The following is a 144,179-nucleotide window of genomic DNA, read 5'->3' as shown; positions in this document are numbered from 1 at the left end:
TGTTGATGGACACCAAGATTGGTTCCATAATTTTGCTATTTTGAATCTGCAGTCCCATCGACAGTGTATGGGTCCCTACTTCCCCACATCCTCATCAGCAGTCGTTAGTGGTTGTACTTCTGACGATTGCCATTCTAACTAAGATGGAATCTCGCTGTAGTTTTGGTTTGCCTTTCTCTGGGTGCAAATGATGTTGGACATTTTTAAAAATATTTTTATTGGCCATTTGTATTTCTCCTCTTTAGAAATATCTACTCAGTTCAATTGCCCATTTTTATTAGGTTATTTGTTCTTTTTTTGGTGTTAAGTTTTTTTTAAAGTACTTTGTATATTCTAGGTATTAGTCCTTTATCAGAGGAGTAGTTGGCAGAGATTTTCTTCCATTCTGTAGCCTTCAGACTGTTGATTGTTTCCCATGCTGTGCAGAAGCTTTTTAATTTGATACTATCCTATCCTATGTATTGATTCTCGGTCTAATTTCCTGAGCTTTGGGGGGTCTCATTGAGGAAATCTCTATCCGCGCCTACATGTTGGAGAGTTGGTCCTATGTTTTCTTCTAGCATTTGAAAACCATCTGGTTTAATTTCCAGATCTTTGTTCTATTTTCAGTTGACTCTTACGCAGGGTCTAATTCCTCTACACATGGATTTCCAGTTTCTCAGTCCTACTTGTTTAAAAGGGTGTCTTCTCTACAGTATGTTTTTGGCTCCTTTGTTTTTGGCTATAAGTGTGAGGATTTGTTTCTGTATCTTTTATTCTATCCCATTGGTCTACTCATCTGCCTTTGTGATAATGTCATGCTGTTTCTGTTATTATCACTCTGCGGTATCATTTGAAATCAGGTATTGTAGTGCCTCCAGCATTTTTCTCATTGTTCAGAATTGCTTTGGCTATTCTGGGTCTTTTGTTCTTTCAGATAAATTTTTGGACTGTTTATATATAACTCTGTGGAGAATGACATTGGTATTATGATAGGAATCACATTAAATCTATAGATCACTTTTATTGACCCGGCTTTTAATTAATTTTCCCACTTACTTTTATTGACCCGGCTTTTAATTAATTTTCCCACTTATTTATTAAGATATTTACTTTACCTTAAGGCTTGGAACAATTTATCATCATTATTTGTTATTTAACATGTACACTTGGCTATACATCATATTTTCTTTTTGATAACTTTTATAAAAAGGGGTGACTATAAGATGTTCTAGAACATTTTTAGAAAATGACAAGATTTTAAGGTAAAGTGAAGAAATAAAAGAGTGGTACTGATTGTGTTTAGACTTTAAAAAGCATTTTAATGACACTATAAAATAAGAGTTAAAGGCAAATTTCACAAGATTTCTTCTTAAATATTTTCTGATATTTTGGATAATTAAGGACTTCATTAGGTTCTGAACATTTATTTTTCTGAAGAAATACCCCCCAAGATGATCAGCAGATGGCACTGCTAACTTGCAGAAACAATTCTTAAATGTACTAAAAATTGGAGACACAATTTTAAAATGACAATCGCTATTTTCATTGCACATGTAGATTATGAAAATTTAAAGAATAAAGCAGATGGAAGAAACTTAAATTTATCCATAATTATAAATGAAATAGCAATTGACATTTAAATGTGCAGCCAAGTTTTGTACACACATGTTTAAAAAATGGACTGTGTGACTTCTTGGAGCTTACTAACTGGGTTTAAAAATGAACAGTGTAGTATAAACATATTACCATGTCATTAAATCTTACTCAGCAGCATAATTTCTTACGGTTGTATAAATATTTAATCATTTAGTTAACCAGTGATCTACTACGGTAAAACCAGGTCATTCCTCATGTCTTATTCTCATAAATAGCATTGCCATAAACATCTATGTGCATAATGTGTAAGTTATACAACCATGTTTAATTGTCCTTACAGGATAAATTCCTATATGTAAACAGTGGTGAATCTTTGGTGCCTCTTTCTTTCAATGCTTTTTGATCTGTGTAATTGGAATAAAATTATTTCCCGCCTAAATTAGTTAATTTGAAAAAAAAAAAAAGATGGCCATACACTTAATGTCGATTTTCAGGAATAATTGAAACTTAAAGCAAGGGCTTGGTGTATTTACACTTCAAAACATCCACATGAGATAGATATTATCATTATTACTGCTACTACAACATTTTTGAAATAAGGAAACAGAGTCCAAGTTACTTGACCAAAGTAAGACAGCCAGGATTCAAAACCACATAGCAAAAATATCTATTTGTGGTTTTATTTCCATAATTATTCCAGAAAAGGAGAAGCAATAAAAAAAAAGCTCAAAATGCTGATTTTATTTAAAACTCTGTAAGATGTTGTGACAGGGAATTGCTTATTGCCTTGTGGCTAGGGTGCCCATCTAGGTATTTGCAGCGGACATCGTATTGACAGCTCAGGGAGTATTAGATGACAGTCCCGCTGGCAGGCCCGGGGACATTATTACAGGGAGCAGTAGAAGTGGCAAGGGTGATGAGGGGCTCTTACAGCTGAGGCTTGGCAGCCCGCCTCAGTGAAAAGGCTGTGCAATGAAGCGAGATAATAGCAAATGTGAGGGGAGTAAAAAAGACACAATTGGAAATTCAGGGCAACACACCACCCATGCACCCACACTGGGCACTTCCAATGAACGCAGTGGATTCTGCAAAAGTCTGGATGCTGCACAAGGCAATGGCGTCATATGCAGAAAAAATTGCATATTCCCTGAAGAAAAAATAGTGGACTTAGGCTCTCTACTGATCTGGCCTACAGAAAACACAGGAATCCTTTACTATAAAGGAAGCACTGTTTCAATGGCAAATTTAACGTAACCCAGGTGGTAAGAACTACATTCATGACGTTGAGGGAGTCACTTGCACAGCCCTAATACAGACTTGGCCTGCAATGCTCTGTGATGGTTGAAGTCTGATAAGCTTTAGTTTGAGTTGATTCGTCCTTTGACTAAGGCAATCTGGAAATGATGAAAACTCAACAGAAATGGTAGGAAAGCTAATGCAGGATTTAGAAGCATCACTCGAGGGATACACACTGTAGATTATTATGGATGACTACTTGAAATAGTTGGCATCTAAAGTGCGCTCCCAAAGGCTCATATGCCAATGACTTGGTCACCAGCCTTTGGTACTGGGACATGGTGGAGCCTATGAAGGGTGGAGCCTTCTTAGAAAGGGTTGGATCATTGGGAGTGTGCCTTTGCAGGGGATATTGGGAATCCAGGCCCCTTCCTGTGTCTCTTTGCTTCATGTCTGCCGCAAGATGGACAGACCTTCTCTCTACTGTGTGCTACCAACATCATGTATTGTGTCATCACAGTCCTAAAGCCAGGAGGTCGAGAGAAAATACTTAACATTTCAGTGTATTTCCATTTTCTATATATAGACATATGTGAAAACCATACTCACTGTATAAGCAAGTTTTATTATTCTATTTCAAAAACTTAATAGTGGATCAAAATCCAATATTTATATTCTGCAAACATGATTTTTATATATCTACAAATGTTGTAGCTATAAATTCAAAAGAGTTTCTTTGGGGGACCTTTAGATCTTTTTTTGGCTACTATGTATAACATAGATCTAAATTTCTCTCATTTGATAGGATCTGAATATGGGACTTACTGGTCCAAAGTATTGTCTTTATGAAGCTCTTGATAAAAGGGTGTGATTAATGTATGCAGTCTCCATCTGGGAATGATAGTGTCCATCTCATTATATTATCAACAGCATAATTATCCTTAACAACTTTAATCTTCTGATTTTAAAGGCAAGTGATGGCATATTTTATCTCACTTAGCTCCTGTGTCATCCAAATCTGGCATTTTTTCTGGGATCAATGTGGCTGGTGAAGGAGATGAAGAATCATGGTCTATCCCAATATATTATCTCAGCTAACTGTGCCTATGTTCTAACAGCACGCACCTCTAGACCACAGCAGGCCACTCTCTACCTTCTCTACACAACCCTCCTCTACCACACTGTCTTTCTAACCCTTAGCTGCTGTCAAAATGTCACACCATTTGCCAGGAAGACTAGAGCAAAGCAAGATTGGGCTTGGCTTAAGGACATAGGACAAAATTCTTCTATGATTTCACAATTGGAAACAGGGAACCAAGCAAATAGTGAGCCTCTCATCAGCCTAGCAAGGCTCTATTTCAAAATAAAAATTAAAAATAGGGCTGGGGTTATAGTGCAAAGGTGGAATGCTCCTGGGTACCACACAGAAGAAGAAGAAGGAGGAGGAGGAAGAGGAGGAGGAGGAGGAGGAGGAGGAGGAGGAGGAGGAGGAGGAGGAGAAACATGGAACTTATTTGGTATATTTGATTTACCTCCTTGATGAGCTAAAGCTCAATAACAAAAAATTAAAAGACATTCTTATAGTGATCAATAGCTGATCAGTACCAAGCTACTTGTAGTTTATTATCACAATACCAGCTGTGTACAAGAATATGGAGCCTGATTTTTCTCCTGGTGTTCCACAGTGGAATGATAATTTTATGAAAATGTTTGCTATTTGTGTTTCATATCATTTATTAGGTATTTTTTAATTCTATGGATTTTCATGCCCTTTGCTCAACTTTCTGTCAGAATTTCTCTTTTCTTCAGTTTATATAAGGTCATTGAGAACTATATTTAGTAGCCAGTTGAACATCCTTTAACAGATATTTATCCTTAAATCTAGTGAGTAGAGACTACTTCTACCTCATGTTTAAATTAAACTTGATTTGTATAAGATTCCTGATCATTTTCTGATCCTGCTATCATTTCTTTCCAGGGAAGTAAGGTGTTATAATACTATTGATGATTTGGAAGTAAAATATATATACATATATACATATATATGCATATATGTATACATATATATATGCATGTACACACACACACACACACACACACACACATATATATATATATATATATATATATATATATATATATATATATATGAATGTACGTGTATGCACATACATTAATATGTCTGGGCTATCACATACCCTGATGATTTTTTGCCAACATTCCATTTTTAAAGTTCTATATTTTTAATTGAGTAAAGACAATGTGATTATGTGAATTCATGGTATAATAAGATTCCATTTTCCACGATCAAGGCTGTAAGCAAATGTTTAATTTCTACAATAAGCATTCATTACATGTGGCGTGTGATATTCAAGCACTGCTCATGTTTATGGGCAGTGAGATGCCACTGGCTGAGTCAGCCGCTGAGCTATATTGTGGATCATGCCACCAGCTGGCCTGTGGCATGACAAAGACAGGGCTCTTGCAGTCACAAATTACATCTGTCTCTGCCTCTGTTTGTTAGACAATCTGGCACCAGGAACAGCTGAGAAGAAAAGTTTGAAAACAGCTTGCTTGATTGATGTGTCTAGAGTTATCTCTAAATCCAAATAAAATGTTAAGTGCTATCAAGAATTTATAAATCAGGCCTGTCTTTCTTTGAGCCATGACAAGACCTTGCTTGAGTTTTTATGACACCCATGTGTGAAAGATATAATTGGCTTGCATTCAACAACAGAATTTAAACCTGTTGAACTACATAATTAATTAGGTCACGTATTTAACCTGATTCAGATGTGAGACAGAGCTCAGAGCCAGCGATGAAGTCATAATGATGGCAACAGCTGGAACTGGGGTTTTCAACCAGGTAAGAGAAATATAGCATCAACTAAGGATGGGGAAAGTGGTTGATACCAAAAGTATCAGCTGAGTACTGGGAGGGCAGCTGTGGTTGCTCAGATCTGCTTCTGGGTAGCTAGGTCCCAATCATGACAGGCATAAATGCAGGGTAGCTGAGTACCAATCACTAGGACCTCTCTTTGGGAAGATCTTAGCATTAAGCCTTCCAGAAATTTTAGATTTTTATATCTATGAAAACGCTAAATTCTCAGGAGACAGTGCAGATGTACTCCTTTAAAGCTTAGAAATTGTTTTCCTTATCTGTTATATCAGATGTGACCAACTAATACCAGCTCTGCCCAACGTGGCCCGAAAAGGAACTTTTAGAAATATAGTGTGAAGCTCATGGAATCAACAGGAAGACCAGAAATTCAAACTCAAAATATGGGTAGAACACCAGGAGAGGTACCATCGTCAAAGTCAGGAGCAATTGGACTGTGATGACATCTCCTCATGTGGCGCTGCCACTCCGACTGCTGCCACCGTGTGTTCCAAAGGTGAGCGATTTTTTTTTTTTTTTTGGTGGTACTGGGGTTCCTGGAAGCCCTTCTACCTCCGGGCTACACTCCCAGACCTATTTTTACATTTTTATTTGGAAACAGGGTCTCCTAAGCCAGCGCGCGCGGCTGGCTTCGAACCTGCGCGATCCTCCTGTCTCTGCCTCCCAAGCGCGGGGATTACAAGCGTGCGCCACCACGCCCGGCAGGTGAGTGAATTTTCTAAGTGCTCTCTGGCTTTTGCCTGGCTCAGTCAAGACACAAAGTCTGAGTCAGAAGCATCTGATTGGCTGGCCCTGCTCAGGTGCCCACCTAAGACTTAGAATCAGCCCCAGGGAGGAAGAATCTGAACTTTCACCATCTTTAATGAAAGGGGAGGCCTTGACTCTACCAGCAGTCCCTGAGAATGGATTGGGATGGAAAGGGTCTGGGTATTGAGTAGCAAAACACACACACACACACACACACACACACACACACACACACACACACAATAGTAGTGGGTTTCTCTATCACAAATTTAAAGCTTTTGTATATTCGTTTATTTATACAATCAAAATTTGTTTCTGTCTTTTATAACAATTTGTTTTTAAGGTCTGTTTCCTTCCTTCCTTTCCTCCTTCCCAGTGCCCTTTTGGCGAATCTCCTCAAAAGATTACAGCCTGGTCTACCTCCTTAGGAGCAAGGTGCTTGGATTCAGTGGTCCAAATTGCATGCAGCATGATATGGGACAGTGGGTAGTCTTGGCACTTATTTCTGGAGTTTCTCATCTGTGACTCTTGAAACTTATACACCAGGCACCGTGCTGTAAAGCCTGGCCTTGTCCCTGGTGTTGCCACTCACTACGATGGGTCACACTCTCAGTCACCTAGACGATGACAAAAGCTTTCCAGTGCCATCCTTGCCAGCAGCCAGGAGCTTGATAGGGCCTTCTGTGGCTTAGACTTTCACAACAGCTACTTTGTGTGTGTGTGTGTGGTGGGGGGGTCTAGAGATGGAACCCAGAGGCATTTGACCTCCGAGCTATACCCCCTGACCTATTTTTTATTCTTTATTTTGAAACAGGGTCTCACTAAGTTGTGGAGGGCCTCACTAAGTAGCTGAGGCTGTCCGCAAACCGTGATCTTCTGTTCTCAGCCTCCTGAATGCTGGGATTACAAGTGTGTGCCACCACGCCCGGCTACAATAGCTACTTTTGAACCCTGATAGACTCCTACAAGACAGCTAGAGCATTAAATTCTGATGAACAGCAGCTCCCCAAGGCCCCCAGGAAAAGGGTTTCTTTAAGATCAGATGGCCTGTTTCCAACTCCAGCCCTAGACCATACGAATTAGGGAATTTACGACATTTAGGATGTCATCTTCATTTTTTAAAAGGTTCTGCCTCCAAAGCAAGTGATTTTCAAACCAATTCTAATCACCTTCTTTAAACAGGTCAAATGTAATTAAGAGAAATTGTAGCATTTTGATGGTTCCCTAGTTTCCTGTTCACATGCAGTTATTTCATCTTTTTCTGGGTAATTTCGTTCGTTCTTTGAGAAGAAAATGCTAAATATCTGTTTTTATATTTGCCACTTTCCTCTGGAAAGCAAAGTGATCCCCATTTGTTCTTTTTATATTTTATTTCACTTCTTTCTTTGAGTCTATTTCATTGCTTTCTCCTGGCATTCATAAAAAAGCACAAGGCAAACATTAATCAATATAGGAAATCTCTCATATCCCCACATCTTGGAGAGGCCATTCTTTGTGAGCTTTATTCCTGCTCCTGATCTCACGTCTTTCTACTTAACAACTCCTCAGTGTAAATGCTATCCTCCCTGCAAGTCATCTCAGATTGTCCTCACCATTACTGACTCCCATCATGCCCACACTCTGTTCCCCAGTGTTCCAAACTTCTTGAACACTTGTTACCTTCTCCAACATCTGTTGATGTCTTCATCCTTTCTTCTAACCTGGCTTCACGTTCCCTGATAGACATTTCCCATCACTGCAACTCCAGGGTCGAGTTCAGTTAGTTGAATGAAAGCACAGGTTTGGAAAAGAGAAAGGAAAGACAAGAATAATTTTTTTTTCTTAGAATCTCTTTTTCCTCAATTTGTAATATTTAAGTTTTCTAGTTTGTTCGACCAATTTGGGAGAACAAAAATGAAGAATAAAAATTGAATGACAGAGCTGATAACCATTTTATTTCTGCTCTGTTAAAAGCATAACTCGCAGATTGGAGGTTAACTTACTGATTCTAAATAATTACTAATAGAAAACAATTATATCATTGTTGGTGTATGTTGGCACATGCCTGTAATCCAAGGACTTGGGAAGCGGAGACAGGAGGATCACAGGTTTGAGACTAGACTCAGCAATTTAGCAAAGTCTTCCCCAACTTATTGAGACCCTGTTTCAAAATAAAAAGTAAAACAGGGCTGGGGGTATTGTTCAGAGATAGAATACCTCTGGGTTCAATCGCCAATACTTCAGAAACAAAAAGAAAGAGAAAGAAAGAAAGAAAGAATATAATTCTTTTATATAATTCTTATATAAACATGTCTTTGATAATAGTTTCTATGTAATACCCAATTCTGGTAATAAATGCATCATTCTGAATTGGTAGAAAAACGAATTGTTCACTGTGCAAATGCCATGCTTTAGCACTGCTATTCCTAAACAATATACAATCTCATCTTTTATGACTGGCAGCTGCACGCTGCCTGGGAGATACTTTACGTATGAGCCAACATTTTACGTCTCACACATGCCCAGCAAAGGCACTTAGAATTCCAGTTGGACTGAGCTTGCCCCTTCTCCAAAGGGCACATAAATGAATAAATACAAGGAAATCCCCTCCCCTGGCACACACACACGCACGCACACAGTCCTCAGAGCAGCTGGGTTACATTATAAGTTGGAGGATTTTTGTTAGTTCAGATGTCTCAGGTCTACAAGGCACTCTGGAGAAGAAATAAATATTATGAGTAAGTCTCGTTTCCATGCTTGTAGTGGGGAAACACTTACCAGGACAGTTTACTACAGTTTTATACTCAAACAATCTCATAAAAGAATACCCGCATTACTCACCCAGCACATGACTGTTCAGACAAGATGGTGTCTGTTTTATTCCTGAAATATTCAAAACATGACTTCATTCAAACTCGCTTCCAGATGGAATTTCTTTTCAGCAAAATGAATCGGAATAATCATGAATTGTGGGCTCACTAAATCTATTCTTTTTTTTTAAAGTATTCACCTTTTTCCCATTTTACAAAATGTGCATATTTATACAACTTCACAAGTGAGGGAGGGAGGTCAGATATAAGCATTGGCACTGTCCAAGGGAAGGCGGGTTGGAGCTGGAATCAGGTCGCTCCATTTAAGGATCTGGTTTTTGAAAGCTCACAGTTTGACCTTGACAAACTTGGTAAGAAGAAAAGTACATGCTAGAGACTGGTATAAATATGGGTTTATTAATTTACAAGGGGAAATGGCTCTCAAAATCATCAAGATACTGTTTGTCCAACCAGTGCATTTTCTTTTTATTATGAAACTGTATGGGAAGCCAATTTATGAAAAAAGATGTTAGCAAAGAATATGAAGTCAGAACAAGGCTACACAGAGAGATTTATTCTAATAGCACTGGTCAGCCACAGATATGTCCCTCTTTCTATCAGATCTTGTCAAAGGGATTAGAAAACACTTTGCCCTGCTCTTCTCAAATTCTTTCTCCATTCTTCACTAACTTTTACTAATCCATCTAATCTTAGCTTAATTATCACTTTCTTAGAGATCTTTTCTGGTCTCCTTATCTAAGAAAGGGCCTCTGCTGTGTATTCCCAGGGCATCCAGCAATTTCTCTTTATAGTACTTGCCTCATTTCATGCTTCTCTATTTATTTGTTGCTTTAAGTTCTGTCTACCTCTAGATCATGAGTTCCAGGAGAGCAGAATTTATGTTTGCTTAGAGCCCCACTAGGTGCTTAGCACGTAGCGCAGTGCCTGAAATACAAGCATTCAGTATAGATTTGCTGAATGGTTGAAGAGAAGCAGGAGTAGCGGCTAAGGGAATAGGGACTGGGCTCAGGCTTTCTTTTTTGAAATCCTGGCTCTGCCTTTTAATAATCATGTGAACTTGAACAAATTACAAAAGTAGTGCTCTTATCTATAAAATGAGGACAGTGATAGTACCTGCCTCATAAGCTTCTAATGAAGATTAAATGCAACAATAGATATAAAATGCTAGGAAAAAAGACTTGTCGTGGTGGCACACGCTTGTAATCCTAGCATTCGGGAGGCTGAGACTGGAGGATCACAGTTTGCGGACAGCCTCAGCTACTTAGTGAAGCCCTCCGCAACTTAGTGAGACCCTGTTTAAAAAAAAAAAACACAAAAAACAGAGGGCAAGGGGTGTAGTTCGGAGGTCAAATGCCCCTGGGTTCCATCCCCAGACTCACAAGAAAAATAAATTTTAAAAGAAAATAAATAAACAACAAAAAAAAATAGTACAGGTGGTGTAGCTCAGAGGTCAAATGCCCCTGCGTTCCATCCCCAGACCCACAAAAAAAAAAAAAAAAAAAAGCTAGGAAAAATGTCTGGTACATCATAGACACACAAGTAGAGTTAGATGTTCATATTATCTCATGATTTTTTTTTTTTGCAGTACTAGGAGTTCATCCCAAGGAATTCTACCTCTCTAAGCTATTCCCCAAGAATATTTTATTTTTATTTTGAAACAGGGTTTCTCTACATTGCTGAGGGCTGACCTCAAACCTGCAAACCTCCTTTTTCAGCCTCCCAGGCACTAGAATTACAGACATGTATCACCACATCTGGCTGAATAATTTTAAGAAAAGTTGAAAACCTGATTGCTAAAACTCAGTTTCCCTGGATTTCCCCGAAATAGGTGCTATCATTAGCAACTTGTGATGATATTTATGTTTTCATAGTGCAGCAGAACCAACTTTCTGATCACAAAATTTTTAACTTAAATATGTGAGTATACTAAAACAGGCTATATCCAAACCCTTCCAGATTTTTTCCATGATGTTTTATGTCTGTGTACTGTTCCATTATCCAGGGACTTCAGAGCTTAATACTGATAGCAAACTACAATATTCTATTCCTTAGTCTTGAGAAGAACATAGCTATAAAAATGAATTATGGACAACAATATTGAAGGTGGAAATCTTGTAAAATTTAGAAAGGAAAAACAAGACCTTGTTACTATAGACCATTCTTTAATGATAGAGATCATCTTTATATTTGTACTGTATAATTTTTAAGGTTTTACTGATGAGGCAAAGTATCTTGTTTAACGATAATATATTATTGTATTTAAAAAAATGCTTGCATGGTTTTTTAAGTATCTCAGTCTCTGGTTCATTCATTCAATATTTATTGAGTGTCTAATATGTACCAGGAATTAAACTACATTACTTTTTGGATTTAAACTAAAGAATGATACAGATAGGATTCTGTTATTTGATTACTTAATATTTTAAAATCAAACTTTTTATAAACTATTTTTATATATTGCTGCCTGTTTTTAATAATAATAATGACAGTGATAATGTGTGAAATGACCAAAACAGGCAACCATCTTTTTATTAACTTATCCCATATACATTTGAAGTACATATCCTCTAGTCATTAGCTGAAGTGGTACACACCCTGTAATCTCAGTATTTGGGAGGCTGAGATCAGAGGCTCTCAAGTTCAAGGCTAGCCTTAGCAACTTTTTAAGGCCCCCAGGAACTTAGTGAGGCTTTATTTCAAAATAAAATAGGGCTGAGGACGTAGCTCAGAGGTAGAGCACCCCTGGGTTCAATTCCCAGTATCACAGTATTTCACGCAAGGCTGAGCATATTTTACTTGAAATTAGGATACATTTATGTCAGAACTCAGCCTCTCCTTACCATTAAGGTCATTCTGGTACCAAACTGGAAAGCAGACCTTTCTGATGTGCTCTTCTATAGTTAAGCTCTAACTTGTTCATCTTGCCCCTGTTTGGAATCTTGACCTTCTTTTCCTGTCTCATATTCTGTTTTTATTCTATGAGTTTTTAGCCTGTGTTCACACGAATGTCCCACAGACTAAACCAGTATGCTTAACTCTCAGAACGAAACCAAACTCAAATATCTTACACAACCACTCTGTTGCTCAGCTTCTCCTTACTTTATTTTTAAAAATATTTTCATCTACTTGGTTTTGTTTTATCCAGGAATGTATTCAAGTCTTCTTTTTCTTAAATTATTTCTTTATTTTTATGTAGAACATACTGAAAATGGCATACATTCAGACTATGCTTGGTACCTCCCCTTCTTTCCCCCCTCCCAGCAATGAGTGTCCATGTTAACCATCCTATATTTATATTTTTCTCCTTACTTAAAAAAAAGGAACTTCATGTATACATGGCCAATTGGCTTTTGGCAAAAGCACAAAGACAATTCAGTGGCAAAGCTATAGTCTTTTAATAAATAATACTGGGATTACCCAAAAGTAACCTTGATACCTACCTCAGAGCATATTCCACATTTAGTGCAAAATGGCCTACAGCAACCTACAGGAACTACAGCAGAAAATCTTTTTGACTTTGGACTAGACAGATTTTTAGATAAGACATTAAAAGAATAATTCATAAAAGAATAAACTGATGGAATAATAGAATGTACTTCATCAAATTTAATAACATTCATTCTTCAAAATATACTTCTAGGAGAACAAAAAAAATAAAAGAAAAACAACAAATGTCAATTTTTGCCCTTGTAACGTCAGTTATAGAGAGGTGTATTCAAAATCTTTCATAGAAGTTGTGGACTTACCATTTTCTCATAGTAATTCTATAAATATTTGCTTTATATATTTGGGGAATCTATTATTAGGTACATATTATTAGCTACAGTATAGAACACTTAGTCTAGGGTAGATCACATTAATGAAATACAATGTACAAGTATAAAGCATTTTGACTATCCCCCTCCTGATCATACTGGCATGGAAGATACCAGTAATTAATCATGCCACTTGGTTTTGGTCCTAAAGTTACTTCAAAATAGGTTTTAACATAGTGTTCTATATAATCTTCTTAGTTGTAACTAAAGGTAGTTCTCATTTATCTTTCCATGCTTCATATTATATTATCCTGCAGAATAGAATGTACTAAAAAAGATGACATTTCAGCCGGGCATGGTGGCGCACACTTGTAATCTCCGCACTTGGGAGGCTGAGACAGGAGGATCACACAAGTTCAAAGCCAGCCTCAGCTACTTAGTGAGGCTCTCAGCAACTTAGTGAGAGCCTGTTTCCAAATAAAGTATAAAATAGGTCTGGGAGTTTAGCCTGGAGGTAGAAAGCCCTTGGGTTCCATCCCCAGTACCACCCCCAAAAATAATGGCATTTCACATCAGTGGAATGAAGGTTCAATAGATGGTGCTAAACTAATACTTTTCAAAAGGAAATTTTGAACATTGAATTTCTATTTGTCTCCATATACTAAAAATCTGGCTAGTGACAAAGAAACATCTTAGAGTTTCTTTGCTCAGGAAGAGAGAAATCCAGAGAAAATTTCTTCTTGGATACATGTTGAAATAACACATAAAAGATTATAAATCGGAGCTCACAATGCCCAGAGCGTTCCTTAGTCAACACAGCTCACTCTGGTCTCTGCCCTGAACTAAACTAAAGCGACCTCTTCTCAGGTCTATGGGCCACACACCCAGGCTTTGAACGAGGACCAGAAGCTCATGATTGGTTTGCCTACCCTAATCCTGGTGATTACCAGCCCATTACAAATGCTGGTCATATCTGTGGGATAATATTTTTATTAAATTAAATCTCCTAAGAGCATCAGAGTTATGCACAGACCACATTTATTTATCCTTGCATCAGCTCAAAGAGATGGTTGCAAAATTAGACTATTAATAAATTGATGTGTCATACTTTTGGGTTGTGTGGTGTAATTCTCCTCGTCTGTTATTTTTTGCTTTTGAGCTGCTGAGTTCTTGAGGTCTAAGCTAAAGGATTCTCTTTCCCTGAAATGGTAACTTGTTCAAAACTGGAAAATAATTTTCTGTCATAGACTTCAGAGCCCTTATGGACTATACTAGTAATAGATGATGCTAGAAGATATTATCATTGACTTCAGTCATAAAAAAACATTTTCACAATTGGTGTGCACTAGCAATAATTACTAGGTAAGGAGAAGAGAGAGTGGATTGTATATGTATAAACACACACACACACACACACACACACACACACATTTCAAACACTTGGTAAAAGAAGACTAATAGTTTTGGTCAGCAATTTGTTTTGTTTTGTGGTACTGGGAAGTGAACCCAGAGGCATGAACTTCTGAGCCATCCCTCCCTCCCTTCCTTCCTTCTTTCCTTCCTTCCTTCCTTCCTTCCTTCCTTCCTTCCTTCCTTCCTTTTTTTTTTTTGATATTGGAGATTGAACTCAGGGGCATCCTACATCCTGCCTCCAAGCTACAAACCCAGCCCAAATTTTTATTTTGAAACAGGGTCACACTAACTTGTGGAGGGCCTCAGTAGCTGGGGATGCCCATGAACCTACGATTCTCCTGTCTCAGTCTCCCAGGTACTAGGATTACAAGCCTGCACCACCATGCCGGGCTGAGCTATCCTTTTTATTTTTTATTTTGAAACAGAGTCTCACTAGGTTGTTGAGGCTGGCCTCAAACCTGTGATTTTTTTCTCTCAGCCTCCCAAATATTGGAATTGATGTGTGCTATTATGGCCAGCTGAAAAGCTAGTTGTGAGGTGTGTGTGTGTGTGTGTGTGTGTGCGCGCGCGCATGTGTTACTGAGCATTGAGCTCAAGATATTCTGCCTCTGAGCTACACCTCCATCTCTATTTTATTTTTTTTAATTATTTTGAAACAGGGTCTAAGTTGCTGACGGCCTCACTAAGTTTTTTAGTCTGGCCATGAATCTGCGATTCTCCTGTCTCAGCCTTCCATACTGGTTTACAGGTGTGTGCCACCACACCCAGCTTGCAAAGATACTTTTAAAATGGCATTAGCAATAAAATGAAGATTCCATAAATCATGTTAATGCAAACTAAAATTAGTTAATGTAGAGATTTCTAGGACTTAGCTTGTGAAATGTTTATCATCTTGTGGTTTTTTGTTTGTTTTTCTTTTTGTATGTACTCATGTTAATTCTTAAATCTGTAAGTATAAACCATCCTTTCTAGTTCACCTGTTTTCCAAATCAGATTAACACTTCCCATTCCTAAAAACCCTCATCCTCTCAGTAGGATTTGATCACTGGCCACTCCCTTCCTCTTGAGGAACTTCCTTCCCCTGATGCCACAAGAATGCAAACACCTGGATTTCCTCCAACTTCTCTGGCAAGTATTGGCAAGTATTTCTCACCTTTTGCTTCATGGACTCACTCTACTTCCTCAACACAGCCTCTAAAAGCAGGCATTACTAAGGGTTCAATCCTTCTTCTGTACTGTACCATAACGATCTCTGCTGTCCTGTGGTTAAACATCAACCAATCCCACTTTTATCCTCAAGCCTAAAGTGCCCTTCTGACCTTTAAATCTGACCTGCTTATCAAACATTTTGTTAGAATGTAAGTAGATATCTCAGACTTACTATTCAAGCCTAAATTCATGATTAAGGATCTTTTACTCCTTAAATTTCTTTTTCTTGCCGGGCGTGGTGGCGCACACTTGTAATCCCCGCGCTTGGGAGGCAGAGACAGGAGGATCACACAGGTTCAAAGCCAGCCACACTGGCTTAAGAGACCCTGTTTCCAAAGAAAAATATAAAAAATGGGTGTCTGGGAGTATAGCCTGGAGGTAGAAGTATTTCCAGGAACCCCAGTACCACCACACACACACACACACACAAAAAAATTCTTATTCAATCTTTTGCATCTTAGTGAATCATACTGCATTCATCCAGTTATTTAGCTTAAATGTGTGTGTGTGTGTGTGTGTGTGTGTGTGTGTGTGTGTGTGTGTGTATTGAACCCAAGGGTATTTAAAACAGCATCTCACTAGGTTAATGAGAGTCTCCCTAAGTTGCTAAGGCTGGTCTCAAACCTGTTCTCCTCCTGTCTCAGCCTCCCAACTACTGGGATTACAGGCATACTCCACCACTCCTGGCCTCTGGGCATGATTTTGTATTCTTTTTTTCTGCCTCAGCAAATAGTACAATTCTGACAGCCCAGCAATCTTTCTCTAGCCTGATCTCAGAAGCGACACACCAGTTCTTCTGCTGTGTTCAGAGGTGAGCCATGAAGCCCAGCCTACACTCAAGGAGAGGGCACCGGGGCCATTGTAGAGGCTGCCCACCACATCTACTGCTTCTAGGGCAGGCGTGGCAAGGGGTGCTCTCATTCTGCAGTGCTCCCAGCCTTGCCAAGAACTTCTATCCCCACAAGGCCACATGGCCTAGTGGGTGCAGTTGTCGATGTTTCTTTTGGATTCTGTTGCCTGGCCTGAGGCCTAGCAATGATTTGCTGAACTGAATTGAATTGTGCAACTGTAAGCCATGGTCAGAAGACATAAACAGCGCTGATGGTTGGGACTAAGCTGAGAAACGAAGTTCATTAGATGGGCTATTTCTTTGGACAATGATAGAGTTCAGTGTTTTACCATTTCTTCATAGCGTAAAGAACATATAACATTGTAAGGAATATACAGTAGGGTCGTGCAACATTCCAGTTATTGTGATAAAGAAGGAAGAAGAGACAGGCAAAGAGAAATAGGGATAAATTGTCATTCTGGTAGGGGCTCAGATGCTGGGTTTTGCTCTGCTCAGTGTCTCTTCATAATCCTTTAGAAAATTCTGGCTGGGTTTTAGGATTGAGAGAGGTAGAAAAGATCAGGATACAGAAACAAGGCTTGCAAGATACACAGGTACCAGGTACCCATTGTATTATGGAAAGAATCCAAGCAGGGATTGGTTGCCACTTCCCTCAGGACCCCAAATGATAAATGCCAAAGAAGGCCCAGATAAAATTAATTCGTTTTCTGTGCATAGAATACATTCTGATTTTTCCATAATGACCAGGATTAATACATAATCTCTTTTCTATCAAAGGTATAGGCTTCAAATACCCAGCACTAATGAAATCCCAGTTCTCCTTTCTCTCCAGTATTGAGCATATATCTTCAATCATTTCTCCAAGTTGTAAAAAAAAATTGTGTATGGCTTAATACAACTCTAAAAGAAAGGGTAGAAAAAAAGGGCCTAAGAAAGTGAGCCAAAAAAGTCTCCTGTAATGCTTTCATCATTCTATCAAAATAATTCATCTTTCTGGGCATGGTGGTGCACGTGTGTAATCCCAGTACTTGGGAGGCTGAGATAGGAAGATTGTAGGTTTGTGCACAGTTTCAGCTACTTAGTGAGGCCCTCCACAACTTGGTGAGACCCTATTTCAAAATAAAGAATAAAAACTAGGGCTAAGGATGTAGCTTAGAGGTAGAAGGCCCCTGGGTTCAATCCTAAATACTGCAAAAAAAGATAGTTGCACCCCAAAATTTCACATTCAGTATTGATGACAGCAGGCTAAATAGATAAAATTCTATAATAGAATCTCCCACCAATAATCCTGTGAGACCTTCATATTTCTAGGGGCAATAGCTGCTGGTTCTATCACCCCGTGTGTGTGTGTGTGTGTGTGTGTGTGTGTGTGTGTGTGTGTGTGTGTGTTACTGGGGATTGAACCCACAGATATTCTATCTCTGAGCTATACTCCCAGCCCTATTTTATTTTTTTATTGTGAAACAGAGCCTCCCTCGGGTGTGGAGGGCTCACTAAATTACTGAGGCTGGCCTCAAACCTGCAATCCTGTCTCAGCCTTCCAAGTAATGGAATTACAAGCATGCATCATCACACCCAGCCCCTTTTCTGTTCTTATAGCAAAGTGATTACTTCTTTTAATCTCTCCATAGACAACTGAAATACATTTGGGGATGTGATTAAATTTAAAGGTAATAGGTTCTGAGGCCTTTCTTTTTCCTGGCATCCAAGAAGTAGAAGAGAGCAGAAATGAAACCCTGTATGAAATGTCTGATTTCCTAGAAGTTAAGGGATACTAAATTATGCTTGCTGAGTCCTAAAGAGAAGGAGGTATCTTTACCTACCTTCCCAAGCTTATTAGGACAAAGTCCTAAAAGAACTGTAAATGACCTCATAGTTTGACACATGTATATCTTGGATCGCCATCTTAGCCTGACCGCTTGGCCAAGTTGTTGTTTGCAACAATTTGTAAAGCAATCTGCATAATATTCCCATATATGGCAGGCTTTGTCCTCTGCAACCTTTTGATAGCACTTGTTAGCCCCCATTGTCTTTCTAGGGTCACTGGATAACCATGTTTGCTATTTCCAAGATTTCTCAGTTGTACAGATTTGAAAAGAAGATAAAATCATCATAGGCTTTGACTGGTCTAACCACTAAATGTGCTAGGTCACTAAACATCCATTATAATATAAAGTATATATCTGCAATGTAGATGCAGAGGCTTAAAGGAGAAAAAAATCATACTCAGAAGTCAGATAGATGGAGCCTGGCGTGGTGGCGCATGCTTGTAATCCCAGCATTTGGGAGACTGAGACAGGAAGATCGCAATTTGTGAACAGTCTCAGCTACTTAGTGAGGCTCTTTGCAACTCAGCGAGACACTCTTTCACAATAAAGACTGAAAAATAGTGCTGGGGGTATAGTTAGGAGGTAAAATGCCCCTGGGTTCCATACCTAGTACTGTAAAAAAATAAATGTTAGAGATATGCATTAGACCATTTTATGCTCCCCTGTTTGTTTTATTAGTGATAAGACTTTGGGCATAATTTTTAATTTTTTAGAGCTGTAATTTTCTTTTCTTCATAATTTGTTGGTGCATTGCAATTTATACATCCCAGTGAGGTTCCATGTATTAAAAACATACATGCACACAGCAGAGCTTTGGTTTTTTGGACTGCAAAATAGGCATTTATTTTTGCAACAAACAGAGAATGACTGATTAACTTAGGAGAAGAATGTATTGGATGGGCATTGGGTAGCTTATGGGATACTGGGAAAACCTTGGAAAGCCAGGGCAGGATGAGGGGAAGACAGATGCCTAGGACTATGGCCAAGATCTCAGCAGAAGAACAGCCTGGTCAGGGTGACCCAGCTCTGCTGCTGAACACTGGGCACAGCCACCAGCACTGCCATCACCGGACACTAGATACTACTGAAGGTGCCGCCATGACTGCCGACTGCAGTTGGCACCACTGCCACTCAGTGCTGGTTGTCACCACCACTAGAATAAATTTCAACTCTTCTTTGTGCTATTTGTTCCGGATGCAAAGTCCTGCAAAGGCATCTGATATTCTGAGTTGAGGTCATTTCTATGATCAGGGTTGAGAAGAGTAAGTAATTGATTTTCTTTACTGTCATAAAGAACAGATACCTGACTTTTTACCAAAACTCATTTAGACATAGTAAGAGACTCAAATGCTGAATTTAAGAAGTGTTCATTATAGAGGATATGATGCTTTCCTTGCAATGATGTTTTTACAATTAGTACTTGGTCATAAAATGATATCTGCATCTGTTATCATTTTGAAATTACTTAAACATCTCTCTGCAACAGCATTGAGAGTTTAAACAACCTGTGGCAGAAGATTGAGTCAGAGTAGAGGAATCCTGCAAAAATAACACCAGCATCCCAGCTTTTTTCTGGTAGGCAAATAATGAAATTCGCATCTCCAGTAGGCAGAGTAGAGGGATTATTCCTTCAATACTATTAAGCCAGATGTGAGAACCTCACAGTCTTTGAATTTTAGCCATCTTAGAATTTCCCACAGGGTTTTCAGACTACTAGATGCTAGACCAGTTTTCAGATATGCTGACCCAGGAAGAAGTAGTGAACCCAGGGATGTGACCAATGACTTTCAGAGTATAGTTTTCTTCCATAGTCTGGAAAAGCAACACATCAGTATATTGAAGATGTGCTTTAAAGGGGCATGTAGTGGTAATGAAGGAGAAGCAACACAGTCTTTGGGAGCAAGTAGAGAGTGGAGAAAAGGTGTGACATACTGATTGAACGACTCAGAAAGTCAGGTGACAACTGGACATGGTGGCACACACCTGTAATCCCCTCCAGATTTGAGGCCAGCTTCAGCAACTTAATGAGATCTTGTTTCAAAATAAAAGAAGTAAAAGGGCTGAGGGTATAGCTTGAAAGTAGAATGTTCCTGGGTTCAGTTCCTAATCTTCAGTACCAAATAATAATAGTAATAGTGACAATGATGATGATGATAATGATGGTACAACAAATCAGAGTGCCAGCATACCCCTCTCTTATTTGGTGCATTATTTGTTCTCCAAGGAAACTGGGGCTCCTTAAAGAAGCAGCCAGAGTGACCTTCCATTTGTCCTTCAGGTCCCCTCTTTAGCCTTCTTCTCCTGCCCTGTGCTTATAGAGACAGACTTGTAGGAATTCTATCAATGGACTCACTTGTCTTATAGTTTCCTCGTGGGATGATCAATGGCAAGAATCTGCTAGAAATTTAAGGCCCCCCTGTAGGCTGCATCCCTCAACCAATACTATTGCCTCCTGTTAGGAAACTCTTTCTACAGAGTCACCCTCTGCATCTAGGTTTCATTGACAATTTTTCTGCCCCTTCTGCTCAAAGGTATATAGAGATGATGAAGAGCAACTATTAGTGGCTGTGTTTCATGGTTTCCCCAGCAACGTGCAGCTCATTCTGTTTGAGTGGACCATCTCTTTCCTTCTGGGATCCTAATACATCCCGAAACATAGAGAATTCAAACTGATCCATCTTGGTAAGATACTTTTTCTTTTAGAAAGTTTCTGCTAACATATAGATACTCCATTTTCACTCTAGGTTGGAAATCTGACATTCATCTTAACTTTATAACCAAAATCTTCTGATTTCCCTTTCCAAATTTGTTTCAAATCCATTCTTTTATCTCCAGCCACTGGATGACAACTTCCTCATCTCTCAAGCACGGTGTCAGTGGCTGCAGAGCTTGACTCCATGTTGAGAAATTATCTTACCTACATCGAAGCAAAATGACCCCAGACCACGGGTGTGTTCTCTCACATTAACACCTAATCTGTTTAAACTCATGTCACTCACATCTCAGAACCATTTCCTTTACAGCCCCTGGTCCTGTTGCCCATTTTCCTGCCTTCTTTATCCTGCTAGCATTGGCACCTGTTCATTGACTATCCGTGTTCTCGTCACACTTTCCTTCCTAGTATCACATTACATTGCATCCTCTTTTCTGAAACACTGCTTCCTTAAACCAAGATTTCGATGACAAATGCTATATTTTCCCTGTTGTACATGCCTGAAACTTTTGCTTCCTGTGCATACTTTGCTCTGTTCTACTCTGGTTTCTTCTCTTGTTCTCCACCATCCCCCAAGACCTCCCTTTACCAGAGTCATAAGTGACTTGCATGTTGCTAAATGAAAGTCCTTCTGCTCCTTCTTCTTGGACCTCTCAGCAATATTCTATGCTTCTGGGAAAAACTTGTTCCTTCTGGAAGCTCTCTTCCCTTCCCTTAACTTTTGTGACCCTCTGTGTTTCATTGTGGTTTTTTCCCTATATTATAGCTGCTATTTTTCAGTCTCTTTTTTCTATCTTATGACCTTTGACTTGATTTTAAAAGTTGGGTTGTTTTGCCGGGCATGGCATCACACGCTTGTAATACCCGCACTTGGAAAGCGGAGCCAGGAGGATTGCGCAGGTTGGAAGCCAGCCTCACTGGCTTAAAAAACCCTGTTTCCAAATAAAAATATAAAAATGGGTCTGGGAGTGTAGCCCGGAGGTAGAAGGGCTTCCAGGGACCCCAGTACCACACACACAAAAAAAAGTTGGGTTGTTTTACAGCTCAATTCTAGGACTTCTTCTTCCTCTACACTCTCTCATTCTGTGATATTATTCACTTTTATAACTTCAATTGCAATCTATGCCCCCTCTGCTTTTCATTGCTCCTAAAGTGAAGTTCCTACTGAGTTCTGACTCCTTCTTTCTCTCTTTTTCACAGGGATCAGACCTGTTTTGCCACTGGAATGTTCTTACCTCCTACATAGGCTCCTTCTCCTCTTTGTTCTTCACAAATGTTTCCCCTGAAGATCTCTGGCATGTCTAATTCTACCTTGGTCTTCCCTGAAAATGTGAGATGCCATTCATAAGAGCCTTGCTGCAAAATAACAGTATATATTTCTACATGCAGCTAGACATATATGTAAATGCTTATGCAAACATCTGGAAAGATACCTAACAGATTCACAACCATGATCATCTCTAGGTAAGAAATCTGGATTGGGCAGTGGTGTAGTATATTGAGTAAAAACAAGTTTGATAGTTAAATAGATAGATAGAGATATATTCTTTATATAACCATATATATATAAATATATATATATATATATATATATACTCATCACACACACATATATGTGATGAGGATCCATCAAAAATATATATATACATATTCATATATACATATATATGGTTGTATAAGAATAAATTATTTCTGAAAGGTTAAACAGCATAACAACAACAAAAATGAGTAATTGCTGCCATAGAGGAGGAGAACTGAGTGCCCAGGTTACTGCGTACTCTTTATGGTGCTTACTGTTTGTTCTTATGATATTATGTGCATGCATTCCATTTTAAACTAGTTTTAAGAGTGGAGAAGGAAAGCCCCGCCTTCACCATCATCATTGGTTCGCATGTATTCATTAGTGGGACTCATCATCCTCTTCCCAAGATTGTCCTACTGGAAAGTCCAATACATTTAATCCTTGTATTCATGGGAGCAGGCAGTGGCTGTGGTCTCAGGCGGTCAGTCTGTTATAAGTGTGAGAAGATGAGTACTTTTCTGTCAGTTAGGGTAACTTTGAAGCAAGGCACATTATCAACTGAACATTATAATAAGACGCACATATTGTAAAAGATAAGGTAAACAAGGCAGAGATTCCAGGAAGGCCTCCTGTGTCCTATTAGGGAGGTCTGCACGTGCTATCTCAGTGTGTGATGCTGGGGATTGAACCCAGGGGCATTCCACCCCTGGGCTATACCTCTAACCCTTTTTATCTTCTGTCTTGAAACAGGATCTCACTAAGTTGCTGAGAGTCTCATTATGGTGCTGAGACTGGCCTTGAACCTGCAATCCTCCTGTCTCAGCCTTTCTTGTACTGAGATTACAAAGGGGTTCCAGCATGCCTAGCCTGCATACACTTGTATGTGATAGGGACCCATCAAACCAACCCTTTTGAGCAGGAGAGGCTATCTGAATAGAGATTCGAGGAAAATTTAAAAAAAAAAAAACAATACAAGAGAGGACGCAGGATTCTAAAACTCTCATGCGCAGAAGACGACTTTCTAGGAAATAGATTAGGATAGCATAAAACTAGGGTGAAGAAAGACAGGGGAGAATTCACGGACATCTGTGTGAATTGGAATGGACTGAAGGTGGACGATGGGGGGTATGTGGGGGTTAAAACTAGAGACCCAGATTTCTAGTTTGAGTCCAGGGGAGGTGGCAGGCTGAAATCATACATCAGGAAACCTGTACCGCAGGGAACCCAGCAATGTTTGCAAAACGCATGTGGCATTGTCCTTCTGCCACTGTCTTAAAAGGGATTCTGGAGGGATTTTCTTTCCCTTGTTCCTCCAGCCCTCCACTTGCATTACTAGCCTAAGTGGATACTCAGCAGCTGGCCGTGTCCATCATGACAACCAAGTCTGAGAATTCCTGATTATACTTAGAGCCTGCGGAGCTGCTGACACGAGCAGTCATTAGCAGACGACGCTATTGTAACAATCTACGCTTTAAGATGTAAACCGTGGGGCATTTTCCCTGTATTGTCAAGAAGGAACGTTCTCCTGCGCCAGCTTGGACTAATCATGAGAGAGCTCTTCAACATTCCACTGGTACATATTCTCATTCTGGTTACCTTCAGTGGGACGGAGAAACTTCCAAAAGGTTGGTCAGCGCAATCTTGTTTTTTTGTTGCCATCTCAAGGTCCTAAAGTGGGGTGTGTGTGTGTGTGTGTGTGTGTGTGTGTGTGTGTGTGTGTGTGTGCATGTACTTGATGACCACTGATTTATAAGATGGTGGGCTTTGGTTTCCCTTGGTCATATAGAGGTAGAATGTATAAAGAGGAAACCATAGACATAAGCAATTGGTGGATGGTCTCCTCTCTGCTAACATTTTCTCCTAAGTCTGGTAATGAAAAATTTAGCCGTGCAGTGCCTGCAGAGCCCTCTGTTCTAGGGGAAACGTCGGCAGATAGACTGGAAGCTCTCAGGTCTGTTTTGTTTATGTGTCCGTCAAACTTCAGGGTGGTCTAAATGGATGATTAAAACCGTTCACGCTAGGTTTGCCATGGATAGAATCCACCCTGCTTTCGGACACCCAGAATGTTTTATTTTGAACAAAAATCATTTCTATTTTCAATTTTACTTTTATCAAACTCTTAATAAATATTTGAGTTGCTAAAAATCAGAATTAGAGAAAGATGCATACGGTGTACCAAAGGTACCAAAAGTCTGAGGACAGTGGGCTCTCCATAACTCTGAGGTGAAGTCTTGATTCAATTTGGCATGGTGAGATCCTGCAAAGAGATTTTTTTTCTTTTCTTTCTTTCTTTCTTTCTTTTTTTTTTTTTTTACTGAGCCTTTGGTATGTACCGGATATAACACCACCTCAGGGGAAAGGAAAGCAACTTAAGAAACTGACAAACACCTGTTTCAGTAGCAAGAATGTCCACAGGGCTCTGGTTTCTGGCCAGTGTATTATGAAACCAACGCTAGTGTATTTCAAATCAGGAAGAGTGGAAAATATGTGATTTCCAAAGCTACCCAGGGCTACCGTGAAATCTCAGAGAAAAAAAAAAAAAAGACACAAGAAAGCAGATTGAATGAAGTCAAGTAAAGAGTTTTTAAATTACATGTACACGAAAGAGCAAGAAGAATTCTGTGTTTTAGGACAAGATTGCGTGAAATATTTTTCTTTTGTATTATTCTAAAATACTGCTGCAAATGTTGTTGTTATTCTGTAGATTAGCCAAGCCAGTATTTGTATGTAGATGGGAAACATAGTTTCAGATTTGGTGGTTCACCAAAAATTCTGGAGCTAAGAGGTGAAGGTTCAGATGCAAATATGAGACAGCTTTCTTCCTCAAAGGATCTAATTAAATAGGCTTGTTTTGTTGCTTTTTTTTTCATTTTACTTAAACACAATGGTGTCTTCAAATGTATTAAGATTTTTAATTTCCAACAAATGTTTTGAGGAAACTGCAGTTAAAATATAATCTAGACTTTTTTAAACAGCCAATAATAGCCAGGAAGATTTCACATTGGCTTCTGATTTTTTTACTACTTCCTGATCATACGGATGTCCGGGAAGGCAGCACCTGGACATTTGGACTTATGGATTGTCATAAATCATGTCTGTGTTATTCTACACCATGTAGCCACATAAAAGTGACATGGCTAAATACTAAAATTTATTAAAATTCACTGAAATCCTTTCTTATCAGGAGCAGAATAATTAATTTTGATGGTCCAAATAAAAATTTATTGCACAAAGATATCCCCAAACTCTATATACAAGTAATTTCTAACTTATATTCTAGATAAGAATAATTTTTAGTTTACTGTTTTGAAGATAATGCCTTAACTCAACTACACACCATTTCTCGTTTGAAAACTTCAAAGTACTGTGGCATAGAGGTAACACTGCCAGAACTTCTAGCTTTTCAGTAAAATAATCAGGTTGTTATTTCAACTTTGTTTCTTCTAACTTAATTATAGCTATAACTAGGATTCAAAATTTAAAAACAAAAGCAATATTTTGTTTGTTTATTGAAAAATCTAAATCATTATGAGTTTAACATCAACTTTAGTCAAAAATACCATTTGAAAAAGAGCAAATATCTATTTACTATATAAACCAGTTCTGAGAATAAGATCACAGAAGCACAGCTTTTAAAATGTTAAATGTTGAAGTATGTGGAATATATTAAAGAGTCATATGTTACGTGGTTATTATTTTAATATTATTGAAAGCATTATCACAAAAATGTTCCACCCAAACTATCTCATAGTCATTTTCTCTATTCTTGGCAGAAGGTAATAAGATAATGTTTTAAATGGCTTATTTTTTCTTGCACCCTTTATCATAATTAAAATCAAGGAAACTGCATAATAATGAGTTACAAAATATTTGGTTATATTCAAAACTGTGAAAGGGTATTTGGAGAATTCTTTTCTAACTCTGCACTTCATTTCCTCAGTACAATGAATACTCACCTTTGTAGAATCGATAGTTTATTGGTTTGGCTTTAATTTAATAGAAACTTCTAGTGTTTAAAGACAAGGGGGAAAGTCATTGTCCTTCTGGATGTTTTCAATTTCCTAACGAGACGTTTGATGATGAGCTTAATTTCACAATACAAAGTAGAAGAATTTTACAAACTGCCACATACGAAAGTAGCTAAGGTCTTGTTCAACGTGTGCCTCAATTACATACTTCAATAACACCGAGTGCTTAAGCACATGGTAGATTATTAAATTCTGCAAATAGGAGTTCATGTAAGCAGCACTGGTTTAATCTGATGAAAATAATACAAAGAATTTGCACCAAGAACTCCTGTCAAAACTCCATTTTCAAAATGACCCCCTTTTTTTACGAGACCTAGAAAATTTTGGAGTCTTAAGTGATTCATCTTTAGATTTATATTAAATTAAATACCTCTTTTATATTCTATGCATACCACAACAGGATTCACAGATTGGACATATGACTAAGTCAGCATGGGACACAGCTGTCATTGTAATCCAGAACACGAAGTCCTTGATGAATGTTTTATATTGACGTGTGTTGTAAGAGTTACTCATTACATGCTTAGGGAAACAGTTGTCTCCAATATTATTGACCTTAAAGAACAGAAAGAAAGCAGAGATGTCAAGATTTATTTAATATTTTCAAAAGCGAAGTAGATGACTCCTAAGTGAAATTGGGTATGAGGTGATTGGGGTAGGCTGAGAGTGAGGAGTGGGAGGAAACCTGAGGAGACTGGTCCATTTAGGAAGATGGCAGAGGATTACAGGGGTGATGCAGAGAGGCTGGGGGAGCAGCTTTATGGGGGCTCCAATGTGAACAGTTGTTTAACTTGATCTAGCAGTGCTACATACACACAGGGGTAGTGAGGACAGGTGGTAGATTAATTCAGAACTGGTGCTCTCCAGGGTCAGCGTAGACAAGGAGCTAGAGGGACTTGGGGTTATGTGGCAAAATACTATGGGGTAGAGGTTGGAATGAAACAAGGACATGGAAGACTTAGAATATTAAGATCAAGTTTCCTTTACCTTGTCCCAGAATCTTTCTGTGTGTCTTTAAGGAAAGCCCAGAGTCTCTGTAAACTTCCTGATTATTTGAAATGTGGCACAATCCAGTGTTATGCTAATGTTGTCAATGGCTGATGTGATGGTCACTCCTGGATAATACATATGCATGTCTTATGTGGATTCTTATGAATCTAGGACTTAAAGAAATGTCCCCAAGAGAAGCAAGTTTAAAAATTCTAACAGGCTGCCGGGCGTGGTGGCGCATGCTTGTAATCCCCGCGCTTGGGAGGCAGAGACAGGAGGATTGCGCTGGTTCGGAAGGAGCCAGCCTCGCTGGCGTAAGAGACCCTGTTTCTAAATTAAAAAATGTAAAATAGGTCTGGGAGTATAGCCCGGAGTTAGAAGGGCTTCCAGGAACCCCAGTACCACGAAAGAAAGAAGAAAGGAAAGAAAGAAAGAAAGAAAGAAAGAAAGAAAGAAAGAAAGAAAGAAAGAAAGAAAGAAAGAAAGGAAGAAAGAAAGAAAGAAAGAAAAAAAAAAAGAAAGGAAGGAATTCTAACAGGCTGAACAAAACAGTTTGCGCTCAATTCCATCACTGAAGGCAAAGATCAAGGTTCAAGAGGTGTTCAGTGGCAAGAAATTAATAATATAGCATTAATACATGGTGATGGAATGTTATTACCAATAGTCCTTACAAAATACAAAGACATCATAATAAAAAACACTTTTATCTTATTGCATCTCCATTTAAATAAACATGCCAGTTTCTAATATATACCAAATCATGGTGGGTACTGAATATCTTCTTTGGGGTATTTGAAAATTTTCCAATGCCAAAGTCTTTTCTTGTGCTACAAATGTGCCTACATTTATGATGTTAGGGAAACGTGAATATTTTTCAAGTCTCAGCTCTAATTTTATTAAAACAGAAAGGAGTGAGTACACCTTACTTTTCCGTATACCCAATCATTTGGTCTTGTCAGTCAACAGCTATTCAGGGAGAAGCTAGCATACCAATGGCCATATCCTATAGCCCGTAACATTCAAAGGAAGGGTAATAGCATGCCCTACTCATGAAAGCAGCTGGTATTCAAGTTAAGTACTTTTTGTGTCCAGAAAAGTGTTGTGTTCATTTTCATGTATTTGTTATTTGTGTAGTCTTTGGCTTGTGAGAAGAAATAGTGCCCTAGTTTAAACAGGCTCCGGCTGAGATGAAAGCTGGAGAGTAGAATGAAAATAAACAAGAGACAATTTGCTGAATCAACAGAGAGCATTAAATGCAACTATGTGATTGTGTCAATAAGAATTGAAAAGCAAATTTGGATCATTCTGGAACATGGGCAAAGGGTACTTAACTAAATTATATTCTACCTATAGAAACTGATGCCTATGTAAATTTTGCTTTTTATCCTCCTGACCCTGTGTAACCAGGACTGAAAGCATAGAATATCTTAGAATTAAGGGAGAGAAACTTAAAAATGACCTTCATCTTGAAGTTCAGATATATTGCTTCCTACTTTTGTGATGTTTAGACAACTTATCTAGCTATGCTTAGACCCCTTACTTTATTTTCAAATGGGAATATTAATAGTATATGCCCTTAGGTTTGCTATGATAAGTAAGATAGTGAGTGGAGCATAAAACGCAGAGCACATACGGTTCTTGCTCAATTTTAGAAGCTAATATGAAATACAGAGTCAACCCTTACTTAAGACTTTGTTATGTATGCTATGGGAAGATGTTAATGTAATAAGGTTCTTAGTAATGGCTCATGTACTTCTCCATAGCTAATATTCTCAAGACTTTCTAAGACTCACCTCTTTGATCTTAACTAATCTCAACATAGTTTGTGTCATCTCGCTTGAAAAATAATATTGATAATAAGACTATTACCTCTGCTACTTTTGTCTCTGTATGATGAGTGGAAGAAACTATCAAAGAAGGTATTTTTTATAAAAATCACACGTGGTACTTTGGGTTTATTTTGAAAACACAAAGCATACACATTTATTTCTAGGACTGTTGTCATATATTTTCTTATTTTTTTCTATGTATTCTTTAACAAAAAGCATGGTAATAATATTGTTCATACCATTCTGCTGCCTATTATGTCTACTTAGCACTAAATCATAAGTGTTTTTGTATTACTGTTACCCTTGAAATCATTACTTGCAGTGACTATGCAATCTCCTGTTTAGATAAGGGTATGCTGGTATATGCTTAATGTCCACTTCTCTGAGAAAATGGCCCTGATTTGGTGCACTTGACTTCAATAGTATAAATACTCCAAACCACACAGTTTCAAGCAATCAACAAATACCAAAGACTGTCAGGAAATAGCATGTTTAGTACCCCCCTTTTTTTGTGGTACTGGGGTTCCTGGAAATACTTCTACTTCCGGGCTACACTCCCAGACCTATTTTATACTTTTTTTTTTTTTTTTTAATTTGGAAACAGGGTCTCGTAAGCCAGCGCGGCTGGCTTTGAACCTGTGTGATCCTCCTGTCTCCGCCTCCCAAGCGCGGGGATTACAAGCGTGCGCCACCACACCTGGCTAGTACCCTTCTTTATACAGATGCATTAGGCTGGGCGTGGTGGCGCACGCTTGTAATCCCCGCGCTTGGGAGGCAGAGACAGGAGGATCGCGCAGGTTCGAAGCCAGCCGCGCGCGCTGGCTTAGGAGACCCTGTTTCCAAATAAAAATATAAAAATAGGTCTGGGAGTGTAGCCCGGAGGTAGAAGGGCTTCCAGGAATTCAGTACCAAAAAAAATTATATACACACACACACACACACACACACACACACACAGATACATTAAATGAAAATAATCTAAAGAATAGTAGAATGTAGTTGAACAGGAAGTGATGGATTTTGAATATCATTAGTTTTTAATATAACATATTTAATTATAAATATATAAGATTTACTTCTTAGTAATGACTATAATAGTCATCTCACAAAAATCCTGAAAAATTAACAACTGGCTCTTGCAAGCCAGTATAAGCCAGCTCCAGAATAAATCTCTCTGCATGATCAATACTTCTCCCATTTTGCTACAATTAGTACAATTTAGTGCAATTCATCTCTTTTGTGCAACGAAACCCTTCTATACACCTTTCCACATGTGGTATTAGGGATAGACTCCAAAAGATAAATATTAACAGTAAATTTTGAATGTGATCCAGAGACCAGGAGAACAATTATGTTGTCTGGGTATCTGTTTTTCAGTTACAGAATGAAATAACACACAGTGTTCTTTGTAGGCCAATTGTAATTTTAAAAGCTTTCCTTATACCCACTATTTAATCCTCTTAACAAGCTTTATTAGTCAGATTTTATTATTTTCCCATCTACTGCTGGATACACCAAGGTTAAGAATGGGTCGTGTCCTGATGGGTTGGGAAGTGAAGAAGCTGGAGTTCCACAGATGGATGTAGATTATCTCCCCAACCTTCACAGAAACAAGGTAGCGATGTTGGAAGTGGGGCCTGGTTGCTGAGGAAGGGTCACTGGAGATGTGGCTTTGGGGGTAATATGAGGTCCCTCCTCCTGCATTCTCTCTTTGTTTCTGTGATATGAGATATGAAGGTGGAGCCCTGCTTCCTCTCTCTCTCTCTCTCTCTCTCTCTCTCTCTCTCTCTCTCTCTCTCTCTCTCTCTCTCTCCTTCCTGCTGCCATATCTGAGCTCTGCAGACCCAGCCCCCATGAATTGAACACTCTTATCTACATCCCACAAGCTTAATGTAATTGTGTTTTTATCTTTCAAAAGCTATGTGGCTATACTATTGGTTGCTTATTTCATTCATTAGATGTTTAGAATAATGTACTTTTTTCTTAACAGATGGACTTTCTCAAACTTTATCAACTATCAGTTTGCCTCCATTGTATTTACAAAATTAACATTTCTGGAGTACTCTGATTTATTTGCTAAAACTTTCTATTTCAGAGGTAACATGCATTCATTTTTTCATAGTCCTACAAGACACAGCAAAACAAAAGTATAAAATTACACATAAGTTCTTGCCTAAAACAGGTGTGTGGTGGCACACACTTATAACCCTAGTACTTGGGAGCCTGAAACAGGAGGATTGAAGGTTTGAGGCCAACCTCAGCAATTTAGCAAGATCCTTAGCAACTTAGTGAGATCCTGTGTCGAAACTTAAAAGGGCTGGAGTTGTAGCTCAGAGATAAAATGCTCCTGGATTCAATCTCTAGTACCAAAAAATAAAATAACAAATAAACCCCCCCATACCTAGCACATCTAAGAATAGATAATTTTAACATTCTGATATTCATTCACTCTTCTCTTCCTCCTTTTTTCTCATATATGTGTACACGAATATACAATTGATTATTGGTTATGTATCTCATTCTGTTTGTATGTGTGTCTATGTATATACATCATATGTATTTATTTTATATGTGTGTATATATATATATATGTGTGTGTGTGTAGTATACTTGACTCTGAGTGTGTGTGTGTGTGTGTGTGTGTGTGTGTGTGCGCCTATATGTAATTTTCTCTATCAATGTAGGAGCGAGTTTCATCATCAGGAAAAGAGAAGCATTTAGACCACAACAGCTCTCCTCAACTTCCTCCTAGAAAATGGGAGAACTACCTCCGTATCCTTCCTTTCCTCTTTCATCCTCATTGTGTCCCCCAAATGACTCTTTTCTCCAACTCATAGTTAATCCCACTTCCTAATCCGAGTCCCTCATTTGTCTGCTTCCTCAAGAATCCATTCCCATCACTATCTCCTCTTTTTCTCCAGTATCCAGCATCATCCTTTTGACTGCGTACTTCCAATCACCATCTACACCCACCTCTGTTCTTAGACTCACGTCCTAGTGCCACACAGCCTCTTTTCTTCCCTTCTATAGTTAAACTCTGCTGAACAAAAGACATCTTCCCTGCCTACTTCCTGACCACCCTCTAGAGACTCTCACCCACTGCAGCCTTGCTTCCCTGCCCCAGCACTGAATCTGCAGGTGCCAGACTCAGTGTGACCTCCTTGTTAAGACACTCAGTGGGCTCTTTTCTAATGGCCTTTCTTTTACTTTTGGGTAGAGTTTCACTCCCCCTGCTTCATGAAATGAATGCTAGTTTACACTCTGCCAACATCCTCTGCTTAGGTTTGTATTCCATATTGAGTTGAAGGACTGAGAAAAATTCCTGAATATGTTAAAAACACTGTTCTATTCATGCTTTACTAATAATTTTTCTAATGGCTAATGGATAGTAAATTCTGTTATTACCTTTTTGACATCTATAGGTATCCTTTAAATATCGCTATAATGAATCCTACTTAAAAGACTATTTTTGTGTGTGTGTGCTACTGGGGATTGAACCCAGGGGCATTCTGCCTCCAAGCTGCACCTCCAGCCCTATTTTTATTCTTTATTTTGAAACAAGAATTTTACTAAATTGCAGAAGGCCTGACTGAGTAGCCAAGATGGGCCCCAAATCTGCGACCCTCCCATCTCAGCCTCCCAAGTACTGGGATTACAAGCGTGGACTACCACACCTGGCTTAAAGGACTTTTCTAATAAATTCTATTTACATTTTTGTAAGGATTGATTTTGTTTAGTCAATTAGTAGTAACCTTAAAATATACCATTGACTTCAAAGAAATTGAAGTCAGAATACCGTAGTGATACATGCACACCCATATTTATAGCAGCACAATTTACAATAGTCAAATTATGGAACCAACCTAGGTGTCTAACAACAGACAAATGGCTAATGAAAACATGATATGCACACACAGTAGAATTTTACTCAGCCATAAAGAAGAACATAATATTATGTCATTTGCAGGAAAATGAATGAAACTAAGGAATATTATCCTGAATCAGCCAGTGTATGAAAGTCAAGGGTCATATGTTTTCTTCCATATGTGGAAGTTAGAAAAAAATAGAAACCAAAGAGACTTCACTCAAATGAGGGGAGAAAATGGTAAAAGAGTGAAAGGTACCGGGAGAGTCAAGTGGGGAGGGGAGAAATGGCGAGTGAGGAAGGGAACAGTCCAGGTTCCACTCATGTCAGGTTTCACTACGAACTTCACCTTCCCAAGGCTGACTTGGGAAGCTGTCTCTATTTTATATTCCCTGTAGCTTTTATGGTACTCAAGACTTAATTACTTAAGTCTTTGAAGAATTTACCTAAAATCCTTTGGGGCTCTCACTCTTTTTTTCAAAAGTACCCTTTGATAGTGTAATCACACTCTTCTGTGAGTCTTGATTTTACTGCAACTTTTTTTTTTTTTTACTACATTCTCTTGTATTGTTTTAGTATAATTTCCCCCTTCCGAAAGTTTTTAATTGAAGTTTTGATTTACCTTTTGATGTTAGAATTACTTAGAACAATTTTGGTTTAAAAGTTCTTAATTGTTGCCGGGCGTGGTGGCGCATGCTTGTAATCCCCGCACTTGGGAGGCAGAGACAGGAGGATCGCGCAGGTTCCAAGCCAGCCGCGCGCTGATTTAGGAGACCCTGTTTCCAAATAAAAATGTAAAAATAGGTCTGGGAGTGCAGCCCGTAGGTAGAAGGGCTTCCAGGAACCCCAGTACCACACACACACACACAAAAAAAAAAAGTTCTTAATTGTTTAGATTTTCTTTTTCAATAAGTTATTCATTAGTGTTTAGTTTTATTGAATAGTGATCCAAAATGTGACTTACATAATCTGCATTTTTAAAATGTATTAAATTGCCCGGCGTGGTGGCACATGCTTGTAATCCCAGCATTAGGCTGAGACTGGAGGATCGGAGGATTGCGGTTCACGGACAGGCTCAGCTACTTAGTGAGGCTCTCTGCAACTCAGTGGGACCTGGTTTCAAAATAAAGAATAAAAATAAAAGGACGGGGTGGGGGAGTGGCTCGGAGGTCGAATGCCTCTGGGTTTCATCCCCAGACCTGCCAAAAAAAAAAAAAAAAAGTATTAAATTTTTAGTTTTCATAGGAATTGTTTTTCAGGTACTGGGAATTGAATCCAGAGGCATTCTATCTTTTAGATACACCCCTCAGCTGTATTTTATTTTTTCTGTTTGGAAATAGGGTCTCACTATGTTGCCAAGGGCCTCCCTAAGTTGCTCAGGCTATCCTTGAATGAACTTAAAAGCCTCCTCTTGTTTCAGCCTCTAAAGTACTAGGTTACTGGTGTGTACCACCACACCTGACATTTCATAGGGAATTTTAAACAATATGTCATTTTTCAGGGCTGAGTTTGATGTGTATATCTATTTGATCAATTTTATTCTGTCATTCTGTTTTACTATATATGTATTTGTATTTTTGTCTTGATCTATAAGCAGGATAAATTCATTTTTGTAGATTTTTTATTATGAATAAAAATTATAGACTGTATGAAATCACTTTTTAAAGCTGAGTTGAAATCCCCTTTGTAGTTTAGTAAATTTTCAAAACTTTTGATGTGTCATCTGTGCTTTAAGAAATTCTATTTTCTAATTATTGCTTTAAGTGTTCTATCATACCAGGGCTGTTCATTTTAATGTTTATATCTTCTCTAGTCTTACTTTTCTTTTGTTTATTAGTTTCTGAAGGAGCTATGCTAAAGGCTTACAGTATGCTAAAACATTTCTCCATGTATTCTTGTGATTTAAATTTTACTTTTGGTTTTATTTTGAGTCTGTTTTTAAATGATTTTCATGATTTTTGCATCTCCTTGCTGAATTATTTTAACACTATTTTACTGTTTCTCTTTTCCATTTAAGTGCTGATCACCTTGTGTGTGTTTTTTTCTTAACGTATTAAAATTGCTATGTAGCAGGATATGGTGCCACATGCTTATAATCCCAGTACTTGGGAGGCTGAGAGAGGAGAATTGCAGATTCATGGCCAGCCTCAGCTACTGAGTGAGGACCTCTGCAGCTTAATGAAAATCTGTTTCAAAATAAAGAATAGCCGGGCGTGGTGGCGCACGCTTGTAATCCCCGCGCTTGGGAGGCAGAGACAGGAGGATCGCGCAGGTTCGAAGCTAGCCGCGGGCTGGCTTAGGAGACCCTGTTTCCAAATAAAAATGTAAAAATAGGTCTGGGAGTGTAGCCCGGAGATAGAAGGGCTTCCAGGAACCCCAGTACCACCAAAAAAAAAAAAAAAGAATAAAAAATAGGTAGAATGCCCCGGGGTTCAATTCCCAGTTACACACACACACACACACACACACACACATACACACACACACACACACACACTACTACTATGTTACTGTGTTTTAGATAATACTGCTTTGTATATATGTATATATTTTGCCTTTATTTTCAATACTTCCTTTTCATTTTGTGTAGTTGTGTCTTGGTGCTTGACTGTCATTATGCCATTAGAATTTCTATTATTTCTGATATATGTGGACTTGTTTATTTTACGTTATTTTATGTCTTCTGTTAAGCATCTCTTTTCTTCTCTTGTTTAGTATTTTTTTTCTTCTTGCTTTTTGTTTGGCTGTTTGTTTATTCTTTGTTTTGACTGATGATATTTTTTCTATTCCTACTCTTTCTTGCTGTTTTGGAAGCTTGGGTTCTTAATCTATTCTTTTAGCAATAACATTTGATAAAGCTTTATACATGCATTTAATCATAGAATTTTCTTCCCTTGTAGTTATTTCGTAATTCTTTCATTTTATTGTTTATGGCAAAGAAAGAGCTTAGCATGGTTTTTTTGTTTTGTTTTGTTTTGTTTGTAATTTTTTTTTTTTTTTTTTTTTTTTTTTTTTTTTTTTTTTTTTTTTGGTGGTACTGGGGTTCCTGGAAGCCCTTCTACCTCCGAGCTACACTCCCAGACCTATTTTTATATTTTTTTTCTTTGGAAACAGGGTCTCTTAAGCCAGCGCGGCTGGCTTCGAACCTGCGTGATCCTCCTGTCTCCACCTCCCAAGCGTGGGGATTACAAGCGTGCACCACCACGCCCAGCTAGATGTCTTAATTTTTACTTCATTAATTTTATTATCTAAGATGACTACAAATTTCCAGCTAACACTTTTTTTCTGGTCTGTAAGTATATCACTTTATTGCTTTTGATATCAATTGTTTCTGAATAATCTCAGGGCAGCCTAATTGGCATTCCATTAATTGTGAAGGTCATTGGCTTTGTCTTTCTAGTAGAGTTAAAATTTTATTTTAGCTTTAATTTTCTATTATCTTAATCCAATGTATCTAGAGGATACAGTTCTTTTATTAAAAATCTATCTTGGGCACTTTCAACTTGAATATTTGAAGCTGAAATATTGGTTTGGTTGGTTTGTTTTCGATTTTAAAAAAGAATTAGCCATTCATTTTTCTGTCTTTTATTACCTCTAGGCTGTTGTTTTATTTCTCAGGAGCTTCTACTAAAAGTATATCGGTGCCTCTAACTCTGCACTTTGTGTCTCTTAACTATTTGTTGTGTAATAGTCATCTCTTTACTTTTTATATATTCCATTTTGCACATTTTAATGGTTATTTTATTTGCAAATTGGGAAAAGGGGACTCCGATACTTATACAAAATATATCATCTTACCTAAAAATTCTACTATCTTATCTCAACTACACTCTTGCAACATTTTCCTTTATTCTTCCTGGAAAGATCTCAGAGTTATTCATCTGAACAGTACATCAGTCACTGTTGGACGCTGGGATTTAAAAAAGGTCTAGGACCTGGTCCCTGAACCAAAGTTTAAGGTTTTGATAATGGAGGGCGGAAAAAATACATACACAGATAGCTGTCACAGAGTCCTGTATCAAGTGCGGCAACGGTAACATACACAGGATGATCTGAGGTTAAGGAAAAGGGCCTTTGGTTCTGTCCAGCATGTTAGGGAAACTAGGAGGGGACGCTGCTCACACTGGAACTTAAAGAGTAACATTAGCTATGGGCCAAACAAAATTCCTGTCCACCATTTCCCTTACTTGCAGCAGATGAACTTTCTTTTGACTTCACTGGAAAAAAAATCAGGTTAGTTCAGAAAGCAGGTGTTATCTTCTTCTGGCCAGGTAACAGGCCCGTGTTTTCTTGGCACTTTATACATCTGACACCAGCTTTCCTACCTTAAAAACATTATTCGTACTACTTACTTAGCTTTGATAAGCACCTTGCATTTTAACTAAAGTCATGCTGAAATTTATTGTTCAAATGTAGGTATCTGGGGAGCATAAGGGATACTATTAATAATTCTGCAGGAATAGCAGGCATAAATGATCGTTGATCATTTTTTTAATCTACCCTCTCTCATCATCTAGATGGTAGGCTCTTACAAGGCAGAGATGTGCTTTATTCTCCTCTGATTGTTTTGTAATTTTATTGTTTTTTTGTTTTTTAATTTTACTATTTTTGATTTTTTAAAATTTCACTATAGTTGATTATTTTTTTAATTTTACTATTTTTTCAACAGACACATAATATCTGTACATATTTATGAGATTCAATGTGATGTCTTGATTCATGTTTACACTGGATAGTGATCAACTTAGGGTAATTAGCATACCTGTAACCTTAAAACTTTATTATTTCTTTAGAGTGAACACATTCTTCTAATTATTTTGAGCTGTACAGTGCACTATTGTGAATTATTTTCATCCTATCAACTGAGGCCTTATACCACAAATAACATTGCACCTATTGACCAACCCTTCCTCTCCTCTCCCGCCCTCCCTGCTCTCTGGCAACCACTGTTCTCTCTACTCTCATGAGATCAGTGTTTTTAGATTGCACTTATAGGGAAGCTAGTGAAGTGTTTGTTTTTCTGTGCTTGATTTCTTTCACTTAATATAATGATTTGTGTGTCCATCCATTGTTGTCTTATATGGCAGGATTTTGTGCCTTTCTCGTGGCTAAATACTATTTTATTGTGGATATATGCACCACATTTATTTGCTTTTAGTCTAATCCAATGCCTGATAAATGGAAAAGAATAAATAATTAGCTACTGAATTATAATCGTGATAACACACCCAGGGATTAGGATAACTACTTTAAATTAGATTATAGTGTTGGATAGAATTCTAGGCTCACCTGAATGCTGGTCCTAGCACTTTCTTTTCCACATCGTCACAGCCCTTGAGGTAATCAGAACCCCACATCCCTTATTTTGGTGGAATTCACAGGTTTCCAAAAGCATTAAAGACAAGGCCATCCTTCCACCAACCTAATCTTACCTTCCCAACCTCTATTTCCTGCCTCGCTCTTCTAATCCAGGTTACCCTAATTTTATAGGAATACAGAAGGAGATAAGGCACCATATCTACAGCCTGTCTTCTTGTTGTCTTTTAAAAAACTAAATAAAACAGCTTTATTAAGATATAATTCACATACCATGTACTTTGCCCATGTCCAGTGTATAATTTGGATCCGGGCATTCACACCACGCCCGGCTGGGAACACTTTCATTACACTGTTTTAGATGAAACCCAGAATCCTTTGCTATCAGCTCCTAAATCTTCTCTTCCCCCCTCCTCACCCAGTCCTAGGCAATCATTAATATATTTCTTTGTCTCTACAGATTTACCAGTTCTGGACATTGCATACAAAGAGAACCATCTAACTTGTCCTTGTGATTGTCTTCTTTCTCTTGTTTCTGTGCTTCCTCCATGTTGTAGAATATAATGATGCTTCGTTTATTTTTATTGTCAAGTAGATTCCATTGTGTGAATGGATTACATTTTGTCTCCCCAGTCTTCTCAGTAGACATTCAAGTTGATTCCATCTTTTGGATACTGTGAGTAGTGCAAGTATGAACACGAGTGTACAAACATCTGTTGGAGTCTCAACTTCCAATTCTGTTGAATGTATACCCAGAAGTGGGATTGTTGGATCAAATGATAATTCTATGTTGTTGGCTTTTTTTGTTGTTGTTGTTGTTGTTTTTTTTTTTTTTTTTTTTGAGAAACCATCATACTCTCTTGCCGGGGTAAACAATTTAAATTTCTACTAGCAATGCCCGAGGGATCCAACCTCTCCACACGCACACCCAAGCTTGTCATCTTCCTTTGTGGCTGTAGACGTGATAGTGAGCGTACACAGGTTTCTGTGGTTTTGATTTGCATGTCCCTCTTGGCTAATGACGCTGAGCCTCTTCATGTGTTTATTGGCCATTTGTATACTGTCTTTGGAGAAATTTCTATTTAGATTTTTTGCATATTTTTTACTTGGGGTACTTTTCCTTTTATTAGTGAGTCTCTGTTCCATTTATATGCAGTTGTGAATTCTCTACAAATCTGATGAAGCTTAAGTATCAGGACCTACTATTTTCAGGAGCCTCTTCTAAGATCCTCCATGGGCTCTGGAACTGTGTATGAACATGTATTTTTCATAAAATTTGGCAAAAAGTTATTCTTAAACTACAATTGTTAAGATTTCTGCTCTTTCCCACTCTGAATTCTTTTCAGCCTCACTTCTATTTATGTTAATTCATATTAGGACAGCCACAGGAATTTTGTATTAACACCTTTTTTTCTTTAAAAGGGACACCCACACCAAGTGCTATGTACACATAAGTCCCTATCGCTCTGAACTCTCATTATGATGTGTAATTACAATGCACCAATTTTTTTTTGGTGGTACTGGGGATGGAACCCAGGGGCCCTCTACCTCTGGGCTATACTCCCAGACCTATTTTATATTTTATTTGGAGACAGGGTCTCTTAAGCTAGCTGAGGCTGGCTTTGAACCTGCACGATCCTCCTGTCTCAGCCTCCCAAGCACGGGGATTACAAGCGTGAGCCACCACGCCCAGCAATGCACCAATTTTTTAAAAAAATTAAAAAATAAGCCGGGCATGGTGGTGCACACTTGTAATTCCTGTGCTTGGGTGGTGGAGACAGGAGGATCACGCAGGTTCGAAGCCAGCCTCACTGGCTAAAGAGACCCTGTTTCCAAATAAAAATATAAAAATAGATCTGGGAGTATAGCCTGGAGGTAGAAGGGTTTCCAGGAACCCCAGTACCACCAATAATAATAATAATAATAATAATAATAATGATAATAATAATAATAATAATAATAATAAATTAAAAATAAACGGGACACCCAAGTTACATCAAATTAGGTCCCACAAAATCTGGGCCTGCTTCTATTCATCTATAAGGCTCTCCAGATACCCTTCTCTTGTGATTCTCAAATATTTGAAAGCAAAAGCAATGGTCCCTACATGACATCTTCTTTCCTTTTGGAAAATTTCTGCTCTGGGAAGATAGAATTCTCATTCAGGTATGGGATGGCCTCTGACTGCGTAAGGAAGGATTAGTCAACAACATTCTCGCATGTTCTCCTTTGGCGTCTTCTCTCCCTCAGCGCCTGTCATCACCACTCCTCTGGAAACGGTGGACGCCCTGGTTGAAGAAGTGGCTACTTTCATGTGTGTGGTGGAATCCTATCCCCAGCCTGAGATCTCTTGGACCAGGAATAAAATTCTCATTAAGTGAGTATTCTGCCTCATTCTGGTAAGCGTTTGACTTTGACATAAATGCAACCACAGATATTCTATTATTCAGAATCCACTCAAATTTTCCCCTTATCTTTTTGCTACCTCCACAATGGCAGTCATCAATTTGATCTGTTCATCAAAGCCCCCCCCCCCAAAAAAAACCCCAAACCTACAGATGATGCTCTGTCTAATCTGCCGTCTTCCTCTGTGACCTCAGGCTCTTTGATACCCGGTATAGCATTCGGGAAAATGGACAACTCCTCACCATCCTGAGCGTGGAAGACAGTGACGATGGCATTTACTGCTGCACAGCCAACAATGGTGTGGGCGGAGCTGCCGAGAGCTGCGGGGCCCTGCAAGTGAAGATGAGTGAGTGGGAGGAGAGCCAAGCGTCGGGGTCGAATTTCACTTGTGCAATTTGTTTTTTAGAGTTGATTTTAATTTAATCGATCGTAATTTGATTTTAAAGTTGACTTTGTGCAAATTGGTTTTTCTTTCCTTCCTTCTTTTCTCCCTTCTTTTCTTCCTTCCTTCCCTCCTCTCTTTCTTTTCTTTTTTTCTTTTTAGCACTAGAGGTTGAACCCAGGAGCAGTCTACCTCCAAGCTACATCCTAGCTTTTTATTTTTTATTATAAAACGGGGTTTTGCTAAGTTGCTAAGACTGGCCTCTAACCTGCAATCCTCTGGTCTCAGCCTCCCAAGTACAGATATTACAGGTGCGCATCACCATGCCCAGCCGACTTGGTACAGTTTGAAATAGTCTGTTAATAGAGCCTTCCTCATGCCTGGAGGCCAAGTTCACATTCAGAGCTCAACCTTCAAGCCCGTTCATGCCACAGCTCTCATCCTTGCCTCCTGCCACCACCTTACTACAGCAATCCTTTAGTTCTCTTATCTGTTCTCATTTTCTCACCTTGCCATGGCTCTATATTTCCCCCACCAGCCTGACTTTTTTCATTGAGAACCTCCCTGTAACAACTTTATTATGCCTTTGAAGCCTAGTTTTATTGCAACCAAATGCCCTTTTAATCTCTAACCTCTTTGAAGGCACATTTACATGTTTGCCTTATTCAAACTTATTACCTTATTCTTCCTAGAGACTTTCTGCTTAGAGGAGGTTCAGTTTTCCTCATCTCATGTCTATAGGGATACCAAGTACTGATGGCTAATCTCCTAGCTCTCGTTGCTACTTTTACGACATGTGTTTGTATCCTACACAGTATTTCCTCGCAAGAGGGCCAATGCCATTCAGACCATTCTCTTAAACTCTATTTATCATGCCGTCTACTCACTCCCAGACACACTCCCTATATTTATCAAAGACTCTGACTCCAGGCATTATCTTCCTTTATGCCCTACTTCCTGTCATCCATCCAAAAAGATTTTAACAACCATGAAGCAGAACCACTAGCCTGCCCGTCCTCACAATTCCTAGAGCCCCACAAATGCAGTGACCTCGTCTTAACTCTTTAGCAGCCCGTCCACGCTCTGCCCCATGCTGGATTTTGACACCCATGGAAAAGGTCTAGCATGTCATTCTCCGCCTTTGTCTAGCTTCCTTGCATGAGGAAAACAGACTCCACGCTCATGACTTGCCACCAAGGGAAAAACACAAACTGCCACTGTGTCTTCCTCAGATGAGATCAGTGTCCAGGTCTCTCTCATGTCTTTACTCCCACATGTACTCCCAACAGTCACACGATCACATTCTCTTTCCCCTGGCTCCTCTGTCCTTTCCTCCTTGATTCCTCTGTTCTCCTTTCCACTGATGCACACCGCCCCCCCCGGTTGGCATTTTATTTCCTTCCATACTTAGTTCTCTCTCTTGCCTGGTGATGCGTCATCAAGCATTCCCTTACCAGCACTCTCAAATTCCATGGCCTCCTGCGCTGCACTGTAAACTGCTGCTCTTGTAATAATGTAACCTTGATCTTTCCATCTGCCACCACACTACGGATCAGAACACATGCATATATATCACTGCCTTATGAACAGGTGAATCTAGGTCTTTTTGTGTTGTTTTTTAGTAGTATATATATTTTTTTACCTTTTGTTGTTTTTTTTATTTATTTATTTATTTTATTTTGTATCCAGTTTTATTTTATTTATTTTTTATTATTATTTTTTTAATGGTGCACTGTATTCATCATAGTGGGATACAAATTTTTGTAGACATACATGCACACATCGCCCAGTCAGCCCCCACCCGATCCCCACCCCATTCTCTCCCCATCCCTCCCTCCCATGCTTGGCTTAGTGGTTGACATCTAGTATTATAGCAATTTATCCAAAATTAAAAATGATAATCTCACATAACAGTTTCATTTGTCTGATACCAAGCTTTTGATGACTTAAAGATAACATTTCAATATTTCTTTTTACTTTCTTTCTTACCAGAGAATATTGTTTTTCTATTTTTTTAGGTGAAACTATCATATATTTGTATATTTGTTTTTCAGAAAAAAAATCTATCCTAATATGGAATATGGACTCTAGATACCCAAAATGATCTTGAAAAAGAACAAAGCTAGAAGATATATATTTTCTGATTTCAATCAATAGGTACTTTTTTCAGACAGTAAGCCTCTAAGAATTTTTGAATCTTTGTAGCTTGAAGTCTTCATTTTACCCTTATTCATGGATGATAGTTTTGCTGGGTATAGAGGAAAAGTATAAAAGCCTTTTTCCTTAACTTTAGTGCAGCGGTGCCGTGATGGAGCCCCATGTTGGGGCGCCAAAACTGTAACAGTGTGAGACGGAGCTGTGGGTTCTTGTTCTTAGCTACTTTAGAAAAGAATAGCCAGAAATATGCTGCAAGCTTAAGCAATTTTTATTATTACAAAGGTAGAAAGAAGGGACAGAACATGATAAAGCATTACATCAGAGAGTGACATAGTGGAGTGCCTTGAAAATAATACACTGAAGTTTTTGAATATAGAACAATTTCATAAAGATTTATTATCTCCCATCTTTGCTTAACCAATAGTCTTCCTGACCCGTCATAGGTGTGGATCTGCCCACTCTCTCTGCTACAGGTCTTTTGCTATGATTGTGAGGATTTACTTATCTTATACCCTGCTCGACCAAAAGCCTTCTTCCTGTAGGTATAGGCCTGCCCTTGTTGCCATCTCTGGTGCAGGCCCAAGTCTTTGCTACAACCAAAATGTGTTACTTGATTATCAGAGTCAGGGGTCACATGGTATCTGCCTTCTTTAAGGAAGACTTGTACCATCCTCCCACATCCTTGGGAAATTTTACCCTGTCTGCTAAAAGTTATTTATTATGAAAACCTGTCTTTAAACTATGAAGTGCCTAGACTACAACTCTTCTGTGTTCTTGCTGATCGCTTTTGGTGCAGGGTAACAGCTGCTTCCCCTCCCTGCCTGAGTGCCTGCACAAAACCAAAGCTATTTTCCAGTACATTTTTAAACTAGTACTAAAGCCATTTCCCAATGGTGGCACATTTGGTAGATAATTATTCATTATTATTTGACATACTAAATGTCTTATTACTTATTTCTTTACAAGTAAATCTAATGTTCATCTTTTTTTAATTCTTGGATTTTTTATTTCTAGACTTCATAAACTTTACAAATTGGCAAGAATATGTTCAGTGTTTGTTTTACTATTCCTCTCAGTCATAGAAGGTCCTTTTAAGTCCAAAGTTTTTTTTCAAAATTATATAGATTTTTTCCCAGTTATTCTTTTTCATTTTATTCTTTTATTTCTCTTATTCTCAAATGCCTACCAAATATCAGATCTCCGTGTGTGTGTGTGTGTGTGTGTGTGTGTGTGTGTGTGTGTGTGTAACAGTCGTAATCAAAATAGGAAACTGAGGGGGATAGTGGGACTTTGTGGAAAGGCTTATTTAGTGCTCACCATGAGGAAATAGGTAGGGATGTGCCCACAAGCTTTTTTTTTTTTTTAGCATGTATAACAACAACAACAACAACAACAAAAAAAAATAAGCAGAGAAGTTGAGATGGTCTCATGTGTTAAATAATAAAGGTTTACTTCTGAGGACACACCACCACTTTATTCCACTACTTCATGAGGGTGCCTTTATTTCAGGTGCTTCCAATAATTTCTCTAGCACTAGTGCTATGGCTCTTGGTTCTATAGTAAATTATCTGATTTTCTTTTTTCTTCCTTTCCCCCCTTCTCCTTAGGAAAGCGCACCCATTTATGTCAGTCTATACTAGTGTGGCCACCCCAATTGTTAGATTCTTGCAGTACCTTCCAATTGCTTGGGAAGAGTTGGTTCATATCCCAGTCACTACTCCAGCTAGCCCAGACTCTCCCCAGGACTTTCCTTTTTAAACTTTCTAAGATTTATCGAGTAAAGGCTCAGTGCTGACACAGCAGGACACCTCCAGCATCCTGCTTCAACATCATGGACCCACTATGAATTATGTCACCCTAATGTGAGGTCCATGATCTCACATCGAGACTCTACTTCCTAATTTTCTTTTTGTTCATTTTCCGATAAGGGTTCTCCTTACCTTCCACCCCTCAGGTGACCAAGATGATTTCACTGAGAAGATCAGGGTAATTTTCTTTAAATAGGCAAATTATTTCTTAGGTCTCCTTTGCATTATCTGTGATTTGGCTTTGCCATAAGGGTCTCTTATTCAGAGAAATCAATCTTCAGGTCTCCTATGCATTATCTGTGATTTGGGTTTTCCATAAGGATTTTGTTCAGGGAACCCAATGAAAGGAAAAAAATAATTCTCTCTTTGACAGTGATAGGAGTATCAACTCCCAAACTAAGCTTTGGCTAGCAGCTATATGACAGTTCAGCTCACAATTAAGGTGCCTGGCCAGTGTCTAACATCTGGGCATTTGTTATTGTTTCTTAGAAACAGAATTGGAGGCTATGGATAGATTACTGTATTTAAAACTTGTGTTTTGGCCACAACATGGGACCATACCAACTCTGGTGATAAACGTCTAAATTAAAACCCAGTAGGCCAGCAGGGCATGGTGGCACACTCTTGTAATCCCAGCATTTGGGAGGCTGAGACAAGAGGATCGCGGTTCACAGACAGCCTCAGCTACTTAGTGAGACCCTCCACAACTCAGTGAGACCCAGTTTCAAAATAAAGAATAAAAAATAGGGCAAGGGCTGTAGCTCGGAGGTCGAATGCCCCTGGGCCCACAAAAACCAAAACAGTAGGCCATATACTCTTTGTAAACCCCACATATACCACATACTGAAATAGAAGGAAAAGGAGAAGTCCTAGTTTCATGCTCTCCTCTATGAAACTGGTAAACTGGTTATGGAACATGGTCTGAAAGAAAGAAATATGCCCATATTTCAGAAGTCTCTCCTGCAGAGGCATCCCTCTGTTCTGTATCTATAAGATCATTAAGAATATCATGTAGTTTTAATTATTTTATGACTATTTCAAATAGTAAAATAACTGCTGTCTTGAACCCATCAATTCTTCTGTGTATTAGATTTAATAACTTCATCCTTTAAAAGCTTTATATTAGAGAATAAAGTCAGGTGACATCAACTATTTCTTCTGAAAGATTAACTTGAGTGTTTGACAGAACAGTAAATGACACTAGTTAGCTCTACAGAATTAAATTTTCCCAAAATATATGGCAGAAATTTTATTGGTCACTAATAAATAGCATCTGGCTTGTGTCCTAGAGGATAAATGTATTTAATTATTAAACATCAACTTTAAAAGTCAAAATAAGAAGCAAACTAAGTGAAAAGAAGGTTATAATTCAAAATTATATGGAACCTATTTGTAAATTTTGTTCAAATGTTTTCTTGTCCATTGTTGTAAGTTGAATGATGCTGAGTTGTCATGGTGGTAGTTCATGTTAATCAAATTTTTATTAAATATCTTTTAAAGTGGAGAATATTGTGAAAGTTTCAGCCATCTAATATACTTAATAAAGTTTTTTCATGCAAAAAGGTTTTAATAAGCTGGGCATGGTGGTACATGTAATCCCAGTGCTTGTGATCCCAGTATTTGGGAAGTTGAGACAGGAAGTTCACAGTTTGAGGACAGCCTCAGTTACTTAGTGAAGCCCTTTGCAACTCATTGACATCCCATTTCAAAATAAAGAATAAAAAATGGGGCTGGTGGTGTCACTCAGAGGTAGAATGTCCCTGGGTTCCATCCCCAGTACTGCAAAAAATAAAATGGATTTTTTTTGAGGGTCTGGGAATGGAACCCAGGGGCATTTGACTTCTGAGCTACACCCCCTGCCCTATTTTTTATTATTTATTTTGAAACAGGATCTCACTAAGTTGCAGAGGGCCTTACTAAGTAGCTGAGGCTGTCTGTGAACCATGATCCTCTGGTCTCAGCCTCCTGAATGCTGGGATTACAAGCGTGCGCCACCACTCCCGGCTTAAAATAGATTTTAATATAATCAAAATAACCCAGCCATTTTAAAGTCATTTATTTGATATCCACCAAGAATGTGTCTTAGCATTTGATGAATGTTGTAATGTAATATGCCTGAGATAATTCTTGAAATGAATATTTAGCATTAAATACAAAGTCAAAACTCTAAGTTTAATTCAGTCATATTACTTTTTTAATTTTGAATTTTTATTTCCCTATAGAACCTAAAATAACCCGTCCTCCCATAAATGTAAAAATAATAGAAGGATTAAAAGCAGTTCTACCATGTACTACAATGGGAAATCCCAAGCCAATGGTGTCTTGGATCAAGGGGGACAGTGCTCTCAGGGTAAGTGATTATTGTGTTAAATTGTGTATATAAGACATATTTTGAAATATGACTTGTAGTGTAACATTGTTTTTCCATATATATTTTAATCAAACTTAAATATTTCTATTCCCATTTATGTAAACTGTGGAGCATTCCAATTGGGGTTGACTAGGAAAGGGAGACAGAGAGAGAGGGAGAGGGAGAGGGAGAGAGAAAGGGGGAGAGGGAGAAAAAGAGAGAAGGAGAAGGAGAAGGAGAAGGGAGGAGAGAAGAGAGAGAGAGAAACCGGTAATGTTAGGGATAGAGAAGGAGACAAAGCCAATGCAAAGCAAAGCTATGGTCTTTTTTGTTTGATGGTTGAGTGGATCATTATTTTTTTAAACATTGAATCTTTGGCATTTAGGGGTTAAAAAGTAAAATAATATATAATTGAAATCCAAGCTTTAGAATCGAGAGCTTCCTGGAGGAGGGTAATGAGATTTGGAAAAAAAAAAAAAGACATGAGCTTAGTGGAGAAAAGGTGGTTGAGAAGTCTAAAGACCAACATGCAAAGACCTTAATAAATACCTTCTCAGCCATAAAGAGTAGACAAAAATATATTACTCGTGTTTATTTTGTACTGCCTTTCTAACTACTAAATTATTATACTGCATCATGATGGTTCTTTCTGATCTTCATATCACCTATGAATGAGATCATAGACTATGTTTCTATCTTACCATGGCCGGCACATTCCATGGAAAACACACAGGAGTCATTTTATGTTAGTCAACCTTCTCACTGTAGTCATCCAAGACAACAGAGAGCAAGGAAGATTTCTTTTCTCACAGTGTTTTGGAGACTTAGGGCTCAGCTCATGTGAGGCCTGAGTCTAAGAAGCTCAGGATATGGTGGCAGGAAGCAGAAACAGGGCAAGAACAAGGCTCTGCTCTCACATCATGGAGACCAGAAGCAAGAGAAAGCAAGCAAGGGAGGGGATCAAAGACAAAGCACAATCCTGAAGGCCACACCACAGGACCCACCTTCCCCAGCCACAGCCCACCTGCCAGTAAATCCATTAGAGTGAATGTAGGCACTGAAGAGATTACAACCCTCATGACTTATTACATCAACTCTGAACCTTGATGCATGAGCTCTGCAGGGGACATTCTATATTTAATATAACGTACATATTACAACAGAAATAGACTATAAGAATGATTATCATTGCTTTTTTAAAATAAAGCAATGCCAAATTTGAATGATAACATATAGAATCTGTGACTTTTCTTTGTTATATATCTTGGTGTGTTTCCTACAATTAAAAACAGTTCCAAAAAAGACAGATGCCATATTTTAAGTCCAATGAGTAATTTTTATATTTTTTGTGGAGTTTTCTAATTTTTCTAAGTACATACATCATATAGGGTGTAGAGTAAATATGGAAATGAGAAGCAATGCTGTGGTTTAATCTTCTTGGTGCTGGGGATTGAACCTGGCCTTGTACATGCTCAGCACATGCTTTACCACTGAGCTATGCCTCCAGCCTCTAAAAGCAATGATTTTGCTAAAACAGATCTAGTTATGACTTTTAGGAAGTCAAAAAAGTCTTCATGAGATGAAAGAAAATAAAATTAGATGGTATCTTATGGGTTCATAGTGATGGTTAATCTAGATAATCTTGCATTATGACACTTAATATTGTGTGCTCTAAATAATAAATCCCCAACAAAACTTAAAACTTTTGATGGGATAGTGATGATGGATGTATGTGTGTCCTTGTTCATGGTCATTCTCAAACTCATGTCTCTATCTCTGTCAGGAAAATTCCCGTGTTGCTGTTCTTGAATCTGGGAGTTTAAGGATTCATAATGTGCAAAAGGAAGATGCAGGGCAGTACCGATGTGTGGCCAAAAACAGCCTGGGGACAGCATATTCCAAATTGGTGAAGTTGGAAGTCGAGGGTAAGAGGCTGCATGCCTTCCCATTGTGGTGTGGTGGCAAGGGCAGTGGGTCCTCAAATTCTACCGGAACACTGTTCTTGAGCCTGAGAAAAAGGAGATGTAGATAATTGGATTCCCTGAACTCCTCTGGACATTAGACCACAATTAAAACCATGAGAACAGAAAACCAAAATTAAAGAAAAAGATGTTCACTATCATAAAACATAATATTCCATCTCTTGCCCACTGGTAATTTTGACTGCTACAAACTAAATTCAGTCTGATTTTAAAGTAATAGGACAGATCAGGTGTGGTGGCTTATGCCTGTAATCTCAGTACTTGGGAGGCTGAGACAGGAGGATAACAGGTTCAAGGTCAGCCTCAGCATCTTAGTGAGACTCACAGCAACCTATTGAGCCCCTGTTTCAAACCAAACCAAAACAAAATAAAATAAAATAAAAATGGTTGGGGATGTAGCTCAGAGGCACCTCTGGGTTCAATCCTCAGTACCACACACATAAAAAATAAATGAAATAGTGTTTTTAGAACTTCTTCCTGGCTTGGACAGTTCTCCCCTCACAAATTTAGAGACAAGAATTTCTTTTTTCAACATATAAAATGATATTTTAAAAGATACAAAGAGGAAAGTAGTCATTTTTTTATATTGTATTCTGTCATATGAGAAAAAAATACTGACAAAACCATAAAACCAAAAATGATCCTACTCTTATGGTTCATTTAACTTCTAATCTGTTGTCAAAATCTTTGCAGTCGATTAATGCAAAAGATCTTCACTGAAAAATCAGAATCCAAACAGGCTTTAGTGTTTACTTTTCATTAGATTCTTCCTGATTTAAAATTGTATCACATTTTGCTTAAAAAAGAGGAATTACCAGCACACCTGTACCAGGTAAGCTGAGTCCAAACACTTCCTAACTCTTCGCATTATAAGCCACGGATTCCACATCTCTGGATCTTAGTTTTCTCCTCTGCAAAGACGCTTTGCTGTATTTATTGGTGTGAGGTATTGCCAGTGCTTAGCAGGGTGTCTGGTCCTTTTGCACAATTAAAAACTGTTGGCTACAGAAATTGCCACCTATTTTTCTGCTTTTACCTAATTGAGAAATATTGGATTTATCACATTTTGGCTTATATTATAGTTTAATCAAGAAAAGTTTCAAGAAGTCCTCCTATTTTGGATTCCATTCAACTCCCCTTTGATCCAAATCTCTTCTTTCCGGCATCTTGTCCTTACTCATATTGTATTTGCTCTCTTAAGGGTGTTTTTATTTTCTGAGTAGATCTGTGCCCTTCCTTTAATAGCTTGGATGATCTTATTTCCTACATTTGCCTCTAATGGAGTCGGCATTATGTCATTGCATTGACTACTCATAAAATTTTCATTAACTCTTCACAGGAAAGAATGAAGTGGTTGGGAGTAGTGGCTATATGAATTTTAAAAAGATATTTTTAAGCTAGACATGATGGCACATGCCTGTAATCCCAATATTTGCAAAACTGAGACAGGAGGGCTGCAGGTTCAAGGACAACCTCAGCAACTTAGCCCCTCTGCAACTTAGTGAGACTCTGTTTCAAAACGAAAAATAAAAGGGGCTGGGTATGTAGCTGAAAAAAAAAAAGAAAGAAATCCCCACTACCAAAAGAAAAAAAAATTCAGCATGGTTGATATAATTCAGTATCTTCTAATTAATAAAATATTAGTACTAACAATTGATGTTTTTTCAGTGAAAACTAGGTAAACATATACATACATTCAGACCCTTTGAATATCTGCCTAGATACCGTGTTATCTTGACCTTTTGTGGTATGATGCAGAATTAATGCTGTGTATTTGTATAAAGTGCTGCAAAGAGGTTTTCTTATCAAAATATCAAAATATAAGTTCTCTATATTATAATACATAATGCTGATCACTTAGGTCACTATCTTTATAGGTATTTAAAAATTTGTTCTAAGCCAGGCACAGTGGTACATGCCTGTAAAACCAGTGCTTAGGAGGCTGAAACAGGAAGGTGACAGGTTCAAGACCAGCCTCAGCAACTTGGCCTTCAATAACTTTTAAAGACCCTGTTTCAAAATATATGACATGTTTAGCACAGTTGCTGGCACATAATAATCAAGGAATAAATATGATATATTATTGCTATTAAGGCATATATATTGCAGCAAACCAATTTGGGCTCTGGAAGTTCTTAAAAGCTGACTGCCTCCTGAAGAAATTGTTGAGCCATTCCCCCAATATACAATGCCGACAATGACCTAGTTAAGAATCAATTCAGCCTACAACTCAGAACAGGTGGAAAAAGCAATGGAAAAATGACTGGATGAACCCCAAGTGTACCTGCAAGTGCCTGCACACTGGTCAGTGGGGAGAGTTGAAGGTGAGGGGGCCATCGACAGTCAGGGTAGATGGTTATCTGTGTGCATCGTAAAGTAGCTCTGGAACGTAGTGATGTAATGGCTGCTTTAAATCAGAACTCCACTATAGTATGTGATGCCCTGCGACACCTAGGCATGCCAGGCAAAGATAGAGCTTTGCCACTGAGCGCTTCTACCATGGGAACCCACTGAGTCTATGTGCTGACTAGATTTTAGCAATTGTAGTGAACATGAAAGAAACTCCCAACCACAGGGGAAATAAAGCTCCCATTCTAAATTACCATCTTCAGGCTTCTGGGTCTCTGGGATGGCAAAGAAAAGATATTCTACCCTTTTGTCTTGTCTAAAAAGTTTCCATCAGTGACCTACAGAATTCCTGATGGAATCATCCATCTCAAGATGGTCCACCATGAATGTCTTTCTAAAATGATGAGTGAGCCAGGCCTGGTAGTGCATGCCTGTCATCCAAGTACTTGGGAGCCTGAGACAGGAGGCTCGCAGGTTCAAGGGCAGCTTTAGCAACTTAGCAAGGCTCTCAGCAACTTAGTAAGAACCAGTCAAAATAAAATAAAATAGGGCTAGAGGTGTAGCTCAGAGGTAGCACACCCCTGGGTTCAATCTCTATTGGGTACAATCAACCAATCAATGTAAAAGATAAACTGATGAGCAATGAGGTAGCTAGCATGATTTAAATGTGTCATTGATGCTGAATGCTTGACATGGATTATCACATTTAATCGTCAAGTCTCTGAGGAAGGTCTTATATTGTGCCATTTTAGGAAACAGGAAACAGCAAGGTTAGCAAACTGACACAAGACTCCGCAGACAGTGGTGTCTACGACACTGAGCAACACAGAATGCTGTCTGTTGTGTTAAAGAACAACATAGTCCTGTGACATTGTCAAGAATGGTATTGGGATGGAGGTGAATAAAGGAAATAAAAAATAAAATTCTGTAAGTGAAGAGTGAGACAATGGGAGGAGAGAGAGAGAGAGAGAGAGAGAGAGAGAGAGAGAGAGAGAACAAGTTTCAATCAATTTTGCACAGAAAGGGGAGAAGTAAGAAAAGGGACCAGTTGTTTGAACATGTTGACAGTGTTCAGACATTAAAGAGAAGGAACATGGGAACATGCAGGAGAGACGGGGGACCTCAGAGGGTGTGTGGTGCTCCAGTGTACACGGGGCTGTGTTCCGTGGCCAGGTGGAGCGATCAACTTTCTGCACTGGGTAACCATGTGTCCTGGTTTTCCCAGGACAGTTTTGGTTTACACCTGTTGTCCTGAAATTATTAATAGAGTTCCTCTTGACTTTCCAAAGTATCCAGGCTTCCATGATAAATTCCACAGTTACTCTCTTTAGAAAGGAAGAGATAATTTTCTTCCTTGTAATAGGAAGAAAGGAGAAAAGAGGCATTTTTTTTTTCAGTTTAAACTGAGTAAGGGCTAATTGGGTGAAGTGTGCATGTCTGTCTCCATCATCTCGCATCCCAAGAAGATGTACGAATATAATGCACCAATAAAATATTTTCAAAAATAAAATAAATCGGTTCATAAGTTGGGTGAATGGAATTTGAGAAAACCCTGTTTTCATGGTATCTCTTTCCTTCAGGAGGTAGAAAGTAAGGTTATTTTCTGAAAATACCTATGTAAGGGAGCCAGGGAAGGGGAAAGGATAGGGAACATGGAAAGGTTTTTAAATAGCTGTGGGATGGGAGAGATGACTCACAAGGGAAACAAGGACTGCGGAGGAAAATGAAGGAATAGGGCCATGAATATCAAGTGACATCAGTCTGAACTGTTGTAGGGTCCCCTCCACCCCAGTGGTGCTCTGCTCTGAAGCTGTAAGTTCAAAATCGGGAGAAGGTTAAATTTGAGTATAAGACCTAAGTGTTAGGGTTTTGCCAGGAAGGAAAATAGGGCAAAGGAAGATAATGCAACAGAAATTTAAGTGATAACTCATGAACTCTTTGTGTATTGAATACACCTGGGATTTAATATCCAAATACTAATATATAGTGGAGTTTAAATTTAAGATTAGATAGCTCCAGCAATAGAGCGCACACGATAATAGGAAGGTGTTCCTACCCACGAGCACGTAGAAATTCTGTGGCTGTATACATCACAGGGACAAAACATAGAACTCCAGAAGCTAGAAAAGAATAAGAACTGAGCAAATGGTACAGTAAGCCCATGCACAGGTTCCCATCGTCCTGGAGACAGTGGGAGAGACACTCAACTCTGTCACCTAGGTGATTCTTTTAAGACCCATAAAGAAGCAGGGGACAAGCAAGATCTTGGACCAAAGTGAAGAGCTGAGACCATTTCAAAGCTGAGAACCACAAAAACTGAAACACACATGAGAAAAAAATTCACCCATGGGCACAAAAAGACAACATAAAGGCTTGTCTATCTTCTCCTGAGTTCTAGCTGTGAGGGAGGAGAAAATAGTTCTACTAAAGAATGAATATTAAATACTTAAGACACTTAGATGTCAAATTAGCACAGTCTGAGAATTCTCGGCTTTAGAAGCTAACATAAAAATTGGTTCTGGGCAAAAAATTAACATTAAAAAAAGCTAAAAGAAGAAGAGGGAGGAGACGAAGGTGAAGAGAAGGATAAGAAGAAGCTGCTTGCTCGGGTGACATAGGATTTTTATAGATAAAGCCACAATGAAGAGAGTTCAAATTGCAAAATTTTAGCATCTACAAGGAGCAATCTACATTGATTGTCAGTTTACATTATATATAAAAGGATTCAGATAATGAAATAGGAACATAATACAACATAATAGGAACTAGAAAATAAATACATTTAAAGTGATAAAAATGACAAAAGGAAGAATGAAAACAACAAATATAGCCGGGTGTGGTGGCGTATGCTTATAATTCCAGCATTTTGGAGGCTGAGACCAGAGGATCATTCACAGACAGCCTCACCTACTTAGCAAGGCCCTTTGCAACTCAGTGAGACCCTGTTCCAAATAAAGAATAAAAAATAGGGCTGGGGTGTAGCTCAGAGGTAGAGTAATCCTGGGTTCCATCCCCAGTACCACAATTAATTAATTAATTAATTAATTAAATAAAAACAAATATATTAGGAAGAAGATAATTTTGAAAAATAATAAATACAATTTTATTAAGTGAGAAATTGATAATGATTGAAATAAAATGTAATGGATGAACAATGGTCTACTAGAGATAAAGAGAAAATTATCTCTTAATAAAATTCAATATACAGAGAGAAAAAAAGATGGAAAAGGGAGGAAGGAGAATGGGAAGAGCTGTGGAGGAAAATACACCAAGTGATGTGTGCATGTGTTTATGTATCACATAAATATCACTATGATGTATGATGTATAAATACATTGTACCAATAAAAGTTTAAAGATAGGAAAGATGAAGTTGAGTTTAAGAAATAAAGTATTTTTTACAAATAGAGAAAATGTGAGAGGCGACATTCAAAAACAAAACTGAGATCTTACCAACATTGATGAGAGACTTAAATCCTTAAGTCTCAGAAACGTGTCGAGTCCAGCTTGGTAAAAATGAAGAGCAGATAAACAATTTTACCCAGTTACATCAGAGTGATCATCAAAGACATGTTCTTAAAATATCGAAGAAAGGACAGATTGCTTACATGATACAATGATTTGAATCACAGCTATAAAGAAGGTATAGGGAAACCATCACTTTCATTGATGCTTGTAATTTGGTATAGCCTAGTGGTCTTTTTGAAAAAAAATTCAGACTTTAAAAATGTGTGTGTGTGTTTGTGTGTGTGTGTGTGAATAACTTAATTTCTACTTATTTATCTAAAAGAAAATTTACACAATTATATGTTCAAGATTATTTATTACAAAGTTATTTATAGCTGTAATAAATTTTAAAAAACTTAAATTTGCATCAGTAGAAGACTGATTAAATGTGCGATGAAATTCAGCCACTGAAAAGATGAAATAGGTCTATTTCTGTTAACTTCTAAAAATATTTACCATGTATGTTAGGTGGGTCTATTTCCTATCTTTAAACCTCTTTTTTCTCATCTCTAAAATATAAAAGCAGAGCCTATATCTTATGTTGCTATGATTATTAGTCAATATAGACACACAGTAAACACTATATAATTGTTTGGTGTCTTTATTATTTACTAAATTCAGTACGTACTTGTGTAGTGTTTACCATATACAAGGTACTGGTCTAAGTACTTTAGAAATACTAATCTATTAGCAATATAATATGCTCACAAGCATAAATGTAAGTTAAAGGGCAATATATATATATGTATATATATATATGTATATATAATATGTGTATTATTATAGTACATGTGTACCAACTAAATAGCCATCATATCCACACATAAAACACCAAGAGTTGACTTCTAGCTTATATTTTATATAACTCTATACTTTTTGAACCTTTATAAAGAGACGCTAATCATTAGAAGCAATGATACATGTGCATATGCTTTGTCTTTCAAATATTTGGATGAAGTCCCATGAGTCTTGTGTTCTCTGCTGTGATGTATTGTTTTTGCCATCCAGCTTCTCCATTCTTTTCTAAGACAAATTTGGGGATGAAAAAAGTTTTGTCAAAGGCAGTCTATCCCTGTGTTGATTAGGTATTCACCGCACTTGGCTGAATATTCTAATTCACAGAATATGAAACATACCATTTCCACAAGAAAGTAATCGATCCCTAAAGATGGTCAGTGTGAGGCCCACAGAGGACATTAATGGAACTGTCTAGAGATGGAAGAAGAGAAGAGCGTCTGAGGACAGATGGATGGATGAATGGATGGATGGATGAATGGGTGGATGGATAGATCAATGGATGGGTGGATGGATGAATGGATGAATGAATGCATGGACTCTACCCATTGGACTCTTCTTTCTTACTTGTGGGCAGACGCCTAGAATCTAGACTTTCTAATAGCTTGGAAAATTCAGTATGAAAATTTGGTTAGGGTTCTGATTTCTCTATGAACATTTTTTTCACACTTTGTGATGTTACTGACTTATGATATTAAAGGAAAGATAGGACAAATCTAATTTTTCATAGGAAAGGGAAGCGTGCCAGGTGAGAGCTATATAGGTACACTGATTTGAAGTAGACAAAGACTCTGTCATATCTCTATCCCATAGTCCCTGGAATGTAGAAAAGGTTCTCAGTCCCATTAGTGTGGAGGGTCTTCCTACAAAAATGTTAGCCCCTATCTTAGGAACCTATGGGACAACAGAAATTAGAACAGGTTTCATGGCAAGATGTGACCAGGGGACATATTTTTGTCTAATGTCGCCATAGAAATCTATATAACATATTTCATGGATTCTAAGATGCTCATTTATTCCTATTTGACCATATCTGGTTGTATCATAGGATCCTTAGTTTCTTATAATCACCATTGGCTAAATTTCTGTTTCTTTGTTATATATTGTAGTATCTCAAAAATTGAGATTTGTCTGGCAAATTCTAAGGCCATCATACCTGGTTTGTGGCACTTGCCTTCTAGCTAAGATCACTTCTTAGCTGGCTCCAAATGCAGAAGTAAATATGCAACGATAAACCAAAAATAAACCAGGTATATTGGCCCATGAGGACTTTTTATTTTTAGCTGGAGATATTTATTTTGCTTGTGAACATTTAATTAGTTCACAGGAATGAAAGCACCATTTTCAGGAGGAAGATTCCATGTAGCCTTTTTTGCTCAAAAAATTATACTAACTATATACTAGTTTTGGGGGGTGTTAAAAACAGAGACTGAGAGGCCCTTCAGGGCCTTCTAGAAGCAATATTTTTCAAGAGACAGTACAGATTGATGTTATGTTCTTCTGCTTGATCAGTGGTATATGGTCCCTTTAAAACATCAATTTAAGGTTGGCATTTTGGTGCACAATCCAGTACTTGGGAGGCTGAGACAAGAGGTTCACAGGTTCAAGGCCAGCCTTAACAGCTTACTGAGGCAACTTAATGAGACCCTTTCTAAAATAAAAAATAAAATAGGGCTAAGGGTGTAGATCAGAGGTAGATTGCCCCTAGGTTTAATCCCCAGTGCCACAAAAAGCAAATAAATAAAAACATGTTTAATAATACTAATAACACATGTTAAATCTTTTTAGTATTACTATGTAATGCTTGATTTTGTATACAGTTGGGTCTTTGTTATACTTTTTAATCACTGAGAAAGGCTCATTTACAATGTATAAATATCTAATTTTTCTCCTTTTGTTCTTTGACTTAACTGTGATCACAGAATCTAAATGTGGGTCTTACTACATCCTATGAATATGTCACTTAAGACAAATCCTGGTTTGTGTATAGAAACTGGTTGAGTTTAGAGTCCTTGAGACACAGAATGAGATGGATAGATTTGGAAGTCCTGCTAGGTAGAGGGTTGCTATAGTCTTCTCTAATGTTTATATAACTCCCGATTTCCATAGAGCTTCAAGAAGCAGCATCCCATCTCAACAAATGGGTGAGCCATAGGGGAGATTTAGGTGGCTTCAGTACATGGGTCTTCTTCACTTGCCAGGGTACCTGAGTGCTGTCAGTAATTATAAAAGGCCTGACCATGGACCCTGAGGGTTGACCAAATCTAGTCAGAAGCTTGTTTTCTAATATGTGTGTGTGTGTGTGTGTGTGTGTGTGTGTGTGTGTGTATGTGTGTGTGTGTGTGTACACATATGCATTATGTAAGACAAATAGAATTCTAAAAGATCAAAATGAATCATAATATCTCTATCATCCATCCATCCATCCATCCATCCATCCATCCATCCATCAATCCATCCATCCATCCATGCCCTAGAAGCAGATGTCAATAGATAAAGAGAACAGCACTATTTCCAAAATGTCAGACTTCTGGCTGCCTTCTCTCCTAGGGACCAACCTTTCTTGTTGCACCTACAGAAGTGGAAATGATCATGTCATGTTTACGCCCCATTTGATTTTCCTTTTCCTTTTTTATGCTGCAGCTCTTAACATGACCAATGCCACAGAGCAAGGTACTTCCAACCCCGTGGTGTGCTGTGCTCCTGGTGATTGCAGTTTTAATAGATTTGCAGTGGTCCTGATCCTGGCATCATCTCTACTTGTTTGATGCCATTAACGGGTTTGATTGTTGTCATGAATACATTGTGTATTTTAAAACTACAGCAATCTGAAAGTCATAAGCTTGTGATATCTCTGGTTGCTATCACAGGGAAGATTAAGTCTGCATGATTCAATAGGGTGCATGCTCTAAACAAAAGTCTGACCTTTTGATTGTGACTTTAGAGGAAATTATGGGTTCTAACTAAAGCATTCTATAGGACATTCCAGGGAGAATGCTCAAGTGGTCCTTTAAGTTGAAGACTTCTCTCAGAAGTTCTCCAAGGAAACAACAGTATACAATAACTATAGCACTGAATAGATAAGGCTTGAAGTCAAAGAAGAATTGGGCCCTCTTAAATTGCAGAGTAGAAGAAAATGTGCTTAAAAATAATTAAATTTGCCAGGTGCAGTGGTGCAGCTTGTAATCCCCGCGCTTGGGAGGCGGAGACAGGAGGATCGCGCAGGTCTGAAGCCAGCCGCGCGCGCCGGCTTAGGAGACCCTGTTTCCAAATAAAAATGTAAAAATAGGTCTGGGAGTGTAGCCCGGAGGTAGAAGGGCTTCCAGGAACCCCAGTACCACCAAAACAAAAAAAAAAAAAAAAAAACAAAAAAGAGAGAGAGATACATATGCACAGAAAAGAAAAATTTGTTTCTCTGTAATGAATTGATTCATCTAGAGTGGATGCATTGAGGAATAATTCAGATACAATAGGAGGTACAAAAGACCAGACATTCCCCACTGGGCTTAATTTCAAAATGTAAATTTAAAATGTATGTATTTGGGTCCATGCAGAGTGTCATGGAGAGTTGTTAAATTTCTGTGGACATATAGAATTCAAATAATTTTGCATTCAGTTATCTCTTTTAGATATAAAATATAGAACTATGAGGTTTTTGATTAGCATATTGATTTCCATGAGTGATAATGTATGCAGGAATGATTTTTGTGGGAAACTTACATGCTGTTTAATAATCAGGCTCTCGTCTTGAGAAAACTACTTGGGCTCTAGAGTCTAGAATCGGCTCCTTGAGTTCAAATCCTGCCTCACAACTTGCCGCCTATGCAGCTCGCAGTAGGGTGCTTCATCTCTGTTCCTCAGTTTCCCCTCCTGTAAAAAGAGGTTAATAATGCTCTCTGCCTCATGAGATCTAGAAGGATAAAATTAGACAATAGTTTTACAGCTCTCACAAAAATAATTGTCACAAAGAATTTACTTAAATGACAATTATCAATGGCCAGGGATGGTGGCACATGCCTGTAATCCCAGTACTTGGGAGGCTGTAACAGAGAATCACAGGTTCAAGACCAGCCTCAGTAACTTAGCAAGGTTCCTCAGAAACTTAATGAGACCCTGTTTTAAAATTAAAAATAAAATAAAATAGGGCTGGGGATATAGCTTGGATGTAGAATATCTCTGGCTTCAACTTTCAGTTCCCCTCCAAATAAAATAAAATACCTATCAATGTTATTTCTAGGGCTAATCTAATTTCTCTCTGCAACAGAAACAATGATGTAAAAACTTGTAAAGACAATTATAATTCATTTTATCATTGAGGTAAAAGTAATCATGTTCAATGGAAAAAAAACTAAATTTTTTCTAAGCTAGAAGTCCTTTTGTTAACTTTGATTTTATCAAAGGAGTAATCATCGATTTTATGTCTAGGGAAGTCAAAATCACATATTTCGATTTCTTGTTTTGCAGATAAGAAAACTTGAGACCAGAACAAAGTATTACTTTGCTCAAGTTAGATAAGGAGTCTGGATGTCTTGGATGCCCTAGGCAGAATACCTTACAGTACCCATTCTTGATCTTTTTCTTTTAAAAATATTTCTGTTGTTGAGATCGGCTTTCTGAAGAGATCACAAGTTTAGCATTGCTAGACTCGGGCATTAATCCTGACTGTGCCACTTACCAGTTGCATGAGGACAAATAGTATTCTCGACCTCTGTGTGACTGTTTCCACATATGTAAAACAGAGGCAATATTACTTAGAACACAGTTCTTAAAATGGCCTTTGATAACTCACAAAGGGTCTAGTGGCAGCCCTTTGATGAATACTGGCTGTTGTCTGTATTAGTGTCGGTTGTTTACATTGTTCTAAAGCTGAATGACTTCTCTCCTGAGAATCCTAGTGGCCAGCTTCTCAAATTACATAAACAGAATGTTAGCATTACCAACTGCTCGTCTAGTTTCCAAAGAACATAAACCTGCCCTCAATCAGCAATGCTTTGTACTTGCATTCGTGGTACTTGTTAGAGATTATAACTTTGTTTTGGCCCCGCTGTGGCAAAAGATATAGGAAAACTCCTCTAAGGAGCTGTAGGAAGATATGTTTTAGTGGCAAATTAGAAAGAGACTATTTGGGGATCCATTTGTTAAAAAAAACTACATGGAAATGTAAGCGACTTTGGTGTATATCTTGAACTTATATAACTTGATATCTATAAAATAGACATTTGCCCAAATTACCTTCTCACTCATATGCTACTATTTCATGGTCATATAATTGATTACACTCATCTTGAAATCTTTATGTTAAGAGACAGTAATGACAAAGCTGATGGATTAATGGGATTCTTCCTCCAAGTGGTTTTCAAACATCAATGAATATCAGAAGAATCTTAAAATATTCTTAAAAAGCACAGCTTTAGGATGCATCCCCCAAAGATTCAAATTTGACAGGTTTGTATTTATGCTTTTTAACAACGCCCAGTGATCCTTCAGGTAGGTGACCCATGAACCACACTTTGAGAAACATTGGTTTGAGGATTTCTATTTAGGATATCTTTATTCCATTTATCCCCCCTTGGACTTTTTTTTTTTTTTTCCAGTACTGGAGATAGAATCCAGGGGCATTCTACCTCTGAACTACATCCCCAGTCCTATTTTTTATTCTTTATTTTGAAACAGGATCTCACTGAGTTGCAAAGGGCCTCACTAAGTAGCTGAGGCTGTCCACAAATTACTATCCTCCTGTCTCAGCCTCCCAAATGCTGGGATTACAAGTGTGCACTATCATGCCCGACTTGGACATCGTTTTTAAATGAGTAGATTCCTACCATCATGTCAGCGTGCGGACCTCCAGTTTGGAGCCATGTGGCTGTATTTGGCATCCAAGGTCCCATCTGAAAGCCACAGAAATGGCCACAACTAAAACCACTTTAGGAAACTAGGACACCGTGGTGGCATTTCAGAATAGGTTTTCATGGCTCCTCCCTGCCCCCAACTAAAATTTCTAGTTGGATTAAAAAGAAAAAAATATCTTATTTAATAGAACTCTGATTATTTGACTGCTGTCAGAATGCAGGTATCTTCTTGAGCATAGGTTAAAAGTGTCATTTAAAACTAAACTAAGATTTTAATAAATGTATCATTGCTGTGTAAGGTTAGAAGATGGGTGAACAGTACATGGGCCCTCGTTTTTTGTTTTGTTTTGTTTTGGTGGTACTGGGCGTAAAACCCAGGAGCTTCCTACCTCCAGGCTATACTCCCAGACTTATTTTATATTTTATTTGGAAACAGGGTCTCACTAAGTTGCTGAGAGCCTCACTAAGTAGCTGAGGCTGGCTTCGAACCTGTGCCATCCTCCTGTCTCAGCCTCCCAAGCACGGGGATTACAAGTGTGTTCCACCACGCCCAGCTTACATGGACCCTCTTATACTATCTCTTTTATGACTCTTTTTTTTAAAATCTAAAATTATTTCAGAATAAAAATTCTTTAAGAAGAAAAGCTTCTGTACTAGTAATGAAGCAGTTTAGCCTCTTCTCTCATCAAAACCAGAAGATGAACCAGGAGCAGTGGCACACAGAGACAGGAGGATCACAGATTTGAGACCAGCCTTAGCAATTTAGAGAGACTCTCACCAACCTAGCGAGACCCTGTGTCAAGAATAAAACAGGGCTGGGAGTGTAGCTCAGAGGTAAAATTCCCATGGGTTCAGTCCCCAGTACCAAATAAACAGAAACAAAAAACACCAGAAAATTATTTTTTTTAAGAATGAAAAAAGGGAATAAAAAGTCCAACTTTTATTAACTGATGGCTAAACTCCTAATATATTTCCAGAACCGGTTGAACAAAACTACTTTCAATAGGCTTTCCTTGTATATCTAAGTCTGAACTAAAGACAAGTGAACATCATGAGGTTCTTGTCTGATTTACTCAGTAAACACTTCTGGCTCATACCCATTAGTCACTCTCCATATTTACAAGATAGAAAAAAAAAGGTTATTATCTCAAAGGCCACAGAAATATTTCAGCCCAAGCCACTTTACAGAAGCATGATATCATGGAGGCAGGCGGCCCTTCCATTGAGGACTCCAGAAGAGGCCCTGCTTCTGAGGATGACGTGCATATTTTCTAAAGGAGCTGGCATCCGAGATGGAGCCACAGTGGGGACGCCGCCTCCTGTGTTGCTCTGCTTCAAAAAGGACAAAAATGTAAACAGTGGCAGCGCCCCGGGATCGAGTTTCTTTGCTTTAGCTACCAAGAGTCAGGAGAGAGGAGCCTGGTGTTTATTTAGGTCCTTCACTATTATTGCCAGATTTTCTGTCAATGACCAGAAAACAAAAGGAAGATCTGTTCAAAAACAAAAGACCAAAGAGCATCGATGCATGATCTTTCAATCATCTGGGGCCAAGTTAAAAAAAAATATGATTTCAATGGCCCTTCTATTATTTGCTTATTTATTTAATGGTACTAGGGATTGAACCCAGGGGTATTTTACCACTAAGCTACACCTCCAGCCCTTTTAATTTTTTTGTTTTCAAACAGGGACTTGCTAGGTTACTGAGAGTCTTGCTACACTGCTAAGACTGTCCTGGAACCTGGGATCCTATCTCAGTTTCCCAAATTCTGGGATTACGGGCATTTGCCACCATGTGTGATCCACTTTATTCTTTATAGTTCTTGTTGACTAACAGGCATCTCCAACCCAATACTTTTAAAAAATACAGTGCTTGATGAGAGAGAGCCTATTTAAGAACAGAGTCAAATAGTCTGTATAGATTAGCATTTGTGTTTCAGTAATACGGTCTAAAGAATCAACTTCTTTTCTTACAGAGTGAGTCTTACTCTTAGATAATTCTGTTTAAGCATGGAGTTAACCATAGGCTTTTAACACTTGGAAAAATAAAAAAGGTACTCAACATGATCAACATCTGGAATGCAGTCAGCAAAGGCAGGTTGACATTTTAAAAATAAAATTAAAGTAAAGCCTCTCCCTTTGAAGTTAGTTGAAGGAACAGCCTTCATGCGTTTGAAAGAGATCAAAATAGCTGAGAGAGAAAAAGAGGGAAAGAAAAGAAAAAGAAAAAAAAAACCTGGCTTCAAACTTATCTCCAGTACTCTGTAGCTGTATGAGGTGCTATATTAATCGCTTTACACAAATCATATTATTTAATCTTCTTCACAGTTCTATGTGTTGAGACTTAATTAAATTTTCTAGATGAAGAGGCTTAAGTTCAGAGAAGCTGAACAATAACCCAGATCAAACAACTAATAAGCAATGAAGTTAGGATTAAAAATTACAAGGGTATTGAATATAAGTGAAAGAAAATCATCCTATTCATAAAATTTCAGTTTACTAATTTCCAAGTTTGTCCATAGAAAAAGCCCTGGGATGGTATTTTTATAGTACCAAATGATCAGAATTTTTAAAAGATATTAATTTTAAGAAAAATTAGAAAATCCTAAAAAATTATACTATGAAAATAAAACAATCTTCAGGAAAGAGAGACTCTTTATTAAAGGGCAAAAACCCAGAATGCTTTATATAAATGAAATAATTTCTGTTTCTTAGAGGTAAATTAAATTTAGGTCTTTATTCTGAAAATGTTATCTATTGTTTGTTAGGACATTCTGTTTAGTATATTTAGAAGAGAACATTCAACTTATTTTTATCATAAGTTTTGTTTATTATGCTGTTTCTTTCTCTGTTCTTTTTTTGTCAATTTTTTCTGCTTTGGTAGATTGATTTTTTGATTCTCTATTTTATCTTGCTTCACAAATACTTTGCTAATTTTTGGTACACATTTTATACTCCTTAGGAATTTTCACAAGTCATCTTAAACTAGAATTCTGTCACCAAAAGGATTCCCACAAACAAATGAAAAGCTCAGAAAATTTATATTTGGAAAATACGGTTAAGGAAAAGGGCAACTTAAACTAAGACTCATTTATAATCTTTTTATTTAATGAAGTTACCTAGTAGCATTTATAAATCTTCTATATGTTTAGTTTTCTGTTTTAAATAAACTTCCATTGTTCCAAAAAAAAACTAAATTGCGATTGGAATTATAGATGAGAATAGAAGAAAGTTATTTTTCTCTTTCATTTGTGTGTGTGTTTAATGTGACTGGCCCTTTTGAATACTGAGCCTCGTCATCTCTACTAGGTCATTTGTCCTTCACGTTGGTCAATCACAATAAACTTTCAATAAGGCTTCTAATTGGCAAAAAATTTAGCATTGTGGGAGTAACTTTGTTTTATATTGTCTCTTCTTAATTCTCTCAGGGCTTCATGTTTTAAATTATATTATTAAGTGCATACACATTATTACTATAGCTTTCTCTTTATGGATTATGTTTTTAACCCTTAGGCAATGTTTTTTCCATCCCTATTAATGCTTTATATCATAAATTCTATTTGGTCTGATATTAATATTATTACCACACTTTTGTTTGGCATTGTCTTGCTGTTCAGAATTCTTTGATCCCTTTCTTTGTAGCCTTCCAGCTCCTCTATGAGCAGAATAGAGCTTGATTTTTTAAGTAATCCAATACAAAAGGCATTGTTTAGATCTTTATATTTATTCTAAAAATTTATTTTTATCATTAATTCGAATAAAACATTCTATGTATTTTTATCATGCGTTCTATTTACAATGCTGTTTTTTCTCTCTCCTTTTTAATTCCTTTCCTGTTTTCAAATTCTTATTTCTTAGATAATTTTTTGTCAGCTTTTCATTGACAATCTGTGGGTAGTACACTCTTTATCTTCATATGTTTGAAAACATCATTGTTTTACGCGGATCATTGAAAGCTAAGTCTGCAGAGAGTTTCCTCAGCATCACACTGTGGCTTCTCGATGACACCTTCACTGCCATTCTAACTATAATTCCTGGTTGTAATCTCGAGCTTCTCTCTGGCTGGTAAAAAGCTCTGTCCTTTCCCATGTGGTCCCTTCATGGCTGCTTGCGTGTCCTCCCCACATGGAGTCTTCCTTGTCCCAGGGATTGCCTGAGATCTTGTCTGAGAGAACAAGAGGAATCTAATGTTTTGCAGCCTCGCTACACAAGTCATTTCTGCCACATTCTGTTTGCTAGAAATGAGTCACCAGGTCCAATCCGCCTTTAAGGAGAAAAATTAGGCTCCCACTTTTCCAAGGGAGGATTAGTGAACACACTTTAAAACCACAACAGTGTCAAATTATTTTTATTTATCCTCCTATGCACTCATTTTGGTGAAGGGTAGTTTAGAATTCCACTGTCCTTGGAATCCTTCACTGGGCTGTCCTCTAATTCTACAAAAAAACACATGTCCTCAGAACCCAGGTAATAAATAACTAAATAAACAAACAAATAACCTTATTCAGCCAGCTGAGCTGTATGGCTTGCATTCATTTTTTTTCTTCTTTTTTATCCTCACAGGTGATTTTAATCAATTTCAAAATTTTAAGGTCACTGTCCTAATGCATCTGGGTTTTCAACTATTCAGGAATGAACAATCTCAACTATTACATCATTGGGGTTTTTTGTTGTTGTTGTTGTTGTTGTTGTTGTTTCTTTTTGTTTTTTGGCACTAGGGATTAAACCAGGGATGTTCTACCTCTACGTGACACCCCCGGCCCTATTTTACTTTTTTATTTTGAAACAGGCCCTCACTAAATTGCTGAGGGTCTAAGTTGCTGAGGCTGGCCTCAAACCTGTGATCCTCCTGTCTCAGCCTCCCAAGTACTGGGATTACAGGCATGTATCACCACTTCTGGGTAACCCGTTACCTCTTTAAACATTGCTTCCCTGTCTTTCCCCATCTCCTCCACTTCTCAGGCTCATGTCAGGATATGAGAGAAGCTTCAAAACCTGTTCTCCCCACCATTCACTCAATGTTTCACTTTTTCTCCATTTTCTTTTTACCAAGGCTGTACGATTTCATAAACACCTTCTTCTTATTCACTTACTCTTCTGTTGACCTTCTCCAAGCTTGACTTTATCATATCTATTTTATATGTGTCTGTTTAAGTTTTGGCTATTATATCTTTAATTTCTGGCATTTCTACTGGTACTTTTTTAGGATTGCTTGTCTGAATATCAATTTTTCCTGTTTGTTTCATAATCTCTTGTTTGTTTTCTAAGCAGATGCTTTTTTTTTTCCCCTCTATTGAGGCTCTTACACTTTCTTTTTGCACCACTTTATTTTTCGTCCTGAGTAAATTAATCTTCTGAATACTGAATTCATTCAACTTCTTAGCAGTTGTTTTCCCAATGTGCTCTGAAATTATGATCTGTCTGCCCTTGAAAATTGATCTTTCCCTGAAATAATTTCCCTCGTTTCCAGTAATCTTGGAGGTTGCTTCTAGGAAGACTTCCAGTTCCTTCATTCTAATGAGGTGCTGTGAGTGGAAGTTTGGGCCCCAGATCTGTCACATTCTGGAAGTCAACCCAGATCCAGTCACTTAGGCCTCCGGAGGCACGACAGGCGTACTGGCCTCAGCATCAGGATTGCCCCTTCACCCTTGTGCAAATACGGCCGCTTCATTCCTGCCCTTTGCTTTGGGACAATGAGTTTCAAGCAATCAAACGTCAGCCCCCTTTCTCTGTCTAGAGAGTAGGACTCAGCTGTTTCTTTTTTTTTTTCTTTTTCTTTTTCTTTCTTTCTTTCTTTTTTTTTTTTTTTTCAGTACTGGGGATGGAACTCAGGGGCTTTCTACCTCAAGTTACACCTCCAGCCCTATTTTTTATGCTTTGTTTTGAAACAGGGTCTCACTGAGTTGTGAAGGGCCTCACTAAGTAGCTGAGGTTGTCCGTGAACTGCGATCCTCCTGACTCAGCCTCCCAAATGCTGGGATTACAAGCATGCGCCACCATGCCTGGCCAGCTGTTTCTTACTGATTGGGTTTTGTCAGCTTCTTCTGCACTGAGATAGGCATCTTGTTTTTGAACGTAGCTTTGTCTTTTAAGGTTACAACAACCAAAAACGTATAACTTCTTTATTATTGCTATGCGATGATTCTAGCTAGATGACTTATAATTGAGAACTCATAGCGCCAACTTCAGTAGTCTTTGTGCTATAATTATGACATATTCTACCCAGTATAATGTGTAAGAAATTAAAATGTGTATTATTATTCAAAAGGAACCAAAAGTATTGATACTTAAAGGTGATATTTTTATCCCTCTAGAAAAATACAAGCATATCAACTGCAAAGTTACCTTAACCAACATATTAGAGTATCATCTACAAGCAAAACACATACATGTGCACACAAAAAGATAGCTTTCCTATATAGCAGAAATACCCTATTCTACATTCGTTGTATAGAAGCACTTTTAATTAGGCAGTCCAGACTCAGGGCCCTTTCTCTTCACCTGAATTCTCTCTGCCTCCACATGATTTATTACTTATATTGACTTGGTTCTAACCACTGAGATAAGAAATGAATGAGGATAGCTAGAGAATCTTAGAATTCTCATGTTCAAAGAAACCCTTTGATACATAGATCAAATTCTTTTTCTTCATGACATTAGTATTTGACTATTGCTCAAACTTTTTCAAATACCTTTCTAACATCCATCCAAGGCAGAGCTAGCCAGATCCTATTTGGACTGCTTTCTTTGCATTTTTTCTTGTGATAATTCCATTACCAGAAAGAGGAGGCGCCAGTGCCATCCAACTGAGAGCCAGGAATGTGCTATGTCAGCCTCCTCTGAGACCTCAGCTCTGTGCAGCCAAATTCCCATTATCTTCCTGACTCCCTCACCTTCACAGCCAAAAGAACACAACCCTCTCTACAGTTCTGCCTGCTTCCTTCTCTGGTTTTGTCTTTCTCTCCACCAGGTCTATAGGACCTGTATGCTTTTACTAAATGTATTCCTTTTATTTCTGTCAAGGAATCCTGATGGCTTTCCTTCCTCTTACATTACAACAGATATCCCCGCCAAATTTCTCCTTCAACACCTAATAGAGTGCCCTGAATAGGAAAAACTTATAGAACCAAATTTCTCACATACGCATACACAGGCCAGTTTGAATTGAGAGAACTTAAGGAAAAAATGAACAAAAATCAAGTATGGGATATTTGCAATTCTCCATGATGTTACCAGAGTCCTAGGGCAGAGACATGACCCAGGGAGTCCCAGCAGACCAGAGTCAGCCACCCACTACTTCAAGGGTCCAATCAGAAATAAGTAGGGAATGAATTTATTTAGTGTGGCCATACAACAAAGTCTGGGAAGGCATCCTCATCATCATTGAAGTACTAACAGGAGCTTCAGGGTTACATAGGGGAAGGACGAAAGCAAAAGTATACGTACCAGCAGTCTTGGTCAGACTGTCTTCTGGCTGGTCCTTATCTCATGTCTGGTTCCACGGGATCCTCCTGGCTCTCTGGAAATCATTCATTCTTGAGGGAGTGATTTGGATCCTGTCATGAGGTGATCTGCATTTGAGGCTTGCTTATTTCTGAAACCTGAGATAAGTTGAGAAGAAATGACTCAGAGAAAGACCAGGCCAGAGGAGCAAAATGTGGTCTGTCAGGACAATGGCTGAGCCCTCTTTAAAAATCTCCAGTTTTAATGGAGCCCCTTTGACATTAGAACCAAATCTCACACACACATACATCCAAAGTCCAATTTGTGGCACTATGCCTTAATTAAAAGCAAAATGAATAAAAGTGAGTATTTGGATATTAAATATTTTCAATAGCATCAATAAGCTTCCTATATTATATGGCTCCAAATAAAAACATAGGCAAATTCCTATTCATGAAGTAAAGCATTTAGAAACTTGCTATTTTTTTTTTTAATTTGTTGGGCTTCACATTTCAGTTTGGTTTAATTGTGAAAATCACAGAATAAGAGAAGCTGGTAAGTTTGAAAGTGAGGAATCAGAATAGGAAAGTGTATTATCAGGTCTGAAAATATGAAAATATTTATTGGATTTTTTTTTTACTTCATTCTTGTCCAGTGGAAAGAAGTGGAAACAGATCTTGTGGGTAGTAAGTGTAAGGAAAATGGTTTTGATATGGCTTGATTTAGAGAGGATTTTTTTTAGAAGTTTATAAAAATAGGTTGCTATAATTATACTGAGTGCCTTATAAATTCAAGAAAATGATGGATTACTGCTTAAGTTGAATGTTTAAGTGAATAGGTTATATATCAATAAGAACAATCATTGATTCTCTATTCTAACTGTCCTACTGGACAATCTCAAGAGAGCAGAAGGAAAATGCATTACTAATTCAAATGACAAAGAAATTTTAAAAAATAAATATTTATTTGTTTTCTACAAGAGACTATGTGGCACTTAAGGAATAAATAAACAACAACACAAGCTTGATATTTGAAACCAACATGGTTCTTATCCTATTCCACTAAAGAGATTAAAAATAAATTTGAAAGACAAGACTAATGTATTTAAGTTAAATGAGAATTTAAGAATTAAATGGGAATAAAGACCAAGAAGCAGCATATTTAAAAATTAAGTAGTAAAGTAATAAATTCAAAACTCAAGAGAATTACAATATGCCACGCAAGCCAGATACATGGAAAAGTTAGGACTCCAGTTTGATCTTGAAATGACCACCAAGCTGATTTTTCCATAATTTTCTCTAACACAAAGCAACCTCAATTGTGTGTGCATGTGTGTACCTATGTGTGCATTAATGTACAAGCATATGTAAATATGTCGGCCTAAGGATATATATTTGTATTTATGTATAGAAAAAATTTTGATAGGATATATATGAAAGTGAAATTGCTGGTAGAACTTCAAAGTTTCCTCTTGGGAAAACAACACATTTTGAACATTCTTTTGTCTCTTGAGTTGGTTCTATTTAACTACAGTGGAGGAAATAGGTATATGCTTTCAAAACCTTGCACTGACTCCAATCTCCTTCCCCAAGAAAAATCAAGCAAAACAAGCAACAGTGACTACAGGGAAAACAGAGTGAGAAATATCAAAGAGAAACTGGCATTGTTGACCACCGGGCCTATGCTCAAAGTCCAGGTTAAGTGTAGTCTAGTAGAAGATCAATGCAGCAGCACTTAAAAGAGACTCTGAATCATTCTGCCTTTGCTCTACAAATCTGACAAAGAGCGGGATTAGAAACGAAAATGACGTCGGGCGTGGTGGCGCACGCTTGTAATCCCTGTGCTTGGGAGGCTGAGACAGGAGGATCGCACGGGTTCTAAGCCAGCCTCAGCTATTCAGTGAGGCTTCCAGCAACTTAGTGAGACCCTGTTTCCAAAATAAAAAAAATACATAAAAAAGGTCTGGGAGTATAGCCCGGAGGTAGAAAGCCTCCGGGTTCCACCCCCAGTACCACCAAAAAAAAAAAAAAAAAAGAAAGAAAGAAACGAAAATGACAAGCCAGGTGTGGTGGCGCACGCTTGTAATCCCAGCATTCCGGAGGCTGAGACCGAAGGATCACGGTTGTCGGACAGCCTCAGCTACTTAGTGAGGTCCTCTGCAACTCAATGAGACCTGGTTTCAAATAAAGAATAAAAATGGGGCAGGAGGTGTAGCTTGGAGGTTGAATGAACCTGGGTTCCACCGCAAGACTAGCAAAATAAATAAATAAATAAAAATAAAATAAAAATAAAATAAAATAAATAAAATGACAAATGAATAAGATCTGCAGAATTGACTGTTGCACTTCAACCTGCATGATATGCAATTTAGGAGCCATGGTCACTGTGGAATAAAGTCACTTTGCTCAGCTAGTCACTCACAAATACTTACTTGACTGGTCGAAAATAAAAATGGGGGAAAAAAATTTCAGTCTTGGAAACAAGTGCATTTTTCCAAGAAATTAAAAGGACATACCAGCCCAAAACATTCAAAGTAAATTTTTGAAGCTTAATCTGGCCCAACCATGGGCCTTCATTTATTTCTTCTCATTAATGTCTGTGATGCTATTAGAGACTCTGCAGTTTCCAAGAGTCCACAGGACCAGTCTTAAGTATGGAAAAAAATGGTGCTTACCCAATACCTATGCTTTGTGTATGCTTTTTTTATTTATTTATTTAAAGATTCATTTCACAGACAACTTCAAAACCTCCTTTAAACCATAAGTGTACTTAGCTTAGAAATTTTAATTTGCCTTTGGGTTGGATACTTAAAAAAATAAAACAAGGGATGGGCATGATATCACATGCCTATAATCCCACTACTTGAGAGGCTGAGAGAGAAGAATCACAGGTTCGAGGCCGGCCTCAGTAATTTAGCAAGACCCTCAGTAGCTTAGCAAGACCCTTTTTCAAAATAAAAAATAAAAAGGGTTGGGGGTGTATCTTGGAGGTAGGATGTTCCTGAGTTCAATCCCTAGTTCCAGTAAACAAACAAGAATGTGCCACTAACTAGGTTGGCAGAGGTAGTAGAGAAAATTCAGACAGAGTACAATCTAAATGAGAAATTCTAAAGCATTTAAATTTAAAAAGATCATTGAGCTTAAATATGCCCTTTTCATAATGTTCGGTTAAAGCAGAAGACTGTCTCAAATGGGGATTGAAGTCCTGGCTCTGCCCCTGCAGCAAATCCCTGATTGATTGGTCTGGAAAATGGGCTGGTGAGATCAATTGTGTTTCATCACAGATACATGGTGAGAGGTCAAAGGGATGCAAGATGTATGTAAAGTATCCAAGCCCTGTGACAATCTATGCACGTGGATTCCTGTCATTGAAAGCCATTAAAATTGCATCAGCATATATATATATATATATATATATATATATATATATATATATATATATAGTGTGTGTGTGTGTGTATGTGTGTGTGTGTGTGTGTTACTGGGGGTGGAACCCAGGGGTTTTCAATCTCCGGGCTCTACTCCCAGACCTATTTTTTATACTTTATTTGGAAACAGGGTCTCACTAAGTTGCTGAGAGCCTCACTAAGTAGCCGAGGCTGGCTTCGAACCTGTGCGATCCTCCTGTCTCAGCCTCCCAAGCACGGGGATTACAAGCGTGCGCCACCACGCCCGGCTTTGCATCACTATTTTTTAATTTATAAACAAATACTGCAGTCGGCTTATCATTCACTCAAAGTTGATGTGAACCAACAAACCTTCAGGAAAGAAAAAATAGAGCTCTATGTAGGGTCTCCATCCCATATGCTTATGAGAAACATTTTGGAGCCATTCCTGTGGCTTCATTTGTCTCTGTCCTCTAGGATTTTGTAAAGTTTATAAATCCTCAGTCCTTTATATCCAACATAGACATTTTTTACATTTTCCTTTGCTAGGCTAGTAGGTTCCCAGAAGATCATGATTGGCTCCTGTCTGCTCTTGGAGCAGCCTCTGGGTATTAAATCAGAGTCGCGGATCTCTGCTGGAGGTAGGCTCCGGCTGTGCAGAAACCCCCTAATCCTCTGTTTACCACAACAAGAGTTTATTGCCATAGAAATGATAGCTGAGATCCCGGATCCAAGGGCACTGACTCCACAGCAGGGCTTGGTAAGAGGAGAGGTCAAGCTACAAGGGGCACAGAATGTAGGAGAATAGGAGGTGCTCTGTTGCCTTGGAAGAAAGGGGGATTGTCTGCATTAAAATGAAAATGCATGAGTGAGCTGTGCTGTTGAGTATGTTGTGATCATTTGTATGATACTGCCTAGCAAGAAGTGGTCATTGGAATGTTATGGTTTACTTTCAAAAATCCCAGCCTTTCCCCTGGATTGCATTTGTTTCTTATTCAAATAAGAAACAAACAGACTCTAATTAATTGTGTGGCACAACCAATGTTCTGTCAAAGATTTCCCTTTTCATGATGTGTTGTTCTGTTTGTGTTTATTGTATGTGTCATGTTTCTATTAACAGAAGAAAGCGAACCTGAGCAGGATGCTAAAGGTATTTTTTTTTTCTTTTTGCACTGCTTCTTTTTTAATGTATGGCTCTTTTTCAGTTGCTTAGTTTTGTTGACCTTACCAATAGCTCTACGTGCCATTATTCTATTAAGAAACAATAAACAGCCCACGGAATATATAGCCACAGCCTTTAACAGAGGGCAGTAGATGGGCTGCTTTGTACATAATCTGCTTGATAACCTTTTCCATTTCTTAAGAAAAGACTTGCAACAGAAATAGTTAAATTGGGTATTTGAAACTCTAAAAACAAATAAAATTAAATTAAATAAATCAAGATGAGAATGTAAATCACACACAAGTTGGAACAGAATGTTACCCTTTAACTAAAAGATTTGTTTTGGCGGTGCAGACTAACATTTTGGAGAAATGTTATAAAGCCAAGATGCCACCTTAAGTTTTTAGTATTATTATTTCAAAAGACAGGAAGACAGGAAGTGTTATGCAATTGCTCCAAATCAATAAAATTCAAGTTTTTCACTTTAATGCATATTTTATAAAAATGTGTTTAGAAGAAAGTAACTGCAAGTCAAAATTATTTGGGACAAACCCCACTGTAGAATAAGAGTTTTGCAGAACAAAAAGTTTCTCTCTCTCTCTCTCTCTCTCTCTCTCTCTCTCTCTTCTCTCTCTCTCTCTCTCCTCTCTCTCTCTCTCTCTCTCTCTTCTTTTCTTTTTTCTTTTTGGTACTCTTAGCTATCCCCCCAGCCCCCAGCCCTATTTTCTTTTTATTTGGAAAGAGGGTCTCATTAGGTTGATGAGAGTCTCACTACTTGCTGAGGCTGTGTTGGAACCTGCCATCCTCCTGTCTCAGCCTCCCAAGTACTGGGATTACAGGCATCTGCCACCACACCCTGCTAGAAAAAGAACATTTTCATCAAGATTAAATCCCAGTTTGTGCTCTTCTAACCTAGACTTCGATATTTTGGGGATGAACTTCAGAAGTTCATCTTTCACTTTGACTCGAGGAATTCTCTCAGGCTGGTATTATTTAAAATAGCACCTCCTTATCTTAGAATCTCAAATAAAACACAGATCAGGTGTCCCTAATTCGAAATACTTCAGGACCAGAAGTGTTTCAGAATTCAGAGTTTTCCAGATTTTAGAATATTTGCATGAATTACATCAACGGAACATCCCTAATCTAAAAATCTAAAATGCATGGAATTTTAAACTTTTTGTCGATCATGTTGGTGCTGCTGGTGCTCAAAACATTTCAGATTTCAAAGAGTTTCAGATTTTGAATTTTTAGACCCAAGATGCCCAGCCAGTACTTGAAATATTTTTTTTTCTAAATACAAGACTGCTTACAACTAAATTCAGGTAAAATCCATTATCACCTAGTTCTTAGTAATTTTTATGTTTTTTTTTAATTTTTGAGGGAGGGGGTGTCAACATAAGGTTTTTGTTTTGATTTTTTTTTAACTTATTACTATCACTCAGTGCTGGTTTGAACCATGTAAAAGCCTCTTTAAGGGAAGCTAGAAAATAAGAAAGAGAAGAGAGAAAATAAAATTCATGTAAGCTCATTGTGTCCTTTGAAATAATAGCTGAGAAATTAATGATGTAATAAGTATTATTTTGCCTTAGTAAGAAAAGTCCTTCATCCCAAGCCACACTGCGCCTTCATTTCAGGACTTTGTTTGTATCCTCTTTTCCCCAAACTTTCTATCATACCAGGATAATTTGAGAAGGAATGATGGCTTTATCTCTTTAATGTATATTACCGGTTAAAATGGCAATCTTAACTGGGTATTGTGATGCCTGGACTTGGGAGGCTGAGATAGGAGGAGCCCAAGTTTGCAGCCAACCTCAGCTACTTAGCGAGGCCCTCCACAATTTAGTGAGATCCTGTTTCAAAATAAAAATAAAATAGGACTGGGGTTATAGCTCAGAGGTAGAAAGCCCGTGGGTTCAATCCCCAGTAAACACACACACACACACACACACACACACACACACACACACACACGGAATCTTAAAATGATTATATATCTCAAAGTGCTTTGAAAAATGGAGAGGGATTGAGGAAAGAGAGAGAGAAAGAGAGAGATGATATGATATAATATGATATATGATATAATATGATATAATATTGTTTTATAAAGAACTTAGCAATTATTGGCTGTTTAAGTCCAATTTTGAGTATAGGATTCTACACCTTCAGTAAGTTCTGCAAATCTGCCCAAGAGAAATAAAGCCCAAAACTCATAAATAGGTTCCATGAGAGAAAAACCCAAGGGAAGTATATTGCCTGTTCTATTTTCCATTCTGCAGATGAACATTAAGTTGCCTGTTCACAGGAAAATGATTGGGAAAGAGCCCACAGTGAACTAGAGAATGACAGATAAGACAGGAAGGAGAGCTGAACAGATTTTTTCTTTCAAAATCATATCAAAGCCAGGCACGGTTGTGCACACCGGAATCCCAGTACTTGGGAGGCTAAGACAGGAGGGTCACAGGATCAAGGCCAACCTCAGAATCTTTGGAGAGACCTTTTTTTTTTTTTTTTTTTTGGTGGTACTGGGGTTCCTGGAAACCCTTCTACTTCCGGGCTACACTCCCAGACTTACTTTTTATATTTTTATTTGGAAACAGGGTCTCCTAAGCCAGCGCGACTGGCTTTGAAACTGCGCGATCCTCCTGTCTCCGCCTCCCAAGCGCTGGGATTACAAGCGTGCACCACCACGCCTGGCTTACAATGCACATTTTAATGATAAGAAACACTTCACGTTATGTTTTAAATTGAAGGTATATAATGTATTTGCTAATGGGATTTACTGTTGGGTTATATCTAAATTTATTATTATAGGTGTATTATTATCCATGGACATTATTCATCTTTCTTTGTGTCTGTATGGTACTGGAGATTGAACCCTGGAGTGATCTACCTCTGAGATACACCCCAGCCCTATTTTATTTTATTTTATTTTATTTTATGTGTGTGTGTGTGTGTGTGTATGTGTGTGTGTGTGTGTGTGTGTGTGTGTGTGTGTGTGGTACTGGAGATTGAACCCTGGAGTGATCTACCTCTGAGATACACCCCAGCCCTATTTAGAAACAATATCTCACGAGGTTGATGAAAGTCTCCCTACTTGCTGAGGCTGTCCTCAAACCTGTGATCCTCCTGGGTCAGCCTCCCAAGTACTGGGATTAAAACTCTATGCCTCTATTCCAAACTTATTTTTAATTTGAAACAAGATCTCACTAAGTTGCTGAGGGCCTCACTCAATTACGAGGCTGGCCTGAAACCTCTAACCCTTCTTATCAGATTCCCAAGTGCCGGGAGTATCGGTGTGCACCCCCACGCCCAGCCCCATCAGTCAGTTTTAATTGCAACTGATCTTACTGTTCTCAATGGCTATTAAATGTGTTCAAGTTTTTTTCTTTTATTGGTGCTTGTAGTCATACATCTTAATGAGATACAAGATGGCATCGTATTTCTTTCATTGTCTCTTCACCTTTTATATTTAGAACTAGAAACAAATACAAATGGGTAAAAATTAATCAGCTATATTGCAGAGAAAGCCGGATTGAAGAATAAAGCTTCTGCTCCTCTTAATAACCAGACTAATATAACTATATAACTTCTGTCTCTTCATCCCTCTCACCCTCTCCCCACTCGTCTCCGTTTTGCTCCTGATTGTAGGATGTAGAAGCTCTGACCAGGCGAGCATACTGCTGCTCACCAACCTGGTGCTCTTTATATCCAGGAGGGCTAGGAGAATTATGGCCCAGAGAGGGGCTGAGATGCACACACCTTACGCTGGTCCCCTCCCCAGACTCACCAGAGAACTCACTCACTCACTCATTCGTTTATTTTGCAAATATTTACTGAGCACCTACCATGAACTATGCAGAGTTCTGGAGCTAGAAACAGAGATACAGCAGTTAGCCTATGAAGGAACAAGCAAACCTTGCCCTTGTGATGTATACATTCCAAGTAAAGAAACAGCCAACAAACAAATAAATCAGGAGTCCTGGAGTAGGTAGTATGAGGAGATAAGAGCTAGGGTAAGGGAGATAAAGACAGAGGCGCATTGTGACAATGGGATCCTTGCTATTCACCCAGGAGATAGCTGGAACTGCGTTTGAAGATAGGAAAGAATGGAAATGAAGAATTGAAGACATCTTCCCATTCTGGGAAAAGTCAACTGAGTGTCTGTTTTATCTTTAGGAGAGAAAGTGGGCGCACAGGAGAGACCATCTTCACTCTCATTTTTCTTCTCTCGGCACACTGTGCTCACACAGTCAGCCCTGTGTGGAGCAGTTCACGGCACAGACTCATGTTCATGGTGCTCTGTGTGATGCCGACACAACTCTCTTATGTACCCCCGTCTCCCCCACCCAAGGACCCCAAGAGGGTTATAATATGGGGTATAGATATATATTAAATTATCTTCAACATCACACTGAGCTGTAAAATAATTTGGCTCTGATTTATTTACTCTCTCACATTATGCTTAAGTGTGTTGTGCAATATGGATCATCAGAGATTTTGCAATGAGCTCAAATGATATTCCACATAATGTAATACCCGCCAAAAGAAAAAAAAAACTATAAATTATAGCAAAATAAACCTTGCCTGATTACCAAATTTCCAAGAATTTAAGATCTCTAAATTAAAGCTCCCGTCTTTATAAATGAAAGCAGAAGTTGTCTAGATTTCATTTTTTCCCCTTTGTTCTGCCCCTCTTCAGCTAGAAGGTTTTCTTTCAAGTTCAAGGGTATAGTCAATGTGATGAGATCACTTTTCAAGCACCTATAATCCCAGACCAAATGTCTCCAAGATCTTGCTTCTTTCAGATTCTCAGAGGCAAAAGGACCCCTAGGATATTCATTTCAGTGTCCTCACGCTCGAACACTGCAATAACAAATCCTACAAGATGTATCATAGCCAGTGATGCCTGTGGACTCGACTCTTTTTGTGCAGTCTAGATCTCTGTCATTGTTACCAGAAAACAATAAGAAAGGGACCCGGGTGCACCCTCACGAGGATGCCAATCAGGTTAGTTGTCTAAAAACTCCAGCCTGTGAATTGGACTCAGTTGGGATAATAGGAATCTAAAAAGAGCCACGCGTCACACGTGGATGATACGGCTTTCAAGGTTGTTTTAATCTATAATTGATGACCTTTCCTCCACCCACACTGTAATTTTTTTATTGAGAAAACGGAATAATTTGTCTTGTTAAATTTCCTGTATTCTGGAATTGATTGAGATGCATCTCCGTGGTGCTATAAACACATTCCAAAACTCTCTGTTATTTGAAGATAGATAAGGACTAAGATCAGGCTCCAGTTTTGGTCTAGGGGGTAGATTCACCTGCATTTTGAATATTTGATACCATATTCGGCTGCTTTCTTTTTCAAACCACATACTGCCTTTGAAGACAGCGGCTTTCCTTTGTTTGTACTCCTGGCTTCGGGGTCTAATACTTGTAAATCTAAAATGTTCTCGATTTCATCTCCTAGAATCTTCAATATCAAAAGATCAGATGTAGTTGGGAGTAGAGGCATATATCTGTAATCTCAGTACTTGGGAGGCTGAGACAGGAGGATCACAGCAGGTTCAAGAATGACCTCACTAACTTAACAAGACTCTCAGTAACCTAGTGAGACCCTGTTTCAACATAAAAAAGGTCTGAGGATGCACCTGGGTTCAATCCCCAGTAACACACACACCCACCCAGCAGCCAAATTAATTTAATTTGCAAAAGAGATGTAGTTGTTAAGCAAATCTTATCCTTCTTTATCTTCTTGAATTATGACATTTTTTAAAAGAGGTAATTCAACAATCAGATCAAGTTCTAATACCTCCCTGGATTTGTTCTATTATTCTATTATCCCACAAATCTTCTAACACACTATCTCTCCATACTTTTATAATCCAGACTTCACAGCTGGGGGTGGTGGCCCACATTTGTAATTCCAGTACTTGGGAGGCGGAGACAGGAGGATCGCGCAGGTTTGAAGCGCCTCTCTGGCTTAAGAGACCCTGTTTCCAAATAAAAATATAAAATAGGTCTGGGAGTATAGCCCGGAGGTAGAAGGGTTTCCAGGAACCCCAGTACCACCAAAAAATTTAAAAAAATAAAAAAATAAAATAAAGAATAAAAATAGGGCTGGGGATGTAGCTCAGAATGCCCTGGGTTCCATCTCCAGTAACACACACACACACACACACACACACACATACACACACACACAATACAAGAATACAAACGCCACAAATTTCAATTAACTAGGAGGTCTAAGCTTCTAATTATAATATTAATCAGAGTTTTGTATCTATGAACTACATTATGATATGATACTACAGCACCAATAAAAGTATTTTTTAAAAAAGGAAAACAGGCAGGAGGAAAAAATATTATATTTATATAGTTAATAGGCAATCTAAAAGATTTACTAGTAGTTTAAAAGAAAACTAGATTTGAAGTCAGAGGACACGAGGTCAGGTCTCTCACCCGTTCGTTTTATTACATTGGGGAAAAGCAAAGTACTTTGACTGGGATTTGGTTTCCACAGCAAAAAAATAAGTGGGAACCTAGTCTGTCTGTGAAGCCTCTTCCAAGTTTAATAATTCTGTGAGTCTAAGTATCTTCTAATTCACTGTATAGTCGGAACCTCAACCCTCCTCTTTGGTTAGAAGTAAACTTTCTCACCTCCAAAGAACTTTCTCTTACTAAATAAGGAGATTAGGCCTCAGAAAGAAATATAAATTACTCATTCTCCTGCCCACTTTTTGGGAAAAGTACCCTTTTTCTTGCTTTGCCCAAATATATCATCTCATTCTCTGAGAAGTGTGACTGATTTTGTCCTTCCTCACACTTTGAAACAGCTGAGGATATAAAATATTAATTAATTGTTTCTTTAATTCAGTAAAACACTATTCTCTGTTCTCTTTGGTCAGGGACTTTTCAGGATACTGAATGTAGTACTGAGCAAGATTGGCAAGGTCTTGTAGTTTCAGACAATCCAGAGAGGTTAAAAAAATATATCAGATAGGGATAAGATCTGTAAAGACAATAAAATGGGCTGATGAAAGAAGGACTGGGGGAAGGGATACATGATGTGTTGGGTGATGAAGGAGGGTCCATCCAAGGAAATGTCACTGCAGTAGAGGCTTGAATGATCAGGAAGACCTTGCCTGAGGAATAACAAGGGCAAGCAATTCAGGGCCATGTCATTTAGGCTTGGACGCCAGAGCATGGCTTCTGGTGTTGTCCTTGTGGCAGAAGAACACACTGAAGGATTGCACAAAGGGAAACATAGTCTGATTTGCATTTTTAAAGACCACTCTACCTTGACCTTTCTCTATAAGAAAGTCACTCTTCTGTTTTTCTAACAGTTTTTGCCAGAATCCTGCGCGCTCCTGAATCCCACAATGTCACCTTTGGCTCCTTTGTGACCCTGCGCTGTACTGCAACAGGCATCCCTGTCCCCACCATCAGCTGGTTTGAAAATGGAAACGCTGTGAGTGTCATGGGTCAAGGGACTTGTTTGGGAAAGGCTCCCTGGTGGTGAAGTGCAGGGTGGAGCAGAGATTCGCAGTTACCCTGATCTCTGTCATTGGTCCCAACTGCCACTGTCTTTGTCCTAAAAGCCACTGACATAGAAATTGAACACCAAGAGTTCACTTCTTTTCCTGTATCATAGGGAATAGTAGAAAACCAAATGCTTTTTTTGTGCCCTTGCATAAAAAGGAAGTGGCCACAAGTCCTTCCCACAAGTAAAAGACTTTTCATAAAATATATCAGTGAAAGATTGGTTCACTGCTAGAGGCCACCTTGCTCAAAAGTAATCCAGAATTAGAATTCTTGCCTGTCAGTTCAACATGCTTTTCTTCATTCTTAATGGTAGCAATAATAGGTAATGTACATAAGATGATTATTTTGAGCCAGGTCCTAGCCTTAACACTTTGCACATGAACCAGCATTTATTCAATCTACAAGTATACATTGGGCATCTGTGTATCAAGTACTATTACAGGTTCTGTAGAAACAGGAGCCAACAGAACAGGCAAAGTTTTCCGCCCTCAAAGAGGTTGTATCCTGATGGGCAGGGACAGAAAATAAAACAAACAAGAGACTATATATTGTGTGTGGGTTGTGTCAAATACTATGGGAAAAATGAAGCTGGAAAAGAAGCTTGACCTTTGGAGAAAGATTTTGTTTTCAGTGAAGGGATCCAGCCTCTATAAAACAAAGATATTTGGACAAAGATATGGAAGAGATGAAGGAGGAGGTTATGTTCATAACTGGAAGAAAATAACTAGATAAGGGCTCTGAGATAAGGTATGTCAAGGGAACAACAAAGAGGCCATTTCAGTTAGAGGTGAAAAGGGCAAAGAGGTAAGGGATGTGTGCAGGCATTGCAGATCATATGGATGACATGTATAGGTCATTGAAACAATTTGGTTTTTATTTATATAAGATGGGATAGGCTGTTCTGTTGTCTGCTTTTCTTGCTGACACTCGCTCATTGTGGTTTGTTTTCTTGTGTGCCTTGTTATCTTTGATTATATGCTATTTCTTTTATTGGAAAAAATGGGAGAAACTAATTTAAGGTCTAAAGGTAGGTACTTTTCCCCCAGAGGAAATTTTTGCATGTTTCTGCCAGGGACCAAGTGCTATGCTAACTTTTGGACCACCTAAAGCCAAACTCAAGGTTTGAAGCTTCTTGGACACGCCAGATAATTATGGTCTATAATTCTTTATGTGGGCTATTACACTAATTCTACACGCTGATATATCCCTGATAGCTAGCTCTTTGATTTCTTAATTTGTTGTATCTTTATTTATACTTCTTTGGGCCCTAAGTTTGTGTCTCCTTATCCTTAAGGTCATATAAAAGAAAGTGCAGTTTCTGGAGTTGGCAAAGTCTTTCAAGAGGAAATGATCAAAATTTTGCTACATGTGTTAAAATTATTTCCACAATTTTAGTTTTTTTCAATGTGAGGGTTCATATGAATGACTTAGCTTATTGATATCTGAAAAACAAACTTATCATGAATTATTATTATCATTAGAGTTTATAGAGTCTGCCATTTGTCTATTTACATTTGGTTTTCACCCAGTTTTTCTAGTTCTGATCCTGTGTATGTGTGTGTTGCTAGGTGTGTGTGTGTGTGTGTGTGTGTGTGTGTGTGTGTGTGTGTTACTAAGAATGGAACTTAGGGACATTCTACCTCTGAGCTACACTCCCAGCCCTATTTTTTTTTAATTTTTACTTGTAAACAGTATCTCACTAAGTTGCTAAGACTGGCTGTGAACCTGCCATCCTCCTGTCTCAGCCTTCTGAGTAATGGGATTACACGTGTACACCACCACACATGGCTCTGATACACTTTCCAAGGGAAAGAAAATATACTTCATTCTTAATTGCTTTTAATATAAATCAATACAATTTTAATATAAATCAATACAATTTTAAAATCAATACAACACTTGAATCTTTCTCTTCTATGCTTTATTTTTGTGAAGGGATAAGGGGAGCCCCATTCAGTGTGTCTTTTTCTCAGGCTCTACTGCTCATAACTGTTCACTTCATAAACCCCTCACACACAGAAATAATCTCATTCAAGGCCTCTAGCTCATGAGAAGATGCCTCAGCCCAGTCTGCATAAGTTACATAAGAGCTCCCAAAGCTCAAGTACTTTACTGACTTTCTCTAAGTCCATTCCTATTTACGGCCCAGCTAGCTGACCTTTGAAATTTTCCATGACTCTTTAGGAAAAATTTATCCCTTCTCCTCTCAGTAAACCTTGTATTTTGAGTTAGATTTCAGCTACTCATTTAATATTAATTTGTCTATCAATCCAATCACATTTCTTTTTATCTTCCAAAAGCCGATGAAAATGTCAGTCCTTTGATTATGATACCTTTTCATCTTTCCCTGAATTTATTTTTCTTAATTTTAGAGTTTATCTGTTGGTATTTTGGGTGGGAAAGGAAGAGTTAAAGATGTGACATAAGATCATTATTATTATTATAACTTAGGTATTGAACAAAAATGACGTGCATGTAATATAATCTTAATTATTTTCTATGCCCTTCCAAATGTATTCAGCAAGAAAAGTTCTTCTACTGTCATTAGATCATATCTCAAACATGCTCTGTAATTTTTGATACTAATAGATAATTTTAAATCATTAGATCATTAGCTGGGCATGGGGGTAAATGGTTGTAATTCCAGTACTTAGGAGGCTGAGACAGGAAGATTGCAGGTTTGAGAACAGCTGCAGAAAATTAGTGAGACCCTGTTTCAAAATAAAACATAAGAAGTGCTGATAGTGTAGCTTGGAGGTAGAATGCCCCTGGGTTCAATTACCAGTACCAAAAAAACAAAACAAAACAAAACAAAAAACCACCATTCTTGTTTAGTATCTGCTCCTAAGTAAAAAACCTATTGCATGAATTAATAAGATTTATTCCTTCCCCCTTTCTCAGAAGTATTGTAGCTACGCTACCTGCCTTCCACTAAACAAACAAAAACTGTGGTTTCTGGCTCATTTATTCTTCTCTCACTTCCTAGATGCTTCCTACCAGTCCAGCAAGGCTGGGGTAGGAGAAAGAGAGGAGGAGTAACTGGATCAGGAGAGTCATCATTTAACTGACACTCTTGCAATTTCATTTTATCTTTTGCACCTGCCATGTATTTAAAATCAATTCTTTCCCCCTTGGACACACCATGTGTCTTCAGAGATCCGGGATTGTTTAAGACAGTACCAGGAATGCATTTGGTTCAGGCTCACCCTCTTCTGCTCAGCCCTAATTTGTTACTTGATATGAAGTCTTTGTTCAAATTCAATTGATCCTCCAAAAAAAGGTTTATTTGGTGAGATTAAAAGTGACTCCAAATCAGATCATTTGCAAAAGTTTTGTGTCTACAACTCTGGAACCCTAAATCATGAATGAAGCTCCCTCTCTTTGCCTACCTGCTTGGCAACTCAATTCTGCCCTCTAAATACTGGTCCATCACATCCCCAAGACTCTAAGCACACATGCATGGACCTTCAGATGTTTGATGATTCCATAAGACTCACCAAACTCAGAGAGAAGCTGTTACAGTTTATTACAGTGAAAGGATACTGATTAAAATTAATAATGTGGAACAAGTTTTCTCTCCCAATAAAGTTGCACAAATACCATTTAATTCTCCCAGGAATGATGTGTGACAACATGTATACAGAGGTGCCAGTTGCCAGGGATGCAAAGACCTCCATCCATCTGTCAAGATACTCTAAGGGGTAATGGGTCACTCCTGGGAGCTAATCAAAGGGTGGCCATCTCTTTGTAATGGGCAGGGGGTAAGCACCTCATGCCTACTGAACTGACCTTTTAATCCTTTACTGCTCAGCAGGAGACATACATCAACTGTCCAGATGGTCCCATGAAGGACATTCTTTCACGCTTTAAACAGCTTCAGTAAATGTCCAAAGCAGTCCTTTGGGTGTGTGTGTGTGTGTGTGTGTGTGTGTGTGTGTGTGTGTGACAATGACTCTCAATATGACTTAACTCCAACCTTGATAAGTCATCTAACTGGTACTCTGCTATTTTCAATTTCCATCTTCTACAGGATAATCTGTCTCCATCTTCTTTGTATCTTGGCCATACTAAACATACACTAACGTATTACAATATTATGAGGGTAACATTTTAGAGGTAACATTTAGAGTTTCGCAAATTGTTTTTACTCCAGATATTGCAATAACAATTGCAAAGGCTTTTTTTTAAGTCCTCCAAAAAAAAAAAAAAATGGAGGACTTCACTTTTATTTTTTAGGCAGGCAAAATCTGTTGTTACCATTCACATCATATTTAGTTTTATTTCTATACCCAATTTTAATGGGGAGAAACTGGGGGTTGAACCCAGGGGCATTCTACCTCTGAGCTACATCCCCAGCGCTATTTTTATTCGCTATTTTGAAAGCAGAGTCTCACCAAGTTGTGGAGGGTCTCGCTAATTAGCTGCGGCTGGCCAGGAGCCTGTGACCCTCCTGTCTTAGTCTCCCAAGTACTGGGATTACAAGTGTGTGCCGCCCCATCTGGCTCTACCCCAATTTTTGAGGCACATTCCTTTCTCATCTTGATTTATTGCATATCCTCTCAATTTTCTCTTTTCTGGTACTATATTAGTCTGCTAGGGCGCCATAACAGAACAGAACAGATAGGATGGTTAAACCAACATAAGTTCATTTTCTTACAACACTAAAAACTGAAAGTCCAAGATCAAGGCGCCAGCAGGGTTGGCTTCTGGTGAGGCCCCTTCCTGGCGTGCAGCTTCACGTGGCCATCTTGCCATATCCCTGTGCAGCCGTTTCTGCGTGTGTGTGAACTCCTGGTGTCTTGGGATCCATAAACATAAGCCCCAAAATCCCTTTATGTTTTTTTCATAAATCATAGTTCTCATTCCTCACTGGCTTTTCTCATTTAGGTTATTATAAGTTTTCTTCATCTAAATTAAATGGCAACTAAAACAGGGGCAAATACTCTGGAAAGCCAAACATAACATTAAAAACAAAGAGACTTAAGGCAGAAACCTCTTCTACCATTAGTGTGAGGTGTACCATAGGCTTAGAAGAATGTTGCAGCATGAACAAGGCTCACCTGGAGGCATTGCCAGAGGTTAACTCTATACCATTTTTTAGTGGAGCTAAACAACCTGAAATTTCAGAAAGATAGAAGGGAGGAGTTTGGAAGACTGGGAAAGAAGTTTCCCAGATCTATACCCTTAGTCAAAGACATCGCAACATAAGTTATCTGGAAAGACATGATACTACGTGAAATAGGGCAGCACCAGAAAGGCTCCTAGAGCTCCCAGAAGTGCAGAGCAGAACAATGATCACTAGGGTTTAAAGAGTGGAGGAAATTAGTATAGTATGGTTGAAATTTACCAAGGAGGTAGGTTGTGAATATGCACGCACGCTCGCACGCATGCACGCACGCACGCTCAGAGAAGGTAATTATGTGAAGACAGGCATGGTGGCACATGGCATCCTAGTACTTGGGAGGAGGATCACAGGCTTGGGGCCAGCAACTTATCAAAACCCTGTTTAAGCCGGGCGTGGTGGCGCACGCTTGTAATCCCCGTGCTTGAGAGGCGGAGACGGGAGGATCACGCAGGTTCGAAGCCAGCGCGCTGGTTTAAGAGAACCTGTTTCCGAATATAAAAAAAGCATAAAATAGGTCTGGGAGGGTAGCCCGAGAAGGGTTCCATCCCCAGTACCACCAAAAATAAATAAATAAATAAATAAATAAATAAATAAAGTACGGGGGTGGGGGGTATACTGAGAAGTAGAATGTCCTTGGGTTCAATACCCAGTGCCATACACGAAAAAGAGGTTTAATGTGAGATGATATGTAGGTTTGTAATGTTCATTTAACAATATATCAAAACACCAAGTTGTGCACATCAAATACATAGAATTTACATTTACCAGTTTTACTGAACTGAGATGAAAACCAGTTTAAATTTTTAAATTAAAAAAAGAATCTTAACACGGAGGCAGTGCTCTGCTGTATCCTTGCATCCTTCCCCACCCTTCCCCCAGTGCAGTGTGTTCTAAGACCGATTGGCTACAGCTCTGAAAACCGAGAACTAGGACACAGGGCACAGGAAGAGGAGGAAGGGGAGGGGAGAGGGTGTGGAGAACAGAGTGTGTCCATGTGTGAAGTTTGGTACATGTTATGAAACAGAAAAGATGCAAAGTTTTATAGCTACCTCGATAAGAAAGAACATCTTAAATTATTTTATACGTCTCCAAGGCTTTCGATTCATTTACTATTGTCTTCACTGATAGTTTTTTTTCCTTTTCTGATACTTGAACAAAACCACTTTCTCTTAATTTATTATCGATATTGGTTCATCTTCCCTGTCTATTCTATATTCCTTTGGAACATAATAAATAAACAAATGAATGCCACTTTATTATTTTCTATGTCAAAATGACAGAATAAGAATTTGGAGAGTTAGAGGACCCAGGTGGGTAACGCCCCTCTTCAGCTAATGTGATTCTTGGGGAGTCTACCTACAAGTCATACTTTGATTTTTTTTGTGTGTGTTAATAATGGCCCTTTCGGGTGGTCATCACAGACGCTCTCTAGTATAACATCAGGACTTACGTTCTCTATCTTTGTTAGGTTATAATAAAGTCACTTGGAGTCCCGGTTCTTTACCACTCAAATTAACTTTCAAGTGTCAGTCCAAGTCAAACCCTGTTTGGCAATGTGTTTTGTGGCTCTTTCACAGAAACTCCTGTCATTCTCTGTCTTACGTCTCCTAAGGTAGCGTAAAGATAGCCTCAGAAAACCGTGGGCAGCCAGAGTAACTTTACTAACTTGTCTTACTGTGTGAAAATAGCAACAAAGAAAATGGAGAGGCACATGCTTTTTAAAAAAAAAATTAGTAATTTCAAAAGGCTTGCATTCATTTAGAACTGGGAGATATCTTTAGGAATTTAAAAATACTAAAAAAGTAGACTAGTTGGGATTGGTCTTATGGAGACAGTCTTCCAAGATGTGAGTCACCCAAAGTGGAAGGCGACATAGTTCTATCACCTCTGATTCTAAAACAGGAATCAAACGAATGGCGGCTTTCCTTCAGGAAGAAAGCAAAAGTGCATCCACAGCTCTTATGGTCAGAGGGCATGTGTGGCTCTCGCAGCCAAGTTCTTGGTAATACTGCCCAAGCCCAGACCGAAACTGAGATGACTCTGCCCAGAGTGACGCAAATCACAGGAAACCGAGGCGATTTCAGGCACTGAATGTTGTGAATGTAGCAAACCGGAAAGTCCATTGAGGAGAGCGCGAAGGAGCCCACAGTTCTGATATTGTTTGGAGACAAGGGAATGAAGACAAACGTAGAGCTGGAGACGGTCGGCAGAGAGTGAAACAGTTTGAACTGTGGCTCTGAACTAACTGGGAGTTAGTGAACTAAACTTTAACACACTACTAACTATGCTGCACTCTAAAAGATCGGAATGCTCTTACACAAACATACATGACAGGAAACTAAAAACATGAGTAGTAAGCCAAAGAGCTGGAAAAAATATCAAGCAACATACCCCAAGGTGATAAAGAATTATTTTGCTTTCTTCCTATGGAAATACTATTGACTTTTCACAGAGATTTATAGTCACAGATGAACAGCAGAATGACTTCTAATAATCCTCTTCTTTTTCGATATTGAACATAGTAGTTTAATATGGATAAAGGATAATTTACTTTTTTAAAAATGTAATCCTTGGTTTTTTTTTTTTTTTTTTTGGTGGTACTAGGGTTCCTGGAAGCTCTTCTACCTCCGGGCTACACACCCAGACCTATTTTATATTTTTTATTTGGAAACAGGGTCTCTTAAGCCAGCACGGCTGGCTTCGAACCTGCGTGATCTTCCTGTCTCCACCTCCCAAGGGCGGGGATTACAAGCGTGCGCCACCACGCCCGGCTCTTTGTCCTTTTTTTTAATAACCAGATTTATTTAAAGTTATGCTGATATAATCCCAGTACTTGGGAGGCTGAGATAGGAGGATTGCAGGTTAGAGGCTATCCTTATCAACTTAGTGAGAGCCTGTTTTGAAATAAAAAGGAAAAAAGCCTGGAAGTATAGCTCAGAAGTAGAATGCTCCTAACTTTAATTCCTAGTACTAAACAAATAAAGTTGACAGTATTTCTGTTAATTAGGCATTCAACTACAAATTTAGAAAACTTACATGGGTCTCTTGCTTTGTCCAATATATATATAATTTCTGAAACACTTTAAACATTGAATAATTTTTTGTGGTACTGGAGATTTAATCCAGGGGCATTCTACCTCTGAGTTGCACTCCCAGTCATTTATTTATTTATTTATTTATTTATTTATTTATTTTGAAGCAGGATATCACTAATTTGCTGAGGCCTACCTCAAACTTGGAATGCTTCTGTCTCAGCTTTTCAAGTACTTGTATTATAGGTATATGCCACCATACCAGGCCAAGATGTTTTAATTTATTAGAGAAATTTCGTAAAATAAATGGCCAAGTCATCTATACTTAAGATTATTGTTAAAGGAAGGCTTGTCTATGCAGATTTTTTAAAGGCAGTATTTTTGGCTTAAATTATATGAAATTTGTAGTCATTTTATCTTACCAGATAATAAACCAAAATAGTTACAGTTAACAAGTCTTAGTGGAATAACTCAACAACCAGTTAAAGTGAGACCAATATTTATGCCTATATTAATCAATATAAATAAGAAAATACCTGTCTGTTATCCCTTTTACTTTTTCTTTCTTTCATGCAGAGGACCTTGTAAAGTTGCTGAGACTGGCCTCAGACCTCCCAGGTTCTGGGATTACAGGCATGTGCTACCACGCCTGGCTGTTATCCCTTTTTTTTTTTTTATGATACAAGGATAGAAATTACCACAATTCCATGAACATGGTTCATCCTGTGTCACACCCTAACAGTGTAACACAGGGCCATTGAGGCCAGATGCTTTTCAGAGGTCTTCCTGTGCTAAGGTCAAATCATGAAGTTAGGAGATTTTTTCATAGCTAGGGACAGATTCCCCCAAGAGAGCATTATTAATGCATTAGTGATATAAAAATATTTGACAGATTACCACTACTTTATCACCCTAAGGAGTTTTTATACACATTATTTCAGGTGTGAATTACTGTGACTAGCTTATATAACTTGCTATTTTACTGCCCTTTCTTAAAAGCTTATTTTTTTTACTGTATATATTTAGGGTCTACAACTTGATGTTTTTATATACACAGTGAAATGGCCACTATACTTCAGCAAGTTAGCCTCTCCCTCTCCTTCCAAAACTACTACCAAGCAGAAGGGCCAAGCAATGCACCTGGAACTCAGAGCTGTTCATCTAGCTCCTTCAGCTCAGTGTGCCTGAGTGACTTGCAGAAAATAACGACCGACTATAAATACTAGATGTAGTCATTTCTGTGAAATACAGTTCCCCCTGGAGGACTGCAGGGGATTGGATCCAGGACTCCCTGCAGTTACCAAAACCCTTAGATGCCCAAGTCCCTTATATAAATTGGTGTAGGCAGAGTATTTGCACACAATCTCTGTATACCCTCACATACACTTTAAATCATCTCTAGATAACTAGCAGTCCTAATACAATTATTATTTGTAAATAGTTGTTATACAATATTGTGTAGGTAACAATGGCAAGGAGACTCAAGTCTGAATATGTTCAGCATGCATACGATCCTTCTGAATATTTTCATCCACTGTTGGTTTAATCCGCAGATACTACTCCCACAGATATGGACAGCCAACTGCACTCTGCCTCTTAGGATACCTTGCTGAAAGCTCCCAGTACCAATCTGAACCCATCCCTTTGATCTTTTAAACCTGGGAGGGAAAAAAACAACCCAAAAGGAAGGCAGAGAGTTGTTTGTATTTTTAGATCATCAAAAATACTAAACTGTAGGTCAGGATGATCCATGAAGAAAGAAAAACAAACTCAAAGGATGACTAACAAGGCCCGCTGTGCATGAGTCACCACCTGAATCGGGGGAGGTCTCTGGACACCGGCTGAGGACCGCATCATCCTCCAGATCATCCAGCCTCGCGACTGTTGGTCTCCTGTGAATGATCTCAGCACCTGGACGGGGTCCAGGAGGGGAGCGGCCGGGCAGCTGGACACTGGCTTCTCTTTCCTACCAAGGCTGTTTTCGATGACCTCAAGGCGGTGTTCCCGAATGACTTTTTTAGGTGTGAACACGAAAATAGTGGGAGTCCAGGCAGCATTTGGGGGACTGTTCGTTTCTAAGCCATCTCTGAGGCATCGCACAGCACTGCTTCTCCAAGGAGAGAACCAGCTTCGGGCAGGGGGAACGCAAATGCGCTACAGGTTTAGCGTAGATACGTTGGAAAGGGTTTATCTTTATCAACAAAATATGAAATACACAATAGCATAAAGCATGTCGAGTGAGCATAGAGATTTGTGGTCTTTCGCTTTTTTCTCATTACTGCTTTGTATTACAATTCAGAGAAGCCAGGGGCAGTAGCACATGCCTGTAATCCCAGTACTTGGGAGGCTGAGACAGGAGGATTGCAGATATTAGCCCAACAGGCAGTAATTTAGGGAGCCCCTCTCTCAAAATAAAAATAGAGCTAAATAAGAAAGGATTACGCCGTGCGTGGTGGCACACGCTTGTAATCCCCGCACTTGGGAGGCGGAGACAGGAGGATCGCACAGGTTCGAAGCCAGCCATGCTGGCTTAAGAGACCCTGTTTCCAAATAAAAAGTATAAAATAGGGCTGGGAGTGTAGTCCGGAGGTAGAAGGGTTTCCAGGAACCCCAGTACCACCAAAAAAAAAAAAAAAAGAAAGAAAGAAAAGAAAAATAGAAAGAAAGGATTAGGGTGTAACTCGGGTTTAATCTTGAGAGAGAGAGGGGGGGGGGGAGGGAAAGAGAGAGAAAAAGAAGAAGGGGGGGAGGGGAAGAGAAGGAGAAGAAAGTGTTTTCAGGGAGAGTCCAAAATTATATTTCAAATTATTCAATCCTTTCCATTTAACTTGGACACTCATATACATAAAATATTATACCTCTGATAAATATGGTAATAATGAATTCAATGAAAATTCCCCATTTAGTGTGTGTCTACTTATTTATTTAGTACTGGGGATTGAACACAAGAGCATTTACCTCAGAGATATAACCCCCATCCCTATTTTATTGGTTTTATTTTGAAGTAGAGTCTTCCTAAATTGATTAAGGTATCACTAAGTTTTTGAGGCTGACCTCCAATCTGCAGTCCTCCTAACTCAGCCTTCCAAATACTAGGATTACAGGCATGTTCCATCATGCCAAGCTAGTATATGTTTTTCTTTCCTCTCTGGGAAATTGAACCTAGGGGTATTCAACCTTTGAGCTATACTCCCAGCCCTATTTTAGTTTTCTGTTTGAAAACAGGGTCTCACTAAGTTGCTGAGGCTAGTCTCAAACCAGCGTTCCTCCCATCTCAGGCTCCCAAGTACTGGGATTATAGATATATGCCGCCATGCCCAGCTGAGGAAAGGTTGGTTTCTGAGGTTTCAGTCCATCGTCCCTTGATCCTGCTGCTTTTGGCCTGTGGCAGCCCAGCACATCATGGTGGTGGGAGTGTCTAGTGGAGAGACCACTCACCCCGTGAGAGCCACGAAGCAGAGAGAGAGGCAGGTGCTGGGGTACCAATAGTCCCTTTCATGGCATAACTATTTTTTATTAGGCCAGATTCCTAATATTTTCACCCTGCCCCAGTAATGTCACAGGCTGGTGACCAAGTCGTTAACAGACTTTTGGAGGCACTAGAGATCCAAACTATAGAAGTTATTGTTATGAGTATTCTTGTTTTCTTATGAAACCTCATTTCTTCTCCCTGCCAAGACAAGGAAAAGACTAGGAACCAAGATTCAAAGCACAGGCTTTGGTGTCAGACCACGATGGTGCAAATTCTAACTCAATATTCTGATAGAATGTGCTGACTGACCTTACCACAGAGTTGGAACAATGATAACCAGTGGATACTTATACAAATCAACCTGCCAATGTGTGCTAGTAATGCACTGATGTTCCAGCTCTGCAAGGCCATTGGTTTTGTGGTTTAAATAGCCCAGTGCCAGCCAGGCGTGGTGGCGCACGCTTGTAATCCCCACGCTTGGGAGGTGGAGACAGGAGGATTGCACAGGTTTGAAGCCAGGCTTGAAGCTCGCTGGCTTAAGAGACCCTGTTTTCAAATAAAAATAGAAAATAGGTCTGGGAGTGTATCCCAGAGCTAGAAGGGTTTCCAGGAACCCCAGTACCACCATTAAAAAATAAATAAATAGCCCAGTGTCAAACTACAGAGCCAGCCAAGATGTCCCTAAACAGAGGGATGGATTACAAAATTATGGGACATACACACAATGAAATTCTACTCAGTCATAAAGAAGAACAAAATCATGTCATGTGCAGGGGAATGGATGAAACTGGAGAATATTACACTAAGTGAGATTAGTCAGTCACAAAAAGTGAGAGGTTAGATGTTTTACCGCATATGTGGAAGCGAGGGAAAAAGTAGGACACAGGAAGGACTCAAGACAAAGGAGGAGAAAACTCAGTGAAGCGAAGGAGGGGACCTAACTGAGGGACACTGGAGGAGAGACGAAGACTTGAGCGAAACACTTCAATGGACATGATGTACATACACAAATGTATCAGTGCCCATCACTGTGCTGAGCACGGGCCGGTGGGGATGGAGAGGGAGTGGGGTATGAACGGGGACAGGATTCAATGGGTGCGGTGTGCATGAATGCCTCTGTCACCATGAATTTCATCACAATGTATGATTACCATGAGCCAGTTAAATGAATAGTCTAGCTTTACAAATGTCACACTTCAAAGAGGGTCATGCTTCTTCTTAGTTATTTATCTACCTGATATGCATTTATAAAGAACTAATCATGTTTTAGAAAAATAAGTCCAAAAGTCTGCAAGCCCTCTTGCTCAATGGCCCCTATCTTCAGTAGATGGAGGCCACATCCTGGAAGAGCCACACATGGGATACCTTTCATCCCTTGCTTTAGTTATCCTTTCCTGTATCACAAACTTAGTGGCTTAAAGCAATAACTAGTTATGAAGGGTCACAAATCTGTGGGTCAACTGGATGGCTTTGCTGATATGGACCAGGATCGCCTGATCTTGGCTGATCTGGCTCCTATAATTGGCAGCATCCCTGTATATCGGTTGGTCTAGAATAGCCTCACTCACATGTTTACTGGTTGATGTTGGCTCCTCCCTGGAGCAGTGGGAATAAATGGGGCACATGTATTTTACCCTCTAGCTAGCTCCGGCTTGTCTATGGGAGGCCACGGGCTCCAGAACCAAAAGCAAAGCAGACCACGAAGTGCCAGAATGTGACAAGTCTGCTCGGTCATCCTATCACATACCACAAGCAAATCCAGAGGCAAAGTGTGGGGAAAGATGTTACCTCTTGAGGGAAGAGCTACAAAGTCCTACAACAAAGGCCTGGGCCATGGGGGCACAAAGGTTTTTTTGGCTCCTTTTGCAATCTACCGCATGCCTGTGCTCACAGTTCTCATGCTCTTCCCTACTAGTCTGCTGATGCACTGAGATAGGAAATCCTTGACCTAGCTCCAGCCTTTGTTTTTTCCTCTTCCATCAGGTTTCTTCTGGGTCCATTCAAGAGAGTGTGAAAGACCGAGTAATCGACTCGCGGCTCCAGCTGCTCATCACCAAGCCGGGCCTCTACACCTGCATCGCCACCAACAAGCACGGGGAGAAATTCAGCACCGCGAAGGCTGCGGCCACCATCAGTATAGCAGGTAGGCAGGCCCTGTATGTTGTGTTGCTCCATGATGGGAGAGTTGGCATGACTCCACAACATCTGGCATTGGGGGAAGTCTCCTTTTATTTCTTACTCCAGTCCCCTCTGGGCTATTTCCTCCCATGAGGATACTCCAGTGGTGACTTAGATATTTGGGCTGATTTTGTTGCCTCAAAAACTAAATTGGCAAATACTTGTCCAAGTGTTGGATAACAACTCCTAGGAGCTCATTTTAACCCCCTTCTTTCTTTCCTTCTTTCTTTTATTCCATGTTTCCTGTCTGCCTGCCTGCCTGCCTGCCTTCCTTCCTTCCTTCCTTCCTTCCTTCCTTCCTTCCTTCCTTCCTTCCTTCCTTCCTTCTCTCCAACCATTTTTTCCCTCTTTCCCTTCCTTCCTTCCATTTTTTCCCTGTCCCCTTCCCCTTTCTTTTCCTTTCTAAGTTAATCAAACTTCCCAAGGCTTCTCAAAGAAGTTGGCACATATTTAACATGTTCAAGCCAACTTCTGCCTGGTCTTTTCTTGAGGGCATGTTTACCTATGAGCGTGATTCTTGTGGGTTTTTTCCTTTCCTGTTTTATGCAAGCAACAGTGGGGCATACAGGTATTTTCAAGAAAAAGGGCTGACACATGGATTTCTAGCATATTTGTGTTGTGTGATAAAGGTTTATTTTTAATATGTAAATGTCCCAAAGGTTTCTGAGGACATTTGCGAAATTCCTCGAGATGGAAATAATCCCGGTGCAGGAAATGCCAGGCATGCGGTGTTGCTAGCAGGCCGACTGCCCAAGGATCACAGAGGGGCTTGGCCTGACATGTAAGGCCAGCACTGCAGAACCTGTGCCCGGGCCAGCTCCCAGGCCACCCGCTGCTTCTTATTACACTGCCACTTCTTTGATCTTTCTTGATGAAGAACTTTCCAGTAATGTCTGTGATTTTTAACCTTAAATGAATAGAGGCTACAGGGAAATATACAGAGAGCACTGGGCCTGGCTGGCCCTCCAGGACATGCCCATAAAGCAAAGACAAGATTCCAAAATGAAGGCTCCCTCAACCATCTCCTCCAGGAGTGTATCTGTCTGTAGTGTGATAATCGTCTCGGTTATGAGAAATCATTTTTTTTTTCCAGAAAAGGACAAGATCGCTAAAAGTAAATTCAACTCAATTTTTAAAAACAACAACACAATGGTTACTATTTACTTAGCACTTTGGTGTTTATAAAATTTATAAAGCACTTTTTCATACTGGGGATTAAATCCAGATGTATTCTACCTCTGAGCCATACCTCAGCCCTTTTCATTTTTTTATGTTGAAACAGGGTCTCACTAAGTTGCTGAAGGTCTTGCTAAGCCAATGAGGCTGACCTTGAACCTGCATTCCTCCTGACTTAGCCTCCCAAGTATTGGGATGACAGGTATGCAGTATTGCATCCAGCTTATAAAGCAAGTTTATATGCATTTATTAAATATACTAGATACAGGCCATGTGTTGGGTAGAATAAGGGATAAGAAGTTAACTAACAAATGAGTCTTGCTTCCAAGGGACTATCAGTCTAGGAGGGAAGTGAGTCGGCCATGTTTGTTATGGCACAGGCCATGTTCTATTGCAGAAATGCAAAGTACAGCCACAGAGTATGAGAGGCAGGTTAAGGGAGTCCTGGAAGAGTGGCACTATTTGAACAGAAGATGTAGGTGTGAGATAAATATGTCAAAGTGTGTTCAGAAAGCAACAAGTCAGTTGGCTAGTGCATGATAGAGTCTAAAATGGGGTGGAAAGGGGGAAGGTTTGAAATGTGGGTTCCAGCTAGCTTATGAAGATCCTGGGTAGATTGAAGGTACTCTTCCATTAGTGGGAAATCATGTAATTATTTTAGGGGAGCTAAGTGCTGTGGTCATATATATCCTTTAGCAAATTAACAGGTGAGAGGGGGTCAAGGAATTGAAAGATATGGCAAGCAGTTAGGAGACTCTTCCTGAGATCTAGAAAAGTCACAAAGGCCTGAACAGCATCCGCAGTGGTTGGTTCTGAGAAGAGGGTTGATGCCTGGAACCTATCAGGAGACACCTAAGAGTTGTAATTGTTTGAATGTGGCAGTGGGCTAGAAGAATGAATTAAAATGTATCTGAAGTTTCCAGGAAGGTGTGAAGGATGAAGGATAATACATGAATGAAACAAATCATAAGAACATGAGAAGGCCCACAGGGTCCTAAAATTCTCAAAATTTCTGATGCCTTTGAATTACCTGCAGTTGTTCTAGTCTCACTATCTTCATTCTTTTTGACATTCGATCAAGTCTGTTAAATTAATATATCTATATAATCAATCTACATATAACCTATAAAACATATATGTGCATACATGTATGTAGACATATGTACATATATTCATTATATGGAGAGAGAGAGCACATTTACATAAGAACACTCAAAGCAAATAAACTGATCTGCTTCAGTTTAACCCAGACCTCCAGTGAGCAGAAGGGAAAAATTACCAGTCTTAAGAGAGTCTCCTTTCCAGTAACATGTCAGTCATTGAAAACCAATCCCTGGCTGGAGCTCTCCCTGCCTTTCCTCCTTCATTTCCTCCCCTAGATGGCATGGGAGAAGAGGACTTATATTTCTGCCATGGTTTCCTCTGGGCCCCCTGTTCTCGAGTGAAGTCAGCAGCTAGGGAACTTGTGATTTCATCTCTTGGCTTGGTGGAGACTCAGAAGACCTCCCTGGCTGACTGGGCCCCTTCAGGCACCTTCTGGAGCTTAACAGCCCCCTGCATGTCAGCCAAGTCCTTCACTGAGCCCCTGTCTAGAGTCTGCTCCATAGACCTCTGCATAGGTCATCCCATCTGTCCCCAGCAAGGCCCGAAATCAGGCCTGCAGAATCTCAGCTTAGCTCCCTTTACCTCCTTTGTGGGACCTGAAGCAACTCTGGATCGTTCTCAAGGTACACAAAAGCACAGAGTAAGGCTTGCTCAATCAGGCCTGCTATTTACACAACCAAGCCATGCTCTTCTGGTTACACCAATGGATCCCTGTAAGATGTTTTCCTTGTAGTATTTCAAATAAGTTAAAAAATCTCTCTTCTTTTAGCCTTTTCCTTAATTAATCAATACACTCCCATTCTAATATTTAGATTCAGAAAAAGAACCTACAAAATATGTATCCAAATTCTTCATCTCCCTACCTTCCTCCTTCCCCAAACATACCAAGCTGGAAATCATAATGATGATCTTCACCATACTACTATATACAGCAACCTCATGTCTCCACCCCTATCCCTGCCCAAGAGGGAACCTATTCCAACTCCATTAATACAGCTGAAAAGACCAAACAGGAATTATATTTTCCGAGGCTACTCATCACAAGTATAAAGATGGTCATGGGGGGCATGCTATGATCTATAAGGGGGACAACCTAATTAAATGGATCTATCTATTGCACTCAGTTCTTCTTGGGGGCGTGATCTTTAAGACACTGAGAAGACTACAGAGATGATTTTCACTACACTACTATATACAGCAACATCATCTCTCCATTCCTGTCCTAGCCCACGTGAGAACCCATTATGCCAACAGAGAAATCTGTAATCCTAAAAACATAATGGTATCTTCTGGTGGTAGAAGGTGTGAGACAGGCAATGTAGGAAGGCAGTGCCCCAGGATTTGGGAAGGGGAGGTCAGCCATAGTAGCCCACAGAAAATAAGAGTGGAATTTACAGGCATGGACTGCCATGTAGCAGAGGAAGAGGATTTGCAAACCTCCATGGTAACAGAGTTGAATGCAGAAGAGCAGGCAACTCAGTAGGGGAACTGGCCATGTGGACTGGAACAAGCAGTAACTGAACAAGTCAATGGGCTTGGCGACCATGGGGCATGGACGCCAGCTTTACAGTGGGATACAACTGGAGGTCCCTGAAACTGAGACTTGAAACTATCTTGGACAGGGGTCAAGGAACTTGGGTAGAGCACACAGGATAAAGGAAAGGACTAACCTGTAACTGGGACCTGGGACCTTGTCCTCTTTTCAGTTGCCTGAGTAACACTTCCATTTGTCCATATACACGATCATAGTCTTGCACAGTATTGGGGATCATGCAAACAAATGAGAGTTTAGTTAAGAAAAAAATTGAAAAGAAAAAAAAAAGACTCAGAATGTCTAGCTTGAGTATAAATCAGAAACATGTCTATGGGTAGAAAATTGTTACATATCTAGTGTCATTTTCTGCTGATTAATAAAGAGCTCTAAGACTTTTATTTTCCATCCCTTATCTGCTTTTCTGGTTGAGTATCTCTACTGAGTATCTTACATGCCTTTACTTTTTCCAGAATTTCCCCAGGCAGATCTAAGGAGCATATCTTCAATGCAATTAAGAACTACATGAGACACCCGCCATTTTATTTTCTTCTCTTTGATCTGTGTCACTTAGACCTGCTAGATGCCTCGTGTGTGTCCCTTTGGAACCAAGGAGAAAGCTACCTGCCAACCCTTAGGTGTTCCTGAGACTAATACTGCAGGGACTTGAGGCCACTCTGGTTAAAAAGAGGGATCCTTGGAGCCACCTTAGTTCAGGGGCATCTCAAATGAGTTGACCGTATGCTTCCTGGATCTTGCTGAGTTCAGTGAGCCATCTGCTTTCTCCATGTCTGACCTCTGGCCCTCTCTCTTGTGGCTTCCACTGGGGCCACCTGAGGTCCAGAATGTACAAGACACCTCTCACCATTCTGGCAAAGCTTCTTACCCTGGGCTCTGCTGTCTCCTATGGCGGCCATCCCCTCCCTTCCCCTTGTGTGCTGAGGCCCACAGCCTCCCAGGCCACAGTCCAGGGTTTCACTGGAAGCTTTTATTTCCTTTGTTTATTTACTCAGCCCAGCAGGGCAACTGGAAGGGGAAAGAGGAGTCTAGTGCTCAGAATTCTGTCGATATTTCTAGTGTTGAAGGACAACAGAAAATAAAGATTAGCCTTCATTTTCCCTTCCGTGGGTCTGCTCAAATCTCTATGCGTTGTTTGAGAAATGTGGTATACTTCTTTCTGAGCTGTTTACTTCTGTCGTTAGTCATCAAAAGGAGTCAGAAGAGACTTTTGTGTTCTGCCTAAGAACCAGGAAGTTGCATTTTCCTCCAGTCACAAGCCCCAAAAGATGCAAGTTGTGATTTAAACTCCCCAGGATGCCAGGTATTTGGCTAGATGCCTTCTCTATCATCAGAACCCTCATCCCAGTGGCAGAGATCAGCAAGACAGCCCAGGAACTCTGTAATGATCATTGTCCTGGAACAGCTGGAGGCCATCAAAGTAGACATGGGGATTCAGAAAAGCAGCATACATGTATGAATTTTCCATTTTCAAAGGCACAAATAGGTCCTTTTTCAGATAGTGAGGTCCAAAGTTCTGTCTGTGCTTATCCAGTCTTGGGATACAGGGGGGAGTCAATAGTCACATCTCTCCTCTATTGTTAGCCATTCCCCATTCCACCACCATCTCCCCTGCCTGGCGGCACCCCTTCTTCAGACTGATTGCAGGGTCTGGGTTTCTAAATCTTAAACGCATACAGAATCATTGGAAATCTGATGTGATATTATGGAGTCTTCCACCTTAAAATCTACCACTTAGGTGTTTTTTTTTTTTTTGTCCATAATTAAAGAGTTGATTTTTTTATACTATCACAGAAAAAAAATAGAACTGATTTCTACTGCACAATTGATAGAGATGATCAAAGGCACTACCATGTTACTTGCTCTTTCTCCTGTCTGAGGGTCACATTCCCATACCCCCCACCTCAGTGTTGGAAATGATTTCAGGTATGTGGTGGCACAGAAGAAGCACATAGTCTCCTTTACCACCCAGTGCTTCAACCACCATAGGTAAAGAGTGTTCTTATCAACAAAACTAACTTTGTGCCCTGGCATTTCGTGGTGCTCTGGTTTGAAATGGTTTAAAAGTGTTTCACTTTTGTTTTTAATAAAAAGAAGGGAATAAATGAGTAACAGACAGTAGCCACACTGAATCGCAACCAGATGTTCTGCAGTTGGGCATAAAAGGGGATCATTCTTTTATAATTGTGCAGCTTTCTCGAAGTAGAGTAGATACATATTTGAGAAGATAGCCAAAGTTTTGCTGACTTTCCCATGTAATTCTAATGATACTACAAATATTGGCAGCTGTTGGAAATTTTGGTAATTTTTTTTTAAATCTAGTTTTGGGATAAAATCATTTGTTGGTAATTGCAAATTTCTTTCCTATCCCCCTAGCCACCTACCACCTCAAAAAGAAAGAAAGAAAAAGCAAATGTGATTAGAAAAAGTCCCATTAAAAGCACATGAAAGCCTAATAAATGAGGGTGTCCCCTGATTGTCTTAATAGTCTAGAAACTACCAATTACCCTTAAATTACCTTCATTTATTTTTGCATACTTATCTAAGCTTAGAAGTCTATCTTTTTTTTGTATGTGTGGTACCAGGGAGAGAACACAGGGCATTCTACCTCTGAGTTACACCCCCAGCCCTATTTTTTATTCTTTATTTTGAGAAACCGTCTCACTGAGTTGCAAAGGACCTCACTAAGTAGTAGCTGAGGCTATTCTCGAATCACAATCCTCTTGTTTCAGCCTCCCAAATGCTGGGATTACAAGAGTGCGCCTCCACGCCCGGCTTAGAAGTCTGTCTTATCTTGTCCCAGGTGGCATGGCTGGATTCTCTTTGGCACTGGTTTATCTTCATGCTGTTGACTTTCTCATCTGTGTGTGTGTGTGTGTGTGTGTGTGTGTGTGTGTGTGTGTGTGTGTTTTACAGGGAATTGAACCCAGAGACATCTACCTCCAAGCTACACCCTCTGCTCTACTTTTTATTGTTTTAAAACAGGGTCTCACTAAATTGTGGAGAGCCTCATTAGGTAGTTGAGGCTGGCCATGAACCTGTGATCCTCCTATCTCAGCCTCCCAAGTACTGGGATTACAAGCGTGCACTACCACACCTGGCTTCTTTTTCATCTTAAAATGAGAAGTTTTCACATATATAACCTTACCTCCCTCATATTTTATTTTATTATTATTATTATTTGTGTGTGTGTGTGTGTGTGTGTGTGTGTGTGTGTGTGTGTGGTGGTGGTGGTGGTGGTGGTGGTACTGGGTTTCCTGGAAATCCTTCTACCTACAGGCTACACTCCCAGACCAATTTTTATACTTTTTATAAAATTTGGAAACAGGGTCTCCTAAGCCAGCGCGGCTGGCTTCGAACCTGCCCGATCCTCCTGTCTCCGCCTCCCAAGTGCAGGGATTACAAGCATGCACCACCACGCTCGGCCTCCCTCATATTTTAGTATGTCTACTTGCTCAGCTGCTATTAGAATTTTCTTTTATTTTCCCAAGTTATATACCATTTCTCTAGAATCTTTCATCTGTTCTATCTGCACAACGGGAGAATTGCCATGAGGTTTGAGGGAGGTAGGTGCCACTTTCCCTGGGATTCCATAGTGACATCTTATTTTATATCCTTTGGTCATTTTCATTGATTAAGGTCCACACCCATGAAGCCAGCCTAGTCTATGGGGTAACAGTTTCCTAATCTCTTCTCTACCCACACCCTCCTGTGTCTTCTGCCTTCTCCTTTCTCCCCCATCTTGTTTCTTAAGGACAAGGCCACCTGTGGCCTGGGGGCTAATGGAGGGACATTCTGAGCCAAGGTAGTGTCTTGGCTGAACACACCCGTGGGTGGCTCCATTAGAAAAGAATACAGGTCCTGGAGATATTATTTTCTTAATCTTCAAATCTTCCTGTTCACCACAAGATCTGACCTCTTAGAAAATGCAGAAAACTTCACAGAATCTTGGAGATTAGTGGTATCAAATGCTCTTCTAAATCATACAGTAACAATGTACTAATTTTCTCTTTTTCCTCCCTTTTTGATTTCCAATGGGAACTTCCTTTCCTGTTAATAGAATGGAGGTAAGAAACTGTTACTATTCCAATATCAATGTTTTGTCTATCTTGTGTGGATTTTGTTGTTGTTGTTGTTGTTGTTGCTGTTGTTGTTTTTAATATGCCATTGATTATTCGCTATTTGTGGAGCACTGGAATCTTTTTTATTCTAATGTCAAAGCTTTTTAATACTCTTAAGAGAGCATGATAATGATGAAGATAAAAGAAAAATAACATTTATTGAATACCTACTATGTATCAGGCACTGTGCTAAGAGCTTCACACCCATTATTTAATTGTATCTTCGAAATACCTATGAAATAGAAAATATGATCATCTCCATTTTCAGAAAAGAGGCTAAAAGATTCATTTCAAACCGTAGATCTGCTCCGCTAATAAATGAAGCAGTTGGAAACGGACCCCAAAACCGACCCCCAAATTCTTCCTCATAACTTTTGCCAGAAGATAAGAAAAATTATCTTAGAACATTTTGCCACTTACATTGTTTCATATGCAGTGCTTATTTAAATTGATTTTCATAAAAACTCTATGAAGTGTGATTACTGTTTCTGTCTAAATTTACAAAGAAGTAAAACCGAAATTCAAAATGATTAATAAAAAAAAAACCCAAATGAATGATCCATAATAGTAATAATGAAAATTGCAGGTAAATTTTGTGGCACATTTACGAATACCACTTTTTTCATTTTGACAACTCAGGGATTTTACAGGAGAACTATTACTACCCCAGTTTTTTTCATATCAGGAAGCCAGGTACACTGAGCTTTGCCCAGACCACGTAGCTAGCAAACCACAAAGACTCCCCCTGAGTCTGTAGATAGCAAGAACCCACATTTGTTACTCCACTGAACTGTCCTACCAGGTAGCACAGTAACTAAGGAATCTAGAACCCCAGCCATTGAGTTGAATTCCATGAAAGGAAATAATTTGTTACATGATGTTGGGGGACAGAGTGCTGACAGGCCAAGCACAAGAGTCCGAAGTCACGCCCTAAGCCCTTTGGTGCATGAAGAACAGCAAGCTGCTCTTGGGAGTTCTCAGCCTTATACTGGGACTAAGTTTAGCGTGTCTGTCTCCTTTCAGTTCCCCAGTGCTTTGCCTATGACTGGTCACGTCCTTAAGTTCTGTGCACATTCTGCCCCATAAATTCCTAGCCGTTTACTCTCCTAGAAGGACCTTCATCTTTGCTTGTGCTTTGAGAAGACTTGTGGCGCTAGGTGTACTTTTACATGGGCTGTGTGCTGTGCTGTGCTGTGCATGCCTGATGTGTATTGCTGACGTGGGTTATAGAGTTCTTGGTATTCCTGTATGATATAAATATGCTGCAGAGCTGCATAATAAACACTTGTACTTCCAAGCCTCAGGTCCCCCGTGTCCTTCTTTACTGTCTTCTTTTTCCTCTTGTCTCCATTCCTCAGTCCCGACCCCCTTGTGGGGTCACCACAACATAAAACAATTTTATGCCGGATGTGGTGGCACATACTTGTAATCCCAGCATTTGGGCAGCTGAGACAGGAGGATCGTGGTTTGTGGACAGCCTCACTACTTAGGCCCTTCGCATCCCAGTGAAACTGTTTCAAAATAAAAAAAAAAAAAATAGGGCTGGGGGTGTAGCTTGGAGGTAGAATGCCTCTGGGTTTCATCCCCAGTACCACATACAAAAAAAAATATGTTTTAAATCCATTTAAAACATGTAAACACCATTCTTCATTCTCAGGCAAAATAAAAATAGTCTGTGTGAATGTATGCCATTGTTAACATGATCCACATTATGAACATAAATAAAATTTTATTTTATTGGTGCACTAATAAAATAAAATTTTAAAAATAGATAAAATACACGCACATATGTGTAATAAAATAGAAGACATCATGAAATCAGGCAGCAGAACACAAAGTTACAATTAACTAGTAGAAATACATGCAAGAGATGTTGTGTACAGCATGGTAACTGTGGTTGATAATATATCCTATCTTGAAAAACATGAGGAGTTGATTTTAAGTGCTCTCATCTCAAACAATAATTCATATGTGAGATAATGTATGTGCTGTTTAGCCTCATTTGACCCATTTCATCATGTATATTTTGACCACATAAAATTGTTTGTATAAAAGAAAGCTGAAAGGGGAGTTTGGGATCAAATATTCATTGTTACCTTTACAGAAAGGGAGGCCAGCCAGCTTTAGTTTGTCAGAAGGCAAGAGAGGGGCTAACTTCTTGTGAAAATTTAACTAACATTTTTATTCTTTTGTTTTGTTTTGGGGACTAGGGATTGGATCCGGGGACATTATACCTCTAGGCTACACCCACAGCCCTTTTTATTTTTTTTTTTAAATTTGAAACAAGGTCTTGCTAAGTTGCTGGGGGTCTCATTAAATTGTTGAAGCTGGCCTCAAACCCGCCATCTTCCTGTCTCAGCCTTCCAAGTACTGGGGATTACAGACATATGCCACTACACTTAACTAGCCTTTGTTCTTTCTTTTTTTTTAATTGGCATGCATTGTAATTCTACATAGTGAATTCCAGAGTGAGAAATACACACATGGACACACTCGGTGTTTGTTGTGTTTTCCTTAGTTCCTTCCCTGCTCACCCTCTCCCCACAGATCATCTTTACATCAGTAACAAGTAACTTCATATATGAACACAAGGTTATTATCAAAAACCTAAAGAGAGAGCCTACAGAATGGGAGAACGTCTTCACCAGCAATCTCACCTCTGGTAGAGGATTCAGATCTAGAATATATAATGAGCCCAGCTAGCATTTTAATCGAGATCATTCGGCAGGTCATTCCAAGGCAGCATTCTGTGAAGGTGTCTTCACGACCTCTGCTCCACCACTCAAAGGAGCAGCAGGACCAGCTGCTTCTAGGGTCCAGAACAGCAGACAGAGAAACAAAGCTCTAGCCAGATGTGGAGGGAGCACATCATGAGAACATCAGCGGGAAGTCTGTGTAGCCATCTCATTCCCCAGTTCTTGCTGTGAGCTCCTTTATAATTTTTTTTTTTTTTTGTGATGAGTTTAGGAAGTTGAGGGACAGAAAGGTCCAATTTGCCTATATGTCTTGCATCTAAAATTTGATCACTGCATACAATTTGAGGTATATAAGTCTCTGCAAAAGAGGAGAGAAAAAAGAAAAGGAAGTAGTTAAAACACCAAAACTACTGTGACTAGTAGTCCATGATAGGATAGATAGATGACAGACAGATAGTAGGTATTAGATATGTAATGTGTGTGTGTGTGTGTGTGTGTGTGTGTGTGTGTGTGTGTAGGTGTGTGTAGGTGTGTTCTTATATAACCATATGCTTGGATCATGGCGCTAATCTAAGCATAAATATGCTACTCAAAGTCAAGTCATAATCTAAGGAGCTAGAAACTAAACTAATAATAACTGTACATTTGTATATCTGTAGTTTTTCCCAACAGGCAAAGGTTTCAACAAGCTAGTGGTCTTCACAAAGGAAGAAAAGCCAAAATTATAACTAAGATCTAATTTTTATTCACAATTCTTTTTTTTCTTTTATTCTTTCTTTTGTTTTATGTAGCTAATGCTCAAAAAATGAGGTTTCAATGCTACTAAGCTTTTTTCAAAGATGTTCTAGGACTTTTATTAAAGAGCAACAGCAGCAATCCAAAGAGATGGGTTATTAACTAATTATTACTAATCCTTATTTTGGAGGCCATTTTTTATTTTTCTTTAGTATACTTTTGCTTAGTTCTATTTTTCCAAAAGATGTATTTGATTTGTGTAATTAAAGCAAAAATCACAGCTGGGCGTGGTGGCACATGCTTGTAATCCCTGCGCATGGGAGGCAGAGAGAGGAGTATCACACAGGTTCAAAGCCAGCCACACTGGCTTAAGAGATCCTGTTTCCAAAAATAAAAAAGTATAAAAAATAGGTCTGGGAGTGTAGCCCTGGGGGCAGAAGGGTTTCCAGGAACCCCAGTACCACACACACACACAAATCACAAATATGTTTTAGTTTTTAAAGTATTCATGGGCAAATGAAAGGCAGCACCATTTTGGCATTACCAAGTGGCATTAACACCTGTCTGAATAATTCTGAGTTTGGAGACACTAGAGGAAACATTTGACTTTTACATGATACTTTCTTTTTTACTGTTACATGAATAAGGCCATACTAGCTCTTATTTCTCCATCCTTTTTAACTGAGATATATCAGTACATGAGACCATTTTGTAAGCCAGCTTAAGCTATTTCTATTGCTTATTATTCATTGTCTTAAAGCACAGTGTCTCCATAACTTTCTTAGTATCACCGTGGATTTTATTTTCTAAGCGTGTCGAACATAAACTATTTGTCTAATTTTTTTAACCCTTATTCACAGAAGTTTGCATGAAAATTTTGTTTTTTCTTATTCAAAGCTTTTATTTTAATCTCCAGTGAATTAACTGACACAGTAAAAATAATACTAGCTAATTAGCAAAAAGCTAGTTCATATCAAAGAGAGATGCTATATTACAAAACACTGTTTTAAAGGATAGCTATATTTCTTAGAATTTCAGTGTTTTATTTGAATGCCTGGTATCTTATTCTAATACATTTATTTTAAAGACCAGCCAATGCTTATTTGTAAAGCATCACAATTTAAACTCATATAGGGTCTCTCAATAATTAAAATTTCCCTTATAAATTTCAGTGTTTAATTTTCTTATCTTAAATCTTTAATAAAGGTAATGAGACAGGCATGTTGATGCATTCCCGCAGTCGCAGTACTTGGGAGACTGAGACAGGAGGATCATGGGAATGAGGACAGCCTCAGCGAGGTACTGAGACTCAGCAGCCTAGCAAGACCCTGTTTCAAAAAAGATGGAAAGAGCTGGAGTTGTACCTTGGAAGTACAATGTCTTTGGGCTCAATCCTCAATGCCACTCACGCAAAAAAAGTAACAAATTACTGAATTTCAACAATCTGAATGAGAAGCACCTTAAGTTTTCTGTCATTGTTAGTAATATTAATCTAATGGGAAAAAAAACACAAGGATACACTGAGACCATCACAGACAGTGCCCGCACACAAATGTTCGCTATTTGTCAAGTTAACGTTTGAATTATTATATTCCCAGTATTACCTCAAGAGGATAGTCAATATAGGGCGAGAGTTTGATTCTCCTATTTGTCCTTTCCCTTGCTAAAAGAGCCTTTCATGATACTTTTGTTTGAGAAGGTTCAATGTGGTTTTTCCCATCTTTTATCCATGAACGATCTAAGTTCAGAGTAATTGCTTACTTTGTTTTACACAGCGGGACATTTTGGGGACATTGAGTGGCCTGGTGGCTTCCCCCAGGACATCTAATGAAAAAATAGCAAAGCTGAGGTACCACTTAGCTCTTCCAAAAGCCGCGTCTCGTGCTGTCTCCTCCCCAGATGGCTTTCTTTTCCCTTAATGGAATTCTTAGAAGGTGTGTGAGTGAGATAATCTAAGTACAGAATGTATGGCTGAGATGTAAGTGTTCTATACATTCTGAATATTTAACCCTTTTTATATTTATTTATTTATTTATTTATTTATTTATTTACTTATTGTGGTACTGGGGATTGAGCCCAGGGACATTCTACCTCTGAGCTATACCCCCAGTCATTTTTAATTTTGTTTTTTTGTTTGTTTTTGAAACAGGGTCTTGCTAGGTTGCTGAGTCTCAGTACCTTGCTGAGGCTGTCCTCAAACTTGCAATCCTCCTATCTCAGGCTCCTAAATACTGGGATTATAGGTGTATACCACTGCGCCCTGCTTACTTAACTTTCATAACACATACCTAAATGAGGTTCTGAAAGCTGCAAGCTTTGGGAATCAGAGCAGTTATTGTCAGCCTTCATTTCGTTACCAAACGCTATCATTTGGTAATCATCATGACGAATATATTTTTCACAAGCATGCATTTGTTAAATCAGCTTATTTGCGAGAAGTGTGTGAGTCGACTTAAGAACAGTAGAGCTCTATTTATATAGCAAGTAACAAAAATCCCCCAATCTATTCAGCCCTTGATAGTTCCCAGAGCTCTCCACACCCATGATCACGTTTGGCCTTCGTGATAGCCCTCTGGGGTAGCTAGAGATGATATAATGGGGACTGGAAGTGAAGACAAGGTTCAAGTGGAGCTTTTCAGCCAATTTGCTGGTGTGCTTTCTCTCATTTCTGGGATACAGATGTGAAAACCAAAAGAAATGTTTAAAAAGGCAGAATGAATGCCAAGAAATAGCATGTGACTGGGAACTTTGTTCGTTTCTTCTTTCAGTAAACCACAGAAAGATAACAAAGGCTACTGCGCCCAGTACCGAGGGGAGGTATGTGATGCAGTCCTGGCCAAAGATGCTCTTGTTTTCTTCAACACCTCCTACGCTGACCCTGCGGAGGCCCAGGAGCTGCTGGTTCACACTGCCTCGAATGAACTGAAAGCTGTGAGTCCGCTCTGCAGGCCAGCTGCCGCGGCCTTGCTGTGCAACCATGCCTTCCAAGAGTGCGCCCCTGGCCCCGTCCCGACGCCTACCCCTATTTGCAGGTAAAACTTCAGAAATAAGTGTATGGGAATATTCCATTGTTTTGTCTACAAACAGAGTTTTCAAAAGAAGATGTGTGGGGCATGGTGGCTGATGTGCGCCTGTAATGAGTACTTGCGAGACTGAGACAGGAGGATTGAAGGTGCAAACCCAGCCTCAACAACTTAGTGAGATCCGTGGCAACTTAGTAAGAGCTTGTTTCAATAGAAAAAATAAAATAGGCCTATTGGGTGTAGCTCAGAGGTAGAATGCCCCTGGATTCAATCTTTAGTAATACACAGAAAAACAAAGAAGGAAGGAAGGAAGGAAGGAAGGAAGGAAGGAAGGAAGGAAGGAAGGAAGGAAGGAAGGAAATTGTCACAGCAATAGCTGGCTTTTATCCAAAAAAAGGAAATGAATGGGACAAAATTTTTACCATGTAAATAATTTATTATAGCCCATAATACAAAGACTGAACTTCTAGAAGAGATCATCAAAGCTTGTTATTGTTCACATTATTGTCATATTCATAAATATCCTTGCTTCCGGCCAAATGAAAAGATAAATCCTAAACTAACATGAACTTCATGTGTAAGTCAAGATACAGAAAACAAACACTATACTCCAAGTGTTTCTCCATTTCTGTTTATAAAAGAGCTCATGAAAAGCATTTTAGAATATTACTTTAAGATGATAACATTCCCTCTTATAGTCCTAAGTATTCAAATCTTGCTTCATTTAAGTGGGAGGAAAAAGGTTATGTTTTAAAATAGCTAATGCAGGCCGGGCGTGGTGGTGCACGCTTGTCATCCCCGCGCTTGGGAGGCAGAGACGGGAGGGTCACGCAGGTTTGAAGCCAGCCGCGCGCACTGGCTTAGGAGACCCTGTTTCCAAATAAAAAATGTAAAAATAGGTCTGGGAGTGTAGCCTGGAGGTAGAAGGGCTTCCAGGAACCCCAGTACCACCAAAAAATAAAAATAAAAAATAAAAAATAAAATAAATAAAATAAAATAGCTAATGCATTAAAAAAAACCATATTCTTTAAACATTGACATTCATACATTTTTGTTCAATTTTTATCTTTGTTTCATTGACATTCATATATCTATGTTCAATTTTTATCTTTGTTTTCCTTTTATACAAAAGTCAGGAATTATTCTGGCTTTTCGGCCAAATAGGACAAAATTCCAAAATGGTCAGTTCTCCTTTCTCGATGTGATCTTGGATAAACTTCAGTTTCCTCATCTAAGCAACAGAGGTGAGAGGATAAAAGAATAAATTGCACCCATGAAATATTTTAGAAACTGGAGTGATGCCATTCTTCCTAAATTTTCTCTTAAAAAATACAAGAACCATCAATAAGCATATTTCTACCTGTTTTTATAAAACTAAAACTATTGAAATTGAAATAATTTTAGTGCTCTCTATTAGAGACTGTATAGTTAGGTCATTAAAATAGAGTACTTTATTTCTAATTTGCTGCCAAGTTTGAGGGTTTGTAGATACTGTCAGAGTTATAGAATTTTTCTGTTACTTTTAGGTGTTTCTTCATCTTAAAAGGCTGATTTGTGATCAGAAATAGCATCTAAATCTTTCTGGGGACTCTGGCATTAAGGAAATAAAAAAGAAAAGAAGGAGAGAAAAACTAAAAATATTGACAGAAATAAAATGGAAAATGAGTGGGTGAGGGAAAGTTTAAAAAAATAGTCTAAGCTGGGCTTGGGGGCGCACACTCATAATCCCAGCATCAGGGAGGCTAAAACAGGAGGATCTTGGTTTGCGGACAGCCTCAGCTACTTAGTGAGGCCCTTTGCAACTCAGTGAGACCCTGTTTCAAAAATAAAGAATCAAAAATAGGGCTGGGGGTGTAGCTTAAAGGTAGAATGCCCCTGGGTTTCATTCCCAGTATCACAAAATTAAAAATAATCTTTCTGGAAACACTGATTATCCCAAATGCCCTTGGCATTATTTGAATAAATGGTACTTCAGTTGAATACAACTTTTATTAGCTTAGATTTCTTTCTCTTGGGCCTCTTTATAGGATTATCACTATTCTTCTATTTGAAGTCCTGGTTAACAATGAAATCTTTTAACTAGAAAGTAACACTTGTATAATGCATAGAGAGGATAACCGGAAGAAGAATGTGACAGTAGATTGTGTCAATCTTGTCCTTAACACGATTAATATAATGTGTGGTGGTCACTGAGTGTCACGGTGACACTGGGGCCAATCGGCTCCACATTACAGAGAGGGATAAAAATTAAATTAAAAATATACTTCTTTCAGCCGGGTGTGGTGGTGCACGCTTGTAATCCCTGCGCTTGGGAGGCTGAGACAGGAGGATCACACAGGTTCGAAGCCAGCCTCAGTACTTAGTGAGGCTCTCAGCAACTTAGTGAGACCCTGTTTCCAAATAAAGTATAAAAAAATAGGTCTGGGAGTATAGCCCAGAGGTAGAAAGACTCTGGGTTCCACCCCCCCCAAAAAAAAAAATATATATATATATATATATATATATATATATATATTTCTTTTTGCGATAGTCATTGTGGTTTTCTAATTATAAAACCCACATGAATCCTCTGTGTAAAAATAGAATATACCAAAAAAAAATCACAAAGAATAAAATAAAAATCTTAAGTGTGCTTGAAAATTTTAAATCTTCCTTTTGAATTTTCTGTTTTCAGCCTGGTAACTTATTTTCACTAGCTTGCTCAATCAGTTCTAATAAAAGTGCAATGTTATAATAGCTACTTGCTTATTATGTGCTTTGTAAAGTATTCTTCCTGGTATAAAATGAACCTTTAATTTTGATTTAGTTGTTTTTTAAAATTTTTGAATTATGGGCATTTCTACATGTAAACAAAAGTAGATCATGGTGCAGTGAATATATTTGTCCCTTTTCTGCAGTGCCATTTACCTTCTATTCTCAAAGGTTGAAAGCTTTTTAGTGTTAGTTTCACTGCTTTGCGACCTCTATTTTCTCTAGCTACGACCTTGTTTGAAGTAACCCAATTTTAAGTCTATCTTTTCACCTCATACTGATTATTTTCCCCCCTTGTAAAAACAAACCTGTCACAGAGAGCACGATTTTATGCCTGGCAGTGAAAACAAACGCCCCAACAAACCAGCAAAGGTGTCCTCCTCCACTTAGGACAGAAACAGAACTCCCAGGTAATTACTGCCTGCACAGACGGTGGAATACAGAATTTTTTCATGTGTCCCATATTGCTTTTTGCGCAGTTTACCTGTGCTGTCTGGATGCAGGAAGGTGTGCTTGTGCAAGTCAAGCATGAGACCCAGACATGAGAAGATGCAAGTGGAGCGATCCTTCTCAGGTTCAACAGCTTCTCAGAAGTCCCCAGGACTTCCGGGAAGATGGCGACCGAGAAAAGCGGGGCTTAAGAGTCCCGCTAACAACCAATCTCCATTGCCACAAAAAGAGCGCCTTTCATAGCCAGAAAACACCATCACCAGAAAAACAAAAAAACCACCAGGCTCCAGAGAGAAAGCGGACTGAGAACAGAGCTCAGGGCCACAGAGGAGACACACGCGCCCGAGGACGCGGCAGCAGCGCCATACTGCCGGCAGCAGCGGCGAACTCAGCGGACAGCTACAGCAAGCCGAGGTGAGCCAATGCAGAACAGCCAGGCGGGATCTTTCGGCGCAGACAGCTTTAAAGCTCCCAGTGGCTGAGCTCAGCACACGCTGCAGGGATTCAGAGTGGAAATCAAAACCAGAGAAGAAAAAATACGCCAGCCTCATGGCCGAGGGCGTGGCAGAGGCGCCATATTGCCAACGGCGGCGGCAGCAGCAGTGAATTCACCGAGTCCAGTACAGCTACATCTACGTACTCAAGAACAGTGAGTCAAATTGTGGGCCACAGAGGAGAAATCCCAGTATTGTGCCTCCTGGGACTTGACCCAGTGAGGGAGTGGTGGTGGCAGAGATATCACACCAGAGGAGAACGTGCCACCTGGCACCCCCCATAGTTTAAAGCAGCCTCTATCGACTCCCTGGGTCGGAGACTCTGTGATACAACCCAGTAAAGGAGTAGTAGGGTCTAAGATAATACAGACTCGAGATCCAGAGCACCTTAAGTGAAGCCATAGTGACCCAAGGGAAGAACCCAGAGAAGGCACAAACCTCCGAAATCATGGGAAAGAGGAATAACACTGAAGTAATGAATGTGCACAACCCCACAACATCAGAACCTGATAAAACAGAAAATCAGAGATTTCTAGAAGATCAAATCAGGAAAATAACTGTAGAAATAATAGAGGTGCTTCGAAAAGAACTCAGAGAGAGCCAAAAAGAGATAAAGGATGCAATTAATGAAGTAAAGGCCTCAATTCAAAGCACAAACAACCGATTAGACCACATGGAGAACAGAATCTCGCTCTTAGAAGATGAGCAATCCAAAAATGAATGCATAGTTTCTAATCTAGAAAAAGATATCCAACAGCAGGAATCTGACATTGAAGAAATATTGGCCCATCTTAAGAGAGCTAACCTAAGAATAATTGGAATAGAGGAGGGAAAAGAAAGTGATACCAAAGCGATCAACAATCTCTTCAAGGAAGTAATAGCAGAAAATTTTCCAAATATAGAGCAAGAGGTTGATACACAGATCCAGGAAACTTATAGAACTCCCTTTAGACAGGACCCGAGAAGAGGATCCCCACGCCATATAATTGTCAAAATGACCAATGTGGAAGCCAAGCAGAGAATCTTAAAGGCAACAAAAACAAAGGGCCAAGTGACATTCAGAGGCAAACCAATTAGAGTCACTCCAGACTTCCCAAACCAAGTCATGAGAGCCAGAAGGGCTTGGAGTAACATATTCCAAACTCTGAAAGAAAACAACTTCCAGCCAAAAATTTCCTATCCAGCAAAACTTTCTATCAAATTAGATGGAGAAATAAGAAGCTTCCATGACAAACAGAAACTGAAGGAATTTATGTCTTCAAAACCAGCGCTAGAGAAAATACTCAAAGAGATTAACTACAAAGAAGAAATAGGTAACACTCACCAGAACCAGAGAAACAAGAGTTTCCATCCAACAGACAACTAAGATTGGTTATCTGTGGAGATTCATTATTTATGAATTATTATTTATCTCTAAGTTGTATTGTTTGCCTTTATTGTTGTTAATTTTTAGGATTTCTAGTTGGAATATTAATATACCTTCAGATATAGCATTTGGAAATATTTTATCCAATTCTATTAGTAACTTTTAACTCTGTTTACATTGTCTTTGGATATACAATATTTTCTTTTATTTTTTAGGGAGTTTGTATATTCTTCTGTTGCCTGTGCCATTGAAATCATATCCAAGAAATCACTGCCAATTTCAATGTTGTGAGGTTTTATGACCCAGATTTTCTCCTAAAAGTTTATAGTCTCAAGATTTATATTTAGGTCTTTTATCTAGTTTGAGTTAATACTTGTATGTGGGATTAGGTAAGGGTCCAATTTTATTCTTTTCCATGTAATTATTATTTTTCAACAATATTTAGTTAAAAGATTATTATTTCCACCACCAAATCTTCGTGGAAACCTTGTCAAAAATAACTTGACAATATAGGGAAGAAGTTAGCTCTAGGCTTGTATTTAACTCCAATGGTCTATATATCTGCCTTTAGAACAGTACCACACTGTTTCAATTATTGTAGCTTTATATGGTTTGAAATCAGAAAATATACATCTTCTAGCTTTGTTTTTGCTTCGAGATTGTTTTGGGTATCTAGAGTCCATATTCCATATCAGGATAGATTTTTTTCTGAAAAATAAACATATGATAGTTTCACCTAAAAAAAAGAAAAAAATATTCTCTGGTAAGAAAGAAAGCAAAAAGAAATATTGAAATGTTATCTTTAAGTCATCAAAAGCTTGGTATCAGACAAATGAAACTGTTATGTGAGATTATCATTTTTAATTTTGGATAAATTGCTATAATACTAGATGTCAACCACTAAGCCAAGCATGGGAGGGAGGGATGGGGAGAGAATGGGGTGGGGATCGGGTGGGGGCTGACTGGGCGATGTGTGCATGTATGTCTACAAAAGTTTGTATCCCACTATGATGTATGAATACAGTGCACCAATAAAATAAAATTAAAAAAAAAAGAAGTCCCCAAAGCCCCTTTATGCCCCTTCTCTTGCAGACAGACCATACTAGACATAGGCACTTTAGTTAAACCATCACTAAGTCCCACAGCTAAGCTCGTGATTCCCATTGGCCCCCACGACATTCACATGCATGCCTCTCCATCCTGCGCATGCTCGGTTGCCCCTATTGTTTAGTTGGGCAAGGAGGAGTACAGGCAAAACATACCGTCATGGTATATTTGTGTAGATGTGTTTATTTGTTTACACATAGATATATGTATATGCACACACAAGTACAGACACACACTTTATTCTTCTCTGAATGTTTCAGAGATTGCAAGAAAGATACCTGCTATATTCTTTATCTCTCATTTCCTCTTATTAACCCCAAATATCTTCATTAGGAATTATCAAGTTTCCTCTATGGAGTTTGTTCTATTAGGCTTGAACTACTATTAGTTCCCAAATTCCAACTAAGTCTACTAGTTGCTGAGAGCCTTACTTCAACTTCTTCATTCGCTCACACAGCTTGTAGATGAACATAACAGGCTCATGTTCAGATACTACTCTGGATTCTCAGACGGAAGCATGCGCACAGGTTGAGCTAGGACCCTGCTCTCCAGACGAGGACCGCAGAGAGAACCGCATGTCCTGCTGTCAGCTCACCGAGGAGGTGCCGTTCTGTTTGGAGGACAAAGAGTGTAGATGTGCAGATGTTACTCAAAGCCTGCCCAGTAGCCCTGAGAGTGAAGTCTCCCAGGCTAGAATCTGATTGAAAATGATCCATGACTTTTAGTACGTGTGGCCTTAAAACTCTGTATACTTTGTTTCTGTACCTTTATAGAATCTTAATATGAAATTGAGAGATGACATGTCAGGGCCTCCTAATCTAATTCCTTGTAAATATGATAGCTCCTTTCCCCAGCAGCATTAATTATAGTGTTTTTTTTTTTTTTTTTTTTTAGAAAGAAAGACAATACCGGGCATGATAGCACATTCTTGTAATCCCAGTCCTTGGGAGGCTGAGACAGGAGGATCACAGATTCGAAGCCAGCCTCAATTACTTAGTGAATAACTGAGTGAGACCCTGTTTCCAAATAAAATATAAAATAGATCTAAGAGTGTAGCCTAGAGGTAGAAATCTCCTGAGTTCCACCCCCGGTACCATATACACACAAAAAGAGAGACAATATTTTATCTCACCATACAAAATACTGTCCCCAATATGTAGAGTAAAAGAGTCCTTTCAAAAATACTTTTGCAGGCACAGGCAATGTACTCTGGTGATGTTTTGAAAATACAGAATTTAAGCTCTGCCACAAATTTGGCTTTAGCCTGCCCCCATTCACCGAGTTGTATTCTTCCTGTGATATTCTAGAGAGTACTGCTTGGCAGTAAAGGAGCTCTTCTGTGCAAAAGAATGGCTGTTGATGGAAGAAAAGACCCACAGAGGATTCTCCAGATCTGGGATGCATCTGCTCTCAGTGCCAGACTGCAACAAGCTTCCCAGCATGCACTGGGACCCCATGGCCTGTACCAGACTGCCTTATTTAGGTAACAAAGAGCTTCCCTGAGATTTGGAAATTAAAAGAAATTTACCATTTTGAATAAACAGAGGTGTGCACTTAAAGCTCCTAATATTTCTAGGCTTTCTAGGCATTTCTAATATATTTTTTAAATGTTGCCTTCTTTACATTCCTAGTAGTAATGCTATCTTAATTGCACCGGTTAGTATAAAGTTTTACTTCACTTTTTCTAAAACAAATTAAAGGACGCTCTTAACTGCTGCTTGAGATCTTTATTTCATAGGGGATCTTATGAGAGCTTGTAACATTTTCTGGAATGTGCAGAAAAAAATGACTAAGAAACATTTCGTATTTTGTCAGAAGAGTGGAAAAAAGGATTAAAGTCCACTTTCCTAGCCAATGAAGCCGATTTTTAAGCATGCAAAGAGAAGCCACATGTTTGAAAGTGCTGATCTCACATAATAAACCGGAATCGCTGCATGTTGCTTTAATGAACTTTGTTTGTAAGAAACTATGCCGTTATCCCTAACATCTGGTTTAATTTCAAAGACGTAATTTTCACATCCGAATGCAAAGAATGTTTTCCAGTTACATATTAAAAAGCTGAACGAGAACTTGCATTTCTTAGCACTTTCTCACAGAACATAGAAGATATCTGGATACTCACTTAAAACAAATTTTTATCCTTTCCCCCTCAGATTATAAAAAAGAAAACATAACAAGTAAGTAATTTTGTGTGCCCTTGAAACCTTCTGTGTATGTAATTGGATTCGTGCATGCATATTTACATTGACACTTAGTGATGTCCAGAACAAAAAGTAGAAAGCCTTTCGAGACATTGCACCATGCTGCAACAGGAAGGAAGCTCATGAAAGGCTGAGCTTACTGCTCTTAACAGGTTGTGGAGAACACCAGAGTTAGTAAATGATACAGGGAACATTTCCCACTTCAAGATTGCTAGTATATTTAATGCCTTACTTATCTACAAAATAAGACAAGTTTAAAATGTTGCCTTTTGATTTTGCATTCATGATTTTGTATTGCCTAATTGTTTATAGATAAAAACGTGTATTCTTCATTGAGCCAATTTACAATCACTTATGACAAGTCCTTCTTTTGAAAGTTAGGTGTTTTGTATTTGGATTTTTTTTCCAAAAAAAAGTGTATCAGGGGGCTTTTGTACACAGTTCCATGTTTATTGTAAAAAAAAAAATCTAGATAAGCATAGAAAAAGGTATAAAGGAAAAACCTGTAATCCCACTTTTCTCTAAAATTTTGTCCTGATTCTAAAATTACTTATACTGCTAAGGAAGAGAAAACATTTAATATGTAGTGGAATTTTATTTTCATAACATTTTATCTGTAGAACCGGGTGCATTTCTGTTCATAGTGAGCAATGCTCCAACAGTGTGCTACTTCATCCAGTCTATACATTGAGCTCCTCTAAACAACTTTAAAAAGTGGTTGCCTGGGTCCCACATATATTCAGCCTGGGATATAATCTGGTTATCAATATTTTTAAAATTTATTTTAATTGAAAAGTAAAAATTATATTTATGGGGTACCATGTTATATTTTGATATTTGTAATATTTAAATCAGGATCTACCTCAAAACTTTTTCATTTTCTTGAAGTGAAAATATTCAAATCCTTTCTCCTAGATTTTTTAAAAATATAGTATAGTAGCATATGGTGTCCCTGTAACAGGACAAAGATACATGGTTTTGATGATAGCTAATTCCTAGTATAATATTTATAAGGTTAAGTTGAATGAAAGGGGTCATTATACAATCTCTAGGAAAGAATTCAGGAAGGTTATTTAAAAAGGGATGTCCTAGAAACTAATTTCTATCAGATGATACTGTACCATAAAGCAGCAATCTTCAGAACATTCTAGAAAAATCTTTCGTGTTACTGGACATGGTGGCACCTGCCTGTAATCCTAGTACTTGGGAAGCTGAGACAGAAAGTCACAGATTCAAGACAGCCTCAGCATAGCGAGACTCTCAGTAACCTTGTGAGACCCTGTTTCAAAACAAAAGTTGAAAAGGGCTGAAGGTGGATGTATCTTGGGGGTAGAACAACCCTGGGCTCAATCCCCAGGAGCCACCCTGCCCCCCAAACACATAGTCTTTCTTGTCAATTAACTTGCTCAAGTTTGAGTACTCTAAAGTAAAATGGCATTCAAATCCTGTGACGTGTCTTCTAAGTCTTATCCCCTCTGCACATGGCTAAGGGCTTTATTTTATAGCTAACTTAAAGGACTCAACCTTAAAGTATTAAACCAAAGAATGCTTAGTGTCCCCAATCAAATCACTCAGTCATTAAACAAGAGCACTTATGGAAACCCCTCAGAAGCTGGGATTCCGGAAGCCTGGAAAATTGCTTTTCTCAGACTGAGGGAATGAATGCTGAATGGCAATTCTTCTCATAGGAGTAGCTGAAGCCTCCTCTGGTCGGACCTGGCGTTGTTGACTGTGGACTTTGTTCATTTATCCATCCTTTTATCCACCCACGGAGGGTTGACAGGTGGACTGTGTTGACCTCTAATCCTAATTTAGGAACAGCATACACAAAATGAATCCCGGTTTCTACCTTTTACGCTGATTTTAAGGAAATTGGAGCAGTACACACTAGCTCTATGAATAATTTTCTAGTTTTTAGAAAATACAGTTTGATGGAATCTTTGATACAAGAAAATGAGCTCCAAACCTCATAAATGTCATAAATGAATCATTTCATCTGAACATCTGGTAGGGAATATCTGTCCTTCATGAATTAAATGAAATGACTACCAAAGAAACTGGCTTTAACTCTTATGGTAGGCCATTAATAAAACAAAGACAGCATCCTAATTAGGCACAGTGACCCATATTCTCTGAGAATGTGTAAAGTCCTCAAGTATTTTTTTGAAGAGTCTCTTGGCTTCTGAGTAAACTCCCAAGGCTGTTGTTACCAGTTTACTTTGAGGAGTGATGGAAGAATTTATTAAAAATTCATTTGTTAATCTTTGCAATTATTTCTTCTTGCTTGAAACCAGGAACTAGAATTTACACTAGTTTCTGTTTTTCATAACTTCTTTTGCTGAAGTAAAATATCTCTGAAGGCATGCCATGCCTGTATCCTATTTACATTATTTTCTAAGCATATTGGCCCTCTTTTCTGTGGGATTTCACACACTTGACTACAGAAGCACTCAACACTGTGTCTCTTATTTCAAAGCTTTTGTGAAAAAAATATATATAATAATCTGCTTGATTCTTGTAAGGATGATCTGCTTCCCTCTTCACTTATTTCTTCCCTTCTGTCTTTACTGTTGGTGTTAGCAAATATTTACCTGGACAGTGAATAACTATCTGCCCCAACCCACAGTACTTTCAATACTCCCAACAGACCTGTGAAATTCGGTACTATGAATCTATGAATGTCTTCCAGTTTACATGCTGGTCAGTGTGAGAGAGTGAAACTAAGCAGTTTGTCGAAATTGATCTATCTTGTATGGACTTCAACCAGGATTCAAATCCCAGTCTACCTGATTCTTGTTCTGTCATCAGCTCATAGTTTCTTAACAATACCTGATCTTTCTTTCTTTCTTTCTTCTTTCTTTCTTTCTTTCTTTCTTTCTTTCTTTCTTTCTTTCTTTCTTTCTCCCTTTCTCTCTCTCTCTCTCTCTCTCTCTCTCTCTCTCTCTCTCTCTCTCTTTCTTTCTTTCTTTCTTTCTTTCTTTCTTTTTTTCATAGTGGTATTTGCCTGTAATTCCAGTATTTAGAAGGCTGAGGCAGGAGGATCACAGCTTTGAGGATAGCCTCAGCAACATACTGAGACTCTCAGAAATCTATTGAAACTCTTTTTCAAAACAAAAAACAAAATAGTGCTAATGGTGTGGCTCAGTGGTAGAATGCCTCTGGGCTCAAGTCCCAGAACCACACACACACACACACACACACACACACACACACACACACACACACAAAATATTCCCAAGACCTCATGTGCAATAATATTTGCCCGATTGTTTTATTCATTCTTAAATACATACTGATGCCCTTTTGCATTCTATTATAATTGTTCTTTCCGTAATTTTTTTATTGGTACATTGTAGTCATACATCTTAATAGGGTACAATGTGGTGGAGACATACATACACACATCACCCAATTAGCCCTTACCCCATTCTCTCCCCCTCCCTCCTTCTCATGTTTGGCTTAGTGATTGACATTGATATGTTTGTTAAAGAACATCACGCGCATTAGAGAATTTTCCTTTTCCCCCTCCCATTCACTCAGTTAGGTCAGCTCATTTGCTCATCTATAGTATCTCCTTCTTTGTCTAGAGTTCCTCCTATGACCCATTTTCTCTCTAGCTTCCACATATTAGGGAGAGCATCCAATTTCTTATTTTTTTTAACTGACTATATCACTTAGCATAATGTTCTCCAGTTCCATCCATTTCCCTGTAAATGACATAATTGTGTTTTTCTTTATGGCTGAGTAACATTATATTGTGTACATATCCCACGGTTTTGTAATCCATTCATCTGTTGATGGACATCTTGGCTGGTTCCATAGTTTGTCTATGGTGAATTGTGCAGCTATGAACATAGATACACAATTAATTGGGTAGTTTGGTTTCCATCCTTTTGGGTAGATACCCAGAAGTGGTATTGCTAGATCACATGGTAAGTTCATTCTCATTTTTCTGAGGATCCTCTGTACTGTTTTCCAAAGTGGTTGCACTAATTTGCAATCCCACCAACAATGTTTTAGAGTTCCCACTTCTCCACATCCTCACCAGCATCTGTTGTTTGTGTTTTGAATGCTTGCCATTCTAGTTAGAGTTAGGTGAAATCTCAGGGTAGTTTTGATTTGTATCTCTCTGATTGCTAGTGATGTTGAGAATTTTTTTGTGCATTTATTGGCTATTTAAATTTCTTCTTTTGTGAAATGTCTATTTAGTTCACTTGCCCATTTTTGATTGGGATATTTGTTTTCTTACTGCTGAGTTTCTTGAGTTCTCTCTATATTCTAGAGATTAGTCCTCTATCAGAGGAGTAGTTGGCAAAAATCTTCTCCTATTCTGTTGGATCTCAGTTGAAGTTCTTGATAATTTTCTTTGCTCTACAGAAGCTCTTTAGTTTAATGCAATCCCACATATTGATTCACCTTTTAGTTTCTTGTGCCTTTGGAGTCTTGTTGAGAAAGTTTACTGTGCCTATGTATTGCAGTGTTAGACCTATACCCTCTTCAGAAGTCTGAAGGTTTCTGGTCTAATATCCAAGTCTTTGATACATGTTTTTTTTTTTAATTGAAAAAGAACAAAGCTAGAAGATATATATTTTCTGATTTCAAACCATATAAAGCTACAATAATTGAAACAGTGTAGTACTATTCTAAAGGCAGATATATAAACCATTGGAGTTAAATAAAAGCCTAGAGATAAATTCTTCCATATATTGTCAAGTTATTTTTGACAAGGTTTCCACGAACATTTGGTGGTGGAAATAATAATCTTTTAACTAAATATTGTTGAAGAATAATAATTACATGGAAAAGAATAAAATTGGACCCTTACCTAATCCCATATACAAATATTAACTCAAAATAGATAAAAGACCTAAATATAAATCTTAAGACTATAAACTTTTAGGAGAAAATCTGGGTCATAAAACCTCACAACACTGAAATTGGCAGTGATTTCTTGGTTATGATTTCAATGGCACAGGCAACAAAAGAGTATACAAACTCCCTAAAAAATAAAAAAAAATTGTATATCCAAAGACAATGTAAACAGAGTTAAAAATTACTAATAGAATGGGATAAAATATTTCCAAATGCTATATCTGAAGGTATATTAATATTCCAACTAGAAATCCTAAAAATTAACAACAATAAAGGCAAACAATACCATTTAGAGATAGGTAAAAGACTAACATAAGTAATGAATCTCCACAGATAACTAATCTTAGTTGTCTGTTGGATGGAAACTCTTGTTTCTCTGGTTCTGGTGTGTGTTACCTATTTCTTCTTTGTAGTTAATCTCTTTGAGTATTTTCTCTAGTGCTGGTTTTGAAGACATAAATTCCTTCAGTTTCTGTTTGTCATGGAAGCTTCTTATTTCTCCATCTAATTTGAGAGAAAGTTTTGCTGGGTAGGAAATTTTTGGCTAGAAGTTGTTTTCTTTCAGAGTTTGGAATATGTTACTCCAAGCCCTTCTGGCTCTCATGACTTGGTTTGGGAAGTCTGGAGTGATTCTAATTGGTTTGCCTCTGAATGTCACTTGGCCCTTTGTTTTTGTTGCCTTTAAGATTCTCTGCTTGGCTTCCACAGTGGTCATTTTGACAATTATGTGGCGTGGGGATCCTCTTCTCGGATCCTGTCTAAAGGGAGTTCTATAAGTTTCCTGGACCTGTGTATCAACCTCTTGCTCTATGTTTGGAAAATTTTCTGCTATTACTTCCTTGAAGAGATTGTTGATTCCTTTGGTTTCACTTTCTTTTCCCTCCTCTATTCCAATTATTCTTAGGTTAGCTCTCTTAAAATGGGCCCATATTTCTTCAATGTCAGATTCCTGCTGTCGGATATTTTGTTCTAGATTAGAAACTATGCATTCATTTTTGGAATGATCATCTTCTAAGAGCGAGATTCTGTTCTCCATGTGGTCTAATTGGTTGTTTGTGCTTTGAATTGAGGCCTTTACTTCATTAATTGCATCCTTTATTTCCTTTTGGCTCTCTCTGAGTTCTTTTCGAAGCACCTCTATTATTTCTACAGTTATTTTCCTGATTTGATCTTCTAGAAATCTCTGATTTTCTGTTTTATCAGGTTCTGATGTTGTGGGGTTGTGGGCATTCATTGCTCCAGTATTATTCCTCTTTCCCATGATTTTGGAAGTTTGTGCCTTCTCTGGGTTCTTCCCTTGGGTCACTATGACTTCACTTAAGGTGTTCTGGTTCTCGAGTCAGTAGTATCTCAGACCCCACTACTCCTTTACTGGGTTGTATCACAGAGTCTCCAACCCAGAGAGTCGATAGAGGCTGCTTTAGACTGTGGGGGGTGCCAGGTTGCACATTCTCCTATGGTGTGATATCTCTGCCACCGCCACTCCCCCACTGGGTCAAGTCCCAGGGAGTACAGTACTGGGATTTCTCCTCTGTGGCCCGCAATTTGACTCACTGTTCTTGAGTACGCAGATGTAGCTGTACTGGACTTGGTGAATTCGCTGCTGCTGCTGCCGGTGGCGTCGCTGCTATGCCCTCGGCCGTGAGGCTGGCATATTTCTTCTTGGTTTTGAGTTCCACTCTGAATCCCTGCAGCGTGTGCTGAGCTCAGCCACTGGGAGCTTTAGATGCTCCCTGCGCCGACAAATCCCGCCTGGCTGTTCCACAGCAGCTCACCTCGGCTTGCTGTAGCCGTCCAGTGAACTCGCCACTGCCACCGACAGTAAAGTGCTGCTGCCGCATCCTCGGGCGTGAGGCCGATGTATCTCCTCTGTGGCTCTGAGCTCTGTTCTCAGTCCACTTTCTCTCTGGAGCCTGGTGATTTTTTTGTTTCTCTGGTGATGGTGTTTTCTGCCTATGAAAGGCACTGATTTAGTGGTAATGGAGATTGGTTGTTAGCGGGGCTCTTAAGCCCCGCTTTTCTTGGTCGCCATCTTCCTGGAAGTCTCTTTGATACATGTTGAATTGACTCTTGTGTAGGATGAGAAAGTGGATTTATTTTCATTTTTCTGCATATGGTTAACCAGTTTTGCCAACACCATTTGTTGAGCAGGCTATCTTTTTTCTAGTGTATATTTTTGGCTCCTTTGTCAAAAATCAATTAACTATAAGTGTGTATTTTTTCTGAGTCTTCTTATTCTGCTCCATTAGTCTATGTATCTGTTTTTGTGCTAGTACCATGCTGTTTTTATTACTATGGCTTTGTAGTATGCATTAAAGTTAGGTATAGTGATTTCTCCTGCATGGTTTTTGTTGCTAAAAATACCATGCTTTGGCTGCTCTGGGATTTTTGTTGTTACAAATCAATTTAGGGACTGATGTTTCTATGTCTGTGAGGAATGACCTTGGTAATTTAATGGGTATTACATTGAATCTGTAGATCACCTTTGGAAGTATGGCCATTTGATGATATTTATTCTGCTTATCCATGAACATAGAAAATGTTTCCATCTTCTAAGGTCTTCTTCAATTTCTTTTTTTAATGTTTTATAATTTTCTTTGTAGAGGTCTTTTACCTCCTTGGTTAAGTGTATTCTTAAGTATTTTATTTTTGGGGGATATCCTGAATGGAAGTGTTTTTTGGATTTCTTTTTCAGTGGATTTATGGTTGGTGTACAGAAAAACTTTTTATTTTTTAAGATTGATTTTGTATCCAGACACTTTAGTGAATTTGTTGATCAGTTCTATAAGCCTTTTGGTTGAGTTTTTTGGGTCTTGTAAGTATAGTATCATCTTGTCTCAAATAGTGAAAGTTTGAGTTCTTCTTTTCCTATTTGTACTCCTTTGATTTCCTTTTCTTGCCTTATTGCTCTAGCTAGAGTCTCAAGTACCATATTGAAAAGAAGCGGTGATAATGGACATCATTGTCTTGCTCTTGTTTTTAGGGGAAATTCTCGAAGTTTTTCCCCATTTCATATGATGTGGGCTGTAGAGCTATTGTAGATTGCCTTTATGATGTTGAGGTATGTTCCTTCTATTCTGTTTTCTTCGGTGCTTTTAGCATAAATAGATGTTGGACTTTGTCAAGTGCTTTTTCAGCACCTATTGAAATGATCTTATGATTTTTGTCTTTGCTTCTGTTTATGTGATGAGTTACAAGGAATGATTTTTGTATGTTGAACCAGCCTTGCATCCCTGGGGTGAACCTTGCCTCATCATGGTCTATGATTTTCTTAAAGTGGTCTTAAATGTGTGTTACTAGTATTTTGTTTAGCAGTTTTGCATCTAAGTTCATCAAAGATATAGGCCTGTAGTTTTCGTTCCTTCAGCTGTATTTGGTTTTGGTATCAATGTCATGTTGGCTTCATAGAATGTATTTGGGTCCCATTTTTTGACTATACAATTATAATTGATTATATAATTAGACAATTGCTAAAATTTCATCTAGAATCTTCTAAAGCTATGTTGAATAACTTATGTACACATTTTTCTTGTGTGCTAACCTTCCCAGGTTGGGATATTAGTATTATAACTTCCCAAACGAATTTGAAATATTTTTCTCTTACTGGAACATATTATAAATATGGACATTTCATCTAAGGCTGAAAGAATGTAGTCATAATTCTAGAATGACTTAAAACTAATTTATTCTCTATGTCTATATTAACATTTTCTTATTCTTCAAATATGACAACCAATAATTCTTATCACTTTCTTTGGGATTTAAGAAATATAATTTAAGAAATAATATAAACATAATTATTATTTCATATTACTGACCTTTGAATCTGTTATCATCATTCCTTTCTGCTTGTGCCATTTTTGTATTTTTAAATTAAAACTCCACTGATAGACCATTTTATAAATATTTGTAAAACTGACTAATGATTTATTTTTCAACTCTCTTGTTTGTAGATTCTGTAGTCTGTAGTCTAACTTATTAATTTCTGCTTGCGTATACCTATTTTCTGTATTTACAGCTTTTTGTTTGCAGTCTGAGTGAAGTGAGCCATTCATTCTCTTCTTTATATTTAATGAAAGGACATAACACTATGAGTGTATCAGTAAGCATAACTTTGGTTCAATTTCATAGAGACTCAGAAGCGTTTTTTTGCTGGGTCTAGTGGCATGGCTCAGTAGAGAACTTGCCTAGCATATATAAGGCCCTGGGTTTATATCCCCAGCACTGTAAGAATGAATGTCAGCCTGTAACCATGACCACTCTTATCTTTTCAAGCCAAAAATTATACTTGTTTTTCTTTGTTAAACACCCTATTATATTTTTCTTAAGCTATTAATTGCATTTTGATCAGAAAGTTGATCTGCATAATTTTATAATTTTGAAATTTATTGAGATTTATCTTTATAGTTCGACATAGATCATGTCTGTCAGTATTCCATAAATATTTGAAAAGGAGGAGGCTCATTCTCTCTTTTTAGGGTACAGGTTCATTTTTAAATATTTAAACATTCTTGTTAGCCATATTATTAAAACACTGTATCCATGTTTTTGTTTTTAATTCAAACTATTAAGAGGATTCAAAATACAATCAACATGGTTGTTCTAATTCATATGTGGTGGACTGTGCACTCTGCAGAGTGGCATGAATGTAGTGTCTTTTGGTTTCTAGCAGCAATGCTGATGTTGCTTGTTTTTACATTGTAATGGCTTTTTTATTGGAGTTTGACAAAAGTTTTAGCTCAATTAACTTCTGCTCATTTGAGTTTTGATGCTTTCACTCGTCAAATTTTGTTATTTTTATTCTGTTTATTTCTGGTAGTAAATATGTATAAAGTCTGGACAATCTTGATCACAAGTATGATGAAATGAAAATGTTTTATTTAATAAAATAGTCTCCATAAAGGTTGTCAGTCATAGTATGCAGTATACGGGGCACTAGCCCAGGATCAACATTTCTCCCAGAAAAAAGAATATTTCCTCTTTCTGAGTCTCATCTTTAAAGTAATATGATTCTATAAGCTAGATTTACTTAGAACTGAATGTTACTGGACTCAAACAATTGGATTCTGTGCATATATATGTAGGGATAAGCTGACACATGAATGTATTCTGACCATTAAATTTGACTTATGATTGTTTGGATACCAAAAAATTGCTTCTAAAATTACATTGAGAATGGATGAAAGTCATTATGGTTTCCTTGCAGCATTCCCACCAATGACGTCCTTGAAGCCACGTGTGGACATTCCAAATTTGCCTTCTTCCTCGTCTTCTTCCATCTCTGTGTCACCCGTGTACTCCATGACTGTCATAATTTCCATCATGTCCAGCTTTGCAGGGTTTGTACTTCTTACCATAACTACTCTTTATTGCTGCCGAAGAAGAAAAGAATGGAAAAATAAGAAAAGGTGAGGTTCTGGTGGAAGCTAATCACACATTGTAATGTTTTAATAGCTACGTATTTGATATCAGAATTGGGGGTGAGAAGAGAAATACATACACTACCACCAATCTCTTAACTGGCACCCACAGCCCTGCTTTGAAACTAAACACCTCTACTGTGATCTTTACAAATGTCAGTGATTTCTTTTGCATGTGGTCACATGTCCTTTAGTTACTTTTTCATAATAGAACTTAATAATTTAGAAGAAAATGGCTATTCCTGTTCCCCATTTTCCCTCCCCATCTCATTGCTACTGCCAATATGGATAGTAACAAAATTACTGAAAAAAATATGCCTTTTGGTTCTAGACCAAATAAATTTTTCATTGCTCTCAAACTGAGGGGTTTTGACTGCCTTGATTTTATTGATTTCTAAATGCCATATCTTTCAGGATGATCAAAGTCTGAGTGCCAAGATCTTACCTCTCCTAAATTAATCATTAGTTTTGCTTACCTTCTTTGCAGGGAATCGGCAGCAGTAACCCTCACCACCCTGCCTTCTGAGCTCTTGCTAGACAGGCTGCATCCCAACCCCATGTACCAAAGGATGCCACTTCTTCTGAATCCCAAGTTACTCAGCCTGGAGTATCCAAGGAATAACATTGAATATGTGAGAGATATTGGAGAGGGAGCATTTGGAAGGGTCTTTCAAGCAAGGTAAGGTTACCCATGGGCAGGAGGAGGGGATAAATATCTCCATTGAAATATGTTATGCCTGAAAAGTTATAAAACCATTAGCCTGAGTTATATATACTGTATATAGTAATAGCTATTATCAAATTAGCTGTCTGTACATAATTAACCTTATTGCATGCTATATTATAAACCTTAATAATTTTTTCTTTATTATAAAAATAAGAATATATGAAAAGAATATATTTTATTGCACTTAATAGAAGTAACATAGCCAGGCATGGGGGTGCACACTTGTAATCCCAGTGTTTGAGAGGCTGAGTCAGGAGGATCTGGGTGCGTGGCCAACCTCAGCTACTTAGTGAGGCCCTCTGCAACATATTGAGACCCTGTTTCAAAATAAAGAATAAAAAATAGGGCTGGGGGATGTAGCTCAGAGGTAGAATGCCTCTGAGTTCAATCCCCAGTACCACAAATAATAATAATAATAAAAATAAATAAATAAAATAAATATGAAAATAAAAGAAGTAACAAAATCTAAATGTATCTTCATTTATACAGTGTTCAAATTACAAGAAATTACTAATGGATTAAATTTTGGTTGGTTAATTATATTTTTGTGTGTGTGTGTGGTACTGGGGGTGGAACCCAGGGCTTTCTTCCTTCAGGCTATACTTCCAGACCTATTTTTTTTAATACTTTATTTGGAAACAGTGTCTCAGTAAGTTGCTGAGAGCCTCACTCAGTAGCTGAGGCTGGCTTCAAACCTGTATAATTCTCCTGTCTCAGCCTCCCAAGTGCTGGGATTACAAGCGTGCGCCACCACGCCCAGCCTTAATTATCATATATTTTAAGTATTCCTTTTTTCATTGTTTTTAGTAAACAGTTCTCAAATTTACATCTTTTAGATTTTCCATTTCTGTAGTCCCTAAAGTTTACTTTAAATTGGCATTGTGTAGCAATTAAGTAGATAATTATGTAAAAAAAGTAGAAAAGCAAAATAGTGCAAAAATTTAGAAAATAATGAGCTCAAGAAAGAAATATGTATTTGGGCCAACATTGGCCCATTGCATTTGTGTGAAATGGAATAAAATACCTTCTCTGCAGCTCCAAATACACACAGCTGAACCAGAGACTGTGGACTTGATTTTAATCACTGATTGTCACTTTGGCCTGATAACTTTGGGCAAGGCACAATCCCACCTCCCCTCATAGTGGTCCTGGTATTAAGGCCATATGAATAATAAAAAAAAAACCTCACACAGCCGGGCGTGGTGGCACACGCTTGTAATCCCCGCGCTTGGGAGGCGGAGACAGGAGGATCGCGCAGGTTCGAAGCCAGCCGCGCGCGCTGGCTTAGGAGACCCTGTTTCTAAATAAAAATATAAAAATAGGTCTGGGAGTGTAGCCCAGAGGTAGAAGGGCTTCCAGGAACCCCAGTACCACCAAAAAAAAAAAAAAAAAAAAAAACCTCACACAAACACTTATGTGGAGTCTAAAATATGCAAGCTACCACTTCAGGTGCTATGGGGAATATAAAAACGAGTGAGCCATGGCTCCTACCTTTAGGGGATAGATTCCGTCCAGAGATTAAGGTATTAGAATGATAATGATAATCCCACTAGGATGTATACTTTAGAATTCCTGTAATTGATTAAAAAAATACATTTTCAACCTTAATCTATGTTGAAAATAACTCCAGTAGTTTTAGGAATCTTAAGTATGACTTAATATTGTCATCTTTCTTTGATTCTGTGGCTCTTGGAAAGGCTATGTAAATTGGGAGTATGTGTGTGAATATGGGCAGATATCATTTGGTACATATAATCTTCCTGACTGTCGGTTTCTTCTCTCTCAGGGCTCCAGGCTTGCTGCCCTATGAACCATTCACTATGGTGGCAGTAAAGATGCTCAAGGAAGAAGCCTCAGCTGATATGCAGGCAGATTTTCAGAGGGAGGCAGCCCTCATGGCAGAATTTGACAACCCTAACATTGTAAAACTCTTAGGTATGAAAATAGGGGATATTGTTCTCATCAGAAAACAGAGGATGCCCACGCTTATCGTCTCTGGTGTTTTACTTAGTTATGCCTTTCCTCTGTGCTTTGACTCTTCCTTTCCAAAGTTAGCCTCTTCACCTGGATCCTAAAGCTAATCCTCTCCAAACTCTCTAGGGTAGTGAATGCTTAATGGATCCATTATTTTTAGTTTTATCAAATCAGTTATTCTGTCTTTGCTGCCTCCTTTCTAACCATAAAACAATGTTTAAAATGTCCCCACTGACTGCTTCTCCATCACAGAACTTATTAATACTGAATTGTCTTTCTATGTTTTCGTTGATTATTTTGTTTCTTTCTTTTCTTCTCTAACTTCTCATGAGGATAGTGACTTGAAATCTTTTCTGCTAGAGGCATATTCCCCTTCACTCATGGGTTCATAAGTTCAAAACCATGTAACACATATTTAGTTTATATAATTATATGGCAGCAGGTACAACTTTCAAAAATCCCTGCTCTCATGAAGATTGCATTTTTGTGGGGTGGGGCTGGCAGTTAATAAAAATAAACACATAAAAATATGATATACTGAATATTATACCTAAGACTTTTAAAAAATCAAAGCAAAGGAGAATTTTTGAAGTGTGAGCTTTGAAGTGTAAAAGTGTGACTTTTTAAAATGTATACTTTTATTGGTTCATTGTAGTCTCATATAATGTAGTTCAGAGAAATAAGAACATACGTGCATACACAACTTGGCGAGATTCCCTCCCCCTTCTCTCTCTCTACTCCTTCTCCTCCCTAATGCATGATAATGAAATTGGCATTTTTTTTAAAGATCTAATAAAGAAAGGGAATAATCATGTGGATAGCTTGGGAAAGAGCATTCCAGAAAAATACAAAGTATTTTTAAAAAGTCCTGAGACAAGAGCATGTCCAGAGTGTTTGAAGAATAGGAAGGAGATGAAGATAGCTGGAGAACAATGAGAAAGAGAGAGAGAGAGAGAGAGAGAGAGAGAGAGAGAGAGAGAGAAGAAGAAGAAGAAGAAGAAGAAGAAGAAGAAGAAGAAGAAGAAGAAGAAGAAGAAGAAGAAGAAGGAAGAAGAAGAAGAAGAAGAAGAAGAAGAAGAAGAAGAAGAAGAAGAAGAGGAGGAGGAGGAGGAGGGAGGAGGAGGAGGAGGAGGAGGAGGAAGAGGGAGAAGGAGAAGAAGGAAGAGGAGGAGGAGGAGGGGAGAAGGAGGAAGAGGAGGAGGAAGAGGAAGAGGAGGAGGAAAAGAAGGGAGGGAGGGAAGGAGAGAGGGGGGAGAGAAGATAGGAGAGAGGAGAAAGAAAAAAATATTTCAAAGAAGTGAAATTGAGCATCTTACATGCAGTCAGTCCAGTGAGAGAATCATTATAAAATGATTTTGCATCTGGCAACATGGAGGTTCTTCCACCCTTAGCCTTGTTCAAGGGTCTTCTACTACTATTCTATCCCTGTCCCATCCCAGGAGTCAGTGTGCCCAAGGATTCTGTCCATACCCTCCTCCCAATACATCCTTCCTTCGATCATCTCTTCTTGGGCAAGCTCATGCTCTCCCCCAATAGTTTGTTAACTCAAAATAAAAAAAATATCTACCCAATTTTTTCTCCTAAACTCCAGATGTAAATTACCTATTGCTTGTTAGATGTTTATGACCACTCCAAACTCAGCTTTCACAACACCACACCTGATAATTCATTCTAAACCAGATGTTTAATTTCTGAGTTTCTGTCTTAAACATTTACCCAAGCATTGTGACCTAGAACCATGAGAAAGTGATGACAGTCCAGGAGGACAGCTGAGTCCCTCTCACCACAGTGACCTTGAGAAGTTGGTTTAACCTCTACCAGGCCTAGCAAATGTAGCAGTAGAGCTTGGAAGAGATACCAAAGAGAGACAAGTACCCCTGCTGTTTGAATTTTGTGAAACTGGCCAGTCATAGACAATGAGCTGCAGTGAGCACTAACCTGAAATATTTTCTTGTTGCAGATTAATTTTTATTATCTCTTAAAATGTTGGCACTGCATGCACGCATATGTAGTTACAGTTTTACAATAGCCCCAATCCTGGGTTTGATTCAGATGCAAACTATGCATGATTTGCAAATGTGTGATTACTGTGGGGCATGCTTATGCATCACCACTACGAGTTTTCTCTCTCATCTTTATTGTTCAATAAGGACTCAGACTTCTGTTGCCATTTGCTAAATGCAATATCTGAATTCCATTTCAACAGCCTATAAACACAGGGTCTGCTTTTATTTAAGTGTGCATAAGCAGTCACCATTCATGCATGTAGCTCCACTACTCTCACCACTTCTTGGAAGTTAATACCATCTAAATGAGATAACAACAGTAGGAGAATAATTGTGAGAATCTATAAATTTCATTTCCAATGGGAAAAAAAAATCTGCTTTCTTTTACACATTTAGAGTATCAGGCACTATTGAATGTGTGTGTGTGTGTGTGTGTGTGTGTGTGTGTGTGTGTGTGTGTGTGTGTTACTGGAGACTGAACTCAGAGGTCTTCTATCTACCTCCAATATACACCCCTACCCCTTTTTATTTTTACTTTGAAACAGTCTCTCATTAAGTTGCCGAGGATCTCGCTAAGCTCCTGTGCCTTGAACCTGCAATCCTCCGGTCAGCCTCCCAAATACTGGAGTGTGCCACCACTCTCAGCGGAACATTTTGTATTTTAAAAGCTCTTTCTTTCTTATTGATATCCTAGTGTTTTATAGTACTAAATTAGAGAAAATGGGTATAAACACAGAGATGTGCTGAATTTTCTGGGTAGGAATAGGCATCAGAAATCATAGACTCTACGCCGGGCGTGGTGGCGCACGCTTGTAATCCCCGCGCTTGGGAGGCGGAGACAGGAGGATCGCGCAGGTTCGAAGCCAGCCACGCGCGCTGGCTTAGGAGACCCTGTTTCCAAATAAAAATGTAAAAATAGGTCTGGAAGTGTAGCCCGGAGGTAGAAGGGCTTCCAGGAACCCCGGTACCACCAAAAAAAAAAAAAAAAAAAGAAAGAAAAGAAAAGAAATCATAGACTCTTACCCGATATTCTGGCAGTTGTGAGACAGTAGAGGTGAGGTGAGATGATGTTTTGAAGACGTCACACTAACATTCAATGACATGGCTTGGAATAGGGATGATGTTTTCTTCTACTCTTTCATCCATCCATCTCTAAAGCCACCCATCTATCTATTCATCTTTCCATCTACCCATTCATCATCCATCCATCCACATATCTTAAAAGCCTATGATGATTCATATAAGACCAGAATTTTCAAGGGTGACAGAGTTCTTCACTCAAGAATTTTGTTCTAGTCAAAAGTGGTGGCGTACGCCTGTAATCACAGTACTTGGGTGGCTGAGAAAGGAGGATCACAAGTTTGAGGCCAGACCCAGTAACTTAGTGAGGCCTTCAGCAACTTAGCAAGGCCCTGTTTCAAAATAAAAAATTAAAAGGGAGTATAACTCAGAGTTAGAATGTTCCTGGGTTCAATCTTCAGAACCAAAAAAAAAAAAAAATGTATTCTACTTTAAAGTCCCAACTAAGAGTTGTGTCAGTTATTACTATATATATTATATATATTATATATATATTACATATATATGTGTGTGTGTGAAACATTTTGAGCTTTTAAATATGTACTTATATATTTACATATGTAATTATGTGCATTTAATTAAATATAGAAACCTTTCGTATCATATTTTCTGTATTGGGAATGAGACACTTTATTAAATAACCTCAGTTCAAGTTTCTTTTTTTTTGAGAGAAATATGTTGTCTTTTTTTTTTGCCAATATGAGACATTTTCAAATCAACTCAACTAGCATAAAAATAGTGAAGCCAGCTGATAGGATGGCTAACTCCCTGTTGACCAAAGACAATCCAAAGAGGATCTTCTAGAAAAAATTTCTAAGTATAACTCGACTGAGATTGCTTTAATTTTCTCTTTAGTGCATACAAATATGTTGATTGCTAAAGTCTGTGGAATTAAAAAAGCCAACTCCAAAAAAAATCCAAGATAACAGCATTCTGTATTTTTCCTTTTTTTTCAGACATTTCTAATTTTTGACTGAAAAATAATAAATTTAATAATCTACTTTCATGGTGATGTGAAATTATGCCCATCTGATCCAAGTTCTCCAATTTCCCCCTCAAATATAGCATGATTTAAAGATTTTTAAATGTCCTTCTAAAGCCGGCGTGGTGGCACACGCTTGTAATCCCCGAGCTTGGGAGGCTGAGACAGGAGGATTACGCAGGTTCGAAGCCAGCCTCAGCTGGCTCAAGAGACCCTGTTTCCAAATAAAATATAAAATAGGTCTGGGAGTGTAGCCCAGAGGTAGAGGGCCCCTGGGTTCCATCCCCAGTACCGCCAAAATAAAATAAAATAAAATAATTAAAAATGTCCTCCTGACACTAAATCTAAAACTCTATTTACATTAACATTTTTTCTCTATAGAATGAAGATGATGGTAAAACTTAAATTACAAAATGTTTTACTGCTGCTGCCTCCTAAACCCTTTGTCTATGATATCTTGGATTGTTTTTGTTATTCTTTCCAACTGGTCATCTTCCTTGTTATCATTCCTCAGAGAAGTAAACAGGAATGCAGGGTCATTACGTGATACCCTCCAAGCAAACACCCATCACAAGTTCACTCACCAAACAGCAGGCACCTGCTCTGCCAGGCACTCGGTGGGTGGGAGGAGTCTAAAAAGGAATATAATATAATCTCTCCTTTCAAGGTGCTAAATGTTGGGGAGAAATTTCCAATAAATGAGCATTTGTTAATTAGGATGATAGAAGCTATGTTGCAGGATGATAGAAGGAAATCCTGAGAGCAGAAGGGTCAGGAACTGAGAGGCCCCCAGGAAGAGCACAAATACGTTGATTCTTCAAAAGCAAATAGGAAATGTTTAAACAAAGAAATGGGGTCAGGCTTTGACCACGCTGCTGTCAACACAAAAGAAGAGCCCTGATAGGGCCATTTGCTCTCGGAGTGCGAGAGAGAGAGAGAGAGAGAGAGAGAGAGAGAGAGAGAGGAGAAGGGAAAAGAGAGAGAGGGAGAAGAGGGGGAGAGAGAAGAGAGAAAAGAGAGAGAGGGAGAGAGGGAGAGAAAGAGATAAGAGGGGGAGAGAGAAGAGAGGGAGAGAGGGAGAGAGGAGAGAGAGAGAGAGAGAGAGAGAGAGAGAGAGAGAGAGAGAGGAGAGACAGGACAGAGAGAGAAAAAGAGAGAGAAAAGAGAGAGAGAAGAGGGAGAGAGAGAGGGAGAAGAGGGTGAGAGATGAGAGAGAAAGAAGAGGGAGAGAGAGAAGAGAGAGAGGGAGAGAGAGAAAAGAGAGAGAAGAGGGAGAGAGAAGAGAAGAGAGAGAGAGAAGAGGGGGAGAGAGAAGAGAAAGGGAGAGAGGAGAGAGAGAGAGAGAGAGGGAGAGAGAGAGAGAGAGGAGAGACAGGACAGAGAGAGAAAAAGAGAGAGAAAAGAGAGAGAGAAGAGAGAGAGAAAAGGAGAGAGAGAAGAGGGAGAGAGAGAGGGAGAAGAGGGTGAGAGATGAGAGAGAAAGAAGAGGGAGAGAGAGAAGAGAGAGAGGGAGAGAGAGAAAAGAGAGAGAAGAGGGAGAGAGAAGAGAAGAGAGAGAGAGAAGAGGGGGAGAGAGAAGAGAAAGGGAGAGAGGAGAGAGAGAGAGAGAGAGGAGAGAGAGAGAGAGAGAGAGAGAGAGAGAGAGAGAGAGAGAGAGAGAGAGAGAGAGAGAACTGCCTTTTATTTTGGGGATTGGGGATCGAGCCTGGGGCATTCTACCTCTAAGGTACACCACAGCCCTTTTAATTTTTTTTTTAATTCTCGCTAAGTTACTGAGGGTCTTGCTAAGTGGCAGAGGCTGGCCTCACACCTTCCATCCTCCTGTCTCAGCCTCCCAAGTACTAGGATTACAGGTGTGTGCCCCCAAGCCTGGCTCCCATCCCGCAGTTTTTGAAGTCCAGGTCTAACTGGGATGCTGTTTCGGTTCTAGGCGTGTGCGCCGTCGGGAAGCCTGTGTGCCTGCTCTTTGAGTACATGGCCTATGGTGACCTCAACGAGTTCCTCCGCAGCATGTCCCCGCACACCGTGCGCAGCCTCAGTCACAGCGACCTGTCCATGCGGGCTCCGGTCTCCAGCCCCGGACCGCCACCCCTGTCCTGTGCCGAGCAGCTGGGCATCGCCAGGCAGGTGGCGGCAGGCATGGCTTACCTCTCAGAGCGCAAGTTTGTCCACCGGGATTTAGCCACCAGGAACTGCCTGGTAGGTGAGAACATGGTGGTGAAAATCGCCGACTTTGGTCTCTCTAGGAACATCTACTCGGCGGACTACTACAAAGCGAACGAAAACGATGCTATCCCTATCCGCTGGATGCCACCCGAGTCCATTTTCTACAATCGCTATACCACAGAGTCTGATGTGTGGGCCTATGGCGTGGTCCTTTGGGAGATCTTTTCCTACGGCCTGCAGCCTTACTATGGGATGGCCCATGAGGAGGTCATTTATTACGTACGAGATGGCAACATCCTCTCCTGCCCTGAGAACTGTCCCTTGGAGCTGTACAATCTAATGCGTCTGTGTTGGAGCAAGCTGCCTGCAGACAGACCCAGTTTCTCCAGCATCCATCGGATCCTGGAACGGATGTGTGAGAGGGCGGAGGGAACCGTGGCTGTCTAAGGTTGAAGGTGTTCACATAAAACGCTGTCCTCTTCTCTCAGACCCTGCGAGGCCAGAGGAATCCTATGCCAGAGGCCCAACAAGACCCAAATAGGAAAGAATCACAGTAGACATCAGTAGTTTCTTGTTTCCCAGGAAAAGCAAAGATAGTAACAGAGCCCACGTGGTAGATGGAACCATTAAAATTGGTGATCGGAAACATAAGCTTAGGAAGTATGTCAGATAACAGGAGATAACTCTTTCTCCTCTTGGGGGAAAGTTTGTGACACACATTGTACAGGAAAGAATGTCATCCAGTTCAGTTCCTGAATTAGCTGGCAGTAGGGTAAGACTCTTGTTGCATTCAACTTTAATCTAATGTGAGATTCAGTACTTTCATTTTTAACAGAGTTAATTCCTGTTCATTGTAAAAGTTTTCATGTAAGACATTTAGGTGAAGTGCAGAAAAGTAAACAGAAGAAACCAGTCTTTTATCACCCAAAGACAGGCATTCAGGTTGTTGTTGTTACTGTTGTTGATGGTGATGAATTTTTTAACGCATTTAATGCATAATTTTATATTTGTTTGCATTCTAGGGTTGTGGTTATACTAGATTGCTAGAGGGCTTCTAAGGAATAAAATGCCACCCAGCAAGGCCACAGTCTTTACTGTGATTCTTCATTCCCTTTTCTGTCTGTGCTTCTCCAGCATGAAGCTTTTCCTTTGGGTACATTTGTGATGAATAGAGTCTACTGACTTTATTCCTGTAGTTTTTCTGGGGGAAATATGCATACCCTATCAACCTACCTTTTTTTAAAAAAAATGTTACTGGCACCTTTTTCTTTGTTTTAATCTTTTTTTTTCCAGATCTTTATGTCTTCTTTTGGTTATTTAGCTACTTTCTTTTATTTTGGACACACCCTGGCAGAAACAATGTGTGTGTGTGTGTGTGTGTGTGTGTGTGTGTGTGTGTGTGTGTGTGGTACTGGGAATGGAACCCAGAGGCATTCTACCTCCGAGCTATACCTTCAGCCCCATTTTATCCTTTTTTATTTGAAACAGGGTTTCAGTAGGCTGTGGAGGGCCTCATTTAGCTGTTGTGTCTGGCCAGGAACCTGCAATTCTCCTATCTCAGCCTCCCAAGTACTGATATTACAGGCAACCAAAAATAATACTTAAAATGATGGATGCATATATATGTATATTTTTTATCAAATAATCATCTTTTTCCTGTTTGTGCCTTTGGAGCCACACATTTCAAATCTGTCTTCCATTAATGTTGCTGCCACAGTCAGTTAAATCTCTTAAGCCATCATATATGATATGGGATTTTATAAGATGTTCTGTGGCTCCAAGTAATTAAAAAAAGTGATGTTTTATATATTCTGGGTTTTTTTCTTTCAGAAACCACTTTGATTTGTCATATCATTAGTAGAGTGTGGCTTAATAACTCTCTACAAAGTGTTAACCTTTCATGATCTATTTTGTAATTTTTTTAACATTTGGAACTTAGATTCCTTAAGATTTCTCAGTGAAGCCCCATACCCATACATTTATCTAAGTCCAGCATAAATGATAAGAGCTTATTCTTGATACAGCATTAACCTCAACTCTCCTCAGAAACAGAGAAGATAGCAATCTGCTCTATATCAGCTTGCTATAATTCAAACTAGCTGGTAGTTTGGACAATAGAGAAATGGTCTGAATTCTTGAAAGCAGATTTGTCAATTATCTGATGGAAAATTTTACCTGAAATTCCCAAATTGGCCTTTTGCGACAAATTGACATCTTTGCTTGAAAACTTCCTTGTTCATGGTGTCTTTAGGCAACCAAGACAAAAATGTAAAAATCACCCTAAGCATTGCCCTCTTCTTCATCCCCACTAGTCTATCAGTTTGACTTCCCAAACTACTTCTGCTTGCACCCTCCTCCCTTCAACCCTTCAATAGTTCACCACTCAAGCTGTATCACTTGCCGAGCAGTCAATGAGCTGACCTTCCTGTCATCTGAGGCCCAAGCAGATTCCATGAAGTATTGTGATGGTCAGGAGGTACTTATTCTCAGTACTTTTCCTTTTTTAAAATTCTCTATTGGTGCATTGTAGTCGTACATCTTAATGGGATACAAGATGATGGAGACATTACATGCACACATCACCCAATTAGCCCTTACCCAGTTCCCACCCCATTCCCTTCCTCTCCTTCCTTCCTTCTCATGTTTGGCTTAGTGATTGACTTTGATATATTTATTAATGTACATCATGTACATTGGATAATTTCCCTCTTCCTCTCTCCCATCCCCTCAGTTAGGTCACCTTATTTGCTCATCTATAGTATCTCCTTCTTTGTCTAGAGTTCCTCCTAAAATCCATTTTCTCCCTAGCTTCTGCATATTAGGAAGAGCATCTGATTTCTTATTTTTTGTGACAGACTAATCTCAATTCATAAATAGAGGAGCTCGAATGTAGAATCAAGACTAAGTCTTTAAAGTTACGTTTTTAAGTCCAAACTGAATACTATCATTCTAAGAGCTAGATAAAGGCCAAGATTGCAGGTGTGGTTCAAAACAAAAAGAGAGGGCATCTAAGTAAAAAAGTTGGTTAGGGTGGCCAGCAAGTCTAGAACTTTAGTGGAGACATCCATCACTGTTTTAAATTGTTCATATATGTGTGTCATGCATGCTCTGCAGAATTCAAAGTTTCCTTGGCTGGCAAATATTTGCTGTAAAGACAAAAATGTCGAGTGAACAAGAAAAGCTAACTTCCAGAAAAGCCAGGCAGTTGCACACACAGAGTAGCTCCCACATGGCTTGTGTTCCAGGAGTCTTGTGGACCCTCAGAGCCTGGTCTCCAAAACCCAGGGCTGCCAACTGCCAGTCTCTGCCTCACTCCGCCATCTCTGAATGACTGCTCTTACTCGCCTGTCTCCTCCTCCTGGCTTCTACAGCCTCATGGATTCTATGGTTTGTGGGATTTTTAGAATCAAATATTCAATATTCCAAAGCAAAAAAACAATAAAAAAATATTGGTAAGGGCAGTGAGTACTTAAAGTAAATACTACAAAAGCCATTCAACTTTCTTACATATTTAAAGCAACTGAAACCTAGTAAGTAGAGCTCCCACCTACTTTAATATAGTAATTGTAGCAATAAAAATTATAATAGCAGCTAGTGTTAATTGAAAGCTTACTATGTATATCCCAAGACTTTTAAATACGTCAATTTAAACACCTCACAGCATCCCTGTGATGTTGGTATTATCTTTATGCCCATATTTTAGATAAGAAAACAGGCACAGGAAGGGTTTATAGCTGGCACAGAGCAATAGTGTCTTAGCTCATTACCAAGAAGGGACGGCTGTCAACAACCATACTGGGGTGCTTCAGTACATGACAAGAAACAACTGGGCCTAGATGACTAGGTGAAGGTGATTTCAAAGCCTACACTATACCCTTTGTATTAATTCCCTACTCCAGTCTTTTTAATGACCAGAATAAGATTAATTTAAAAATTATGTCTATTTCTTTAATGCAATTAGAACTAACTTACATCCTTAGTGTATAATAATGTTCTGTATTGCAGGAACATGGGTGCATTATTTATCAGCATTGCTTTCTTTTTTAAACCAAGACTTTTCCTATGGTAGAACTCTTGTATAAAAAAGGGGGAAGCAAGAAAAAGACACTCACAGTGCATTACCAAGTGCCAGGACAGACATTGGTAAGACACCAGCAAGTCTTTTTAAATGGTCACATACCAAACATGGCCAGAGTACCAGGTCATTTTGCATATGACACAAAAGAACACATTCTCTGGTATAATGATAGAATAGAGAAAGAATAACTTCACTACATAGTATTATTATGATCCTACTCTATGTTATTACAAAATCTAAAAATCCAGTTTAATTTCTGAGCAATATTTCATTTTCTGGATGTACCATAATTTAATCAATCCTACTTTAATGAATTTTCAGTATTTTGATGATCATCCATATTTGCACACATCTGTAACTATCTCTTTATGGGAATTCTCCTTATGGAAGTTCTGAGCAAAGGGATGTCTGGGCCAAATGGTGAGCACAGTATTAAGACTATTGTTATGTCTTGTTACATTCTCTAGAAATATCATTTCTGTTTATGCATTGTACAAGAAATCTCACTGCTCTAAACATTTGCTGTCATAGGGAATCAATATTCTCTTTTCTATAAACCTCTTGTCTACTGAGTCATAAAAAAAGAAATATTAATTTTTCAATTTATTTTAATTTTAGTTTTCAAATTACTAGTGTGAGCTTGAACTCTTCTTGTTCCTAGGTCACTTATAGTTTTTATTTTGGTAATCACCTACAACCCATTTTTCTATTGTGTACATTTTTTAATTGAAATGTAAGACTAATTTTATAAAAAGCACATTATACTTTTGTATTACTTTGCACAAAAGATAAAATATATTACCTTAAAATAAGTTTTGCTTTTTTTGTAAATGAAATGTTAGTTTTTGAAAACATAATAAAATGAAAAGTACCAACTGATGATTTTTGAGATTAATATCATGACTAATATTCTTCAAGCCTTTTTCAGATAGGTAGGTAGGTAGCTAGCTAGCTAGCTCATTTTAAACAAAGTCATATCGTTATATTGTTTTAAGCTTTGCTTACATCTTTAAAATATTCTACATCAATAAGCATTCATATGTAACTATTCTTAATGGTTAATGTATTCTACTATATGAATTTATTATAATTTATATGACTAGCATTTTATTGTTGGACATTTGGCGTAGTTCTATTTTTCACTTAAAAATGTAATGTTTTTTGGTAAGTAATCTTGTTGCTAAATTTTGTGAACATTTTCTCTAAGTGATTTCTTTAGTTATGATCCTGTTATTGCAATTTCTAGATTAAAGGGTATATGTAATTTTAGTATTTTAACTGTCTTGAAAATTATCTTACTGAATTATTTTATCAAAGTACACATCTTCCATCCAGATGAGAGAACTCATTTCTTTCAATCTCACCAATTCTGAGTATATTAGCATTTTAATCACTGCCAATACAATAGCTGAAGTTTTTATGTTGTGACTTACATTTATATTTTCTTAAATACTAATGATGTAGGGAATTTTTTTTAATGTTTTGAGGACAAGTGACCTGTGATTTGTCTCTTACTATAATTTTTCTACTGGGTTATTTTTTTCTTGTTGCTTTGTTAAAGTGCTGTATATATTGTTACATTTTGTTATACCTGCTTCAACCACATTCATCATATAAAAATGTATACTCTGCACTTCCACTTTGCCTTTTACTATAAGTATTTATGAATTGGAGAAAATGCTAAATTTCCATTTATTTGGATTATTTTCTTCCATAATTGACATGCTAATGTGTATAATTATATGAGTTAATATCCTAATATTGAGACATTCTTAATTTCTGGGAATAAACTCTCTTTGGGTACATCACCATAACCTTTAATCTTATATTTAACTACCAGATCTGATTTGCTAACATTGATTTACATCAGTATTTGTCAGTTCATAAAATTAAAATTCTTTTCTTCTCTGTTTCACGTCAGCATTATGAAGGACTCATCAACTTAGAAGTGTCTTTCTGTCTGATTGTTGTTAATGCTATGCTTTGGCTATAATTTCAGTGTGTTCCCCCAAAGGTTCATGTGCTAGAAGCTTGGTCCCCAGTGTGGCAATGTTGAGAAGTAGTAAAACCTTTAAGAGGTGGCGTCTACAGCTATACCACTCCTTGATATTTACCCGCCAAAATTAAAGTCAGTATCCTGTAGCAGTACATGCATACCCATGTTTATAGCATAGCCAGTCACAATAGCCAAATTGTGGCTCCAGCATAAGTTCTCCATCAACAGATGAGTGGATGATAAAACTGGTCTGTACATACAATGGAACTTTACTTAGCCATAAAAAGAAACAAAATTATGTCATAAGCAGAAATATGGATGGAACTAGAGAATATTATGCTAAGTGAGATCAGCCAGTCTCAAAAGTCCAGGGTCGTGGTTTCTCTCGTATATGGAATCTAGAGAGAAAAAAGGAAAATAAAAGAGGGATCTCATGAAAGTAGAAGGAAGATCAGTAGATGATTATAAGAAAGGGACCAGGAGGAGGAAAGGGAAGGGAAAGGGGAGGCGCTAGGGTATGAGGTTGGCCAAATTATGTTATGAGCATGTGGATATGTAATAATGAATCTCACTGTTATGTTTAAT

At 38.6% G+C, this 144,179-nt stretch overlaps 1 protein-coding gene across 6 annotated transcripts; it reads left to right on the top strand.

Moving 5' to 3' along the window:
• Nucleotides 1–24,107: 24,107 nt before the first annotated feature.
• Nucleotides 24,108–137,967, top strand: MUSK (muscle associated receptor tyrosine kinase; the record flags this gene model as incomplete). Of its 6 annotated transcripts, XM_080708797.1 has the most annotated exons (15): nucleotides 24,108–24,186; nucleotides 40,840–40,966; nucleotides 41,190–41,341; nucleotides 47,565–47,692; nucleotides 49,476–49,617; nucleotides 74,119–74,148; nucleotides 81,515–81,639; nucleotides 95,326–95,498; nucleotides 109,670–109,933; nucleotides 117,400–117,575; nucleotides 118,246–118,269; nucleotides 128,372–128,573; nucleotides 129,073–129,264; nucleotides 131,099–131,247; nucleotides 137,285–137,967. In XM_080708797.1, 15 exons carry the CDS (start codon nucleotides 24,108–24,110, stop codon nucleotides 137,965–137,967), a joined length of 2,646 nt encoding a protein of 881 aa, XP_080564923.1. The 6 variants fall into 6 exon arrangements, with proteins under 6 accessions (XP_080564923.1, XP_080564925.1, XP_080564924.1 ...); XM_080708799.1 differs by lacking the exon at nucleotides 74,119–74,148; XM_080708798.1 differs by lacking the exon at nucleotides 118,246–118,269.
• Between the last annotated feature and the right edge of the window lie 6,212 nt (nucleotides 137,968–144,179).

The sequence above is a fragment of the Muscardinus avellanarius genome, assembly GCF_963383645.1.
Source record: "Muscardinus avellanarius genome assembly, chromosome: 13".
NCBI lineage: Eukaryota > Metazoa > Chordata > Mammalia > Rodentia > Gliridae > Muscardinus > Muscardinus avellanarius.
This window is presented reverse-complemented; position numbering and strand designations above follow the sequence as displayed.